The 144,179-nt window shown below is 40.3% G+C and overlaps 1 protein-coding gene across 1 annotated transcript; it reads right to left on the reverse strand.

The window, feature by feature from the left end:
- Window positions 1-9,690: 9,690 nt before the first annotated feature.
- shisa9b (shisa family member 9b) lies at window positions 9,691-106,745 on the reverse strand. The gene is made up of 4 exons (XM_022666659.2): window positions 105,922-106,745; window positions 97,071-97,192; window positions 22,942-23,091; window positions 9,691-12,033 (listed from the first exon to the last, which is right to left on the reverse strand). The coding sequence occupies exons 1-4, from the start codon at window positions 106,425-106,427 to the stop codon at window positions 11,636-11,638; spliced, it is 1,176 nt and encodes a 391-aa protein (XP_022522380.1). The 5' UTR covers window positions 106,428-106,745; the 3' UTR covers window positions 9,691-11,635.
- Between the last annotated feature and the right edge of the window lie 37,434 nt (window positions 106,746-144,179).

Below are 144,179 nucleotides of genomic sequence, written 5' to 3' on the forward strand. Positions count from 1 at the left end.
AATTTTTTATCAAATAAAAATCAAAAAAAGTGTGGAGTGCAAAAGTATTCAAAAGTATATTAATATAGTTACAGCTGTAAGTGCTTTGGGGTGTGTCTCTACCAGCTTTGCTCATCTAGAAACTGTAGAGATTTTTGCTCATTCTTCTTTATAAAACAGCTGAAGCTCTGCCAGGTTGGATGGAGAGCGTCTGTGAACAGCAATTTTCACGTCTTGCCACAGAAGATCAATGCGATCTAAGACTGTATCATTGTAACACATGAATATTCTCTTAAACCTTAAACCATTCCATTATAGCTTTGGCTGTATGTTTAGGGTCATCGTCTTGCTGGAAGGTGAATATTTTTCCCAGCCTCAAGTCTTTTACAGCCTCCAACAGGTTTTCTTCTTCCAGGATTGCTCCACATTTATCTCCATCCATCTCTCCGTCCCTGCTGATGAAAAGCATCCCCACCGCATGATGCTGCCACCACCATGTTTCACAAAAAAGTATTCTACAACTGTTATACAAACCCACCAAGACATGGTCATGGTCCACCCAAACTGACAGATCAAGCAAGGAGAGCTCTGATCAAAGAAGCTGCCAGGAAGACCATGGTTACTCTGGAGGAGCTGCAGAGATGCACAGCTTAGGTGAATCAGGAGAATCTGCCCACAGGACAACTATACATGAAGTTTGTGTTGGTCTATCATTTAAAATCTAATTAAAATACATTTAAGATTGTGGTTTTAAGCTGAAAAAATGTGAAAAAACGTCAAGGTACTGTATCTGTCACTGTATCTGTATCTATACATTCTTCTATTTCTGGTATTTTCTGGCTTTTTTCTCTCTTTTCAGGACCCAGTAAAACAAGTTGGGAAACAGACTGAGAAGAGACATTTATTGTAAAGAAGAAGTATTGTGACATGAACAATAAAACAGTGCTTCATTCTGCAACTCGCACATAGAAATGATACACGAATTATCTTTAAAAAAAAATGCTGTCCGTCCTCCAGTACAGAAGATATACAGTATATCCACAGGCAGTGGGGTGAGATAAGGAACCCCACGGTTCTCCAGCTGGCCCGGTTCGTCTCCAGTGAAGAGGCGTGTGATTAATCCAGTACTGAATAGACGTACAGTTTTGCGAAGGAATAATCCAGGACTGTTCTCGATGCATAATGGAGCGATCCGTCAGGTCCGTCGCATCACGTCTGATATGTGAATTACGAAAAAACAAGACAGCTAAACTGGAGCACTTACTCTGATCAGCAACTAGGAAGCTACTTAGGAATATCTAGCTATCGTACCACTATTAACCCGGCTTTGATTTCACGATTTTAGAGTGTGACACTGGCGTAGAGTACAGAACCGTGTTTTCGATGGGTTACATTATCCAGAACATAAAAAATAGGGATCCAACTTTATAATAAATGTCCCTAAGTACTATGTAGTTACACGGTAACAATACATGTAACTACAGTGTAACTACTGATGAAGTACACATTGTTACAGATCAACTACAGAGGTACAGGTTATGTAATTACACATGTGTATTAAGGTTAGTTTTAACTTGTTTAAGTACACATGTGTACCAGGGTGAGTGTACTTACACAAGTGATGGAGTAAGTGTACTTACACATGTGTAACAACGTGTGTACTTACATATATGTAAAAGTGTGTGTGATACGTTGAGTATAAACTTATCCAACAGCTATAGTATAGTATGTAATTAGGGCTGATTGAGTACACACACATTGTTACACATGTGTAAGTACACTTGATCTATCACATGTGTAAGTACACTCCCACTAGTACACATGTGTACTTACGCAAGTCAAAATTAACCCTAATACACATGTGTAATTACATAACCTGTACCTCTGTAGTTAATCTGTAACAATGTGTACTTCATCAGTAGTTACACTGTAGTTACACAGATTGTTACCATGTAACTACATAGTACTTAAGGACACTTATTATAAAGTGGGACCAAAATAGGAAATAGGTTGGGTTAGTTTTTAAGATAAATCACAATAGCGTAGATTGGAAACAGATGAACATTATTTAAAACATGATTTGACCAATCAACAGCCATCCTAAAAGCTATGAAGCTATTGGCCTTTCTTTTTCCACTGCAGGAAGGACTTAACAGCGAAAGCGATCTTCTGATTGGCTTCACATTTGCATCACCTTGGGACAAAAAGATCTGTAATAAAGTTTTCAGAAAGTTCCTGGAACATTATTTCTTAAAAACTTTGCAAAACTTTGCTACATGTTCTTATTATGTTTTTTTTTTATGGGGGTTAGCACAAGGAGAACCTACTCTAAATTAGGAAAGTGGTAGTACTGGGGTAATGCGCTATAAGCTGTAAAACACAGGTTCCAATTAACCCAGCATGTAACATTCCACAGCTATCCAACCAATAATAATCTAATCAAATACAGGACATCAGCCAAGAGGCCCATGGTCACTCTGGAGGAACTGCAGAGACACAGTTTGGCTTGAAAAGCTCAGCATGGTAACATAATCATACAGTACTAGGGGCTCTTGGTGGGAGGGCTTAACAACAAAAGGAATCCTCTGATTGGCTCCACATTTGCTTCACCTTGGGCCAACAAGATCTGTAGAGAATTGTAGAGAATTATAGGGACCATATCTTAGTCATACTCATGCTGTATTAGCGATGTGGGACAAGGCCAGTAGGTATATAGGACAAGGCCGATAGCCAGTGTGCTAATGTTGCAGTAGTGATGTTAAATGAGGCCAATGGCAGAGATGCTAACACTACAGTAGTGATGTTGAATGAGGTCGATACGGGATCTTAAAGTTTTTTAAACAGAATATGAAAACCGAAGTTGTCTTGTCTTGTTTTGTCTTGCCATTGCAGCCCACAGGTTAAAAACTATACCTCTCAATATAAAAATGTGTTTTATTTATTTAAAAGTGGTTCTTCTATGACATCCCTCAAAAAACTCTTAGAGGTACCTTTAAATGTATGAGTGTTCACTAAAGGGCACTCGATTAGCTTTTTATAAGATGGATATTTTTAATAACTTCCCAAAAAAACAAAAAAAACAAAGCCTTTCTATTGCATTTGCTTGAGTTAAGTCCATCATCTTCTGAACATGCTTTAGTTGCACTTGGTTCACCAGGAAACGAATGGGTTCTAATCACAGTTCTAGTGTTTCTCTATAAATGTCAGCCCTTTTACAAAACGCCAGACCACAGAGTTGATTGCACTGATGATGTTCTCGTCAACACTTTGGACAAAAAGAGGACATAATGGACAGTTCTTATCATTTATCATAGCTTTACACGTTCAGCCCGCTCTGGCTCCTCTGGGTTGCCATCATTTGATAAACAGAGAATGGAGGCAATCAAGCTAATGAATATTAATGGGCAACAAAACAGAAAACACCAAAAAATTAAGCAATAATCAGTTTCTGAGAAAAGCTCAGCTGTAGTAAATGGAATGTTAGCTTTAAGCTGATTAGATAATTAAATAATCTGAATTTCTATTTTTTTGTAGAGTAAGACTATATGACTAAATGTGGACCCCAAGGAATTTATAGCATTTGTACGAAGATATTTAATTTGTATTTTACGATGCACACTACACCATCTGTCCACTGGTGGCACTGTTTTACCAAATATGCACAACACCTCTGCCATGTAATTGAAGAAGAACTGAGTAAAACCAATGACCCAATGTAGAAATCATGGATGCTGTGTTTCCATTTCCTTAAGTTCTACAAAAATGAAGCCAAAACTGTCCGCCATATTGGAAAAGATACCAGGCCCACTACCTACTCCAGACATAGTGTCTCAGACTGCCTTCATTGAGCTTATAACACAGTTTAAAGACCCAAAAGCAGTCAATTTAAATCAAATCAATAAATCAAATCCATATAAATGTCTAGGCCAACCCAGTTTTGTTTTTTATTATTATTTAAAGATTCCACCACTAAAAATACAACTCTGGACAGTTCAAGATGGCCTAACTGGTTAAGCAGACTGATCATCTTAGGTCTTGATCAGTATTTGGTATTTCTTGCTTTGAGTTGGATAGTTCAGCTGTTCTACAAGCATGATCACCCTGACCAAACTAAACCACTAATATGACCAAGCTTGAGATGCTGGTTGAAAGCATGACCAGTATGACCATGCTGGTTGACAAGCAAAATCAATATGATCAGGTTAGTTAACCAGTATGACCAAGGTTGACCAGCATAACCTACACCCCCAAGCTGGTTGACCACAATGACCAGCCTGACCAGCACCACCATCGACTGGGATGCTCAACATCACCAAGGTTTTTGACCAGCATGACCAAGCTGTTTGATCAACATTATTAAGTTGGTCAACCAGCAATACCAGCATGTCCAAACTATACAACCAGCAACACCAAAGTGTGACCACATTGACCAGCTGATTGGCCAGAATGAACACACTTGTAAACCAGTGGGACATTCATCACCAAGTTTGTTGACCAGTATAACCACACTTTTTGACCAGCATTACCAATATGAACCTGCTGGTTAACAAGTATAATCAATCTGGCTAGGCTAGTTAACCTTTTTGACCAAGGTTGACCAACATAGCCAACATCACCAAGCTGGTTGACCACCATGACCAGCACCACCAAGCTGGTTAAATGGAATGATCAATATCAACAAGCTGGGTCAACCAGTAAAGGCCAAACTAGACAACCAGTATTGACCAGACCAAGTTGATTGAGTAGCATGACCTTAACCACCAAGCTGGTTGACCAGCATCACCAAGCTCACCAACATTAGTCTCCATACTAGACAACCAGTATTACCAATGTTGACCATGCTGGTTGACTCATATGCACAAGTTGTTTAATTAGCATCGTAAAGCAGATCAACCAGTAATGTCTATACTAGACATCCAGTTTTACCAAAGTTGATGATGCTGGTTTACATACATGACCAAACTAACCCTGTCAACCAGTAATGTCCATACTAGACAACCAGTATTACCAATGTTGACAGTGCTGGTTGACCAGTGTGACCATATTGGTTGACCAGCACAACCCATATGGCCAAGCTGGTTGAGCACAAAGACAGGCCTGTACACACTGGCTGACCAGCACCATCCACATGACCAAGTTGGTTGACCAGTACAAAAATTATGACCAAGCTATTTGACAAGAATGATCAAGGTTGACTAAGCTCATTGACTAGCATGACCCGCATCACCAAAACCATCATGTCAACCATTAACACCAATGTTTACCTTGCTGGTTGACCAGTATGACCACATTGGTTGACTAAGCTGGTTGACCAAACCAAATGCAGCCTACACTGTGCTGGTTAACCATCTAGCTCACCACCAGTATGGCACATATTTTCATAATCGTCATTATCAAAGACCAGCTTAGACCACCTAAAACCAGTTTCCAGCAAAAGCTGTTATTAAGCTGGATTGCTCAGCAGGTTCCTCACGCTCACATCTCAATTACACGCAGTTCTTTACGTTCTATAGACAAAAAACCCAGAGTGGTTCTTCACAGCATCGCTCAAATAACCATTTGAAGCACCTTCATTATTGAGAGTGTAGGCTATTTAGGAGTGTATAGAAAAACACAGCGGTAATGCAGTAATTCAGAGGAATGTTCTGGTACGTGAACGACTCCGAGGTGCTGCGTGAGTCATTAGGTCACGTACGCCGAGCCTCTGAAAAAGACGTTAAGTGGACGGAGCAGATATCGGAGCAGCAGCCATTATTTCAGCGGTAAGTGCTGCTCTGGGGGCAGCAGTGCGGTGGTGACGCACAGAGCCGAGCTTGAGTGGCATGATGAAGACGTGCAGTTAAAGTGTCGGCTGGCTCGCCATCATTTGGCAAGGGGCTCAGCGCGACACATGGCCAATCGCATCAGAGCTGCTTTATATAGCATGGGAAAGAACAGTTCAGAGCGTGGAGATCATCATCATCATCATCATCGTTGCATGGTGCTGGTAGATCATGTAACTGGGGATTGGTAACTTCCTTGTGGGGAATTATCACAGCATGTTATACGATTTTACAGTTCATTCAGTTTCCTCAATGTTACACATTTTAGTGTAAATTACAGAGCATCAGTGAGCTGGAACTCACTACAGGAGACTATAAAACTCAACTGTTTTAGTCAAGTTTTTATTTTACCTTGTTATTTATTTGAGTTATTTTGTCTTTTTATTTCTCTAATTTTATGTTTGACCATTTAGCCCTTTTTTGTTTATTTTATTAATTTTATCTTTTTTTTTACTGCTTTTTATTTTTGGCATTTTACTTTTTAATACATTTATTTTCTTCCTTTTTTTATTATTATTATTTATTTTAGTTCCATCATTTACTTTTTTTTAATTGTGGTTATTTTAGTCCTTTATTTTTTTAACTGTGTTTATATTTTATAATTCTACGTATTTATCTCTTTGTTTTATTGCTCTACATTTTAGCCCGTTTGCACATCCTTTTATTTCGATTTATTTTATTTTTTCTTAATTAAATCTTACATTGTTCGCTTGTTTTTATAATTTAAACTTAAGTTTCAGTCCCTTTAATTTTACGTAAGATCGGCTACATTGGAAAGGAGGGTTACCCTCAATGTATTTACCAAGTGAAAATAAAGGTTGATTGGTTATGGCTTATAGCCAATAAAAAACACAAAAAATCAGTGTCTTCAGTGTGGGCATTGTGCCAAGTCCTGCTGGAAAATAAAATCCACAGTGGATCAACAACAGCAGATGACAGACATGTCTCTTTATCCAAACCATCGCTGACTATAGGAACTTCACACTAGACCTCGAGCAGTTTGGACTGTGTGTCTCTCCACTCTTCCTCCAGACTCTGCTCCCTTTATTTACTTTAAATGAAATAAAGTAAAATTTACTGATGATCAGTGATGGTTTGGAGAGTCATGTCTGTCATCTGCTGGTGTTGATCCACTGTGTTTTATTATCAAGTCTAAAGTCAGTGCAGTTTTGTTTTCCCACAAAATCTTACAGCACTTCATGCTTCCCTCTGCTTTTCTCAACTTATATGGAGATGTGGATTTTGAGATTTCATTTTCCAGCAGGACTTGGCACACTGCCCACACTGCCAAAAGTACCAATTGGTCTTAATTATATAATATTCAAATTTTCTGAGACACTGATTTTTGGGTTTTCATTGGCTGTAAGTCATAATCATCAACAATAAAATAAATAAAGGCTTAAAATAGATCACTCTGTGTGTAATACATCTATATAATATATGAGTTTTGAACTAAATGACTGAAATAAAGTAACTTTTTTCAATTATATTCTGAAACCTGATTCTTATTCTGATGTCTAGATTTGATCCAGTTTAAATTTTGTATAGTCTAGTCAGCCAGAAATGCCATTTTTTTTTTATTCTTGACAAATTATCCTGAATCCCAGTTGAGATACTCATACAGGCTCTACACAGGCCTGTTATCTGGGGAACAGAGATTATCAGTTATAAGGCTTGTGAGTATCAGATGATCGTTTCTTTAAAAAACGAAAAACCTCGCTTCATAGCGTACAACCTGTCCAAACCACAGACTGTATATAGCTGGACAGAGCATCATCTCTCTAAAGTGAAGCCACCACAGGTCGGGCGCCCCCTGCTGTTCGGTTTCAGAAAGCTGTGTAAACCCACCCATCCCCATACTGTAGGTTTCAATGGCAAAACAGACAACTTTCAATCACATTTTTTTTTTCTAATATACTACAATTCTACCTCCATTATTTAAATGCATCAGCTAGTCTAACCTCTGCTTGTATTATTAAAATTTTATATCCCCACAGAATTAGTTTTTAAAAACGTTATTAAGCTCTATTCAAAAAGGTGTGGTTATTGTAAAAGGGCTGGTTATGGGCGGGACCAATAACAGACCGGCAGCTCCGCTCCGCTCCGCAGCCTGTGACCTCGAGGAAGCTCTCAGGGGCGGAGTTATTTAAACGAGTAGTCTGTCTCTCCACAGTCTTTCTCCCTCCTCTGGTCTCTACTGCGCTCTACAGACTCGGGTTTCAGGATCGCCAACATGGCGGAAGATTTTGGCTTCATTTTCATTGAATGAATGGGAACAGCAACACGGCGTCCATCTTTTTTTTACTGTCTCTGGTCCAAACTATCAAAATACATCTGTTAAGGTAGCAGCATTATAACAGACCCCCACCCCTTTTGTACGACTGTTACAATTACTTGTTAGAATTGTTAGAACATAATGTAATTTTCTTTTCCTCGTCCTTTACTTGTGATATTTACTACTGAGTATTGGTATCGGCAGGCTTGGTAAATTGTATAATACAATGCACTATAAAATGTTAAATAAAATGCTGATCATAAAAAAAAAAAAAAAAAAAAAAAACGAAAAATCCCGGAATGACCTAAATAAATGTGATGTAATTCAGACAGAGATGAGCACAGGTTGGCACGGGTTCCATCCTGCCAAGTGTCACCGGTTCAGTGTACCAGCCTTAAACAGCACCAGATGCTTCCAGTCAGATCTCCTTCATAACAGATTCAGGCTGGCAGCTCGCCTAATGAAAACAGACCGACGCCGAGCTGCTGGACCAACGACCTGAAGACCCCGAATCTGTGGAGCACCATACCATATCACTGCAGCATATCATCTACACTGACTTAAAAACAGCATATCATCACTCTTAAATATTAAAAAAAAAAAAATTAAAAAGTAATTTTAGAGCATTTCTATTGGTCCACTTATAATATACAGCTCTGGAAAAAAATAGGAAGAGGAAGATGGACTGCTTGAGTTTTTGCACCAGGAGTAAAGCAGCATAAAGTTATTCACCAAAAGCAGTGTGTAAGACTGGTGGAGGAGGAGAACATGCCAAGATGCACAAAAAAAAAAACTGTGATTAAAAACCAGGGTTATTCCACCAAATATTGATTTCTGAACTCTTAAAGCTTTTGTTTTCTCAGCCATTTCTCATTTTCTGCAAATAAATGCTCTAAATGGCTTAAATATTTTAATTTGGAATTTGGGGGAAATTCGTAGTGTTCGTAGTGTATAGAATAAACAATAATGTTAATTTTACTCAAACATATACCTATGAATAGCAAATAAATAGCAAAATCTGAAGTGGACTTCCAGAGCTGTATTCTGCCAGCCATACATACATTTACATTGGATTGCCAAAGAAGTCATGTGATCGCAATATTTAAGCTTATTATGAAGTTTTCCCTCAGTGGAAAGCTTGGAAACATCCAGACCTGTATTAGTTGTGAGTTATAAGGTGATATCTTGTGAGTTAACCCCCCTACACACATATCCCACTAGGTCTGTCATGATATATCATCTCAGAAATTATTGCAATAAACAATATTATTACTAACAGTTATTAACAGTTGGTGATTATGATCAATTGACGTACACAGGCCCGCTGCAACAAGGCAAGCAAACCAAAGCAAACCAATTGCCTGGGGCCCCTAGCCAATGACTGGTCGCTGTTATTAGAATCTTCCTTAAGGAGGTTCCTCCCACTAGTAGCTGACAGTAGCCAGCCAGTCAGGTTCGTCATTCCTGCAGCCGGCAAAATATGAAACTTTAGCAGTCATGATTTGGAGTCATGATCTATTCATTTTTTTGGGGTTCCCCAAATGCCTTAAAACAGCTCTGTAGGTGTATACCGTATTTTTTGGACTATAAGGTGCACCGGATTATAAGATGCATAAAAAAAAAAAAAACGACACTACTAAGGAAGCCTACATAGAAATGAGCAAGGGTGTCGCCATGTTTTCCTTCTAATACGAAAGCTGTGGTGAAATCAGCTAAGTAAACAAAACTGTAATTCTTAAAACAAAAAAAAAACACTTTCTTTCAAATACAAATGAGTGCCGGATGTTAATCTACACAGATTTCTCTCCTAAAAAAAGTTTATTTGGGTGAGTAAAGCACTTCTATTTATTTATTTATCCAATATTTTGTCTAAGGGTTAGTTTTCAGTGAAGTTTCTCCAGCACTAAGACTGGGTGCAGCAGCATTAGCATTAGCCACCAACCTCTAACCACAGTGCTAGACTGAGGAACCCTGAGTGTTCTGGTAACCCAGGGCGATATCAGCTAGCGGTCTGTCTTATGTAGCTTGTTTTAACACGGTAAACACAGCAGAATACAATTCAATATACTAACCTCTGAACTAGTTAAAAGAAAGAGTTATCGCTATGGTTAGTGGCTAATGCTAATGCTGCTGCACCCAGCCTTAGTGCTGGAGAAACTTCACTGAAAACTCTTATAACCCTTATAACTCTGTACTACAGTGGAGTGGCTTTACTGATACTTAATACCTGACTGGTAAAATTCATACATATAAATGCAACATACAGTCCGAAAAATATGGTACTCCTGTGCTATGATGTCTGGCTTTTTAAATGTACTAATTAGTAAACAAATGGGAAGCTAATAAAGAATGGTCATTGGCCATTACAGCTGATGAAATGTGGGTTTGCTACAATCTTCACTCAATCTTGACTCTGAAAACACCCTCAAAACATCTTTCTCAACATTTAAAACAGGAGATAATGAACTAAATAAAATGCAGAAAATAAAATGTACATCGTACATGTCATCATTTACGTTCTGGGAGTCCTACACTCTACTTTATTCGCTCTTACAGTACAAAAATAGATGATAAGCTACACACACTTCAGTTACTGAAGCTACTGACGTACAGTGATGGAGAGAGCTCCAAATAAACAGAATAGCCAGTGTGTTTTTGAAGCACTAGGCATGATGACGAAGAGGAACATTGACGAGGAGCGTTGTTGAACATGTTTTGACTCGCTGGAGGTGCTTTAGTTTTAATTATTAAAGCACAAAGCTCTTGGATGCTGAGTTTTATGGAAAGGCACGGGCCCAGAGTTTCGTCGGATCGGAGCGTGACGCTGTATCGTTGTATCGCTGTATCGTTGTATCGCTACAGAGCGGAGTCTACGTAACGCATCTACGTGACTGAATGAAATCTCAATGGACTACAGTGTCTAAGAGAGAGCAGTGTGAGAACCGGCTCTGAGAAAAGTCCACAATCCTCAGTTGGGTTTCATCATTAGTGTTTCTCATTGGAACATTCGTTTATTGGAGCCCAAAATTGGTACAGCCAATGGATCCACCATTGGCAATGGAACCACCATTCTTGGCACAGGAGTCATTTGACCTCAATTGCTTTATAGGTATCTGGAACATTCTCTGAACAGTAGTCTCTACTATTTTGTGCTCGTTTGTGTGTCGCAAGCTCATTACTATAGGTCATTTCGTTATGTTGCATTATAATGCAGAGATTACTGTAATGGACACAGAGAGAGAGTGAGAGGGAGAGCGAGAGTACACGATATAATAGTAGATCCCCTCCCTGATAGGTCCTCGTCTCCTTCTGTGTTTTTTCTGTGTTCCATCATTACCACTTCCTCCACCAAGCTCCATCGTTCTCGTAAGACGTGAGGAACACAAAGAGCACATAGACCTCCAACGCCACTGTCTGGAAGCTCCACATGGACGCCATTGCAGGGCTTCTCTTTTATTATAAGCCACTCCTTTATTTTAGACCTTCTGCTCTGTCAAATCCCGCCTCTACAACCTCTACTCTGGCTAGAGGTCGGCTAGCTCCCTCGCGAACAGGCCCCTCACACGGTCACCTCCGTCTTGCTGTTGGTGACATAGTAAGGGTGGGGAGGCAGGTAGTGCTGGCTGTGGGCGGAGGTTAATTCGTTGACCTGCTCCACCAGGGCGCTGTGCCTCTTGGGGGCGTAGGTGTGGCGCCGGCCCAGCGTCTCTGTGGCCTCCCAGCCCTTGAGCATGCCCGTGGTGGCGATGGTGTTGGAGCTGTAGGGCAGCGCGTGCGAGCTGTGCACCTTGGTGTTCTTGGCTCGGTAGCCGTTCTGCTTTTGGCACGGCATCTCCGGGCTGTACGGGTTGGTGGGCTCTGGCTCCAGACGCACTGGCTGCAGGGGGAGCGTGCCTTTGGCCGACAGCTCCGTCATGTGCCTCCGGTTGGCGTAGAAGTTCTCGTTGGCCTTCTCCGCTGGAGGTGTGAACAGAGAAACAGAAAGAAGAGAAGGTAAGTGTTAGAACAGAGCATCTTGGCTGGAATTTTTCAGTCAGATTTATGTCACTTAGGTAGAGTCACCTAGAATTCAGGCTTTAAGTTAACAGCTGTGCTGAACTCCTCAAGGCCTTTTAATGTGTTTGAGAGCATCAGCATGTTTTTATCCATAATATAGTAAGAACTACTCAACTAAGTAAAAAAAAAAGAACTTTGAAAGTATCCTCAAGTGCATTCACTGCAAAGACCATCAAAATTAACGTTAATGATAATGATGAAACTGGCACTCATCAGGATCACCCCAGGAAACGAAGAACAAGAGATTCCTCTGTTGTACAGGATAAGTTATTCAGAGTCTTTTGAAGGTGTAGGAAAATTATTTTTAGAGCAGTTGTTTTTCTTAAAAGCCCTGCAGTTTACTAAAATTCATAGACTGGATTTGCACCCATTTCGGTTTTGACTGGAACTGAAGACTAAAGAGGATTAAATGGTTTAAAATAGACCTGAAAAAATGGCTGGTTTTAGTTGAAAATGTGAGAAAATTCCATACTCTTTCAGCTTTTTCAAATTTGGAATCCTAAAAATATAACACAACTGTGCTCTTTGTGCTCTGATTCTCTCATATTTTTGTGTGGTTTCTCAAAAAAGTCCTAATGAAACCTAACTTTCCTTCGGGAAAAATAAAGTATCAATCAATCAATCAATCAATCAATCACTTAATGATTAATGATTGGTTTAAAAAGCACATCTTTTTAAAAACTGTGTAACAGTGATTTAAAAAGACATTGCTTCTTAAGACCTGTTGGTAAAATAAGGTCCATTATGTTTTATTTATATATATTGCTTTCTTCTCTTGAGCTCAAGGTCGTTCACAAAATCAATTGAAAGGATATAGTTTACAAAATCAATCAAGAGGGACGTGTTGGAATAAAGGAAAGAAACAAAAGTAACAGAAAGAATGGATGAAGATTAATAATCCATGCTTTAAAAAACAGTTGGATGGATCCACTAGCGGGTAGCTGGTTTTGGATGGTGTAAACTGTGGTAATGGTATAGGCTAGTCAGGCTGGCCATCTAGTGTGGTCATGATGGTCATGGTGGGTAACCAGCATGGTAAAGCTTGGACTTACTGGATGAAGATTGTTATGGCGTTTAGCTTAGTCATGCTGGATGATCAGCATATTCAACAACCTGATACTAACTATACCAGTTGGGTCTAAAAGCTTGGTTTGGCTTGGTCATGCTAGTGCTCTAGCCATGTTAGTTGAGTTGACTAGCTTGGTGATGTTGGCCAGGGCGTTCAGCCAGCGTGGTCATGCTGGTCTTGCCAGTCAACCATCTTGGTAATATTAGTAAACCAGGTTGTTGATGCTAGTTATGCTAGTTAACTAGCTTGGTCTTGATTGTCAATCATTTTGATCTTGGTTAGCTAAAAAAGCCAAGCCAAAAAAGTCTCTACCTTGATTTAACCCTTTGAACTCTAGGTTTTGCTGTGTTTTTGACAGTTCCTCTTTCAGGTCTTATAACACAGTAATTATATCAGACAGACACATGCCCTGATCTCTTTTACTCCAGAAGACACACGGCTGATCAAAAATATAATCATTTAAAATGTAAAAGGAAGCAGAATTGTGATATTTTCCTGGAACTGATCATGTTTTGCTCAAAATTTTACCAAACGCCTGTTTTTTTTTTCTTATGTTTGAATGTATAGACTTTAAATATATTCACACCTAAGATATCTTTTCAAAAATGGTTAGACTAGAGTGTTTATGAGTTGAAAGCATAAGAATATTGATGAATTGAGTTCATTACATGGATTATTAATTATTACTTTGATAAAATACATGGAGAAACATCATCAGGCGGAGTTATTTCTCTTGATAATCAATAATCACACCTCTAGGATACATGTAGATACTAAAAACCTGACACTCAGCCTATGCCTTTCAGTATTTTAATCAGGACACACAAAGAAAACTACAGTATATACAAAAATGTAAACTTTTTTGTCTAACAAATTAAAAATGTTTAGTGCAAAATAACTACTTAGTAAAATGTGCAAATAAAATAAAAACTATATAAAGTAGTGCGCACACCATACCTTTTTGTAGTGGACACTTTTGAGTCTTTATTTACTGATATTATTTGGTTTGAAACATCATATAAATATGTTTGAAGCACTAAAGGTGAATAATATTGGTTGGGGAAGGAGATTTTTCACTTTTTTAGGTGTTTTTCTCAATGGGTTTCTTGTAGATTTAGCTTTACTGCACTGGGATGTGAGCACTATTTTTAGAAAGAGTAAGCTCCACCCTTTCTAACCATATATGGATTATGTTTATGTGTGAAGGGATTCCTGAGCAATTAAGCTGAGAACACAAGGTGAGATTTTGGACGGAAAATCCGTCCGTAGGCTTCTAAGGGTTAAGTGAGTAAATGATGTGGGGTTGATTGATGCTGCAGTTGGTCTGCAGGTTTAGGTTCCGCAACAGTATGTGCTGAAAGAATGAGGTCAGCTGACCTCAACACCTGAATATACTGAATATAGACCATGTTATTCCACCAATGGATTTAGATTTTTTCTTCCCTGATGTTCACGGCCACATTCCAAGATAACAGTACCAGGATTGATGGGTCTGGAATTGTGAAAGAGTTCAGGGTTCAGGGAGCATGAGATCATCATTTATCATTTTCACACATGGATTGAGAGAGAGTTCACCACAGAGTCCAGATCTTAACCTCATTGAGAATCTTTGGGATGTGCTGGATGGTGAAGAGAGGCTTTGTGCAGTGGTCAGACTCTACCATCATCAATGCTGCTGCAAGATCTTGGTGACTTAAAGGGAATGACAAGTGACACACTGATTGGTTTATTCCATGTTACGCCCAAAAAAAAACACCCATAATTACATCACGCTGCATAACTGTTACAATCCAAGTTACGACCATCATGCTGCATAACTGCTGCGATCCAAGTTACGATCATCATGCTGCATAACTGCTGCGATCCAAGTTACGATCATCATGCTGCACAACTGCTGCGATCCAAGTTACGATCATCATGCTGCACAACTGCTACGATCCAAGTTACGATCATCATGCTGCACAACTGCTACGATCCAAGTTACGATCATCATGCTGCACAACTGCTACGATCCAAGTTACGATCATCATGCTGCATAACTGCTACGATCCAAGTTACGATCATCATGCTGCATAACTGCTACGATCCAAGTTACGATCATCATGCTGCACAACTGCTACGATCCAAGTTACGATCATCATGCTGCATAACTGCTACGATCCAAGTTACGATCATCATGCTGCATAACTGCTACGATCCAAGTTACGATCATCATGCTGCATAACTGCTACGATCCAAGTTACGATCATCATGCTGCATAACTGCTACGATCCAAGTTACGATCATCATGCTGCATAACTGCTACGATCCAAGTTACGATCATCATGCTGCACAACTGCTACGATCCAAGTAACGATCATCATGCTGCACAACTGCTACGATCCAAGTTACGATCATCATGCTGCATAACTGCTACGATCCAAGTTACGATCATCATGCTGCATAACTGCTACGATCCAAGTTTTGATCATCATGCTGCAGTTTTCACTCTCATGATGATTTGTATTGGAGTCTCTGCTCTGATTTCCCCTCAGATACTATATCTACTGTATTCTCCTCCAGGAGGATCATAAGAAAAGGACCTAATTTACAGCAGCTAAAGCAGTGCTAGGTGGGAATGAAGCTGTTGATCTGGCGAATGGTTTAAGTGTTCAGTCCTAACAGGCCCTTCACGAGGTACTTAAATGGTCTGAAGGTGTGAAACGGCTCCTGAATAATTCATCCGCCCCAGATTTTCCTTTTCTTTTTTCCATTATTAATGCGTACGCCCGCTAAATAATTGATGTCTGGAATGTTATCGTTGTTTAAAAACACGCTGGCAGCTGGTAGATCACTCAAAAACATGGCTTTAGGTGTTGGGTCTCCTGTGAAATCGCCAAATCCGCAGGAATGTGTTTGTCTAAATCTGCTGTTTTGCTCGTGTTGGGGGTTTTGTGCTTCTTGATCATCTGTCATTACTGTTTAAATCTGAGCTTTTTCACTGTTTTCTGAGCTTGTCCCCAGCTAACCAGAGCGAGATGTAATTTCCCTACCATTCACACACCAGTGCCCACACTATTAGTACAGATTTTATACCAAATTAAATTATTTATCTGATTTATTTATCAATTATTTAAGTTTTATTGCATTACTATAACCTTTTTGTAAACTGTACTGATTTGACCAGACTGTAACTAAATGAACTAAAACATTATAATGTAAATACAATTTCTTATAGCTTAAATAAACAAAATCTACTTTGAGTGAGGTAAACATTTGTGGCCACATTTACTAAATTTCTTAGACTGCAAGGCACACTTAAAATCTTTAATTTTCCCAAAATCGACAGTGCGTCTACCAGTCCGGTATTAAGGAGCAGTAACGCCACTCCACTGAAGTACAGAGTTATAAGGGTATAAGAGTTTTCAGTGAAATTTCTCCAGCACTAAGGCTGGGTGCAGCAGCATTAGCATTATCCGCTAACCGCGCTTAGAGCTAGCTCTTTTGCTGTTCAGAGGTGAGTATTATCGGCCTGAAGCCTACTGCTTACCCCAGCTAAGACTGCTGGAGCTGCATTAGCATTAGCCGCTAACCAAGCTAAACACTAGCTCTTTCTCCGCTCAGAGGTGAGTATTACTGGACTGTAGCATGCTGCTAACCCTGGCTAGCACTGCTGGAGCAGCATTAGCATTAGCAGCTAACCGAGCTAAGCACTAACTCTTTTACCATTCAGAGGTGAGTATTATTGACCTGTAACCTGCTGCTAACCCCGGCAAGCACTGCTTGAGCAGCATTAGCATTACTCTCTAATCGTGCTAAGTGCTAGATCTTTTTGCCATTCAGAGGTGAGTATTATCGGCCTCTAGCATGCTGCTAATCCTGGCTATCACTTCTGGAGCAACTTTAGCATTAGCCAATAACTGTGCTAAGTGCTTGTTCTTTCGCCATTTAGAGGTGAGTATTAATCGACCTATAGCCTACTGCTAACCCCGGCTAGCACTGCTGGAGCAGCATTAGCATTAGCTGCTTATTGTGCTAAACGCTAGCTCTTTCAACATTTAGAGGTGAGTACTAATCAACCTGTAGCCTGCTGCTAATTCTGGCTAGCACTGCTGGAGCAGCATTACCATTACTCTCTTATCATGCTAAGGGCCAGATATTTTGCCATTCAGAGGTGAGTATTATCAGCCTGTAGCATGCTGCTAACCCTGGCTAGCACTGCTGGAGCAGCATTAGCATTAGCCACTAACTGTGCTAAGTGCTTGTTCTTTCGCCATTTAGAGGTGAGTATTAATCGACCTATAGCCTACTGCTTACCACTGGCTAGCACTGCTGGAGCAGCATTAGCATTAGTTGCTAACTGCGCTAAGCTCTAGATCTTTCGCTATTCAGAGGTGAGTATTATCAGACTGAAGCATGCTGCTAACCCCCGGCTAGTACTGCTGAAGCAGCATTAGCATTAGCTGCTTATAGTGCTAAGCGCTAGCTCTTTCAACATTTAGAGGTGAGTATTAATCAACCTGTAGCCTGCTGCTAATCCTGGCTAGCACTGCTGGAGCAGCATTAGCATTAGCCACCAACCACGCTAAGCACTAGCTCTTTCACTGTTTAGAGATGAGTATTATCAGACTGTAGCATGCTGCTAACCACAGCTAGCACTGCTGGAGCAGCATTAGCATTAGCCACTTACAGTGCTAAGCGCTAGCTCTTTCAACATTTAGAGGCAAGTATTTCAGACTGTAGTCTGCGTGTTTTACCATGTTAAAACAAGCTACGTGGGACGAACTGCTGGCTAATATTGGCCTGGCTTTTCAGGACACTCCGCGGCTAGCCTTAGTAAAAATCTGGAAATCTGGAAATCTAAGCTTATTGTAAACAAATGGTAAGTAATAGTGTAAAAAATATAGTAAACTATTAATTAATTCAAAATTAATGAATTATTTGTATTAATTAATTTAAAATTTAATTATACATTTTATTATTAGTTTATCATTTTTTCTTATATTATTTATATATATTTGCATTATTTATTTATTTTATTCATTTTTTTATTTATTTATTATTACTTTTATTTTTTATTTCATTTTAATGTTTCGTATTTTCATTCTTGTTCTTAGTTCTATTACTCATTTAATCACATATCATTTGTAATATTTTACTTTACTTTTACTATTATCTATTTACTTATTTTATATTTTATACCTTTTTTTATTTTAACGTCAAATTTGTTTTTTTTTTGTTGTTTTTTTATGGTATTTTAGAATTTTCAGTTTTACATATATATATTTATTAAATGTTGATTTAATATGCGTACTTTTATTCTTAATTTTTTAATTTTTATTTTTTTACTATTTTATTTCTTATGATTTCTAAATTATTATTAAATGTGTTCAATCCCTTTGATGTTATAAATGTTCGGCAACATTGTAAATGAGGGTCACCCTCAATGTATCTTCTGAGTGAAAATAAAGGTTGATTGACTGATTGATTGAAAATCAATACTGTGTTAAGACTTATTTAATTAAATTAAATATATTTGAGTTCAAACACTCTAAATTTGGGTTTACAGTGCAGAGCATCATTTTGAAACCTGAGCAAGGCTCTAATTGGGTCTCAGCATGCTTCAAGTCTTCATCGCTTCTCCATGACATTCAATACATGTTAATTAAATATCCTTCAGCTGACCTTTCCGCCGGCACTGCAGCGTCTGGAGTCAGAGCGAGTACTGATCTAACACCTCGCTACAGGCGCAATACCAGCCCGGCAGCGGGAACACCGGCAGCTGATGTTCTGCAGAACACGCCTCTTTCATTCACATCATTACTCTCAGATTAACATACATCACAGAGGCCGGTGGCGGCTCAGGGGCGGCGGCACAAACAGTTTAGCTCGACTTCGTCCCCCTGACTCGTCTCCTGAGCCGGGTTCCCTTTTAAAATCTTTACAAAAGTCTCTCCTTTTGTTTCGCTAATGATCCTGCTGATCCAGCAGATCCTCAGTGGATTTCCAGTACACTGAAAAAAATTATGAGTAAATTTACTTTAAAAAAGTTTCGCAACTTTCTGCATTTGCTTTTTTTAAGTAAATTTAATTTCAGATAAATTTAAGTAACTTCAACTCAGTTTTAAGACTTAAATGTTACATAGAGTAAATAAGTGAACTGAACTTCAGTCAATCCTTTCTTTTAGTAAACTTTACCTAATTTATTTTACTGAATAAAGTATAAAGTATACATTTCATAAATGTATACAATGTGTAAGTCTAACACATCTTGTGGAAGAAAGAGAATGCAGACTTCAAATTCAAAGTCAGTAACAGGATACACCTCTCAAGAGTGCCTCTTTCCGTCCATAAAGTGAGAAGCTATTAGCACAGCAACACAGCAGAGCTAACAAACACCACTTTCCACACAAAAAAGAGAGTAACTAAAGTGGCCTAAAAAATGAAGATAAAAATACCAAGATTATGACGAAATTAAGTGACATAAATAAAATAAAATAAAGTAAAATAAAGGGTAAAAAAAGAAGATAGGAAATAAAATAATAAAGAGGAAAAGATGAAATAAATAAAATAAAAAGGCTAAAAGTCCCTCTCCGCACTATTTTTAAAGAGTGTAGCTCACTGCTACAGCAAAAAAGGGTTGAAATTGTAATGGATTTTTCAAAGCTAAATCCTGTTACACAAAAGAAATCAGGATCAGCCTTAATCCTGATCCACTAGATCAGACCAGAACATCCCTAACATCATGCGAAACATTTTTTTAGCTGGTTTCATCTTTAATGTTAAAAAAAAAACACAGCATCACCAGTGTAGGAAAAGAAGTGTACAGGTGCATCTCAAAATGTTGATGTAGTACACACAGAGTGATCTATTTTAAGCGTTTATTTATTTTATTGAAAATTAGAAGATTTGAATATTATATAAGACCAATTGGTACTTTTGTCAGTTTGGGCAGTGTGCCAAGTCCTGCTGGAAAATGAAATCCACATCTCTATAAAAGTTGTCAGTAGCAGAGGGAAGCATGAAGTGCTGTAAGATTTTGTGGGAAAACAAAACTGCACTGACTTTAGACTTAATAATAAAACACAGTGGATCAACACCAGCAGATGACAGACATGTCTCTCCAAACCATCACTGATCATCAGTAAATTTTACATTTCACTTAAAGTAAATAAAGGGAGCAGAGTCTGGAGGAAGAGTGGAGAGACACACAGTCCAAACTGCTCGAGGTCTAGTGTGGGGTTTTCACTTCCAAACTTTTATAGAGATGTATTCAGATTTCATTTTCCAGCAGGACTTGGCACACTGCCCACACCACTGCCAAAAGTACCCATTGGTCTTATATAATATTAACATTTTCTGAGATACTGATTTTTTGGGGGTTTTCATTGGCTGTAAGCCATAATCATCAATGATAAAATAAATAAATGCTTAAAATAGATCACTCTGTGCGTTTAATACATCTATATAATATATGAGTTTCACATTTTGAACGGAATTACTGAAATAAAGTAACATTTTCCTAAATGATATTCTAGCAGGCGTCTACTTTCTAACATGAAAAATTAGACATTTTAGACATTTTCCTCCAGTAAAAGTGGAGAATTAATCAGTGCAGCAGTGATATCAGAGGAACTTTCTTAAGCTCTCCGTCTTAAACCAGCCGTCAGCCTCTCTAACTGACACACGGCAGCTGTGATTCAGATGGAAAGCAGCGTATCATATTTACGACGGGGTTCCTGTAACGTATTTATCAGAAGACTAATGCAGCCGACCCTCAGAAAAACATTCAGCCTGAAGTAACAATTTTTCCATTTCAATTTTGCCTCGCCGAGGTCTGGCAAAATCCAATACTACGATCTTACAGATTACATTTCAAAACCCCCTCACACAAAAACGAATCCGGGGACATGAATCTGAGTCAAATCAGGAGCATTAAAATTCCCAGCATTCCATGTTCTGTAGGCAGAGGCCACTGAAGAGGTCGAGGGGGATATTCTGCTTGTACGTTTGTATGTTTAGCTTCCTCTGCAAATCTTTATCATTTATCGTGTTAATACTTTATTAATTATGATTAAACTTATTAAGACTTATTATAAGCATCGTATACTCTGCGCAAGGTGCGTTGTGATGCTCATTGCTATCTTACACCCCCTCAATAGTCAATAATAATTTTCACGTCTTGCAGAAAACACAGGTGCGCCACTGACTGAATTAAACCCTGACAACAGTCAACAATCAGCTGTTCTTACCTATCGTAGTTATGCAGGCGTTCTCTGCTTGAGGCACACGCATAAAAAATAAACAGAATAAAGAATAAAATAACATTGCTGTTCCCTTAAATGAGCTGCTGGTGTATCTTCACAGTGTGAACAAGCAGGTCAGTATCCGTCTCTGCTGAGATGCGCTAAAGCACCGTGCTGTTAAGATACGAACTCGCCAAAGTCAGAGCTCACCTGCCCTCTTAAAGGAAATGAGAACTGACACAATGATTGGTTTATTTCACGTTAGGCCCAAACTTAAGCACACCCATGATTAATTAAGATAATTAGTACATGCCTTTTACACGTTTCGAGTTAGGTAAGGTGAATTTTTAGTGCCCTCAAGATACCACAGACACACCGACATGATCTAAATCCAGCTTCATGATACACAATTGACATCTCATAGAGATCGCTAAAATAGGGCCAACAGTGTCACTGATGTGAAACGCTAATAGATATTTGAGTATTATTAGCACCCCCTAGTGGAGAATCTACAGCCTGCGTATATGACTAAGTGAATGGGTTATGACCACCTCCTTGTTTTTACACCTACTATCACTGAGCATATATAGGACACTTTGTAGATGTATAATAATTACAGACATATAATATATAATATGGTTAAAAACCCTGTTTAAATTTAGTTTTCATCTTTTTTTAATTACAGAATTTTTTAACTACAAGGCGCATCGGATTATAAGGTGCCCCATCAATAAATATCTATTTTCTGGTTTATTTTCATACATAAGGCGCACTGGATTATAAGGTGCATTAAGTGACACTAATAAGGATGCCTACATTGAAGTGAATAAGGGTGGCGCCATGTTTTCTTTTCTAATGGGGAAGCTGGAAAACATTCAAGCGAGTGCTGGATGTTAATCTACACAGATTTCTCTCCTGAAAACTGTTTATTTGGGTGAGAAAAGCTCTTCCGTTTATCTACAGTAGGAAGCTTAGATTTCCAGTATTTTGTCTAAGGGTGAGTTTTTAGTTCAGAAGTTTCTCCAGCACTAAGGCTGGGAGCAGCAGCATTAGCATTAGCTGCTAACTGCAGTGCTAACGTGATGTAAATACCTCCCGATAGCGCTAGACTGAGGAACCCTGAGTGTTCTGGTAAGCCAGGGTGCTATAAGCGGCTAATGCTAATGCTAAGGCTGCTGCACCCAGCCTTAGTGCTGGAGAAACTTCACTAAGAACTCTTAAGAAACCCTTATAACACTACACTTAAGCGAAGTGGCTTTACTGCTCCTTAATACCTGACTAATAGAATTCATACATAAGGAGCACTGGATTATAAGGCTCACTGTTGATTTTTCTGAAAATGAAAGGATTTTAACTGCACCTTATAGTCCAAAAAATACGGTATTTTAACTTGTAACCATAACGACAGTCAACAACAAAGCAGCTACCAACCTGAGGAACATCCGCACTCCTGTAGAAAAGACTGAACATATGATTAAAGGATTAATCAGTATAAAAGAACGCAGGCAGTCTTACCCACAGCTTTCAGAGAGGCATACTTGTTGAGCTCCTTGCCAGGCTGCGGCTGCTGCTCATAGGCGTGGGAGACCTGCCCCAGCGGGGGGTACGGTGTCATAGCCTGCATCAGGGCTGATCCCGGGCCTACATTGTTCATCTGCGTGCCCTCTGAAGACAAGAAAAAGAGAGGAAAAACAGAGGATCAGGGGCAGGATTTGACAGAGCTCAGTCCTACATCACTGTCTGAAAATAGATTCTGCTCACTGGAGAAGATCTCAGGCCGTCTGCAGCTCAGAACACTGAATACCACACAGCTTCAAGGTCCTACACGCCGTAAAAAAAAGAATATCTCGCTCCATTCAAAGAGCTGAATGTGAAATATCTGCTTTATACACTCGCTGCTGCCAGAATAATTACATTATTGATATATTGTACAATAGGGGGCGGCACAGTGGCGCAGTGGGTAGCACTTCTGCCTCACAGCAAGACGGCCTGGGTTCGATTACCTGCTGGGGCAACCCGGGTCTTTCTGTGTGGAGTTTGCACGTTCTCCCCGTGTCTGCGTGGGTTTCCTCCGGGTTCCTCCGGTTTCCTCCCACAGTCCAAAGACGGCACGTTCAGGCGAATTGGAACTTGATTGAAATTGCCCCTTAGGTGTAAGTGTATGAGTGAATGTGTCTGTTTGTCTGTCTGTGTCCGTCTGCCCTGCGATGGATTGGCGGCCTGTCCAGGGTGTATCCTGCCTTCCGCCCGATGCCTGCTGGGATAGGCTCCGACCCTTCACGGATTAAGCGGTTGACAATGAGATGAGATGAGATATATTGTACAATATACACAGAAAAAAATAAAATTAACACAACCTTCTTGTTTCTACACTCTTTGTCCATTTGATCAGTTCCACCTTCCATAAACAGTGCTGTAAAAAAGTTCTGTATTAACCCCCTTATAGATTTTTTTTGTTTTTGCTTTTTTGTCACTCTAACATCACTCTAACAGGGTTCTTGCACTATTTTTAAAAGTCATTTTTAATACCTTTTAAGAGCTTTTTTTAGGCAGCAATAAATATTATTTAAGACCAAAAAATGTAGTCAGAATTTCCTCGGTAGAAAATAATTAGTTGCATTGGAAATCAAAACTTTACGTAGCTAACTCACCACTAACGTTACTATGTTATCTAGCTCACCGCTAATGTTAGCTAGCTTGCCACAAACCTTAGTTCTCTCCCCGGTAACATAGCTAACTCGCCGCTAATTATATTATGTTATCTAGCTCACCGCTAATGTTAGCTAGCTTGCCACTAACCTTAGTTTTCTCCCCAGTAATGTAGCTAGATAACTCGCTAATGTTAGCTAGCTCCATTAACTCACCACTAAAGCTAGCATGTGCTTTCCTACCGGCATTATATGCACCATCTGAAAATTTTTATACCTACAGCAAACAGCTTTGGGACTCCAGTGAACCACAGTGAGACCTATTATTCACAAGTTGAGAAGACATGGAACACTGGTGGACCTTCCCAGGAGTGTTCAGCTGACTGGACCTAATCTTCATTAATTGCACATTATTGCACCAGTAAGAGCAGTAAGAGTGTGAAGGTTCAATTAGCAGGGTAAGAGCACAGTTCTGCTCTAAATATTGCAATGCGCACTATAACATTATGGGTGACATACCAGAGTTCAAAAGAGGACAAATTGTTGGTGCACGTCTTGCTGGAGCATCTGTGACCAAGACAGCAAGTGTTTGTGATGCATCAAGAGCCACGGTATCCAGGGTAATGTCAGCATACCACCAAGAAGGACCAACCACATCCAACAGGATTAACTGTGGATGCTGTAAGAGGAAGCTGTCTGAAAGAGATGTTCGGGTGCTAACCCGGATTGTATCCAAAAAACATAAAACCACGGCTGATCAAATCATGGCAGAATTCAATGTGCATCTCAACTCTCCTGTTTCCACCAGAACTGTCCGTCACCACAATAAATTATTGTGGTCTAAAACCAGGTGTTTCAGTTTCATTGTCTGACCCCTAATTGAACTCTATTCTTCATTCCCGTTCAGGGCTGATTAGAGACATTTCCCATGGTTGCTCTCTGAGTTATAGATAATGAATATAAAAAGGTCTGCGTGGGGTCCGCCACATCGACCCACCCCCCAACACGCCTGTCTGTCTGTCTGTGGAATTCTCCCTTCACAGCTGCTCAGCAGGCCATCCCCAGGAAGCCCATCATTAGCCATGGATCCCGTCCTTTTGATCTGCTAATGTCGAAACATGTTAATGCCAGCAGCAGAAGCAGCGGCGGAGCCGCTGAGATAGCGCTCAATATCCCTGATAAGCAGCTGAATTGAATTCTTTACACTAATTTCGGTGCTACAGCAGGTTGACCTGAAGCTGGCAGGGCTGAGCATCTCAGGGGACACAGTTGGAGCCACACTGAAGCCGTTCAGGAGGCCGTACCGCTCCAACAGCTCACAGCTGGGCTATTGAAGGATGCAGGGCAGCGTGGCACACTGCCTGGCACTGGGTATACTGGGCATACTGGCATAGGAGAGCAGTCAGATGCTGTGGCTAGTTCTTCTAACCGAGTCTGAAGGAGATCTCCTGTATTCTGGAAAAGGATTTCCAACAGCAAACTAATATGTATTGTTTTATTTTGACTTTACCAAGTAGATTTTAATAAAAATATGGTTAAATATCTAAATTCTATTAATATTTGTGTCTCATTTTAAGCCTTTTAAGCAGGGCTGGTATAAAGTATTATAATAGAGCAACACATTTCAACACATTTCAGCTATTAGAGTGCACATACTCATCATTATCCAGGGTAACGTATCATAAGATGCCCTTTGATTCCCACCTCTTATAGTTAACAGGCTGCTATTCCACTGAATGGGTAACTTCTAAGCAACTGAAGGCCTCTCTCACATTGGCTAATGATATTGTTCATGAGTCCACCATCAGAAAAACACTGAACAACGACAATGGTATTTTTTATATGTCACACCTGACGCTGTCTATCTGCCTGCTACTGAATCCTTTTAGCAAAAAGACTCAGTTTCCCAGCAGCCTCAGTCTACAGTCTACTCAGAACTACAGAGACTCGTCACAGAGTCACGTGTCTCTCAAGCGCTCGGCATCACCGAGCTACTGACTGATTGCTAATCAATTGCAACTGGTCTTCCTTGTATAAATACCCCTCCCCCCCAGTTCAGCTCTACAGTTGCTGCGTATTATCTAGTTTTCTAGCTCTGTACTTATTGTTTTTCTGATCTCTGATTCTGTTTTTTTACCCTTTTTCTGTCCAATGTATCTCTATTGCACTCTATTGCCTAGCCCTCTTGTTTATTTGATTTCTTGTTACCGACCTCTTTATCCTCTTGACTACTCTCTGTTGTTAGATTCTCTGTGTGTACCGAACCTCGCTTGTTTACCGACCTATATAACCTATTATATATATATATATATATATATATATATATATATATATAAAATGAAATATACCACTTTAAATAATACTTTTTTCCTGATTATTTCATTTACACACCATTTTACTTGACTAACTATCTTTATCTTTAACAGTGTTGTGTAAACGAAGATTTTTCAAATTGATGTTTAATTTCATGATGTCTCTTAATATTAAACTCCTTAATTACGGCAACTTTAAGACTCTTTGGCCCGTTTTTCTGCACTAGAAATGCGCACTCTCTCCGCTTTTAGACTCTTTGGCCCGTTTTTCTGCACTAGAAATGCGCACTCTCTCCGCTTTTAGACTCTTTGGCCCGTTTTTCTGCACTAGAAATGCGCACTCTCACTGCTTCTAGACTCTTTGGCCTGTTTTTCTGCGCTAAAACTGCGCACCCTCTCCGCTTTTAGACTCTTTGGGCTGTTTTTTGCGCTAGAAATGCGCATTCTCTCCGCTTTTAGACTCTTTAGCCCGTTTCTGACACCTAGCATTCAAACTTTGAATCTCAAATAAATCACAAATGGCCCGCGGGCCGTAGTTTGGACACCCCTGGGCTAAGGTATTGTAAGATTACGTCTTCAGCCAATCAGAGAGAATAGGTGGGTGGGTGTTTAGAGCTCATGCATAGTGGTGGGTGTTTACAGCGCATAGATAGAGATGGCGAGTGAGGAGGACTCCAGTGGCAAAACAGCTTTTTCCAGATGGAGATACCCACACTATTTCACACTCACTGAGGTCAAAGGTGGAAATGTGCACGTCAAGTTCACATTATCACATTATGTCCCCGAATGAAAAATCTGTCATGGAAAAACCTCTATGCAGGTACTTGTCTTTGCTGTCGTGCACTCTATACATCTGGCTTATGAAACACACTCTGAGAAGCTGGGGGTGGGGGGTTATGGGGGCGAGTAACACAAAAGTAACGCAATAGTTACTTTTACTGGTAACTAGTTACTTTTATAGTGGAGTAACTCAGTTAGCAACTCGCAACTATAGCAACTATAACTATAACTATAAGAAATTACTTTTTCAAAGTAACGTGCCCCAACACTGAATGTACTGCATTCTAAATTAGGATTATGACCATGTAAATCACATTATCGTAATCAGCACTGTTTACATGCATGGACATGTTCTGTAATTATCAGTCTGATAATAATACAGCAGGTGTGGAAATCTTCAGTAAAGTAATTAAAGCTGAAGCTGAAGTCTGAGTGAAGTAACGTTCACGGTGTGGAGTAAACAGGAGGGATGATAAAGCGTCCTGAAGCCGAGAGGATGAGTCTGTAATAGGAGCGGCACTGTCTGAACCAGAGGAAGGAAGCAAGAAATGAGAAACGCACTAAAATATGGAAATCAGCCCCTTCAGTAATCATCTTCACACACTGACCTTCAACACTGACAATACAGAACCAGAGACGACAGAAACTCACTCTGATCCAACACTGATGCACCATGAATTGATAGCCTGAAGTAATACCTTGTATAAGTTGTGAGGTGTTATCCTGTTAGTGATGTTGTTGAATTATGGGAGTTGTAGTGAGGCCAGACAGTGGGATGTAACAGTTGGATGGAAGATTAATCTATTAATTTCTATTAAGTTTCCACCAGAAATACAACATATAATGCATTCCCAGCAATTCAGTTCAAAATGTGAAACTCATATATTATATAGATGTATTAAAAACACAGAGTGATCTATTTTAAGCTTTTATTTATTTTATTGTTGATGATAATTATGGATTACAGCCAATCAAAAAAAAATAAATCATTGTCTCCGAAGATTTGCATTTTATATAAGACCAATTGATACTTTTGGCAGCGTGGGCAGTGTGCCAAGTCCTGCTGGAAAATGAAATCCGCATCTTCTGGGCACCTATACATTCAAATGGAGATCTTTGAGTTGAACTAATTTCTCAGTTATAACAATAACTGAGTTTAGTCTGTTTAGTCATTAACAGCTTCTTTTCCATTGGCTTCTGTCACAATTTATTTGCATACTGGGCGTGTCCCCCAGTTTCTGACTTACACTCACCATCAGTGTGTAGTCACTCCCCCCAGGCTACCTTAGGTAAACTTGTAAGGTAGATCATATATTATGATTAACTGCTTGGTCTCTGTGTTATTTTAGGCTGTAAGAACAAGCAGCATCATTAATTTCTGAGCTGCTGCAAAAACTCTGTGCTGGCTGTGCTTTAAGGAAAAACTTAATTTTAAATATATACATATATACAGGGATTGGACAATGAAACTGAAGCACCTGTTGCCATTTTAGTGTGGGAGGTTTCATGGCTAAATTGGAGCAGCCTGGTGGCCAATCTTCATTAATTGCACATTGCACCAGTAAGAGCAGTAAGAGTGTGAAGGTTCAATTAGCAGGGTAAGAGCACAGTTCTGCTCTAAATATTGCAATGAACACTATAACATTATGGGGGACATACCAGAGTTCAAAAGAGGACAAATTGTTGGTGCACGTCTTGCTGGAGCATCTGTGACCAAGACAGCAAGTCTTTGTGATGCATCAAGAGCCACGGTATCCAGGGTAATGTCAGCATATCACCAAGAAGAACCAACCACATCCAACAGGATTAACTGTGGACGCTGTAAGAGGAAGCTGTCTGAAAGGGATGTTCGGGTGCTAACCCGGATTGTATCCAATAAAAAAACATAAAACCACGGCTGAACAAATCACGACAGAATTTAATCTGCACCTCAACTCTCTTGTTTCCACCAGAACTGTTCGTCACCAGTTTAGTTAATTTATTTGGTTTTACAGTGTACTGGATACACTGGATTATAAGGCGTACTGTTCATTTTTGAAACCTTTTAAGGATTTTAGTTGTGTCTTACAGTCTAAAAAAACCCTATAAACTACAGTAGCTCCTCCAGCAGATCGTACAGCAGCTGTACTCCCAGTGGGAGATAATGGTTTTTCATATCCGCTGACAGTGATACACTGACATCGTCTCTCTGACACCATCATTACTTAAATAAATGAATGAAAGAACTCCTGGATTATTAGCGCTGCAGCAGAGAGGCAGTCCCAGGCCCCCCCCCCCCTCCCCGATTTCACTCTGATCCACATTTTATTAACATTCATTCCGAGCTGTATTCTCAGATGTCCTGAAATCCATGTGCAAACATCCTTATTTGGTGGTTATTTGTTTACAGGAGGCAGTCCGTACGGCTGGCATTGATTGTGGGGTTGTCGGTCTAATGCGCACCATGTATTTACCGAGTAAACAAGCAGCCGATGTCCTCCTTATACACTGCTTTATCTGCTGCTACTAAAGAAACTTGTGTTAAAGGTGTCTCACACTCTAATTTCTGGTTTTAAAAAAATGGTAACACTTTATTTTAAGGATCACAATATTAATATCTTATTATTAGCTTAATAAAGCCTTAATTAGACATTTGTAAATGATTTATTCACTACTTATTAGGCTTTATTCTGTGTTATAACTGTTATATTGGTGCTTTATTAGGAATCTGTTATGTGGAAATTATTAATAATGGCTGTATTAGTTCTTATAGTGCACAATAAACAGTTACTATAGTAAGTATTAGCTAATTCTACATTTTATTACTGTTATTATAATCGGCAGCAGTTTAATCTATGTGAGTTCTATGTAAGGTTATAGCTGTGCTGGAGTTTACTGAGTTAATAAGGGGTTAATAATAAGTCACTAATACACTAATAAGTGCACCATATTTTAAAGTGAGTTTCTGTTCATCACTAATTAGACACTAAAAAGAACTGAATAAATATTTAATTGGTAACAATTTATTTTACGGAACACAAATTAGGTGCTTATTAATGTCTAGTATAAATTTGCTTGATAAAGTCATTTTAATTAGACATTTGTAAATGATTTATTCACTCCTTATTAGGCTTTATTCTGTGTTATAAGTGTTATTGGTGCTTAATTAGGGGTCTGTTATGTGGAATTGATTAATAATGGCTGTATTAGTTCTGTATTAGTGCACAATAAACAGTAATTAATATAGTTAGCACGCTATTAAACAGATTAGATTATTAAGCATTAACTATTAGCAAATTCTACGTTATTACTGTTATTATAATCGGCAGCAGTTTGATCTATGAGAGTTCGGTAAGGTTATGATTGTGCTGGAGTTTATTAAGAGTTAATAAAGCGTTAATAAGTCACTAATACACTAATAAGTGAACCATATTCTGAAGTGAGATCTGTTCATCACTAATTAGACACTAAAAAGAACTGAATAAATATTTAATCAATCACAGACCCTTAATTACATTACATTACATTACATTACATTACATTACATTACATTACATTTGGCAGACGCTTTTGTCCAAAGCGACTTACAATATTGAAGTGCAAATAATAGAAGAGGTTAAGTACAAAAATAATAGAAGTTAAAAATAAAGCATCTATAGATAGGGCCTTAAGGAGGTCAGAGGGAAATAATGGGATAGAGGAGTAGAGAAGAGGAAGAAGGAGATGAGGTTAGAATTAGTTAGTTTGTTAGAGGTGTTAGGAGAGTAAGTGCTCTTTGAAGAGCTCTGTCTTCAGGAGTTTATTATTAAAGATAGTGAGAGATTCTCCTGATCTGGTAGTAGAAGGTAGTTAGTTAGAGGTGTTAGGAGAGTAAGAGCTCTTTGAAGAGCTCTGTCTTCAGGAGTTTATTAAAGATAGTGAGAGATTCTCCTGATCTGGTAGTAGAAGGTAGTTAGTTAGAGGTGTTAGGAGAGTAGGAGCCCTTTGAAGAGCTCTGTCTTCAGGAGTTTATTAAAGATAGTGAGAGATTCTCCTGATCTGGTAGTAGAAGGTAGTTAGTTAGAGGTGTTAGGAGAGTAGGTGATCTTTGAAGAGCTCAGTCTTCAGGAGTTTATTATTAAAGATAGTGAGAGATTCTCCTGATCTGGTAGTAGAAGGTAGTTAGTTAGAGGTGTTAGGAGAGTAAGTGCTCTTTGAAGAGCTCTGTCTTCAGGAGTTTATTAAAGATAGCGAGAGATTCTCCTGATCTGGTAGTGGAGGGTAGTTTGTTCCACCATTGGGGAACTCTGTATGAGAACAGTCTGGATTGCTTTGTGTGAGTGTTTGGCAAAGCACCTATTAAGCACCTATAACACTTAATAACACAGAATAAGGCCTAATAATGAATAATAGTGAATAAATAATTTATAAATGTCTAATTAAGGCTTTATTAAGCAAAAAATAAGACATTAATAAGCGCCAAATTTTAGTTTTCCTTAAAATAAAGTGTTACCAAAAATATATATACTTAATTGTACTTATTGTACATATTAAGAAATGTCTAAGTATGCTGTAAACATACTAACAGATTTACTTTAATATTTAATATTTAATATTTGAAAGTAAACTTTGATCATACTTAAAAAAAAAACACAATATAGTGTATTTTAAATAAATAGACTACTGTGAAGTACACTTTTAGTTTTATGTAATTTAAATATATTTCTACAATACTTGTTGAACTATGGGAGTTGTAGTGAGGCCTGACAGTGGATAACAGGTGGATGGAAGATTATATTAATTTCTATTAAAGCTCACCTTCCGTCGTTTTTTCTTTCATTTTAAAATGTCTAGTTGTGGTCTCTAGTATGAATGAATGACATGTGAGCCGTTTTTGTAAAAAAAAAGTGCTCAGGTGTCTCTGTATAGCTCTTTTTTAATGGACTGTTTTAGGGGTGTGTCCAAAATGACCGGATTCCAGCTTTGCTCATGAATATTCATACATGCAAACAGCATGCAAATATCTCTCCTCTGATTGGCTAGGAGCACTGCGACGCCCCTCCACCGCTCTGCCGCTCACTGCCTCCCACCTCCTAACTGATGAGCGGTGATGTTGCGTCGCTTCAGCTCCGCCTCTGGGAGTTTCTCGAGCCAAGGTGGGCTGGTCTGTGAGTTTCTGCCTACGTAGGCAGAAAGATAATTCAAAATTCACCCATTTTCGGAGGGGGGGAGGGGGGATTTCTTTGCTTAGCTCCTGCAGACAATGGGGGCTGCAAAACAGTTTAATGTGCAGGTGTACACATTCAACTCGGAGAGACCTACTGTATTCCACAAAAAAAATGTGAAATTCATATATTATATAGATGTATTACACACAGAGTGATCTTTTTTTATTAATTATTAATTAGAATTTTCATTGGTACTTTTGAACAACATTGGTACTTGTGGCATCTGTTCGGGCAGTGTGCCAAGTCCTGCTGGAAAATGAAATCTGCATCTCTATAAAAGTTGTCAGTAGCAGAGGGAAGCATGAAGTGCTGTAAGATTCTGTGCGAAAACAAAACTGCACTGACTTTAGACTTGATAATAAAACACAGTGGATCAACACCAGCAGATGACATGTCTCTCCAAACCATCACTGATCATCAGTAAATTTTACATTTCATTTGTAAATCAAGGGAGCAGAGTCTGGAGGAAGAGTGGAGAGACACACAGTCCAAACTGCTCGAGGTCTAGTGTGAAGTTTCCACCAATCAGTGATGGTTTGGGTTTATAGAGATGCAGATTTCATTTTCCAGCAGGACTCAGACACTGAGTTTTGGGTTTTTATTGGCTGTAAGCCATAAACATCAACAATAAAATAATAAACACTTAAAATAGATCACTCTGTGTGTTTTTTATACATCTATTTAATATTTTCACATTTTGAACTGAATTGCTATTGACATTGATTTTGGTGGCCAGCTGGCAAAGTAACGTTTTAAGGATATTACATTTTTGTGATGCACCTTTTGTTAAATGTCTTTACAACAAATGCATTCAACTACAATACATTGCACACACACACATCATGTAAAGTAAGACTTTTCACATCTAAACACTAGTAAATACTAGTATACGGTCTTCATCTGAAAGCACTAAAAGCAAATTTGAGTCTTTTAACAGGCAAAGTCACATGAAATAGTACATGAAAACATAACTGATATCATATCTTACATAACAGAACCATTTTTATATAGTCCTTTAGTTGAAAGGCCATTGATGATTGGATGCAGCCAATGGCGGTCCGGCAAAACTAGTCTTCCCTGGTTTCTCTTGTTTTGGTTTTCTGATTGCATAACTCTGTTACATGTATTGCACTACTACTCAAGCCTGAATCTCACAGAACAGGACTCTCTCTCTTTTTCTCTCTCTCTCTCTCTCTTTCACTCTCTCTCAGTTTTATTTTCAGTTTTCTATGGGATGTCCTCCAACACACTGTTGCCATGCAACCTTCACTCAAGCACAGGAAGCTTTACTGGCTTCACTGCAAGAACAGCATTGTGTTTTTGTCCGTGCCCTTAATTCCCCTGGTGGGTTCTGGGATGACGCCAAACTGCTTCTGTTTGCACATCATCTGCCTGTAAATCATCACTCCACCGCTCTCCGCTCGCCGCGTGATGACGAACGAGTGGTTGGCGAGTCGGGGCCGAGCGGCCGAACGGATCCGCCGCTCAGATCTGGGTCAGAATTATTTCCCGAGCAGCAGCAGAACCCGAGCGGCGGACTGACAGAAATTGCTGTAATTTGCGAGCGGCTGCAGAACAGAATAGCCGTTTGTCTGGAGGGAGGAGATGTCAGCTCTCGCCGAAATGTCACCCGGCTCCGCTTCCCATCATTCTCTCTTGGCACTCTCTTTGATTGGATTTTAGGCCATTTCTGCAGACAGCGACTTAATGAATATGCCAGTTACAGGCGTAGAGTAGCCTGTGGCTGGGCGGCCTGCAGACGCTGCCCCTCGCGCAGACGCTAAACACCATTACAGTTAGCTGTCAAAACCTGGACTCGGGCCTGCTATTCAGTCTCTCAGATGAGACACGGGTTATTACTGGAGGCACAGAAACAACAAAAACAACAAAAAGTGCACGGCTAACAAGGGATTCACTGAGATATTTGGCAACCAAAATGAACTGAGGAGCTACACTTAACACTTTAACTAACTTAGGGTGCTTTAACACCTGCCTCGTTTGGTCCGGACTTTTGGACTTTTCATTGGTCCGAACCAAAGTAGCAGGTGTGAAAGGGGCCGCGAACTACGGTCCGGACCAAAGGACCAGATTTTGGTCTGACCAAGAGAGGTGGTCTCGGTCCGGATCTTCTGAACCATGGTCCGGTTCTCCTGCAGTGTGAAAGCGCTTTTCTGGATGGTTCGAACTTTCGGACCAATTACAGGAAGCTGAGCAGGCGTTCCTCAACAACGGCAGCAGAAGAAGAAAAATAACCAACTACTACTGACTGCAGCCTGCGGGAAGGCGGAGTTGGACGTCCAGCGCGTCCAGTCCCACCCACTTTGTCCACGCCACGCCTCATCAGGCTCGCAAGCTTGTAGTGTAACATAGTATTTAAGCCGGACGACGCGGCGCATTATATTTAAAGTCCGCTAACTGCCATGTACATTGTTTACTTCCGTTCAGAGGCGGAGCTAAGACATGATGCTGACAAAGTGGGTGGGACTAGACGGCATGATGGACGTCCAACTCCGCCTTCCTGCAGGCTGCAGTCAGTACCCTCTCAAAATAACCGGAACAGCAGGAAAGATGAGCCGTGGATACAGCTGCTTCAGGACGAGCACGTTCGTTTGGCGAAGTTGAACTAACCTAGAGTACTGTAAATGAAGCTGCTGCTGTTTAGACGAATGTCCTTCTAAAACCAATCAGCGTCAGGTTAAGGAAAACTCATCGATACGTAAGTGATGATGAAAGGATGTAGGAGTATCACACAAAGGTCTTTGGTGTGCTCCCTAAACTGCAGTGTGAAAACAAAATTAAGCGGAACAAATATATACAAGGTAGCAAAACATGAACCTTGGTTCGAACCACGGTCCGGACTTTTAGGTGTGAAAGCACCCTTAACTGCAAAAGGCAAGTTTATTTACAGTACTGTGTAAAAGTTTTAGGCACCTAAGCAGATTACACTAATCCATTTATCATTTCTCAGAGACTGAAATGTCTCTGTTCCTGTCAGCAATATTTGCTGCTGCTCCCAAAAACTATAAACTCTCTACTTCATTAAGTGCTGTGATTATGTACAGGGGTTGGACAATGAAACTAAAAAAAAACACCTGTCGACATTTTAGTTTGGGATTTTAGGTTTCATGGCTAAATTGGAGCAGCCTGGTGGCCAATCTTCATTAATTGCACATTATTGCACCAGTAAGAGCAGTAAGAGTGTGAAGGTTCAATTAGCAGGGTAAGAGCACAGTTCTGCTCTAAATATTGCAATGCACACTATAACATTATGGGAGACATACCAGAGTTCAAAAGAGGACAAATTGTTGGTGCACGTCTTGCTGGCGCATCTGTGACCAAGACAGCAAGTCTTTGTGATGCATCAAGAGCCACGGTATCCAGGGTAATGTCAGCCAGCATACCACCAAGAAGGAACAACCACATCTAACAGGATTAACTGTGGACGCTGTAAGAGGAAGCTGTCTGAAAGGGATGTTCGGGTGCTAACCCGGATTGTATCCAAAAATGAATAAAACCACGGCTGAACAAATCACGCAGAATTCAATGTGCACCTCAACTCTCCTGTTTCCACCAGAACTGTCCGTCACCACAATAAATTACTGTGCTCTAAAACCAGGTGTTTTAGTTTAATTATCCAACCCCTGTATGTTCTATATGTTACAGTATATTACAGATCTCTGCACCATGGTTCCGGAGGCATGTAATTTCACAACACTGTGTTCCTGTACTCAGATGTAAAGACAATAAAAGCCTCTTGAATTGACTTGATCAATATGAGTGTTTTATCCAAAATAGGCTTAAGTTTCGCCCTTTTTAACCATATATAGATTATGTTGATGTGTAAAGGGATTCCTGAGTAATTCGGCTGAAAAAACAAGGTGCGATTTTGGTTCTAAGTGTTAAAGACTTACTGCAATCCATCACAGAGCCAACAAATATAAAGACACATTAACTGCAGATATTGCCTCTAGTTCTGCAGATAAGTTCAGACACATTCACCAATTTGTTGTCCTTGAGCAATATAAAAAAAAAACAGATCTGTCTGGGTTTAATTAATACCCGTTTAGTCAGTTATCAATAGTTTAGGTATGTCCTTCGGTTTTCCTGCGTTATCCATCGAGCTCTGCACTGCAGTACAGATACAGTACAGTCTCTTCTTCAAGGCTGCTTCTACAGAAAGCCGAGAAATTCCTCGGAGACGTGAAGTTTTCAGCTCAGGAGGATCAGTGGTCCTGCGAGCGCTACCTGAAGAGAAGCTGGAGCGAAGAACGGGGGAGTTAGCAGCTCTCCAGAGGGGAGGATGAAGCCTGACAGAAGGGTCCATGAATTAATAATGTCCACTGAAGCTTCTGAGCCAGTCTGAGAGCCAGCGGAGCTCGAAACTCACCTACAGCACATTTAACCTGGAACAAGTCCAGAACATGATACTACCGTATTTCCCAGACTATAAGGTGCACTGGATTATAAAGCGCATTTTAAGCAACACTAGTAGGGATGCTAAATTGAAGTGAACAAGGGTGTCGCCATGTTTCACTTCTAATGGGAAAGCTGGGGAAGAGTCTAAGTAAAAATATACAGGACAGGCCAAAAGTTTGGACACACCTTTTCTTTTTCAATGCGTTTTCTTTATTTTTATGACTATTTCCATTGTAGATTCTCACTGAAGCATCAAAACTATGAATGCACACATGTGGAGTTTTATGTACTTAACAAAAAAAATGAGCTGAACCTCCACAGTCACCGGACCTGAACCCAATCCAGATACAGGTTTGGGGTGAGCTGGAGCACAGAGTGAAGAAGGCAAAGGAGCAACAAGTGCTAATAAACACCTCTGGAAACTCCTTCCTTCAAGACTGTTGGAAAACAGTCACCATTTCAGGTGGCCACCTCTTGAAGCTCACTGAGAGAATGATGTCAAGAGTGTGCAAAGCAGTAATCAGAGCAAAGGGTGGCTATTTAAAAGAAACTAGAATATAAAACATGTTTTTCAGTTATTTTCACCTTTTTTTGTTAAGTACATAAAACTCCACATGTGTTCATTCATAGTTTTGATGCTTCAGTGAGAATCTACAATGTAAAGAGTCATGAAAATAAAGAAAACGCATTGAAAAAGAGAAGATGTGTCCAAACTTTTGGACTGTACTGTACAAATTTTAACGTCCAACGAATGTTTCTCTCCTGAAAACTATTGTTTATTTGGGTAAGTAAAGTAAATAGCTTTCGTTTATCTACAGTAAGAAGCCTAGATTTACAATATTTAGTCTAAATATTCAGTTCAGAAGTTTCTCCAGCACTACGGCTGGGTGCAGCAGCATAAGCATTAGCATTAGCCGCTAACCACCACGGTAGACTAAGGAAATCTTAGTACTCCAGTAACCCAGGGTGCTATTAGCTAGCGGTTCATCCCACGTAGCTTGTTTTAACATGGTAAACATGCAGACTACAGCCCACTAGCCCTACTAGTGGCTAATGCTAATGCTGCTGCACCCAGCCTTAGTGCTGGAGAGACTTGAAACACTGAAAACTCTTATAACCCTTATATCTCTGTACTTCAGTGGAGTGGTTTTACTGCTCCTTAATACCTGACTGGTAGAATTCATACACAAGGTGTACCTGTTAGTGCTGCTAGTTAATGTTCGTTAAATATTTATATAATCATGTGCTCAACATTTTCATTGTATCACTGTAATTTTTAATTTACTGTTCTTTATTAAGTTAAAGTGTTGCTAGGCTTCGAAGAACGTGCTATTTTATGTCAAAACAATGCAAAATGTTTATTAAATAATGATATAATCCACCACGTTTTATTGTATCATTGTAATGTTTCATTTACTGTTTGTCTGTTTTTATTTTTACATAAAAGGGTTGTTATAAATGCCTTATAGGAATATATATATATATATATATATATATTGGGCAGAACTGAGCTAAGTATATTAGTCTGGCCTTCTAAAAATATTCCAATTTCTCATGTAGCCCCATGAGAAAATTAATTGCCACCCCTGATATAAATCAGTCACATTAACTGCAAAATGTGTTCTTTTTCAAATTTATTGTAAATAGTCATGTAAAATGTTATTGCCTTGCAGCTTCCCATAGCTCTTCTCCTATTGGCTGTTGACATTGTTCACTACGGTCACTATTTGTGTGAGCCACTAAGTCTCAAGACTTACGATAAAATTAAACACGGATGGTTTTATCTGAACACAGGACAAGAAATAGACCAGTGATGGGAGTAACGGCGTTGAAATAAACAGCGTTACTAACGCCGTTACTTTAAGGAGTAATCGAACTAATCTAACTAATTACTCTGACTGTCACTACTAGTTACTGTTAGTAAAAGTAACTGTTGCGTTACTTTTGTGTTACGGGGACGAGTAACACAAAAGTAACGCAGTGGTTAATTTTACTGGTAACTAGTTACTTTTATAGTGGAGTAACTCAGATACATTTTTGGAGAAGTAACTAGTAACTATAACTAATTACTTTTTCCAAAGTATTGTGCACAACACTGAAAAAGACTGAATTAAACATCCAATTCAAACTTCCTTACAGTGAACCATCGAGATGATGCCACCGTAACTCCACTCTATCAAGACTTTAATGATTTTATTCCCACACTGGAAGGTGTAAGGTCGACATAATCTGAAACCTCGTATCTCCGATCACTCATTCAACAACAGCTAAAAGAAGAACCACATTATTTTTATTTGTAATAGGGATGTATCGCCATATCATATCATACGCAATAATATCGCCAACATTTTTTTATATTGTAAACAATATTATACCATTGTCAGGTCTTAGCCCTGTCTCGTGTCTCTGTGTGTCTTCCCCACGTGACCTGTGCTCCCCTGTGTCTCCCGTCTTAGTAGATTTCCACCTGTGTCTCATTTGTAGCTCCGCCCCTTCCCCAGGTGTTTCCAATTCTAGAGTGTTTCTTGTTTCTTTAAATAGCCCTCGTCTACCACTTTGTCTCCGTCGGTCTTTGCACCTTCCCCTGTTGTTTTGTCTCTCCGTGTTCTTCCGTGTTTCATAGTCCTAGTCATTGCCCGTGTTTACCTCAGTTTATCTCTTGTGTATGTTTTCTAGTTTCTTGTTTATTTTCCTCGTTTCCCAGTCCTCTGCTTAGTGTTTTGTTTCTAGTATATTCCTTGTATTTATATATCCCTGCCCTGTTTAGTTTTGGTTATTTCTTGGTTATTTTGGTAGTTTCCAGTTTCTTGTTTATTCCTTGTTTATGTTCTTAGCTTTGTTTGTTTCTTTGTTTATTTACTCCCTGTTTGTATATTTATATATATTTAGTACTTCTTGTTTGTTGAGTTTATGTTCACTAGTTCCTCTCGTTTGTTTTGGTTTACTTTAGTATTACGTGTTCTTTGTTATTTGTTTATCTTTGTTATTTATATATATATATATACATATTTATTAAATTATTCGTTTCATCCCTACCTGCACTTGTGTCCGCCTCCTCGTCTCCCTGCCTGGGTCTGCCGTGACAACCATCAAATATTGTGATATATCACCCATCCCTAATTATCCAATCAGGGTACTACTTTTTTACAGTTTTTAGCAAAAGAAAAACAAAATCACACTGTTCTCATTTTCCCATTATATATCTACTAAAGACTAGATATTATATCTGTCCAGTATCATTAATTTTACTTTAATCCATTCTGGATATATGGAGATATTTGGAGCGCATTATTATTAGTATCATGACATTCTGGATCATTGACTTCTGTTACAAATCTCATAAAATTCTTGTATTTTTTAATATCTCAGTTAAGGGTGTGCCATATCATATCATATGCAATTTTTATTTTGTTGCAGTAGTGTATTTTTGAAATATATATTTTTTAATTCAGTGTTTTGTCATACTGTCACAAACAGTATCGCTATCGTGAAAATACCATTAAATATCGTGATATTAATTTAGCACCATATCGCCCACCACTAATTTGTAATACCCATCCTGTTCCAACTCTAATATAAAGAGAATGGAAGTTGAAACGACTTCAGCAGCCCAGTGAAACTGAAATGAGTTTTTGGGAGTTCTCAATCCCTTAATGCAACATCTCAACGATAAAAACGAAATTAATAGACAAATTAGGCTAATTAGGAGCTCAGTTCCCACTGGTCAAAAGAGATATAAGTTGTGAGCTAATTACTTCTGAAGAGGAGCCTGAAATGATGTGTTGTGTCTGATTAAATGTGTGAGGGCCAGGAACAATTCACTGAAACGTCTCCTCGGCATCGCGGCTATTTTTAAACGCTTCACGGATCAGCCTAATTCTGCCATTTTTACGTCTGTCATTCAGGCTCATTGCCCAGTGTGTTCTGGAGAGGGCAAAAACAGGTTCTCCAGTTTGCTGCTGCTGCCTATTGGTGGAGAACATGCCAAGTGTTTATGTTATTAAACATAAAACCTGGCAGGAGCTGGAGTTACAGCACTTTATACACTCACACAACACTCTCAAAAATAAAACAGCTACAAAAAATATCTATAAAATGCCATAAGTAGCAGGATTAATACTGTTTCAGTAGATTTTTGTCATTTACATGTTTGAACTTAGCTTAAATTCAGTGTTTTTTTTTATTATTTTAAAATGTTCTGTATTGTAGATTAATACTAATCCTAATCCAATACTAATACTAATACAATACTTATACTAATCCAATACTAATACTACTACTAATATTAATCTAATACTAATACTAATCTAATACTAATACTAATATTAATCCAATACTTATACTAAAACTAATACTAATCTAATACTAATACTAATACTCATCCAATACTAATACTAATACTAGTACTAATACTCATCGAAATTATGAAGAGAAACATATGGAATTATTTAATAAACAAAAAACTGAACTGAATATGTTTTATATGTTAACCTCATGACATACCACCATTTTTTTTTTATTTCTGCCTGATATTGCATAGCTATACCTTGAAGATTTATATTTAAGCATTACATATAAAGGTTTATTGTTTGACAAGAAACATTACTGAAATTCTTAACTGTAATTGTAATAAGAATGAAAAATATTGAAGTAAATCTGCAACTGTCAAAATGTAATGAATAAAAATCTTAAAACTGGCACTTTTCTGAACAATATTCTCCTGAATACAAATGAATAATTTTGTTTTCCTCCAAACCTTTCGTTTGCTTACGTTTTTCTAGTTTTTATGTCTAATATAGTCCAATATAGCTTCTTCAGTTGTTTTTGGAGTCTCTAAAGCTCTCAAAACCTTTCAAAAGGTGAATAACTTATTTTACTGCAGAGATAAGGGGATTTGCTCTCTGTTAAACCATCTCTGCTGGATTTTCTCAGTCAGCTTTGTAAGGCTTTCAGTTAACAGCTGTGCTGAACTCATCAAGAGTTAATTACTTGAATTTCTTGTCTCTTAATAAAGTGTTTGAGAGCATCAGTTAAAGTAAAGTAGTGAAGAGGTAGAGTTACAGGTATACAGTGAATAGTGAATATTTGAGTAATGTTCTAATCCAGATTATGAGAAGAAAGAACTACTCAACTAAATAAAGAAAAAAATACTTTAAGAAGAAATGAAGGTCAGTCAATCAGACAGGAAGAATTTCAAGAACTTTCACAGAGTATTTTGGTTTGTTCTTTTAATTACACACAATTCAAGTAAACATTTAAAGTTTTATCATTTATATATATATATATATATATAAGATAAGTTTCTTTGATTTTACCAAATTGAAAACCTCTGGAATATAATCAAGAGGAAGATGGATGATCACAAACCATCAAACCACCAAACTGAACTGCTTGAATTTTTGCACCAGGAGTAAAGCAGCATAAAGTTATCCAAAAGCAGTGTGTAAGACTGGTGGAGGAGATCATGATGCCAAGATGCATGAAAAAAAACTGTGATTAAAAGCACCAGGGTTATTCCACCAATTATTGATTTCTGATCTCTTAAAACTTCAAGAATATGAAATTGTTGTTCAACTTTGCATTATTTGAGGTCTGGAAGCTCTGCATCTTTTTTGTTATTTGAGACATTTCTTATTTTCTGCAAATACATGCTCTAAATGACATTATTTGTATTTGGAATTTGAGAGAAATGTTCATATTAATCAAACATAAACCTTTAAATAGCAAAATCAGAAAAAAAGTGGCATCTTCATTTTTTCCAGAGCTGTATATGACTTTTTCACAAGCGTCTGCACTGAAACAGAAGTCAATATAAATGTAATCATTTGATAATTTCCCATTTTATACCGACTTTTTTTTCTGAACTGAACAAAGTAAGATCTAAATCACTTCCACCACCAGTTTTCTTCTATGAGAACTCGTGAATAATTAACTTTCCAGAGAAATCCTTGATTGTAGATAAGGACACAGAGGTTGTCTCCAACAACAGACCCTCAGTCAGAGTCAGAGATACAGATATCCTCCCAGATCTCATGAAAAATGCAGAGCAGTATTTTGGGAGCTCGACACTCGTGCAGTTGTACTATCAGAAGGGCACGCCATCATCTTCACACGTACACGCCAACCCAGCCCAAGCTCACAACAACAACCGCCTGGATTCACCCCAAAAGACTAATTACCGCCAGTCATTTAATAATATAATTAAAGACCTGCATTATTCATTAGTCATCATTCTCATAACATCTCAACTCAAATTTACATATCAGCAAACTGTAGACCTGTAGGCCTGCTGATTATCCTCAGTGTTGTTCTACACTGTAATTAATATTACAGATATTAATATGCAGAGGCTTGAAGCTGCAGCGTCTCGTGTGGCTTTAGTGCCCTTAAGACTGTTTATCCAACAACAGTATCAAAGATCACAAAATATTACTTTAATACACTTTTAGATACCGTCATCTTTAATATGTGAGATTTACTAGCTGATAAATCACATTTCAAAACATCAAAATTCTAAAACAACCTTGTGGGTAAACACCGACATGCCAAAAGTCATGTGATCATACAATGTTGCCTAAATTGGTGGAGGTTAAACACCTTAATCTCAGCAAACTTGAGATTAAGGTTCACACTATGGAATCTTAAGACTCATCTTGAACTTTGCACTCAGAAAGTTGAGTTGGACTTGCATCCAGAAAAAAACAAGACTTATTTTGGACTCTCTGACTCGCATCTGACTCTATACTCATCTTGGATTCATACCAAGAGACACTAAAGACCCACACAGGGACACTTAAGACTCATCCTAAACACACATCCCAAAGACTCATTTTGGATACCTAGAGACTTGAGACTAGGACTCACATTCCAGAGACTACAGAAAAGACTCACACAGAGACATTTAAGACTCATGTTGAAATCACACTCAGAAACTTAAGACTTGGACTTGCATGCCAGAGAAACAAGACGTATCTTAGACTCACATCCAGAGATTCAAGAATTAAACTCACATCCCAGAGACTTAAGACTCGTTTCAGACACATACCTAGAGACTCACAATCACAGATTTAAGACTCATCTCAGGCCCACACTCACAGATTTAAGACTCATCTCAGACTCACAAGCACAGATTTAAGACTCATCTCAGACTCACACTCACAGATTTAAGACTCATCTCAGACTTACAAGCACAGATTTAAGACTCATCTCAAACTCACACTCATAGATTTTAGACTCATCTCAGACATACACTCACAGATTTAAGACTCATTTCAGACTCACACTCACAGATTTAAGACTCATCTCAGACTCACAAGCACAGATTTAAGACTCATCTCAGACTCACACTCACAGATTTAAGACTCATCTCAGGCCCACACTCACAGATTTAAGACTCATCTCAGACTTACAAGCACAGATTTAAGACTCATCTCAGACTCACACTCACAGATTTAAGACTCATCTCAGACTCACACTCACAGATTTAAGACTCATTTCAGACTCACACTCACAGATTTAAGACTCATCTCAGACTCACACTCACAGATTTAAGACTCATTTCAGACTCACACTCACAGATTTAAGACTCATTTCAGACTCAAACCTAGAGGCTTGACACTCTGACTCGCTTCTGACTCAAGACTCATCTTGGACCAAGAAACTTAAGAGAAAGATTTGCATCTTGGAGACTCTAGACTTGTCTTAGACTCACACAGAGATGCTTAAGGCTCATCTAAGACTCACAATCAGAACCTTAAGACTTGGATTTGCATTCCAGAGAAAACAGATTTATTACAGACTCATTTCAGATTTGTCTAAATACTCATCTTAAACTCACATCACACAAACTTGAGACTCATTTTGGATACCTAGAGACTAGGACTCGCATTCCAGAGACTATAGACTTGTCTCAGATTCACACAGAGACATTTAAGACTCATGTTGAAATCACACTCAAAAACTTAAGACTTGGACTTGCATGCCAGAGAAAACAAGACTCATCTCAGACTCACACCCAGAGATTCAAGAATTAAACTCACATCACAGAGACTTAACTCATTTCAGACACATACTTACTTAAGCCTCAGACTTTCATCCCAAAGACTCTAGACTTGTCTGAGACCCACACAGAGACACTTAAGACACATGTTGAACTCGCACTAAGAAACTTAAGATTTGGTCTTGCATGCCAGAGAAAACAAGACTCGTCTCAGACTCACACCTAAGCCACGGACTTACAACCCAGAGACTCTAGACTTGTCTCAGAATTGCACTCCAGAGACTTGAGACTCGTTTTGGACTCACACTCAAAAACTAAAGACTCTGACTTGCATGCTAGAGAAACAAGACTCATCTCTGACTCACACCCAGGGATTCAATACTTAAACTCACATCCCAGAGACCTGAGCCTTGTCTTAGACTTGCACCTCAGAGACTTAAGACTCGTTTCGGACTCACATCTAGAGACTTAGGCCTCAGACTCACATCTCAGAGACTCTAGACTTGTCTCAGACCCACACAGAGAAACAAGACTATATAAACAAGACTCATCACAGATTCATCTCACACTCGTCTGGGACTCAGAGACTAAAGACTCATCTCAGACTCACACCAAGACTTAACTCACACTTAACTCACATTCCAGAGACTTGAGAATTGTCTCAGACTTGCACCCCAGAGACTGGAGACTCGTTGCCTTGAGACTTAGAACTAGAATTTGCACCCCAAAGAATTCTAGACTTGTGTCAGACTCACGAAATGATTTATGTCAAACTCAAACTTAGAAATTTAAGACTTGCACTTGCAGAGAAAACAAGACTCAATCTCAGACAGTTTGAAGACACTCACAGATTTAAGACCCATTTCAGACTCACACTCACAGAAACTTAAGACAAAGATTCGCATCCTGGAGACTCTAGACTTGTCTTAGACTCACACAGAGATGCTTAAGGCTCATCTAAGACTCACAATCAGAACCTTAAGACTTTGATTTGCATTCCAGAGAATCCAGATTTATTACAGACTCATTTCAGACTTCTCACAGCCAGAGACTCAAGACTCATATCAGACTCACACAGAGATACTTAAGACTCATCTAGGACTCAAACCTAAAAATTTAAGACAATGGCTCACATCTCAGAGACTCTAGACTCGTCTCAGACTCACACAAAGATGCTTAAGACCCACCTTAAGACACAGTTTGGACTCACAAAACGTAAGACTTGGACTTGCATGCCAGAGAAACAAGATTTACTACAGACTTGTCTTACACCCAGAGACTCAAGACTCACACAGAGACAATGAAGGCTCATCTTGGACTCACACTCACAGATTTAAGACTCATCTCAGACTCACACTCACAGATTTAAGACTCATCTCAGACTCACACTTACAGATTTAAGACTCATCTCAGACTCACACTCACAGATTTAAGACTCATCTCAGACTCACACTCAAAGATTTAAGACTCATCTCAGAATCACACTCACAGATTTGTTTTTTTTTTGGAGACTTAGAATTGTCTAAGAAAAGTTATGGGACTAATAAAATATTAGATCTTATTGTGGTTTTAATGTTATGGCTGATCGGTCTACAACACCAGTCCCAGTTATAATAGCGGCTGCGTCAGCACATCAGCATGCTAATTAGCTATCCTGTTCATAAGCCGTGGAGTAGATCCTCATCTGTGGAGGGTATAAAGAGCTATTCTTATCGCACACACAGTGTTCCGAGAGGTACAAAGAGAACAAACAAAAGATGTACAGGAAGAAGCTGAACCTGGTTAAAACGGCTTCAGAATCCAGGCTGTTCAATATGAAGATGATACACTCTTCTTATCAGGACATAGAGTTCTACATCCTCGGGGGATACTTTGATTCATTACTCATATTCATCATTTTTATTCTATAAATTATGTGTTTATCAAGCAAAGCTCAGTCAAAAAAGTCACTTTGGTTTGCCCACTTTGGTATCTCACTCTTTTAACATGGAATTTTAAGAAAGAAATTAAAAATCTAAGGCTTCCAATTGCCCACTACACACTTATTCAATACACCCAGAGACTCAAGACTCATATCAGACTCACACAGAGATACTTAAGACTCATCTAGGACTCAAACCTAAAAATTTAAGACAATGGCTCACATCTCAGAGACTCTAGACTCGTCTCAGACTCACACAAAGATGCTTAAGACCCACCTTAAGACACATTTTGGACTCACAAAACTTAAGACTTGGACTTGCATGCCAGAGAAACAAGATTTACTACAGACTTGTCTTACACCCAGAGACTCAAGACTCACACAGAGACAATGAAGGCTCATCTTGGACTCACATCCATAGACTTAAGACTTTGACTCACTTTTTGGAGACTCTAGAATTGTCTAAGAAAAGTTATGGGACTAATAATATATTAGATCTTATTATGGTTAGAAATTTAAGACCTTTACTTGCATGTCAGAAAAAACAAGACTCGTCTCAGACTCAAGAGTATTTAAGACTAGAACTTGGAAGCCAGAAGAACAAGACTCAATCTCAGACTCACACTCACAGATTTAAGACTCATCTCAGACTCACAATCACAGATTTAAGACTCATCTCAGACTCACACTCACAGATTTAAGACTCATCTCAGACTCACACTCACAGATTTAAGACTCATCTCAGACTCACACTTACAGATTGGCCTAAGCTACATGTGCCAACACCCTAGTTACTTTGTGTAATACAGCTGTCCGCCCAAGTTACATGTACCTCAGTTGCCGAGCATAATTTGGCAATATTGATCGAAGCCGCTTGTGCAAACACACCAGTTGCTGAGTATAATACAGTTTTCGGTCCAGAATGTATGTGCCAACACCCCTGTTGCTGAGTATAATATGGTAATCGACCCAAGCTGCATAAGCCAACACCCTGGTTACCGAGTGTAATACAGTAGTCAGCCTGAACCACATGTGCCAACAACCCGGTTGCAGAGTATAATACAACAATCTGCTCTAGCCACATGTGTCAACACCCTGGTTGCTGAATATAACATGGAAATTGGTCCAAGCTGCATCTGCCAACTTTCTGGTTGTCTACTAAAATATGAGAATAGACCCAAGGTGCCTGTGTCAATACCCCAGCTGCTGAGTATAATACAACAATTAGCCTAAGCCGCTTGTGCTAACACCCCGGTTGCAGGGTTTAATATGGGATCAGTCTGAGACAACATTCACTACATCAAAATCAACAATTCAACTACATTAAATTACATTTGATTTACACCTCTCTAGTTTCTAACTACCTTATAATGTGCTTTCACTAATCAAACTTGAATCAGATCATATCGTGTCCTAGGTGTGTTTAGATCTAGTTATTCATATGGTCAAGTAATGACCAAAAAACATTTTACAGAAAGCTGTGAACAGCTCTGAATGCATATACAAGGGTTGGACAATGAAACTGAAACACCTGTCATCATTTTAGTGTGGGAGGTTGCATGGCTAAATTGGAACAGCCTGGTGTTCAATCTTCATTAATTGCACATTATTGCACCAGTAAGAGCAGTAAGAGTGTGAAGGTTCAATTAGCAGGGTAAGAGCACAGTTCTGCTCATTATGGGGGACATACCAGAGTTCAAAAGAGGACAAATTGTTGGTGCACGTCTTGCTGGTGCATCTGTGACCAAGACAGCAAGTCTTTGTGATGCATCAAGAGCCACGGTATCCAGGGTAATGTCAGCATACCACCAAGAAGGACCAACCACATCCAACAGGATTAACTGTGGACGCTGTAAGAGGAAGCTGTCTGAAAGGGATGTTTGGGTGCTAACCCGGATTGTATCCAAAAAACATAAAACCACGGCTGCTCAAATCACGGCAGAATTCAATGTTCACCTCAACTCTCCTGTTTCCACCAGAACTGTCCGTCACCACAATAAATTATTTTGGTTTAAAACCAAACCCTGTATTTACAGTTGGAATCTTAATAAACATATTTTAACTGCCTGATATCCTGTCTGATAATAAAGCGTGATAAATGCACGTGGCAGCAGAAACATCTAATAGGTGTTATCTCTGAGCATCAATGAGTAGAGGCTGTTAATTTTCTGTAAACAGAATCAGCTTTACAAATCCCTGATTGTGGCTTTGAACCCGTGTAACAGGCTTTACTGAGCTGAAGCTGCGTCTCGGGAAGCGACGCCGCTGCTTTTTTAAGGGGCTGAAAAGAATGTTAATTTATTATAAGCTGGGTGTCTGTGTGTTCTCCTAATTACTGCGAGCTTCAGAAAACAGTACAGGAAGAGCTGCAAAAGAAGTGCTTTCTATTCATCCATTCATCCATCCTTTCATCCTTTCATCTGCTTCCTCCAGGGAGGGGTTACAGTGGGTGGGCCTAAGCCAAGGGGTTATAACTGAGGAGATCAAGCGCTGGTTGAAATATGAATAGTAGTGAATAAGCAGGCCCGTTTCAACAAGGCAAGCAAACCAATCAATTGCCTGGGGGCCCCGATTTTACCTGGGGCCCCCAGACAACAACTGGTTATGAGTCAAATGCAACGACAAACTGTACGAGCACCCCTTTAAATTCTTTAAGGGTCAATGCAAGAAAACACAACACTGTTATCAGACAGTCAGGCAGGCTACCAAAATAACTATATAAAATAATATAAATTCTCACAAAATTATTATTCTTCTATTAAGTGTTCAAATGTTATGTTTTATACTACTGTTGGAGGTTGGTTGATGTGCTGTAACAGCAAAAAGGTTATTATGTTTTTTTTTTTTTTGTGCTTTTATTTTGGACTACAATTCCCTGCACCAAAAAGGCAACTACGTGTTTTTTTTTTTTCATGAATTATCCCTCGGCGCCTCCTTAGCTTATATTTGTTTCAAGCCATTTTAATAAGTATTTTTGTAAGGATAAGGATAACTGATGTCCGCCATACAGAAGGTGCAAATACAGTTATATAATAATTTAAATTTAGCAGTGCAAATGATACGTAAACAGTAGATGAATGAACTAGTGAATGAACTACTAGTGCAAAATAGGGTAGAACTATAAAAATAGTGTTCTAGGCATCAGCAAGATAGTGTGACCATAGATGGGGGTATGTCCATGGTGTGGCCAGAATTGCTGGAAAGAAAAGGTGTCACAGAGTCTTCAGTTTGCTGTGCTGAGATGAGTTGAAAAGTCTTATGGCCTGAGGGACAAAAGACTTTCGAAGTCTGTCTGTGGAGCAGGACTGGGACAGCAGTCTGCCGCTGAATGAGCTCCTCTGCCTGGTGATGGTGCTGTGCAGAGGGTGGTGAACATTGTCCATGATGTTCAGCAGCTTGCTGAGGGCTCTCCTCTCTGCCAGTGGTGTTAAGGACTCCAGCTCTAGTCCCAACCCAGAACCAGCTTTCCTCACCAGCCTGTTCAGTCGTCCAGCGTCCCTCTTGCTGATGCTGCCTCCCCAGCACACTACAGCGTAAAAGAGGACGCTGGCTACCACAGACTGGTAGAACATCAGCAGGAGTTTCTGGCAGATGTTAAAGGACCCAAGCCTTCTGAGGAAGTACAGTCTGCTCTGGGCCTTCCTGTAGAGGGAGTCAGTGTTCACTGACCAGTCCAGCCTATCGTCCAGGTGCACACCAAGGTATCTGTAGGACTTGACCACCTCCACATTGACCCCCTCGATGGAGATTGGCTGCTGAGCAGACGGCCTGGACCTTCTGAAGTCTATGCACATCTCCTTGGTTTTGGAGATGTTCAGCTGTAGATGGTTCGTTTTGCACCACACCACAAAATCCTCAACCAGGGTTCTGTACTCCCTCTCATCACCATTACGCACACACCCCACGATTGCAGTGTCGTCAGAGAACTTCTGCATGTGGCATGACTCCGAGTGGTATTTGAAGTCTGATGTGTACAGTGTGAACAGGACTGGAGAGAGAACAGTCCCCTGTGGTGCTCCTGTGCTGCTGATCACTGTGTCAGAGGAGCAGTCCCTGATCCTGACATGTTGTGGTCTCCCAGTAAGGTAGTCAGTGATCCAGGTGACCAGGTGCATATCCACCTCCATCTCCATCAGCTTCTCTCTCAGTAGTAGGGGCTGGATGGTGTTGAAGGCACTGGAGAAGTCGAAGAACATGACCCTCACAGCACCTCCCCCCTTGTCCAGATGAGAGTGAGCTCTGTGCAGAAGATAGAGGATGGCATCTTCCACTCCCACCTTTTCCCGGTACGCAAACTGCAGTGGGTCCTCAGCATGGTGGACCTGAGGTCTGAGGTGGTCCAGCAGCAGTCGCTCCATGGTCTTCATCACGTGAGATGTCAAAGCAACCGGCCTGTAGTCATTCAGCTAGACACAATTCTGTGTATTTTTAGAGGGTATTGAAACATATTTTAAGTAATATTTAATAATTTTATGCAAAATGAATTTTACAAATAAATAAAATTCTTTGTATTTTTAGCGGGTAATGAAACATTTTAACTAATAATTATGTTTTTCTGCCCCGGTTGGGTTATCAGCTCTGAGTTACAGCCGCTTTGGCGCCAAAACACAACATTTTAGAGATTGAGCCTGAAAACGTATATGCAATATATTTTCTTCTATTCCATATTATATAGATTTATATGCAGTTGCAGGCACTAAATAATCGGCTGGGATTCTTTTTTTGTGTATGCGCAGGTATGTTGTGGTTCTGTTTATTCAATGAACGTATTATATAAATCAAATGTGTATTCGAAATTTTATTGAGAATAATACACCCAGGTGGAAACAAGTGAACCCAGAACTGATCTAAGCCCCTTTCTTCTGATGCCCACCAGGACCAGACCAGATCAGAGATGATCTCCTTTCGCTGTATGCTGGAGGTCAAAAAGAGCTTTTGAATAAACAGGTCGAGCTCCACGTTTAAACGCTTTAAACGCTTACAGGAAAAATCGTGCTGTACTTCGGCTGTCCTGCATATTCATGAGTGAATCCATTGCCAGAGATATGACTCAACTCCAATATCCACATCACCAAAAACAGACCTTCTGCTGTTCATACGGCTGCTGCTGTTACACAATACACTACACCAAATTCCTCTTAGCTTTAAAAACAGATCAGTGTCTTCATGAGGGAGAGTCACCTGGAATACTTTTCTCAGCATCTTGAAGGAAGAAGGAGTTCCTGGAGGTGCTGAACAATAGCTGCTGCTTTTCTTTTCTTCACTTTGCTGTGAAGCTCCAGCTCATCCCAATTAAATCACCTCAAATCACCACCTCAGTTCATCAGGTTTAGATCAGGGGATTCATGTGGAGGAGAAACACTTTTTTACTGTTTACTACGTAATTCTATATGTGTCCCTTAACTGTTTTCATGTCTTTATTATTAATTTACAATGTAGAAAATAAATTAAATGAAAAAATAAATGACTTTTGTTTTGTTTTGTTTTAATTAAGGAGCCACTAAACCCTAAACTATATTTTTTCTATTATTATTATTATTATTATTATTTGAAATGTGTCCCTTTAAAGTAATGAAACACACCAGTTCTGCTTAAAATTTGCATAAACATTTTCTAACCTTTAAAAAATCACTTTTATTGTGGTCATTTCTGCCTCTGCAGCGCCCTCTCAGGTTTAACTGTGCTATAGGTGAGGATGATAGGACACGGACACATCACAATATGCAAATCAGTCAATCAATCAACCCTGCTGACGTCCAATCATTTGCCTCTCACTGCTGCTGCAGCTCAGCCAATCAGCTCTCCTTCCTTAACCACGCCCCTAAACCCATACATCACTTAGTGGCCCTCCAAACTACCATTTTTTTTGCGCTATAAGTCACACGGGATTATAAGGCGCTTCATGAGACACTAGTAAGGAACAGGGGTGTCGCCATGTGTCTCTTCTAATTCAGCTGTGAAGCTAAGCTAATCCTTAAAAACAAAAATACGTTTCTGTTTTTCAAGTCAGACGAGTGCTGGATGTTAATCTACACTGAAAACTTTACATTTGGGTGAGAAAAGCACTTCTGTTTATTTACAGTAAGCTTAGATTAGAGGGTGCAGCAGCATTAGAATTAGCGGCTAACCGTTGGAGCTAGCTGCCCAACAGAGCTACACTGAGAAGACCTGGTTCTAATAAGCCAGGGTGATATTAGCTAAAGGTTCGTTTCATTTAGCTTATTTTAACATGGTAAACATGCAAAATACAGTATGATATACTAGCCTCTATACTCTGTGAAAAGTTAGCACTTAGCATCATTAATGACTAATGTTAATGCTGCTCCAGCAGTGCTAGCCGGAGTTAGCAGCAGGCTACAGGCTGATAATACTCACCTCTGAAATGTGAAAGAGCTAGCGCTTAGCGCCATTAGCGGCTAATGTTAATATTGCTCCAGCAGTGCCTCTGCAACACCCTCTCAGTTTCTACAGTCAATCAGCTCAGTCAATCAGCTCTCCCTTCTGCCCCGCCCCTAAACCCATACATCACCCACACAGTGCAGTGCCACTCCTAAACTACATTTCCCTTTTTTTTTTTTAGCTTTTTCTAATTTGGGTTGAGGATTAGGGGTGTGCCATATCGTATTGTACGTGATAATATCGCCAAAACAATTTAATATCGTGAACGATATTATACCCTGAAATATCGTGCCATATCACCATCCCCTAATTATCGCAACAGAGTACTATTTTTTTGCCGTTTTTAGCAAAGTAAAAATTCACACTGTTCTCATTTCCCATTATATATCTACTATAGACAGATTATATAACTTTAATCCTGGATATATGGAGATATTTGGAGTGCATTGCTAGTATCATGACATTCTGAATTATTGACTTCTGTTACAAATCTGATAAAAGTATTATAGTTTTTTTTATATCTCAGCCATATCATATTCTATAATAAAATTCTAAATAATTTTTCTAATTTAGTGTTTTGTCATATCGTCAAAAGTATCGTTATCATGAAAATACCATGAAATATCGTGATATTATTTTAGAGCCATATCGCCCACCCCTACTGAGGATGGAGTTAACTAAAATCAGTGGGTTTAGATACCCTTTAGGATTTAAAACAGGTCTGAAATAAAATAAATGGTTTGTGACAAAAACACTGCTAATCTAAATACAGATTTACCTCAGGTCTGCATTCACATCAGATTCTCGGGGTCGAGCTGCGTTTTTAAAAACCGCAGACTGTGAAATGATGTGCTATAAACGCAGAAAGCAATATCCACCGACGTACGACAGCAGCTCTTAAAAGCTCTAAACGCTTTGTCTACAGTCAGACGGATCGTAAACAGCGGCTTCAGAATTTCCCTTATTTGGCTGAAGATTTGGAAGAAGGGTTATATTTAGAAGATGAGGAATCTAAAAGGTAAAAGGAATGATGGAGATGAGCCATATATATATATATATATATATATATATATATATATATATATATATATATATATATTTGATATAATAATAATGATAATAATAATAATAGTGCTAAGCTGCTTTTTTTCCCCTCTGCTTTTCCAGTGGAATTCTTCCAAAAAGAGTCCCGGTCGTCAGCGGCGTGATACAGCCCCATGCGGTTATTATAAATATTCAATACGCCGCCTCAGTCTGAAATGTCATAAATATTAATGGACAAAGATCCACACAGCAATATCCATAACCCACCTGCAAATATTCCCACAGTTATTACTCACTACCTCTGTCAGGTCGGTCCCTCCTCAGTGCGAACGTGTGTTTACACTGTACCTGGACCCGCTAAAAATGCATTAAAATACTCTGATTTGAGGAGAAAAGGGACCACTAACAGGACCACAGTTCTGATATCAAACCTGTGCCTCTATGTTTTGTTGAGTTTGTTTGAAAGAAGAAGAAAAAAAATAAATTTACTGCAGAGCTGCTGCATGAATACAAAGAAATGCCAGTTTATTAATATTCGGGAAATTGTATCTTATTGAATAATTGTACTGTATTTATTAAAACTAATATGTATATTGTGTTTGTATTGCAAAGATTTTGTTAGCTTAGATATTCTATATCCATGCATCTATACATTTAGCATTTTGCCCATAAATGGGCATAAGTATAACCCATAGTGTTGCACACCATTTAAAAAATAAAAATAAAAAATGAGTGAAATACACCTGCAACAAATGAACGCATAAATTACATAAAAAATATATTTTTTTAATAGAGTGGTTGGTGTGACGCAGTGGATAACACCACCCCCTGCCAGTGAGATACCACATTGTGCTGAAGACTAGGGTTCAATTCCTGATCTGGGTGACTATGCTATGACTATATACCAATAAGAGTCCTCGGGCAAGACTCCTAACACTACATTCACTGTGTATATATATATATATATATATATATATATATATATATATATATATATATATATATATATATATATTATTATTATTTTTTTTTTCAGTATTCTAATTTTAATATGTGAATATCTTTTCTTGTAATGCACAAGTGATGCAAATTATGCAAACCAGTGTATTTCCATAATCAATGACATTGACTACATCAAACAATCAACCAAGCTTTACTGCAGATCATTTTTGCCATCATCATTATTTGATCACTAATGTACATTTACCTGCAAAAGTCTTTTAAAAAGGCTTTAATTTTTTTGTGTGAATAGTATTTTATTTTTATGTACTGTATAATGCTCGAATGACTGTTCCAATGCTCACTAAAGATAAGTGTAAAACTAGAGATGTCAGGTGGGGGTGCAGGGAGGACGCGGAGGCGGACGCAAATGCAAACAAAATGGGGTTTATTACCGAAAACAAATACAAAACACACATGGATTTACTGAAAACAGGACTGAGGAAACTGGGGAAACCATGGAACACTGACAGACGATAAACGTACATGGATCGACACCGGGGAAATGGAACACGGACCTTAAATAGAGGTGCACACACACAGGAAACAGGAAACACCTGGGACGAAGGGGCGGAGCTACACATGAACACAGGTGAGTGGAAAAACACTGGGAATGAAACACAGACCTGAGAATAACACAGACATAAGACCTGACTAGAGACGTTATTAATAAGTGGACCATGCATTGCTTGAACTATGACCAGGGTTTCTCATAAAGCTCATTATAAAAGCTCAAAAAAAAAAAATCAACAAAAGAGCCAATCAGCTCTCAGCCCACTCTGTAAGTGACGGGGTGTCAGCATGCTAGAGGAAGCTCTACTCAATAAGGAGATCTGCACAAGTGTAGCAGAACAAGCTAAAAAAAATCAAGTATTTGTGCATCATTAAAGCCAAACTCTTTAAACTATGCATGCAAACAAACCCAAAAGAGGCGAAACCAAAGAGAGAAAAACAGAACAAAAAAAGATCAATAATAATAATAATAATAACAATAATAATAATAATAATAATAATAATAATAAGAGATATGACAGAATAACACTCCGTATGCAACGGAAAATGTTGGCAATACTTGGCAAACTCGCAATGGAATAGGCAGGGTTTTTACAAAGACAAATTAATTACAAACAGGTGAGACTGATCTAATACTCAGGGGATGATGATCATGACAACTGATTTTGGACCAACACCAGCAGACGACATTTCTCTCCAAATCATCACTGATTGGTGGAAACTTCACATTAGACCTCAAGCAGTTTGGACTGTGTGTCTCTCCACTCCAGACTCTGCTCCCTTGATTTAATTTAAATGAAATGTAAAATTTACTGATGATCAGTGATGGTTTGGAGAGACATGTGCAACATCTGCTGGTGTTGATCCACTGTGTTTTATTATCAAGTCTAAAGTCAGTGCAGTTTTGTTTTCCCACAAAATCTTACAGCACTTCATATCTTACAGCTTCCCTCTGCTACTGACAACTTTTATAGAGATGCGGATTTCATTTTCCAGCAGGACTTGGCACACTGCCCACACTGCCAAAAAAAGAACCAACTGGTCTTATAAAATAATATTCTAATTTTCTGAGACACTGATCATCATCTACAATAAAATAAATAAACACTTAAAATAGATCACTCTGTGTGTTTAATACTTAATCTATATAATATATGCGTTTCACATTTTCAACTGAATTACTGAAATAATGTAATTTTTTTTTCCACTATATTCTCATTTTTTTAGATGCACCTGTAAAACCTTTACTCCAACCGAGAAGTGAAACCCTCTACAGTGAACTACAGACATTTCCTGAGATTGAGTTCCAGCCCTGATTTTCCGCCCACATAAACAACCCTGTTATTACTCTTATTAATTCAGCCGGGAGGAGCAATCCCCCCACTCTAGTTCACATAAAGGTTGCATGAGATTAACCTCAGAGCAAACATGCTTTACAGAAATACAGAAAACCTGTAAAAAAAAAAAAGAAAAGCTGAACTAGCATTATCCTTTCCTCTTACTCTTACTGCTGAATGGCCTTCTATGTAAACCACATTATACAACAACTCCTCACAGACTATTCATCACAGAGCCTTCTGTATGATGTATATAATGAAAAACGTACTGTAAAAAGCTACAGCATAACATTATGACCTTGTTTCTATACCCATTATCTGTCTTATCAGCTGTGTTGATTGTAGACAGTTCCAAGAAAAAGTATGTGAACCCTTTGGGATTACTTTGGGATGATTTATGCATGAATTGGTTCTGCATTAACCCTTGTGTGGTGTTCATATTTTTGTTACTCGTTTACTTTGTTATTTGTATTTAATTCAGCAAAATTAAGCAATTTTACATTAAAATGCTTTACACATGCTTGCTTCACCTAAATTGCAAGCAATATAAACAGCTTACATGGTTAATATTTGCCCTTTACCTTTCTTATGTTACATTTCTTTAAAAAAGTGCTACTCTTTTTTTATTAGTTTTTTAATAAAATGTAAAAGAAAATGAATTAAACTCAAGATATGAGTAGAACATTTGTTTAGTTTCAAATTTACAAATGAACCAATGTTTATTAGCCCTTGGCCAAACATACTGTATGTAATATAAATGTGTGTGTGTGTGTGGGGGGGGGGGGGTGTACAGTGTGTGTTTATCGAAAATGTGTTTTGATATATGTTTTTCACAAAAAATGAGCCAATGCCAATGAGTTTGAGTTAGAAAAAATATTTTTTTAGTATCATTTGATGAAAAATGAAAACGGGACCCACAGACCCCAACACCACACAAGGGTTAAATGTGTTCTGATCTTCATCTAAATCACAACAATAGACAAACACAGTCTGCTTAAACTAAAACCACACAAAAAATTATATATTTGCATGTTTTATTGAACACAACATGTGAACATTCACAGTGAGGGAGGAAATGTATGTGAACCCCTAAACTAATGTCTTTTCTAAGAGCTAATTGGAGGCAGGATGTGATGAGATTGTGATGGATGTGTTGGTTAAAGTTGTCCTGCCCTATAAAAAAAAAGAACACACGCCAGTTTTGAGGGATTTGATTGATGTGAATCACGCCTCGCACAAAAGATCAAGCTCTCAGAAGACCTACGTTCAAGAATTGTTGACTTGAAGCATGAAGCTGGAAAGGGTTACAAAAATGTCTCTAAAAGCCTTGATTATGTTCATGTGTCCCCGGTAAGACAGACGCTCTACAAATGGTGAAAGTTCAGCACTGTTGCTGCTACTCTCCCTAGGCGTGGTAAAGTCCTGTAAAGATGACTGCAAGAGCACAGCGCAGAATCCTAGAGTCCAATAAAGCTTTTGAGAAATACATTGAGTTTTTTAGGTCCATTTCTAGTGTCAATGGAACTATTTAAAATGTTTAGTGTTGTAAAGTGAGCCGTGTAAAAGTTGTTAACGTTTTCAAGGTCTATTGTTTACATTCTTCAGCTGTTTTTTTCTGATAATGAAGTCTGATTTCTTCATATATTGTGTAATTTTGTGGGGAAAAAGTAAACTCAATACTAAGTCAGAAACTCATCTGGGCCGTCAGTATCTTAAAAAATACTGTAGTATACATTTTGGGTCATGCCACCCAGCACAAGCTGTTTTCATAGCGTAGCGTTTCTATGTGCAGCGCAGATGTTAACATATCAAACAGAGTCACGCGGCTGTGAGCTGTGAACGCAGCGCAGGCGGCGCGCACATGGACACAGCATTTGTTCTTAGCTGTGGTAATTAGCATTATCTGGCTAATATATCGGTTTAAACTGCGTCTTATCAGCCGTTTAGCTCAAATAAATGAACTATATTTAATAGCTGGATCCGATCGAGACCGGATCACGTTCTCACCAAAGTGAACCGCTCCAGAGTTCATTTGGTACCGGACCGAGACCACCTCCTCTAGCAGGTCTCGGTCCGGTTCTTTTGATCCGCACCCGAGTGCGATTACTGTTTTCACACCTGCTCAATCGAACCGCACTAAAGTTACAAACCAGAGTTTGTTTTAACCGGACCAAACAGTGCTGGTGTGAAAACGCCGTTAGTTATTTTTTTTTGAGAAGTAACTAGTAACTATAACTAATTACTTTTTCAAAGTAACATGCCCAACACTGGTACTGGGTATCGGCAGATGCCAGAAAAGCTGGTATCTGTATCGGTAAGGAAAAAGTGGTATCGGTACATCCCTGACTCAAATGATAATAGCAGCTCTGTGGTGGTTTTCTTAGCTGTGGGTCCTGAGCATTAAAGAACTGGGTAAAATGAGGATAGTAAAATATGCAGAGAAACACAAGGACATCTAGTTCTTCAGTGAGATTCTCTGAAAGCATTCTTTTCATGCCAACCGAATACAGCTCTTCTACTTGTTCTGCTTGAAGCTTATAGTTTTAGGAGATTTAGGAGATGCATTTCTGCTTCAGATCCCTCTCTCACACTCTCGCAATTACGCTCTGCACTTAAGAAACACTGGAATAATCAAAAACCTCCAAAAACGCGGCTCTACGCAAAGAAACGCAGACACGCAGACACGTTCTTCTTTTAAGGCAAATTATAGCTAAGCAGCGTTTCTTCCCGGCTTCAGAAACCCGCCGCAGCTCAGAATACCTCTTAAACACAGTAAAACGCTGTAAAGCAGCCGTGTTTGCACACTAAACACAAGTACATCAGTAATTAAAAATGCCCAGACTGCTTCTGAGTTTATGTAAACAAAAATAAGCCGGTCCATCCCACTGGCATATCGCATAAATCAGCACTACAAAACGCAGCAGCTAAACAAGGTTTAATCAATCACTCTGTAATCATTCTCCGCTGGAGAAGAAATCCTGTTATAATCATATTCATAAAACTTTTACAACATTTCCAAAAAGTCCACAGAGTCTAAATAAGAGAACTGCATAGAAATCAATTAATTAAGAGGAAGCAATGATGTGTGAATTCATACCAATGTCTGTATAAAACAGCTGCAAATTAATATATGAAGTATACTTTACAATATAAATATTCATACCCTTCAAACTTTTCCACATTTTGTCACCTTATAATCACAAACCTAAATGTATTTTATTGATATTTTTAGTGAGTCAGCGTGTGTCTGGCTTTGTGGCGGGTCAGTTTGAGAGTGGCTGGCTCTGTGTTGGGTCAGTATGTGAGTGTCTGGCTCTTTGGTGGGTCAGTGTGTGAGAGTGTCTGGCTCTCTGGTGGATCAGTGTGTGAGAGTGTCTGGCTCTCTGGTGGGTCAGTGTGTGAGTGGCTGGCTCTGTGGTGGGTCAGTGTGTGAGTGTCTGGCTCTGTGTTGGGTCAGTGTGTGAGAGTGTCTGGCTCTTTGGTGGGTCAGTGTGTGAGTGTCTGGCTCTGTGGTGGGTCAGTGTGAGAGTGTGGCTCTGTGATGGGTCAGTGTGTGAGAGTGTCTGGCTCAGTGGTAGGTCAGTGTGAGAGTGTGGCTCTGTGGTGGGTCAGTGTGTGGGAGTGGCTGGCTCTTTGGTGGGTCAGTGTGTGAGAGTGTCTGGCTCTCTGGTGGATCAGTGTGTGAGAGTGTCTGGCTCTCTGGTGGGTCAGTGTGTGAGTGGCTGGCTCTGTGGTGGGTCAGTGTGTGAGTGTCTGGCTCTGTGTTGGGTCAGTGTGTGAGAGTGGCTGGCTCTGTGGTGGGTCAGTGTGTGAGTGTCTGGCTCTGTGGTGGGTCAGTGTGTGAGAGTGTCTGGCTCTTTGGTGGGTCAGTGTGTGAGTGTCTGGCTCTGTGGTGGGTCAGTGTGAGAGTGTGGCTCTGTGTTGGGTCAGTATGTGAGTGTCTGGCTCTTTGGTGGGTCAGTGTGTGGGAGTGGCTGGCTCTCTGGTGGGTCAGTGTGTGAGTGTCTGGCTCTGTGGTGGGTCAGTGTGTGAGTGTCTGGCTCTGTGATGGGTCAGTGTGTGAGAGTGTCTGGCTCTTTGGTGGGTCAGTGTGTGAGAGTGTCTGGCTCAGTGGTAGGTCAGTGTGAGAGTGTGGCTCTGTGATGGGTCAGTGTGTGAGAGTGTCTGGCTCTGTGGTGGGTCAGTGTGTGAGTGTCTGGCTCTGTGATGGGTCAGTGTGTGAGAGTGTCTGGCTCTCTGGTGGATCAGTGTGTGAGAGTGTCTGGCTCTCTGGTGGGTCAGTGTGTGAGTGGCTGGCTCTGTGGTGGGTCAGTGTGTGAGTGTCTGGCTCTGTGTTGGGTCAGTGTGTGAGAGTGTCTGGCTCTCTGGTGGGTCAGTGTGTGAGTGGCTGGCTCTGTGGTGGGTCAGTGTGTGAGTGTCTGGCTCTGTGTTGGGTCAGTGTGTGAGAGTGTCTGGCTCTTTGGTGGGTCAGTGTGTGAGTGTCTGGCTCTGTGGTGGGTCAGTGTGTGAGAGTGTCTGGCTCAGTGGTGGGTCAGTGTGAGAGTGTGGCTCTGTGGTGGGTCAGTGTGTGAGAGTGTCTGGCTCAGTGGTGGGTCAGTGTGAGAGTGTGGCTCTGTGATGGGTCAGTGTGTGAGAGTGTCTGGCTCAGTGATGGGTCAGTATGTGAGTGTCTGGCTCTGTGGTAGGTCAGTGTGAGAGTGTGGCTCTGTGGTGGGTCAGTGTGTGAGAGTGTGGCTCTGTGGTGGGTCAGTGTGTGAGAGTGTGGCTCTGTGGTGGGTCAGTTTGTGAGTGTCTGGCTCTGTGGAGGGTCAGTTTGAGATTGTCTGGCTCTCTGGAGGGTCAGTGTACGAGTGTCTGGTTCTTTGGTGGGTCAGTAGGTGAGTTTCTGGCTCTGTGATGGGTCAGTGTGAGAGTGTCTGGCTCTGTGGAGGGTCAGTTTGAGAGTGTCTGGCTCTGTGGAGGGTCGGTGTAAGAGTGTCTGGCTCTGTGGAGGGTCAGTTTGAGAGTGTCTGGCTCTATGTCGGGTCAGTATGTGTGGGTGTCTGGCTCTTTTGTGGGTCAGTATGTGAGTGCCTGGCTCTGTGGTGTATCAGAGTGTGAGTGTCTGGCTCTGTGGTGGGTCGGCGTGTAAGTGTCTGGCTCTGTGGCGGGTCAGTGTGTAAGTGTCTGTCTCTCTGGTGGGTCAGTGTGTGAGTGTCTGGCTCTGTGGTGGGTCAGTGTGTGAGTGTCTGGCTCTGTGGTGGGTCAGTGTGTGAGAGTGTCTGGTTCTGTGGTGGGTCAGTGTGTGAGTGTCTGGCTCTGTGGTGGGTCAGTGTGTGAGAGTGTCTGGTTCTGTGGTGGGTCAGTTTGAGATTGTCTGGCTCTTTGACAGGTCAGTGTAAGAGTATCTGGCTCTCTGGTGGGTCAGTGTGTGAGTGTCTGGCTCAGTGGTGGGTCAGTGTGTGAGAGTGTCTGGCTCTGTGGAGACAAAGTGTGAGAGTGTCTGGCTCAGTGGTGGGTCAGTGTGTGAGAGTGTCTGGCTCTCTGGAGGGTCAGTGTGTGAGAGTGTCTGGTTTTCTGGAGGGTCAGTGTGAGAGTGTCTGGTTTTCTGGAGGGTCAGTGTGAGAGTGTCTGGCTCTCTGGAGGGTCAGTGTGTGAGAGTGTCTGACTCTGTGGTGGGTCAGTGTGTAAGAGTGTCTGGCACTGTGGCGGGTCAGTTTGAGAGTGTCTGACTTTGTGGCGGGTCAGTTTGAGAGTGTCTGGATCTCTGGAGGGTCAGTTTGAGAGTGTCTGGCACTCTAGTGGATTAGTGTCTGGCTCTGTGGTGGGTCAGTGTGTGAGAGTGTCTGGCTCTGTGTTGGGTCAGTGTGTGAGAGTGTCTGGCTCTCTGGTGGGTCAGTGTGTGAGTGTCTGGCTCTGTGTTGGGTCAGTGTGAGAGTGTCTGGCTCTGTGGTGGGTCAGTGTGAGAGTGTCTGGCTCTGTGGTGGGTCAGTATGTGAGACTGTCTGGCCCTTTGGTTGGTCAGTGTGAGAGTGTCTGACTCTGTGGCGGGTCATTTTGAGAGTGTCTGGCTCTCTGGTGGGTCAGTTTGAGAGTGTCTGGTTCTCTGGAGGGTTGGTATTTAAGCCAGCAGCTACGTTTCTCCCTAGTTGACCACCTGTGGTGAAACGAGGCCAGGCAGCCACAAGTGCTGCCGCTGTGCAGGAAAGCCTGGGCTAAAGAAACAGTGTGGCAGCATGTGGGTCATTAGTGCCGGGTGTCTACTGTGCAGAGTTGAATCTCCCTCTGGGTCAGAGATAAGATCTCAGATAAGAAAATTATTATACACATTATATTTCATATTTTTATTTATTTTTATTTATGTATTATTACTTTTAATTGTTTTATTGTAGTGTTTTATATTCATATGTTATTTTGATTCTTATTTTCTTAGTTCATTATCATTCATTTTATCATTTCTTATCATTTTACTTTACTTTTACTATTATTATTTTTTTCCTTATTTTATATTTTATACATACATTTTTATGAGTCAGACTGTTTTTATAGCCTTTTAGACTTTTCTATATTTTTCTTTTTACATATATATTTTATATATATATATATATATATATATATATACATTAAATGTTGATTTAAAATTAGTATTTCTTTCATTTATCATTTTTATTTTTGTACTATTTTATTCCTTATTATTTCTACAAACATTACATGTTTCCAAGCCCTTTTATAGTGTAAATTCTCATTATAAATGAGGATCACCGTCAATGTATTTTGCGTGAAAATAAAGATTAATTGATTGATTCATTGATTCATTGATTCATTGATTGATTGATCCACTGATCATAGAGGAGCATTTTCTATTCTATAATAATTGCAGTCTGTAGTCCTGTATATGTTTCTCTATATACTAGTGCATCTCAAAAAATTTGAATATCATTTAAAAGTTACTTTATTTTAGTAATTCAGTTCAAAATGTGAAACTCATATTTTCATACCATCACTGATCATCAGTAAATTTTGTATTTATTTGTAAATTAAGGGAGCAGAGTCTGGAGGAAGAGTGGAGAGACACACAGTCCAAACTGCTTGGAGATGTGGATTTCATTTTCCAGCAGGACTTGGCACACTGCCCACACTGCCAAAAGTACCAACTTTTCTTATAATATATAATATTCTAATTTTCTGAGACACTGATTTTTGGGTTTTCATGAGCTGTAAACCATAATCATCAACAATAAAAAAGAAATAAACACTTAAAATAGATCACTCTGTGTGTAATACTTCTAATATATAATATATGAATTACTGAAATAAAGTAACTTTTCAATCATATTCTATATATTTTTTAAGATGCACTAGTAGTTTTTTATGCTACACCTTGCCTAGTTGTTCTATGGCTCTCCTTCCAGAGGAAGTTCTGCTGATTCCTCCACTTGCTCACCAATGGGAGGCCTTGCTGGAGTATTGGGGGAGGAGCCAACTTTTTAAATCTTTCAAATCCAAGATGGCTGCCATGGTGAGTGGTCTGATTTCTGACCATGTGCTCTGTGTTGTTTTTAGTTTGATTTAAAAGCTGTTTAACATGTTAGAACTACTCTGTTTGAGATTTTATCAGCATATTCCCTTAAAAAAAGTTAGTTTTAATGAGTTTTTAAAAAGTTTGTTTTAATGAGTTTAAAAAAAAGTCTGTTTTAATGATTTAGTGATGGCAAAAGTGTGGCTTTTGGGAGATTAAATCAAATAAAACAATTGATTCAGAAAAAAAAGATTAGGTATTGTCTGCCTCCAGAAACTTATAACTGGGAAAATGGGACATCTGATTGTTTTTAATAGGATGTGGACTACTGATGATCGTAGCCAATCAAAACACTCACTTCCAGCTCAGTTTAATACTATTTAGCCAATCACAGCTGCTGGAAACAGCTATCCTTTAACTGTATTAACTGTATGAAGATGTTAAAACTCAAACTCCAGTCATTGCAGAGAAAATACTACATTTCTAAAATGTTGTGAAATATTTGCCAATCAGATAAAACAAGAAATCATACTGAATTAGTTTCTCTGATTTTGCTATTTATAGGTTTATGTTTGAGTAAAATGAATATTGTTGTTTTTTTCTATAAACTACAGACAACATTTCTCCCAAATTCCAAATAAAAATATTGATTGAACCTTTAGAGCATTTATTTGTAGAAAATGAGAAATGCCTAAAATAACAAAAAAGATACAGAACTTTCAGACCTCAAATAATGCACAGAAAACAAAGTTTATATTCATAAAGTTTTAAGAGTTCAGAAATCAATATTTGGTGGAATAACCCTGGTTGGTTTTTAATCACAGTTTTTTTTTCATGCATCTTGGCATCATGTTCTCCTCCACCAGTCTTACACACTGCTTTTGGATAACTTTATGCTGCTTTACTCCTGGTGCAAAAATTCAAGCAGTTCAGTTTGGTGGTTTGATGGCTTGTGATCATCCATCTTCCTCTTGATTATATTCCAGAGGTTTTTTTTAATTTGGTAAAATTAAAGAAACTCATAATTTTTTCCAAAGCTGTATATATTCTACTGTCATGTACACTTTGGGATTTAATAAAGAGTTGTTATTCCTCCAGAATGCTTTAAAAATTCAATAAATAAATGTATTAATAAATAATTTCCCGGGACAGAGAGACAGGGGACTCTAGTGCCAACCCCTGATTCAGAGCTTCTGTCTCTGACTTTATCTACTTTTATATACAGTGCCTTGCAAAAGTATTCGGGGAGTGCCAAGACCAAGGAACACACCAGGCAGGTCCGAGATACTGCTGTGAAAAAAAATGTTTAAAAGGTTTCCCAAGCTTTAAACATCTCAAGGAGCACTGTGCAAGAAATCATATTGAAAAGGAAGGAGTATCAGACCACTGCAAATCTACTAACCAAGACCCGGCCGTCCCTCTAAACTTTCAGCTCAAACAAGACTAAGAAAACTGATCAGAGCTGCAGCCAAGAGGCCCATGATCACTCTGGATGAACTGCAGAGATCTACAGCTGAGGTGGAAGAATCAGTCTATAGGACAACAATCAGTCGTACACTGAACAAATCTGGCTGTTATGGAAGAGTGGCAAGAAGAAAGCCATTTTTTCAAAGATATCCATTAAAAAAAGGCTTAAAGTTAAGTTAAAGCCACAAGTCACCTGGGAGACAAACTAAACATGTGGAAAAAGGTGCTTTAGTTAGATAGAACAAAAATCAAACTTTTTGGCCACAGCTCATCACCCTGAACACACCCACAATCCCCACTGTGAAACATGGTGGTGGCAGCATCATGGTTTGGGTCAGCAGGGACATGGTTAGGGGAAGATGGTTAAAATTGATGGGAAAATGGATGGAGTCAAATACAGAGCAATCCTGGAAGAAAACCTGTTGGAGTCTGCAAAAGACCTGAGACTGGGACGGAGATTTATCTTCCAACAAGACAATGACCCAAAACATAAAGCAAAATCTACAATGGAACGGTTCACAAATTAACGTATCCAGGTGTTTGAATGACCGAGTCAAAGTCCAGAACTGAATCCAATCGAGAATCTGTGGAAAGAGCTGAGCTCCAGCTGTTTTGCAAGGAAGAATAGGCTAAAATTTCAGTCTCTCGATGTGCAAAACTCTGATAGAGACATACATACCCCAAGAGGCTTGCAGCTGTAATCACAGCAAAAGGTGGCGCTACAGAGTATTAAAGCAAGGGGGTCGAATAATATTGCACGCCCCACTTTTCAGTTTTTGATTTCTAAAAAAAAAAAAGTTTAAAATATCCAATAAATTTTGTTCCACTTCACGATTATGTCCCACTTGTTGTTGATTCTTCACAAAAAAAATACAATTTCATATCTTAATGTTTAAAGCCTGAAAATGTGGCAAAAGTTTAAAACAGTTCAAGAGGGCCAAATACTTTTGCAAGGCACTGTACGAGGTGGAGCAGCCGGAGAGCTGCAAGCAGGAGAGTGTGTGATAAAAATTCACCAAATAAATAGTAACCATGTATTAAAATATATGCATCTATTTTAACTTTCAACATCAGGAACTGCATCAAAATGATCTTAATCTAAAAGAAATGCTGGGCATCTGTCATTTTTGGCGCTTTTATTCCTCTGGAGTTACTGGGTTTAATGCACAGCTGTTACTTCTGTCTCTCTCTGGCACTAAAAGCTATTTTTTACATTAGATTTTCAGTCGCTGACGTTAAACCAGCGTCTCCTTACCGCTGCCATTACAGCAGCACAGCTACAACAATAACTGCTTTTACTGCTTTTGGTACAGGCTATATTAATATGAATAAATGCTGTAAATTATGCGGAGCAGTCACGCTGACAGGAAGAGGAAATCTAATTTTCCCAACATATATATGCAAATACAGAGGCAGTAGATTTTAGCAGCGTTTAGCAGCACTGCAGACATGTGAGTTTCGTCTTTCTGCAGATTTCACCTTGAAATAAGAGCAGAACAGGTGAGAGGAGGAATTCAGCCCCAGTAATTATTCCCTCCGGTCAGATAGAATATACTGCCTGTATACCGCCTGCTCCTTTAAAGCGTAAAGAAAGAACAGCTCTTCTGGAAATCCGTAGCTCCTCAAACTCTATAAAATAAGTTTTATAAGAGGAATTTAGCTACAAATGTGCTAATTTCTTATTTTCTTTTAAAATCATTTTTACATAAGGATGTGATGACTAACTAGGGGTGTGCAATTTTGTATCGTATGCGATAATATCGCCAAAAAAAGTTTTATATCGTGAATGATAATATACCCTGAAATATGGTGCCATATCACGCAGCCCTAATTATCATATCAGGGTACTACTTCTTTTTTATTTTTTTATTTTTTTATTTTTTGTTTATTTTTACTGTTTTTTACTGTTTTTAGCAAAAGAAAAATTCACACTGTTCTCATTTCCCATGATATATCTATTAGAGACAAATTATAGATAATATCTGTCCAGTATCATTTATTTTACTTAAATCCTGAATATATAGAGATATTTGGAGACCATTATTAGTATTATTAGTATCATGACGAGATTCTGGATCATTGACTTCTGTTACAAATCTGATTAATTTAATAATATTTTTTTTTAATTAGTTAAGGGGGTGCCATTGTATGCAATAAAAATAAAAATAAAAAAATTATATATATATATATATATATATATATATATATATATATATATATATATATATATATATATATATATATATATATACATACATTTTGATGCAGTAGTGTATTATTGAAATTCTTTTTTAAATTCAGTATTTAGTCATGTCACCAAGAGTATCATTATAGCGAAAATGCTATGAAATATCGTGATAATATTTTAGGGCCATATCGCCCACCCCTATGACTAACACTGCATTTACACTGCTCTGTCAAGTAAACACTCAGCAATTTATCCTATTCATTTTTAATGGGAAGCGTTGGCTTCATCAGACTCAGTTCTGCGGTGCGTCATGGGTGCGTGTTGGGGTCTCTGGTGGGTTTTAAAAATATTAATAAATGATTTAAATTGGAAAAGTTGCAATGATTTTGTTAGCCTATTAGGGCTGCAACTAATAATTATTTTGGTAGTCGACTAACCTGACAATTATTTTTCGATTAGTCGACTAGTCAACGATTATTTCTGCCATCTTCAAAAAACGCTAAAAATAGCAGAACATGAGGTTTTAAAATGAGGATTTAATATCTGAATGTTGTTTAAACATGGAAATTACTGATATTAAGTGATTTAATATGTAATCTGTAATCAAGTCTCCCATTGCACTTTTGTCCCCAGCACTTTGTGTAACGTTATACTGTTACAAATTAGCGATTAGTCGACAATGAAATTTGTAGTCAACAAATTTAAATAAACGACAATGTCGATTATACCGACTAATCGTTGCAGCCTTATAGTCTATATGCTACTCACTATACTAAACTGGGCTACACTGTATTGGAAAGCATAGCATTGCAATGGTTTTCTGTCATGTGGTATATATTTACAGGGGTTGGAGAATGAAACTGAAACACCTGGTTTTAGAGCACAATAATGTATTGCGGTGACGGACAGTTCTGGTGGAAACAGGAGAGTTGAGGTGCACATTGAATTCTGCTGTGATTTTATTTTTTTTGGATACAATCCGGGTTATCACCCGAACATCCCTTTCAGACAGCTTCCTCTTACAGCATCCACAGTTAATCCTGTTGGATGTGGTTGGTTCTTCTTGGTGGTATGCTGACATTACCCTGGATACCGTGGCTCTTGATGCCTCACAAAGACTTGCTGTCTTGGTCACAGATGCTCCAGCAAGACGTGCACCAACAATTTGTCCTCTTTTGAACTCTGGTGTGTCCCCCCTAATGTTATAGTGTGCATTGCAATATTTAGAGCGATAACTGTGCTCTTACCCTGCTAATTGAACCTTCACACTCTTCACACTTTTACTGCTCTTACTGGTGCAATAATGTGCAATTAATGAAGATTGTTCATCCGGCTGCTCCAGTTTAGCCATGAAACCTCCTACAATAAAATGACGACAGGTGTTTCAGTTTCATTGTCCAATCCCTGTATATGATAAAGTCATTTTTTGTCAAGTTTTGAGGACCAAAAGTGACAGAATGTAGTGTATAGGATGAGTTTAGGGTGATAAATAGTAGTGTAATCTAGCTGTGAAGTGTTGTAGCAGATGACGGTACTGTGTGTGTGTGTGTGTGTGTGTGTGTGTGTGTGTGGACACTGTGATGCACCACTGATCTGGAATCAGGCCTTCTGTTCGGGGAGAGGGGAGCATGTGTGAAATACAGCCGTCATCTCCTCCAGCTGAATCAAACCAGCAGAAACGTGACTGTGTGGGATTCGTCGTGAATCGTTTTATATTAGATATATTCCATCACACAGGCCGGATACATCTAATCAGACGTCCAACATCCAATTTTACAGTCAGATTGTAACAGCTCCCGTCAGCAGAGAGGAATGTGCAGGACAGCATGCCTGCAATCCAAACTCAATATAAAAAACTTAATAAAAAAACAAATCTACACACGGTACTGAGATACATCCGTACATATTTGTGCTGCAGGTGACGTCCCATATATATATATATATATATATATTTATATATACACAGTACAGGCCAAAAGTTTTTTTTTTTTTTCATGACTATTAACATTGTAGATTCTCACTGAAGCATCAAAACTATGAATGAACACATGTGGAGTTTTATGTACTAAACAAAAAAATGAGCTGAACCTCCACAGTCACCGGACCTGAACCCAATCCAGATGGTTTGGGGTGAGCTGGAGCACAGAGTGAAGAAGGCAAAGGAGCAACAAGTGCTAATAAACACCTCTGGGAACTCCTTCCTCCTTCAAGACTGTTGGAAAACAGTCACCATTTCAGGTGGCCACCTCTTGAAGCTCATTGAGAGAATGCCTCAAAGAGTGTGCAAAGCAGTAATCAGAGCAAAGGGTGGCTATTTTGAAGAAACTAGAATATAAAACATGTTTTTTTTAGTTATTTCACCGTTTTTTGTTAAGTACATAAAACTCCACATGTGTTCATTCATAGTTTCGATGCTTCAGTGAAAATCTACAATGTAAATAATCATGAAAATAAAGAAAACGCATAGAAAAAGAGAAGGTGTGTCCAAACTTTTGGTGTGTGTGTGTATATATATATATATATATATATATATATATATATATATATATATATATATATATATACATACAGAGAGACTGGCAATGCGTGTGAACTAAAGCTCACCAGAGAAGCATTTTATTTATTTTGTTTTTTTATTATAGTTTAAACAACCTCACGTGCTAGATGTTTCTTGCCTATTGCCAACCTATGGTTTAGATTGTATTCAGTCAGTGGAGCATCTGTGTTTTTCGTTGCCAGCATTGCAATACACCTATGCCTTGCACCTATTTAATCGATGTAGGTGCAAGACTTGAAAATGGAGTGTTGATTAACCCTCATTTTATGTTACAGGTCAATTTGACCCGTGTTAAAGTTTGAAAATCTAGGAAAAATAGTTAAAAGTCAGTATGAAACTTCTTCTGCTTGCCTTAATTAGTATTATCAACATATAATATGAAAATGGTTCACCTTACATATCTGCAAAAAACAAAAACTACAACAAAATTGCAATGTTATGTTTCAGTGTTATTTAGAAGTATTGTGTTTATATGTTGGTCTTTTAAAAATAATAAAAGTGTGAAACATTAAAAAAAGTATGAACAATTTTTTTTTTTTTTTTATGAAAAACAAGTGAATTATCCTAATTGAACAGCAGTTTTCAGCTCTTTCCACAGATTCCCGATTGGATTCAGATCTAAACTTTGACTTTCTAACACCTGGATCCGTTTATTTGTGAACCGTTCCATCGTAGATTTTGCTTTATGTTTTGGATCATTGTCTTGTTGGAAGATAAGGAACACCATTGCACTAAATATTGATAGAATAATTAGTAATGGAGTTAGTAATTTTTTTGGGTTTCAGACAACGTTTGGATAATTAAGCTTGCACCGGGTCAAATTGACCTAGGAACATCCCTGCTATTCTTGACAAATGAACATAACAGGAGGGGTAAGATAGCAATGAGCGCTGCGACGAGCCTTGTGCAGGGTGTAAGATAAAGCCCAGTGGGTGAAATCAAGGTCAGCTGCAGTAATATTTACAATATATTACATTTATTATACAACAGATCTACTTTCAGCGCAGGCAGTGTGGAATTTGCCCTTGATGCCCTTGTAGGTGAGCGTGGGTCTCTATTCAGCGAATCTGCAGAGATGATCCAGCGTTTATTATAGAGACAGAGCTCAGAACATCTCCTTCCAGCTCTTTGTTAACCAGCAGAACATTAATATTGCAGTGAATGGGGGACGGGTACGCCTGTAATCAGCCCGAGTCATTTGCAGACCAAGCGGTGGGAGGCTTTGACTGAGTTAAAGCAGCACTAGGTAGGATTTCCATGATTTTTGATCTTTTTAAAGAAGTAAAATTACAGCTTGAAACTCACTGCAGCGCTGCATTGAGGTGTAACAGGAGGAATAGCGGTGCTCGCGTGTCTGTGCCGGAGCTCCTCTGAGCTCAAACCAGACTCTGTAAGTTTTCCGAGGCAGCCGGCACCAACGCTCGCGAGAACTGCGACCTGCTTTCCGACCTTTAGTTCTAACAGTTCTACAAGGACTACTCGTTCATTCTTACAAACTAACATACAGACACTCTGGCAGAAGCTGGAAAGAGACCGAATATGTCTGTGAAAGCTAGAAAACAAGAAAGAGAAACTAATCCGCCTGAAACATTTATTACACTCTAAAACTGTAGGGGGAGCCCACGAGCACAAAATCTCAATCCTACCTAGTGGAGCTTTAAAGCCCACAGGCACCACCCCCCCGCTGGTCCTCCACGCTCTATAGAGAGCCACATCACACACATCACCGCATCACTCTGCTGGTCCTTCCTCTGCCAGTGGCTTCAGAAGTGCAAAGAATCGCACTCCGAACACCCTGAATCAGACTCACAGTGTACGTGTCATAATGCTAATTAATGCTTATTTATATGTTTTGGTCCTGTTTGATCTCGCGCATCTTTTGGCAGCCTTTTTTTTTTTTTGTGAGGCTAATTATAAATAAGGTGCTATACTGTATCTACAGCTATGGCAGCAGGGGAGCGAGATATCTGTGAAATGAGAAATCTGTAAAGTCCCGGTGACATTACAGCGCATCCTGTGCGGTTGGTGTGGCGCGGTAGATAACATCACTACCAGAGGTGGAAAGTAATGAATTACATTTACTCACGTTATTGTAATTGAGTAGATTTTATGAGTAATTTGTCATTTTTAAAGTAGTTTTTAAAATAGGTAATTTTACTTTTACTCAAGTACATTTTGACACAAGTAATTTACTTCACTACATTGGAAAACTCCCTGTTACTGAGTAAAAAATAAAAATGCTGGGAAAAAAACAAATTGTCTGAATTAAAAAAATAAATAAATAAATTGTCGCGGATGCGCCGGCGCACGGATTCTCGCACGTGGAATAACGAGGCAGTAACGTCCTCATGCAATACAAAATGTGCCCCTCCGTACAGAGCTGTCAGCTTTCAAAACTTCCACATCAAACCTGAGAAAGCATGTGGTGGTAAGTATTTTTATCATTAAACAATCTGATTAAATGTTAAAAAAACATGTAAATAGCAGTTAAAGCACAGCAATGGCAAGTTAAAAATAAAAAACTGTAAAACTATAAAAATGCAGTTTATAGTCACCTTTATGACCATAACCTTTAACAGTAAAGAAAAAAAATGGATCATAGAAACCTATACCACTTGTTCTTAAAAATGTTTTATGGGGTGGTCTGAACATATAAATACTGCCTGAAAGGTCCAAATTATTATGTGGAATAACAGTTAATTAAAAAACGATTTAATTTATGATTTGTTGTACTTTTTTACATCAAATAATTAAAAGTAACTATGTAACTTTTACTCAAAGTACATTTTAAATTGAGTACTTTTTTACTTTTACTTGAGTAGAATTTTTGCAAAGTAAAGGTACTTTTACTTAATTACAATTTTTCAGTACTTTTTCCACCTCTGATCACTACCTGCCAATAAGAGTGAACCACATTGTGTAGGATGTATCGGCGGTTCAATTCCCGGCCTGAGTGACTGAATGCTGTGCAAGACCTTGTAAATCGCTCTGGATAAGAGTATCAGCTACTGATAATGCCATAAATGTAAATGGGTGTCTATGGCTGATTTAATGTAACACAAACTGATAGCATCAGAATGGAGAAGAAAGGTGATTTAAGATTTAAGTGATTTTAAACGTGGAATGGTTGGTTGGTGGTGCCAGACGGGCTGATCTGAGTATTTCAGAAACTGCTGATCTACTGGGATTTTCACCCACAACCATCTCTAGGGTTTACAGAGAATGATCAGAAATCGAAAAATATCCAGTGAGCTGATATCACTTCAGTTCTGTGGGCGCAAATTTGGCCTTGTAGATGCCAGAGGAGGTCAGAGGTCAGAGGAGAACAGCCAGACTGGTTCAAGCTGATAGAATGACAACAGTAACTCTATAAATAACCACTCGTTACAACCGAGGTCTGCAGAAGAAGAGAAGTTGGTTTGATTAATCAAATTTACAATATCTTATTTCAAAAGGTGGGCTTGATATAAGTGATGCAAAGTGATACAAGTGATCTGTAATACACCACATTAGGCACTAATGGTCAAATTTAAATAATTTTATTAAGATATATATGTAATGTCATCTAGTGGCTTTTTTTGGTAGCAGCAGTGTGCACTATTAAAACAGCAATGTGCAACATAATAAAATAAATAATAAAAAAATACAGGAACAGTCATGTACAAAATAATAGAACAATAAGAGCCTTAACAAACTGAACTCTATCCTACTATAACAGTTAAACATGAAAAATAAGACTTTAAGACTTTTTCAGTCCCTGAGAATGACTAGTTTTTTCTTTAATAAAGATATATTATTAACTTTATCTGAGAGAAAGATGCTCCTTAAGGTACCAAAACTATTAACATATTTGAGGCTAGACAAAACAACTGTTATTTTTATATATTTTCAAGGTTTTTCTTTAAGAAGATGAGAATGTTCACATTCTCTGGAGAAAGGGCTGCTCTTTGAGCAGTCACAATGTCCGCGGCGTCGGCTACTGAAAAAACTGTGAACTTTAAGTACTTTACGCACTCATTCACTTTACCAGCCTTAAGCTACATAACATATTTGCACTACTGTTATATACTATTTATACTGTCATCCCATCTCAATCACCATCAATATTGCACTTTTGTCTTCCGTCTTACGTATGTTTATTGTGTTGTGTTGTATTGTACATATAGTGTCTCCCACTCTTTCATATTATAATTATATATCTATTTCTTTGTTATTTATATTTATATATCTATTTCTCCGTACACTACTGCACCTTGTTTCTGTCTCATGTATGTCTATTGTGTCCCTGCTGTATTGTACCCATAGTGTCTCCCATTCTTTCTTTTATTATATCTATAATCTGTACTTGCTGTAAAATTGGGAAGGAGAGTAACATAATTTCATTTACATTTATGGTATTTAGCAGACGCCCTTATCCAGAGCGACTTACAACAGTGCTTCAAAGTTACTTAAGATATCCAAAGCTAGTTTGTAGACTAGGATCAAGAGATACATAGAACTTAATCATGTTAAGAACCCTAGGAACCTTTTTTTTAATTTTTTTTTTTTTATTAGTTTAGGAACTCTTTGAAAAGATGTGTCTTCAGTCGACGTTTGAAGACCGTGAGTGACTCTGCTGTTCTGACATCCAGTGGAAGTTCATTCCACCACCTTGGTGCCAGCACAGAGAAGAGTCTGGATGTCTGTTTTCTGTGAGTTTTGAGTGATGGAGGTTCGAGCCGAGCCGTACTGGAAGCTCTAAGAGCTCCTGGTACAGATCTGGCTTTGACCATCGCCATCAGGTATGAAGGTGCTGGTCCGTGTTTTGCCTTGTAGGCCAGCGTCAGGGTTTTGAATCGGATGCGGGCGGCAACAGGAAGCCAGTGGAGGGAACGCAGCAAAGGAGTCACATGACTGAACTTCGGAAGATTGAAGACGAGTCGTGCTGCCGCGTTCTGAATTAACTGTAGTGGTTTGGTGGCTCGCAGTGGAAGACCAGCCAGTAGAGAGTTGCAGTAGTCAAGTCTTGAGATGACAAGAGACTGCACAAGCACCTGAGTGGCGTGTTGTACAGGAGAAATCTGCATGACCGAGTCAGATTTGCAATATGGCTCGAGAACGATAACTGGTCATCCATTACTACACCGAGGCTTCTTGCTTCTGCCGATGGAGTGACCAGTGAGTTCTCGAAAGAGATGGAGAGATTGTTGTGAAGGCTCGTAGTTCCTGGGATGAACAGAAGGTCAGTCTTGCTGGGGTTGATTTCAATTCTCTGTATGTCCTGTACGTATGCATTATTGACAATAAAACTACTTGACTTGACTACAGTGTGCTGCGCCATTTGCGTAGCTTAGAGGGAGGGATCGTTGATCCTCTTTTTGACTTCGAGGCTCGAGACCATGATATTTCGATCGATTTCGATAAAATATTGAAATCATGACACCCCTAATATATATATATATATATATATATATATATATATATATATATATATATATATATATATATATATAGTATGACCTAATGACTTGACTTGCACTTGCAGTTTGTTATTTGTTAAAATAGATCTGCAATTAGCTGATTGCTTCCATCACCCCAGAGCTCCACCTGAGCCGGTGTCGTACACAGCCACCTACCTGTCAGCGTTTCTTCTGCTGGCAGGAAATGAACTGATAATTATTCCTGGAGGAGGCAGGTGGAGAGAGAGAGAGAGAGAGAGAGAGAGAGAGCAGAGAGACCCCTGTTTAAAGAGGGATGAGTGATCTACCTCTCTCTCTCTCTCTCTCTCTCTCTCTCTCTGCTCTTAAATTCATTAACATTTCGAGGCGTAATTTTAGCTGAAGACGGAAGCGAGTGTCCGCGGCGGCTCTTTTATCGCCAGCGTTCTCGGGGGAATCTGCCGGTGACAGACAGAATGAGGAAGGCTTTCTAAATACGCGGGCTGCTGTACCGCTCTGTGTGTGTGTGTGTGTGCGCGCTGTCCACACGTTGCTCACGCTGTAGAAAAGTGGTGTGTGGGGAGTGTGGGAGAAGGTCACAACACAAACCATCATCTTTTTAATTATCCATCAGCTAAAGCCTGCTGCTCCCGGACTGCCCACCCAAACACCGCATTTCTAAGAATCTATAATAAAAAAAAAACAGGATTAATCATGATATAACCGTTTTCTCACCACAGAGAGAGAGAGAGAGAACGAGAGAGAGAGAGAGATTCTGGAGGCTGTGCAGCGAGTGGGTTAAGTCATGATGAAGGGAAGACACAAATTCTGGTGAAAAATCACAAACACAACATCTCTATCCATCTCTATACTCCAGCTCTGAACTCACCGTACACACGCCTAAAGGGTTGCTGGTGCCATTTTTTTATTCATTTTAAAATAAAATGTCTCGTTGTGTCTCTAGTATGAATGAATGCACTGAGCTGTTTTTTGTAAAAAAAAAAAAAAAGGTCTCCGGTGATCCGGTATAACGCTGCTTTAGTCCGGTGGATGAGTGTGAGGGAGGGAGGAACAACAGGATACATGCAAACATAACACATCACCTCTGATTGGCTAACAGCACTACGACAACAGGAGGCAGCGAGACGGACAACAGTTTTTTAACATTTTTAAATTTTTTTGTGTAAACATTTTTACACTAATAACATCATAAGTCTCTGCAATTTCATATATGTTACTTTACAACATGTGTAATAATGCCCTGCTAAGTGCAGTTCAGCCACTGACCTAGTCTTAGAGTCTCTGTAAAAAACGCAAAATCCACCGGAGATCCTATTTAAACCTATAGTCACTTACACACACACAGAGTGGGTGGATTTTTACTTTTAACTAGTGTAAACAGAACTGTTCTAAACATAAACCTACCTATCTCAATTGTACAATTGTGTTCCTTTATTCCTAAGCTCTGAATTACTGGGTAAAGTATAAAACACTGATGTGTTATTCGCACAAATAACACAGGAATGAACTGCATGCTGTTCCTAGCGCTGTTATTTAGCTTCTATCTGACGAGACGGCGTCGCTGCCCGGCTTCAGCTCTGCCTGTGGGCGGTCCCGAGCTGAGGTGGGCGGGGCCATGAATACTACAGTAATTCACGGGTTGACGTAGACACTGTGCTTTTTCTAATCGACTCGTTTTTCTGAATATTTTCTTTTACTAGCTGCTGCAGACAATGAGGAAGAGGGTGAGGAAGAGTTTCATGTGCAGCATCATAAACAACTCAGAGAGACCCACTGTATTTCACAAAGAACAAGAACAAGTGGATTTTTAAAAAAATTTAAGTATCAGAGAAGAAATTATATGTAAATAACTTTTGGTCTGGGGAGCTTATTTAAGTTCTTTAAGCAAATCCTTTTACAATCAATCAGTGTCTGAGTGTGAAACCTCCAGACGACTGAGCCAGTTATGGTCTATCAATGATGGTGCAGTTCAGCCACTGACCTAGTCTTAGAGTCTCTGTAAAAAACGCCAAATCCACCATTTGTTTCTTAGCTCTGAATAACTGGGTAAAGCATAAAACACTGATGTGTTATTCGCACAAATAACACAGGAATGAACTGCATGCTGTTCCTAGCACTGTCATTTAGCTCATATCTGACGAGACGGCGTCGCTGCCCGGCTTCAGCTCTGCCTGTGGTCGGTCGTGAGCCGAGGTGGGCGGGGCCATGAATACTAATTCACGGGTTGACGTAGACACTGTGCTTTTCCTGATCGACTCGTTTTTCTGAATATTTTCTTTTGCTAGCTGCTGCAGACAATGAGGAAGAGGTGGAGGAAGAGTTTCATGTGCAGCATCATAAACAATTCAGAGAGACCTACTGTATTTCATAAAGGACAAGAAAAAGTGGATTTTTAAGATAGTAAATTATATGTGACTAACTTTTGGTCTGGGGAGCTTATTTAAGTCCTTTAAGCTAATTCTTTACAATCAATCAGTGTCTGAGTGTGAAACCTCCAGACGACTGCGCTGGTGATGGTCTATCAATAACTGTGCAGTTCAGCCACTGATCTAGTCTTAGAGTCTCTGTAAAACACCAAATCCACCGGAGATCCTATGTAAACCTATAGTTATTTACACACAGAGGTGGGTAGTTCAGGTCCAGAAAGTAAAAATAATCTCAATTGTTCTTCGAGACAAATTCTAACCATTTGTTCTTAGCTCTGAATTACTGGGTAAAGCATAATACACTGATGTGTTATTCGCACAAATAACACAGGAATGAACTGCATGCTGTTCCTAGCACTGTTATTTAGCTCCTATCTGACAAGACTATGTCGCTGCCCGGCTTCAGCTCCGCCCTCTGGGGGCGGTCCCGAGCCGAGGTGGGTGGGGCCATGAATACTACAGTAATTCACGGGTTGATGTAGACACCGTGCTTTTCCTAATCGACTCGTTTTTCTGAATATTTTCTCCTTTACAAATTACTGCAGACAATGGAGGTTGAGGAAGAGTTTCAGCATGTGCAGCATCATAAACAACTTAGAACTCAGAAAGACCCACTGTATTTCATTAAGAACAAGAAAAAGTAGATTTTAGCTGAAGGACACCTTTAAAAAAGCATCAGATAAGAAATTATACGTGGCTAACCTTTGGTGTTGGGAGCTTATCCAAAACTTTTAAGCAAATCCTTTACTATCAATCAGTGTCTGGATATGAAACCTCCAGACGACCATGCTGGAGATGCTCTATCAAGCGTGTAACTCGGCTTGTTTCTGAGGGTTTGCAGTTTGCAGTTTTGTGTTCACAGTAAGTGAAATGTTCGCTCAGTCAGGCTCACGGCGGGTGAGCGGCTTTGTGAGTAAATAATCTTCACCTTGACAGCGTCTCTGTTTATCGCTGTGTTTTGTGTCATTGTTCTCCTGCAAGGTGATGCAGTTAACACACTTCTGCTTCAGATTCCATCCTGTTGCCTCACACTATCAATAAAGACAAGCAGTCCAGTTCCATTGAAAATCAACCACACTCGTTTATAGCTCTGTCACGATAATTACGTAATTAGCTTATTATCATACAATAAATGCACATAGCTACAGGGGTTGGACAATGAAACTGAAACACCTGTCGTAATTTTAGTGTGGGATTTTAGGTTTCATGCACCAGTAAGAGCAGTAAGAGTGTGAAGGTTCAATTAGCAGGGTAAGAGCACAGTTCTGCTCTAAATATTGCAATGCACACTATAACATTATGGGGACATACCAGAGTTCAAAAGAGGACAAATTGTTGGTGCACGTCTTGCTGGAGCATCTGTATACCATGGTATTAAAATGCACGGTTATCATACCGTGTGTGTTTGCTTATAACCGGTAAAAGGCAAGCCAGCGGAGAAAGTCACCAGCGCATGCGCAACTCTGCTCCGCTTCAGCTGCTCAGCACACAGCGGTGAGAACGGCAAAAAGTGCATCAGACTAAACAAATCTCCGTCCGCCTAAAAAAAGGCTAAACTAAAATCAGCAGTGTGGGACTACTTCGGATACCCGCCGAACGCACCCGAGGCTGGTTATCCGATTTGTAATCAATGTGGCCGTAAAGTCACAGCTAAAGATGGACATACGGCAAACCTGTTCTCCCATCTCTGAGAACAACACCCCGCCGTGCAGCGCAAAGTATGTGTTTAGTTTATAATTTTAATCTGAACCTAAATAAAACCTCTTTGTAGTCGTGCACAACCCATGCGGTAAGCGCCTGCAAAAGCGGCACGCATGTACTGCTACAATGGATTCACGTGTCCGTGTAAAGGTCCTTGCCAGACTGGATGTGAAAGACGCCATTCATTTACATGCGTTCATTTTCAAATTCTGACGTGCCTGTTTTTCATATGTTAAAACCAGACTCGGTGTGAAAGCCTTAAAATAGAAATCTCTACTGTGAGGATCATGTCAGAAATAAATCCCCTCTTTCTGCAGTATCTGGTTATATACCAACTCGGCAGTAAAACGGACGTTTACAACAGTTGTTGATCAGACACTGACCCAGGCTCAGTTTATCAGATATTAAATAATTTAAACTTAAATGATTGTACTGAATATTTTAAATACAGGATCTTTACTTCTTAAGAGTACATGTAATGTGTGTTAAGTGTGTGTGTGTATATATATTATCTCAGACTTAACCCTTAAAACCCTACAGACAGATTTTCCGTCCAAAATCTCACCTTGTGTTCTCATCTTAATTACTCAGGAATCCCTTCACACATTAACATAATCCATATATGGTTAGAAAGGGCGGAGCTTACTCTTTCTAAAAATAGTGATCCCATCCCAGTGCAGTAAAGCTAAATCTACAAGAAACCCATTGAGAAAAACACCTAAGAAAGTGAAAGATCTCCTTCCCCAACCAATATTTAATATTCACCTTTATCAAATCAAATCAAATCAAATTTATTTGTATAGCGCTTTTTACAACTGGTGTTGGCACAAAGCAGCTTTACAGAAACATGATTACAGGACAAAGAATCAGGCAAAACATTAAACATAGAAAATACAGAATACAGAACCCCCAGTGAGCGCGGAGGCAAGGAAAAACTCCCTCAGAGCTGCAGGAGGAGGAAGAAACCTTGGGAGGACCAAGACTCACATTTAAGGGGGGACCATCCTACCACTGGTCAAACTGCTTTTAAATTAAATGTAAAAAGTCTTTCATACATCCACATAGGTTTTATATATTCAGGTGTATGGCAGCTCCACTAATGGCTTATAGAGTGAGATGGATGATGAGCAGCTGATCTGTGGTGGGTGATGGATGGAGAAGAGCTGACTTCAGAAACTCCATCAGTCTGGCCAGACAGAGGACATGAGAGCCTGAGGGTCCAACATCCCTCGGTATCGGGTCAGACAGGTGGGCAGTCAGTAACTCGGAGGAAGGCCGAGAGATGGAATTAGTTTTGACTGGATTTATGTAAAACAGAGAATATAAAATATTATCAGAGTGTGGCTAATGACTCCGGCAGATCTAAATAAAACAGCCTAACTAAAGGCAGAGAGCCAGAAGGTAACATAGACATGAAGGCTCCCTGAAACACTGGCATCCACCCACTCCACGGTCCACAAACCTGAGTGACCGTGTGCAGTGGGAGAACAACAGCACCAGCATCTCAGTTTACCACAATTCCCTCTGTCCATGAACCCCTGAATCTGCAGCCTTATCTAAAGGGAAAAACATTAATTACCAAAAGCTAAACTAAACAAGTAAGTTTTCTGTCTAGACTTAAAGATTCCCAAACATATTCGGGGAGATTATTCCAGAGTTGAGGCGCTTTATAAGAGAAAGCTCTTCCTCCTGCAGAGCTCCTCTGAATTTTAGGAACTACTAATAAACCAGCACCCTGAGATCTAAGTAATCACGGTGGTTCATAACAGGAGATGAGGTCTTGTAAATACTCAGGAGCGAGCCCGTGTAGGGCTTTATACGTTAACAGGAGAATTTTATAGTCTATGCGGAATTTGACTGGAAGCCAGTGCAGTGCTGATAGTACTGGACTAATATGGTCAAATTTTCTCGTTTTAGTAAGGACCCTGGCTGCAGCATTTTGAACTAGCTGAAGTTTATTTAAGTTACTGCAGGAACATCCAGACAGTAGCGCATTACAATAATCTAGCCTTGAGGTAATAAAGGCATGGACTAATTTTTCTGCGTCATGCAGTGATAGGGCATTTCTTAGCTTGGCAATGTTACGGAGGTGTAGAAAAGCTGTTCTAGTAACATTAGATATGTGTTTATCGAATGCTAGATCTGAATCTATAATAACTCCAAGGTTTTTAGCTGCTGAACCAGGGGTGACTGAGAAGTCAGCCAGATTTAGCATTAAGTCTGATAATTTATTTCTAGCAGCTTTGGGGCCTAATAGGAGAACTTCTGTTTTATCACTATTTAATAGGAGGAAGTTGTGCGACATCCATGATTTTACATCTTCTACACAATCCTCGATTTTCTTTAATCTCACTCTGTCATCAGGTTTGGCTGATATGAAGAGCTGCGTGTCATCCGCATAACAATGAAAATTCACATCATGTTTTCTAATAACTTTGCCCAGTGGGAGCATATATAATGTAAATAATAACGGTCCTAATATAGAGCCTTGTGGAATTCCATATCTTACCTTGGTATAACTGGAAGACATATCATTTAACCTCACAAACTGATAGCGATCGGTTAAGTAGGATTTAAACCATGATAATGCAGTTCCGGTTACACCGACCATGTTCTCTAGTCTTTCTAAAAGGATAGTATGATCTTTAGTGCTTCAAACATATTTATATGATGTTTCAAACCAAATAATATCAGTAAATAAAGACTCAAAAAAGTGTCCACAGAAAAAGTGTGAAACTACCTGCTTTACTCAAACTAAAGCTAGGTATGGTGTGCGCACTACTTTATATAGTTTTTATTTTACTTTTTTTTACTATTTTATTTTTTTACTTTTAGTAGTTATTTTGCACTAAACATTTTTATTTATTTAGACTAAAAAAAAAAAAGTTTACATTTTTGTATATACTGTAGTTTTCTTTGTGTTTCCTGATTAAAATACTGAAAGGCATAGGCTGCTCTGAGTGTCAGGTGGTTTTTAGTATCTACATGTGTCCTAGAGGTGTGATTATTGATTATCAAGAAAAATAAATCCACCTGATGCTGTTTCTCCATGTATTTTATCAAAGTAATAATTAATAATCCATGTAATGAACTCAATTCATCAATATTCTTACGCTTTCGTATACTCATACAAAACCTTTTGGAAAAGATATCTTAGGTGTGAATATATTTAAAGTCTATACATTCAAAAATAAGTAAAAAAAAAAAAACAGGCGCTTGGTAAAATTTTGACCAAAGCATAAAACATGATCAGTTCCAGGAAAATATAACAATTCTGCTTCCTTTTACATTTTAAATGATTATATTTTTGAGCAGCCGTATGTCTTCTGGAGTAAAAGAGATCAGGGCATGTGTCTGTCTGATATAATTTCTGTGTTATAAGACCTGAAAGAGGAACTGAAAACAAAAACGGAGACAAAAACACATTAAAACAGCCTAGAGTTCAAAGGATTAAACCTCATAGTGATTCATTTCATATCTAAAATATATATTTAACACAGTGAGCTGAACCACTGAACCCAAACCACTGTAACTCTACAGTATAGAGTAATATTTCATTTATCATTACTGAGCTTTCAGAAACCCCCCTCACACCGGGATTTAACACAACACACTGGGAAATCAGCTTCAGGCTTATTTAGCTTTTTTTTTTTTTTGCCAGATCAGTCTCCTTGTTTAGAGGAGGGAAAAAAATGGTCAGCAGAAAGCATGTAGTATCGCCATGGAAACTGGAGCCCAGTTAACCAGGTGAAACTGGTCCAGTCTCTGGAGTGTCAGAAACTCCAGCACTCAGAGTCACGCAGGAAATGGGTTTATGGAGAACGCTGTGTAGATCTGAGGGCTGCCGGGCTTTCAGGAGTTAAAACCATTACTGTAGAGTGCCAAAAGTGTTGGGACGGCTGCTCCCGTAGAGACGTATCAGAAATGCACAGTGGTGCACTGTAGAAATCAGATCTGAGTTACTGTATGATCACCAGTAATACTAGTTGTCCCTGATTTAAACATTTACTTTAAGTTTTTTTTTATTATTTATTATATAGTGAAACACACAATATACATTTTACTTATTTTAAGCATATTACCAAGGTAAATTGATCCAACCGTGCATTACATTACAGAGAGGATTACATTAATCACAGGGCATCTCAACACTATATAGCAGGTTTTATCTGTGCAGACTATAGTTAGAGGAGTAACCAACATGGAAACCAGAGAGCTGTGAGAGTCTATGGGTGAAAAACAAGCAACTGTGAAGCTGAGAGAAGATGGAAAATCAATCAGAACCATTAGAGCACAAATATTGTCCATAACTTGTAACAACTGTTTGGAATGATCTGAAGAAGAAAGTCGTCACTGGTGTACTAAATAACTGGCAACAAACAGGTAGACCAGGTTGATGAAACAGAAACATTGTGAGTTCTGTAAACAAAGAGCCTAAAACAACTGTTATTAAGCAACTTAATATTACGTCTTATTTACTTTAATTTACGTTAAGTTGATCTGTTCCAATACTTTGTGCAATACTTTGTAAATACCTGGAAACAAAAGATGAAATGTGGATTTTTTGTCTTATAGTCATATTTTAATGTTGCAGCGAGATTTTATGAATTTTAGAATTAATGTTATTGTATATTACTACTGCAAAAAATGTAATCTTAGCAAGTAAAATCATCTCATTTTAAGGCAATAAATCGTATTGTGTATATATAATATCATATTTTCTCTGATAAGAATTATTGTCTTACTAAGCATCGTGTAAGTGTAAGACTGTTTTACTTATTTTAGGAATAATGATCTTATTCAGTCTAACTTAGAATGTTCACCTTATTTTAAGTAATTTGGCTCAAAATAAACACAAAGTCACCAGTCAACCAGTTATTCTGATTCTTGTGTACAAATTTAAGTCAAAAAATATATATATTTTTTTAGCTTAAAGTTGTACTTTTCTCATTTTGAGATTTTGTGATTACAGCATATTTTAAGTGGCTTTATCTGGTAAAATTCATACATAAGGAGCACCGGATTATAAGGCGCACTGTCGATTTTTGAGACAATTGAAGTATTTAAATTTTCCGCTGTTTTGTGCGAAAAAATACATCTCAATTTACATATATTTTGTCAAGTTTTTGCCCATAGATTTTTTTTGCAGTGAACCAATTGTCATCAACATCAGTGAAATACAATTTTTTTTTATTAGAAACATTAAATCAGGACTGTGTGTAAAGTGTTTCAGACTCTCGAATTTTCCCAAACATCATCATTGCTCCTTATGTATGAAATCTACCAGTCAGGTATTAAGGAGCAGTAAAGGCACTCCACTGAAGTACAGAGTTATAGGGGTGAGTTTTTAATGACGTTTCTCCAAAACTAAGGCTAGGTGCAGCAGCATTAGCAGCGAAAACATTTTTGCTGCTCATAGGTGAGTATATTGGACTGTAGTCTGCGTGTTTACCGTGTTAAAACAAGCTACGTAAGACAATTGCTAGCTGATAGCGCCTTGCCTTACTGATTCACTCAGTCTCATGGTTCCTCAGTCTAGTCCTGTTAAGATACGAACACTGTCAGACAAACCAAGTCTCCCTGATGCTGTGGGAGTCTCCCGCATTTCGGTAGTGGCTCCCTGATGCCCGCGAGTCACATATAATCTCACGGAATTCAGAACGAGTGCCCCAAACGCGCACACAGGCGACAGACTTTTATTCTCTAATCGCGTGTGGGAAGGAGAGAGAGAAAACAGAGAGGGTTCTGATTGGCCTGTTCTCTGCAAAGAGTCTGTGAGACAGCCAATCAGTTTTTAGTGTGGGCGGGCAGTGTTTTTCCCCCCTCCCGGACGGGATTTGTTCAGTGAGTGAGAGAAAGCAGATCATGGCGGAGGCAATATTAATAATTATTGTAATATGATATGAAATGTTTTTGATATTGTACAATTTTTGTGATATTGTTACTGTCAATGCAGGGCCTTCCAAAAAGAAAAAAGATAAAACTCATTTCACCTCTGAATACTCTAAATTTAATTTAAAAAAAAAGTTAAATTAATTAATATAAAAGTAAAGTTTCGTTATCCTTGGGTGTGTGTGCAAGTTTTTTTTTGTTTTGTTTTTTTGGGGTGGGGGGGGGGGGTGGGGGTTAACCTCCCTGAAATCAACTTTTGCAACTTGGGATGTCTGCACTGTTATCAACATCAGTAAAATATATATAAATACTGTTTTTATTGGAAACATTAAATCAGGACTTATTTAGTGAAAAACTATTTTAAATGAATTTAAATTGTACAAAAATTAGTCAGAACCTGAACTGTGTGTAAAGAGTCTGGGAGAGGCAGCACTGCTGTTCACACCCCGCTGCACAGCACCGCGCTCTCAGAAGATGACGGAGTTGATTAAAAGTTTACTCGGCGGTAATGAGCCTCCGGTATCTGACGGAGCCCGGCAGACTGGCAGCTCTGAGCCGGCTGTCACTGGAGGGACGGCGCTCGGCAAACACGGCTCTCGGCTGAATTAATTACTGTGTCGTTTGTCGCTGCCTCTCCGCTAAGCTACTCCTCGCCCGGACCCGTTAGCAGGCGCTGATGGAGAACCGGGGCTGTGGTGGGTGGTGTTGTGTTTTAACTCAGGCTTAGGAGTTAAAGCTGTTGACTCAGTGGAGCTGCTGTTCTGTATGGTAATGGAATTGCTTTGGGGGAACAAGCTCAACGTTATGGGCAGCTTTTTGGCCTTTTACACGCTTACTCTCGCACGCTTTTGTGTTTTCACGAATCGATTACTGCAATTCTCTACTTACCGGTCTACCAAAAAAAGATGATTGATAAGTTGCAACTTGTCCAGAATGCGGCAGCCAGGGTTTTAACAAAAACACGGAAGAGAGAACACATTACGGCAGTTCTGGCATCATTACATTGGCTTCCAGTATCTTTTAGAATTGATTTTAAAGTCCTGTTATTAGTTTTTAAAGCCTTAAAAGGATTGGCACCATCGTATATTACAGATTGTCTGTCTCTTTATGTTCCCAGTCGTTCCTTAAGATCTAGCTCCTCCAATCTTCTTAAATTCCCAAAAGTTAATAAGAAGAGAAGAGAAGTGGGGAAGCAGCTTTTTGTTTTTATGCTCCAAAGAAATGGAACAATTTACCACGTGAGATCAGACAAGCATCATCAGTACATAGTTTCAAAAAGCAGCTTAAGACATATTTCTTTAAACTTTGTTTTAATAATTAATCCATTTGTTTTATGTTTTAATTGTTATTATTGTCCTTTTACAGTTTTATCATTTTTATTTTATATTATTTTGTTTTCTACTACATCTTATTTGAATGTTCCTTTTTATCTTTAATTTTACATTTTTTTCCTTTTCCATTTTTCCTTTTTTATTAGTGTTTTGATTGCCTTTTTCTATGTGCAGCACTTTGAGCTGTATTTTAATGTATGAAAGGTGCTATATAAATAAAGTTTATTACTATTATTATTATTATTATTATTATTATTATTACACCTTTTACCATATTTTTCGCACTATAAAATGCACTTAAAATCCTTTAAGTTTCTTAAAAATTTACAGTGCATATAATACAGTGCACCTTATGTATAAATTCTAGCAGTCAGGTATTTAGGAGCAGTAAAGCCACTCTGCTGAAGTACAGCGTTATAAGCATTCTAAGAGTTTTCAGTGAAGTTTCTCCAGCACTAAGGCAAGGTGCAGCAGCATTAGCATTTGCATTAGCCGCTAACCACAGCGCTAGCTCTTTCGCCATTCAGAGGTGAGTATATTGAACTGTACTCTGCTGTGTTTACCATGTTAAAACAAGCTATTTAATATGAATTGCTAGCTGATAGTGTCCTGGGTTACCGGAACACTCAGGGTTCCTCAGTCATTTACTAGCGCTAAGCGCTGCTTATAATTACTAGCGCTAAGCGCTGCTGCTAATAATGGCGCTGTTAAAAAATATTGGAAATCTAAGCTTACTGTAAATAAACAGAAGCACTTTAATCACCCAAATAAACAGTTTTCAAAAGAGAAATCTGTGTAGATTAACATCCAGTACTCGTTTTACTTTGAAAAAAAGTTTTTTTTAAGAATTACAGATTTGTAAATTTGTAATCCCCATTAGAAGGGAAACATGGCGACACCCTTGTTCCTTACTATTTTCGCTTAAAAATATGCCTTATAATCCAGTGCACCTTATGTATTAAAATAGACTAGAACATAAAAGCACAGTATATTATTATTAGTATATATTTTTTTTTTCAGCACCACTCACCTTAAATGCTGCAGCTTCTGCTGTCTTTTGGAACATTTAAGGTGGAACGGGAAAGTTAGCCAGTAAGCTAGCTACTTGAGATTATTTTTAATGTTTGTAATGAAGAAGAATGGCTATAAAAATGAATACTACACATTAAACTGTGGTAATATGATAATTATTTTAACGAGGAAAACACTCAAATGTTGATGATCTTGCCAGTGATTCTCATAGCCTTCTGTTTTGAGCATTTCTCTTAAAAATCTCAGTTTAAAGCCCTAAAACGTCTACTAACATATCCCTCCAGCCTAACAAGAATCAGGACACCCAAATCAGAGTCCTGTGTAATCAGTGGAGCTGGAAAAACACATACATATAACATGGAGTAGAAACAAGCAGGTGGTCATAATGTTCTGTTTTAATCAGTGTATATTAAATGGATAGTCCAGACTACAGCTGAATGAATAAATCCCTGCCGGGGGTCTGAGGGAGTGGTATCAGCCTGCATGTTGTTCTGAAATGGATTTATATAAGAACATTATATTTGTTATTTTGTGGTGCTTCACTGGTTTATAGAGGGGTATATAAAGCACTTCCTGTCCTGGTCTGACCTGACAGGCTCCATTTGTAAAACCCTGCTTTAAAACAAAGAGCCGGGAGGGCCGGCGGTCAGTAAACACCTTAATGGCTTTCAGAGAGAGAAGCAGCCAGGTGATATACTTCCCTTTACAGCTACAGCCGTCACACCTGACCACACCTGAACCTGCAATTTATACATAACATAAACCTATTAGAACTATATTTTCTCTCTTCACCCTCCTGTTATGTTCATTTGTCAGGAACAGCACTTTGATCCAGTGCATGTTTAATTATCCAATCAATATCCAAAATAACAATTATTAAAAATTATCCAAACAAGCAGTGTAACTATTTTATTACTAACTACATTACTAATTATTTGTCACACCTTAGCCTGTGTCTATCTCTCTTTTCCTGTCTGTGTTCCCAGCCATCTGATTTTCTGAGCTCATGGCATTGTTTTGTTAATGTCCTGTCTCCGCCTTAGCCCCGCTGTAATCCCTCCTGTCTCATTTGTAGCCCCGCCCATGTGTTAATTCCACAGGTGTCCCTTGTGTATGCCTGTGTATAAATACCCCATGTGCTCTTTTGTTCTCTGTCGTGCTTTTTGTGTGTATTTGTATTTTGTCTTAGATAACATAGTCTGTTTGATTTGTCTGTTTTATCCTTTATCCTGCTGTTTTTTTTTTTTTGTTTTTTTTGTAAGTTTAGTTTCCGGTTTGTTTTCTTTAGATTGTTTTATTCTTTGTTTATTTCATTTCTTTGTTTAAGACCCGGTTAGTCATTTGTTTTGTAGTCAGTTTTTTTGTGTTTTTTTTTTTTTGTTAGTCTCAGTTTTTGTTTGTTTTAGTCATGTCTAATAAAACCGATGTTGATTACATTAATTAAAGAAAGCAGAAGAAGTTTTATACTGAAAAAAATACTTTTGACTCCTTTTTTTTTAGATCTTCAAACTTTTATACGGGTCAGTTTGACCCATAACATAACAGGAGGGTTAATTGAGTTAAATTATAAAGGGGAAATAAAGAATGCATGACAAATTGGATAGAAAAAAAAAACTATTTTTACATGATTGTAAACATCTCAGCTTGGTTTTTCTGGATTTCGGGAGAATGTGCACCATGCGGGCAGCAGGACACCCCAACCGAATGAGTCGTAGGAGGTTGATCTCTGCCACGGTTAGCAGCTGCTTGCCGCAGCTCACAGAGATGCAGGCGAGGTCATCTGCACTTGCGGTTTCTGAGTCTGGTAACTCTGATGGTATGAACTTATACTGTACAAAAGAGAAAACTCTTGCTCTTCCTTCTCTAGAGTGGTCCTGATGAGTGCCAGTTTCATCATTATAATATTTTTGATGGTCGTTGCGGTGACTGCACCTGAGGATACTTTAAAACTTCTTGAAATTCTTCTTTTCTTCTTAAAGTATTTTTTTTTCTTTACTTAGTTGAGTAGTTCTTGCTTCTCATAATCTGGATTAGAACATTACTCAAATATTCACTATTCACTGTATACCTGTAACTCTACCTCTTCTTATCGTTCAATAAATGGACATGACCTCAATCATTTTAATTATCGTGATATCGTCTTTTGTGTTCGCATTTACAAAATGCACTTACATATATTGTGACTGTGGCCAATGACCCGCTAGTGCAGAAGCACAGAGAGACACAAATACAGGGAGTAAATAAACTCAAGATGTATGTACCTTTATTAGGAAAAATGGAAAAATCAACACAGAAAAAGAAATATGGTAATGGCCCAGTGAGGCTCTAGTCGCTTAACTTTAGTGTCTCTTAGGTTTGTGTTGCCTCAGCCTTTCTTTCACCGTCAGCATATCTCTCGAGTAAAGGCTGACGCATGGTCTTTATGCTGGTCCAACGCGAGCCAGCTGGGACAGACCGGGGGCAGACCCACGGTTCCCCTTGCCTCCGCACTTTGCGTGTGTTTATAAATATTATTTATGACTAAAACCTACTTTAGTTCAAGCTGTTAGGTCTGTATTATCTTTAAAAGGGTGTAATTCCTTTGTAATTCTATTATGTTAATATTACATTAGTGCCATTTAATAGTCTTAAAATGCCAACAATATTGTTTATTGCAATAATGTCTGGGACAACATATCGTTATTTTCGTTATTTTTTTTTTATCGTGACAGGCCTATCTCAAACACTTTATTAAGAGACAAGAAATTCAAGTAATTAATTAACTCTTGATGAGTTCAGCACAGCTGTTAACTGGAAGCCTGAATTCCAGGGGACTGACTGAGAAAATCCAGCAGAGATGTGCAAAACTGTCTGTATCTAAGAGCAAATGTTTAATTTTCTTTGGTTTGGGAATTTGACCATCAAATTTCCTTGGGGTGCATCTTCAGTAATTGCCTTAATATTTAATATTTGCCTATTTTATTACCATAAATATTATATCAGTGGTATGAAATTCAGTAGGTTTGAAAGTACAGTAGTATTGTTTTATCGTGATTATTTCTGGAACAATATATCGTATAGTAAAATGGGTTATTGTGACAGTAATACCCCGCCCCCTCCTTCAGTGCGCTGAGAGCCTGAGTGTTTCCAGCACTCCGCTGTGCCTAAACACTCCCCCCCGCCGAGAGAGTGCACTCACACACTCCACCCGTTAACACTCATCCCCCTGTAGCATCTCAAGTGTCAGTGCGTGCACACACACACACACACACACACACACACACTCCAGTACATGAAGAATCCCAGCCCTGCTCTCTGGATCTTTCCACCACAGCTTCTATCTTTAAGTGATCAATTTGTTTTTTCTTTCAGGGAAAATCATTTTATCCACGTTTACCAGAGAAAACCTCCATTATAATAATCTACAAACATGACCATGAGTTAAATTTGAGGATCATGAGGTGGGTGGTTATATTAACACTGCATTTGTCTGTGAACTCAATCAAATCCTCACAGCAATGCTTCAAAATCACTCGAAACACCTAAAAATCTATTTTCACTCTTGCCTCCTGCCTTGTTTAAACAGCAACAGTGCTTCTGAATATATCTACACTGATGGGTGTGTTGTTCTGGAAAAAACACAGGAGCTCCACTGACTGAATACAACCTAGACAGACGCCAACAAACAGATGTTCATTGCTATCTTGGCAACACAGCAGTGCACAAACCCATCTTTTACATCGACAATAAACAGCACAAACAAGCAGGTCAGTTGAACCACACCCATGATTAATTAAGAGAATTAGTTTATGCCATTTGCGCATTTTGAGCTGTGCAAGGTGTACTCTCCCATTGTTACGATAGCAAAGACAGACTGACACAGTGAATAGTGCAAGGTGCACGGGTACATACTTTGATAAAATAGGGCCCAATGCGTTATAGAGTTCACTTTCTTTATCAACAAGTATAGTCTGTTTTGTGATTTACATTTTTTGCTCAGATCTGATTTGTCTATCTTGACGGTTCACATTCACTGTAAATGTAAGTGATCTGTGTGTAATGTAAACCAATCCGCCTTACATGCTGCACATTTGATACGTGTGTAAACGTCTCCTTTTTCACCAACAAAAAAAAAACAAAAAACATTTGAATGATCCAATATTGATTCATATAAACCAGAATCGATCCTTAGAATTAGCCCATTTCCCTGTATATGCCTACAGTTTTAACGTCTCACGTTTTATCTCTCGAGAACATCCTTTTTCGAGCACCGCCCTCTGGCTGGGTGATCAGTTAAGCTGGAGCATGAGGGATAGTGCCCAGAGGTCGGCACTGCGGGGGAGTTTCTGTAAAAATGTAAATCATTTTCGTCTGTATTGCACGTTCACACAGCCATGAAAAAATCAGATCTGAGCCACATTGAGCAAAAAATCAAAGTTGAGTCACTTCAGCCTGGTAATGTGAACGTAGCCTTATTTATTAATTTATTAGATAAGATTCGTCTACTTACACAATACATAAACATGCCAAAAGTAAAGGCACAGGTGCCTTATGACTTTTTCATGTCCCATGGTTAAAAAAAGTTGAAAAGACTGCACTACACCTATGGGATATATATATATATATATATATATGTGTGTGTGTGTGTGTGTGTGTATGGGTGGTCCTGCAACTGAATGAAAGCAGAATGTCAGTGGGTCATCTTCAGTGACCAGTCCCTCACACTCCACTGCACTATTCCTACAGGACAATCATCTGCTGCTCACCACCGGCACAACCGGCCAATCACCATCTGAACTCCACCTTCAGGCATATTCAGCCAAGCATCCCCATACATCCATTCCATACACAACAATAACATCCGCCCTCAGCTGAGGGAAACCCATCAGAGCAAAGAGCATCCAGCAGCATGAACAACACACACACACACACACTCTCACATACACACATAGCTGCATACTGGGACTGAGCTGGAGGGCTCTGCTCAAAAGTATTGGTGATTTATGTTACAATAAGGTGAATACCAGTAGAATATCCATTTTTTTTATTCTGCTGTACATCTAACCATGTGTATCTGTATAAACATATATAAAAGTCTCTGACACAGTAACGTGCATTGGATGATGCTGTTTAACACAGTAAATTACAGGGGTTGGACAGTGAAACTGAAACACCTGGTTTTAGAGCACAATACTTTATTGTGGTGACGGACAGTTCTGGTGGAAACAGGAGAGTTGAGGTGCACATTGAATTCTGCGTGATTTGATCAGCCGTGGTTTTATGTTTTTTGGATACAATCCGGGTTAGCACCCGAACATCCCTTTCAGACAGCTTCCTCTTACAGCGTCCACAGTTAATCCTGTTGGATGTGGTTGGTCCTTCTTGGTGGTATGCTGACATTACCCTGGATACCGTGGCTCTTGATGCGTCACAAAGACTTGCTGTCTTGGTCACAGATGCTCCAGCAAGACGTGCACCAACAATTTGTCCTCTTTTGAACTCTGGTATGTCCCCCATAATGTTATAGTGTGCATTGCAATATTTAGAGCAGAACTGTGCTCTTACCCTGCTAATTGAACCTTCACACTCTTCACGCTCTTACTGGTGCAATAATGTGCAATTAATGAAGATTGGCCACCAGGCTGCTCCAATTTAGCCATGAAACCTCCCACACTAAATGATGACAGATATTGATACTTCTATGGCACATCAGTCACTTTTATAACCAATGTCATTGCACCTTGCACTGTGCTTTGTTAATTGTTTAATGGCCACTAGCAACATCTACTACAGATAGTTCTTATATACCTTATATAGCAAGTTGATGTTGAATATATTTCTTATTGTATTGTGTTGTTGCTGCTGGATGCCTTAATTTCCTTCAGGATCAATAAAGTATCCATCCACCCAGCACTAGCTCAATATTTACCCATTCAAAAACCTCACAGACGACCCGCAAGTCAGACCCGGGCTGGCGGCGCCTGACCCACTGTGCTATAGCTGTCCTGATGCTGTGCTGAGGGAACACTCGGGAGGTGTGTACACTGGAAGCATCAGCATCAGCATCACCATCAGCAGCAGCTTATCATCACGGTGATTAGCGTCCAGCTTACGCATGCACTCGCCAGCATGCTACTGAGAGCGAGAGAGCGTCGCTGTGTGTATTAGTCAGCCGCTGAGCTGGTGGTAATTACCACCCCAGAGTGTTAAATGATCACTGTAGATGTAAGTGGCGCCGCAGCCCACCGGACATGCCAAAAATGGCCCGCGGTAACAACTTCCCCCTGAGCCAGGGCCAAGTCCTGCCGCCGGGATCCGCACCCTCCTGAATAACCGCGGGACCTCGCAGCTGCCTCTCGCGCTGAATGAGCTCCAGCTGCTTCTATTGCTAAATTCTGAGCGGCGAGAGTCCTCCAGGCGGCTCGGACGGAAAGACTGAGTTTACACCATTTCCTCCTTATCCCAAATATAATCAACCGGCCGAGACGACGCTGACTGGGCTTTCACAATTGTGCCCTGGAGTTATCTGCCTCTAATAATTATTGTTTAATCGATCAATCAAATGTTTACCTTATCAATTTGTTGATTAATTAGTCTCCCCTAAACCCATACATCACCCAGAGCCCCTCCCAAACTGGCTGCCCCATTTTTTAGCCTTTTTCAAATCAGCAAAAATCAGGGTGTTTAGTTGCACTTTAAAGGAAATGGCAAGTTAATCTTAATTAGTTTTGAGCAGAGCTAGGTGTACTTTTCCTGTCATTACGATAGCAAAAACACACACTGACACACCCTAAATCAAGCTGCATGCTGCACGGTTCACGCCTCACCTATAGATCACTAAAAACTGCCCACTGACTAAAGAGCCATTTATTTAAAGTGTTTCTGAATTAAACTAACTGAAGATATTTTTAAAACAAACATCAAAGCACTTTAGAAGTCGGTGTGGATAAGCCTGTCTGCTTGGGGCGTGAAATATGACTATAACAGATCGTGAAGTTTTATAACATATCTGCAAAAAATGTCTGAATTGTTAAGCACATTCTGTCCACTACAGCAGTTTTGTGCTCAGCCAAAGCGCACTATTTGCTAGTTCCCTTTCACGCACCCTAGTGGCCAGCATATAAACCAGTCAGCACACTGGAACACCTTAGCCTACCTCCCCTCCCCTTTCTCACAAGCGTGAAGCCATGAATGAAAACACAGCAGGAGAGTTAGTTCCCAAAAAAAGGGCAACTTCAGTTCAGATTTTCCCAAGCTGACACGACACAAACAACAGTGATCTGCAAAATTAGCACAGAGGCCGTCGAATGGCACGTCGAATGGTAACACACAATGAATCCAACACTTTCAACCACTTAAAAAGGCGACATCCCAAACAGTAATTACGCTGAAAGTCAGGTAACCAAAAGATTAGCTACACCGCAGCTAGCAGAAGCTAACGCTACGCTCTCATTAGAGAGAGAGACACTTCCTACAAGAAAACAAGTAAATGATAAAGAGAGATAACAAAAGCAATCACTTTTTAACTGGCAAAGCACATGGTTCCTTTCAAAACAGTGGAAAACAAGGGCCTCCAAAAACGTATCAATGCCGTGCTTTGAGTTACCCAGCCGTAAATACTTTTCCAACAACTCTCAAGCCAGAAAAAGGTTATAAACTTTAAGTTTTCCAGGCAAAAAATTCTGTTCTGTTCTGTCATACAGTGTCAACATGTTAGATCCAAGGTGTTTTTGTTCTTAATTACATTGTACTGCAAGAAATTATAGCAGTTAAGTCTTCAAATCCTGTTAAAATGACTGTGTTGAATATTAATGGTAATACCTAAATTACAGCAAGAATGACTATTTTTTAACTGCTTTAATTTAATTGTTACAGTCTTGGTCTTACCTTTCTATTTTGTGATATGCATGCTGTTTACAGCCAAATTGCACTTTACCTGAATGGTGTTTTTACTTACCTTTTTAAACCAGTGTTAACAGATTAAAAGCTATTCAAAATGTGGCTTGGCCAAAATGATTTTTTTTTGTGCTGTATTTAAAAATGGTTAGATTGTTTGGTTGTACTCAATCAACATGGAAAGAATTGTGTTGGGGCGCCGAGTGCTTTACCATCAAGCTGCCGGCGCTCAGAGGGAGCACAATTGGCCCTGCTCCCTCCGGGTGGGTAGATGGTGCTCTCTCCCCACATCACTAAAGGGTGATGTCTGCAGCACAGGGCGTCTGTGAGCTGATGTGCATCAGCAGCAGCTCGAAAAGAAGCGGTGGCTGACTTCACATGTATCGGAGGAGGTGTGTTAGCTTTCACCCTCCTGGTGTGTTGGGGCCTCACTAGTGATAGGGGGAGTCCTAATGAGTGGGTTGGGTAACTGGCCGTGTGAATTGGGGAGAAAATGGAAAAAAAGAATTGTGATGGAATCGTTATCATGATAATTTTGCCATATCGCCCACCCCTACCGTCTGCTAAGTGCCATAAACACAAGTGCAAATGCATAGTAAGTCCAGAACAAAACTAAAGGCTCTCCAAATGTTCAACCTGCTGGACTACAGAAAGCGAGCGAGGGGGAGGTTAAGGTGGTACTCACGCAGGTTGTTTGGTGTGGTTCTGCACTGCAGGCTCTCGTAGGGCTGCCCGTGCACCGCCAGGCCCTCCTCTCGCTCCAGCGGCTCCCCCGGCGCCGTCTGCCGCATCACCTGCGCCAGCGCCCTGCGGAAACACCACAGCATCACCGCACTGATCCGTAAACCCTGTGCCGAGCAGTTCTGAAGCTCAGTACGGCGCATCACCTGCACCAGCGCCCTGCGGAAACACCACAACCTTACCGCACTGATCCTTAAACCCTGTGCCAAACGGTTCTGGAGCTCAGTACAGGGCATCACCTGCGCCAGCGCCCTGTGGAAACACCACAGCATCACCGCACTGATCCGTAAACCCTGTGCCGAACAGTTCTGGAGCTCGGTACAGCGGATCAGTCACTGCGCTGCTCTGAAACGCTGTTTTAATGACTCTGTTGTTGAAGCTTGTCATATTCAGAAGTCTCCTTTCATGCAAGAAATTCAAGATATTATTAACTCTTGATGAGTTCAGCACAGCTGTTAACTGAAAGCCTGAATTCCAGGTGACTCTACCTCATAAAACTGACTGAGAAAATCCAGCAGAGATGTGCAAAACTGTCTGTATCCAAGCAAGAGATGCTGCTTTGAAGAATCTGAAATATAAAAGATATTCTGGTTCATTTGGAGGTATATTTCCTGCATTCTCTATGTGACAATAGTAATAACTGTGGTCGTGGAGGCACTGGAATGATGAAGGCTCCTCCACTCTGCTTTTTTTATTGCAACACTTTCCCAAATGTTTCTGGAACTGAACCCATCTGCTATGAAAACACATTTAATGTTTGATTTAGCTGTGAATATCAACAGCCCAGTGGCTATGTATCATGAGCCTGCATGTGTGTGTGTGTGTGTGTGTGTGTGTGTGAGAGCGTCTACACCATCTCTGTTTATATCTGAAGCGATGACCTATTTGTGGAATTGGGGAAAGAAGTACATATGCTGGAGCTCAGGGCTGATTCTGATCTGGGTTACTGACTTCAACATCAGCTTTAACCTTCAGAGCAGGACAGGGTCACAGGATGTCCTGTCTCATGAAGTAAATGTGCACTGTAAACCCATAATCAAGCCTTATCTGGATGGGATTAGGTTCTCAGGGGGTCATATCTGGACTAATTTTCTCTTTTATGGGTTTTTTGTTTCCTCTGTGATTTTATTCCTGTCCAGAACGACCATGTACGTGGTTTTCTCAGACGTCTTATAAAAAAATTACAGGCTGAATTATCTACTGTTTTTCGCTGAATTGTTTTTCAGGGTCCTCCAATAATTTAAGTCCCGTTCGGATCCACATCTCTGAGTTTAATAAATCCCTCACGTTTAATAAAATAGCTATTTGTTCACTAGGGGTGTCACGATTCTCTAAATCCTCGATTCGATTTCATGTTCGATTTGAGGGTCACGATTCGATTCGATTCTCGATTTTCTTGTTTTTTTTTTCTTGTTATTATTTTATGCCTCATAAAATTTAAATAATATATTTATTATTATTATTATTATTATTATAAATATTATAAATATTATTATTTATTAAGATATATATGGTAATGCCATCTAGTGACTTTTTTTGGTAGCAACAGTGTGCACTATTAAAACAAGCAGTTTATCAGAGCTGTGTGTGGATGGCTGGTGAAACTGCTCATTACATGAAGCTGCAGTTCTTCATCCAACCACTAGCAGCAGCAGCACAAGCCCCGCTCTCTTCACTCAGTCACTACTTCAGTACAGCCCAGCCACGGGCTACAGAGCTCAGCCAGTCCGTTTTTACTGTTTCTGTAAACAAATAAAGGTTTTAACCCGACTAACCGGATAATACAGCTCACTACAGTTCATCTTTCAGCCCAAGCAGCTAACAGCAGCAGTTTAGAACAGCCGACACGGAGTCACTGCTCGGATTACATTATAAACAGGTCAGTTAGCGCGCTGCTAACCTCAGGATGTTTATAACTACGGAGTTTAGTGGACACACCACGGCCGCCAGGTAAGTCTTTTAAAGGCTACTGAAGACTATTAAAGGCTATTAGAGTGTAACCCCTGGCTCCCAGGGGTTACAAGAGGTTATTGAAAGCATTATTGGGGGGCAGAAATCAGTACAGGCTGGTTAGATAAGTGATGTGGGTATTGTCTTATAAATATTTACACATAGCGGGTCAACCCGAGTAGGATGGGTTCCTCGGACTGAGTCTTGGTTCCTTCCAAGGTTTCTTCCTCTTAAAGGGAGTTTTTCCTTGCCACTGTGTCACCATAAAATTGGCATCTCTGTGGTGCTGCTCATAAGAGGCGTGGACCTGTTTTTCCTGTAAAGCTGCTTTGTGACAACCTTTGTTGTAAAAAGCGCTATATAAATAAAATTGAATTGAACATAACTTATATCTCTCCTGAAAAGCTTTTATTTTAGTCAGAAACACGCTTGTGTTTACTTTATCTGAGAGAAAGATGTTTTTTTAATTCAATGGAAAGCAACAGGTGTAGTCAATTATAAGTTTAAGATTTTTAATCCACCTCACTGTGATCTATAGTCAGTGTTCTCAAGTCACACTGACACACGCATTTCAGCGAGTTCACACGCTCTCACCTGCGCGCACCCACCCCTCCGTTAGATACAGATACAAAACCTGCGCGCCCAACCCCCGCCCCCCCTCCCCCGTTGGACAGATAAAAACAGTGATCACACTCCCGCCGACTGCGCTCATGCAGTGGCTATCTCTATTTAAATGAATAGGATGCGCTGTGTTGGTGCCGCGCCATTTGCGTAGCGCGCTGCGCTATTTGCGTAGCGCGTGCGGGAGGGATCGTCGATCCTCTTTTTGACTTCGATACTCGAGATCGTGACCTCATTTCGATTCGATTTCGATAAAATATCGAGATCGTGACACCCCTATTGTTCACTGCCGCCCACCATACTTACACTTTGAGTGCTTTGGGCTAAACACAACAGCGAGTGGAAATGGAGGAGCTACTGAACGATCATTGCGATGTCATGTGACCGAGAAAAAAGCCTAAAACCTCACTGGTCCTCCTGTTTTTTCAATTCCAATCCAAATGCAAGATTTTTTTACTGAGTAGAAGTGTGAAATATTTTTTTACAGACATCCCACTGAGAAACTAATCCCATCCGGATAAGGCTAAAGAGAGGTCTAAGATTGTTATTATTTTAATTATTATTATTATTATTATTATTATTATTATTATTATTATTATTATTATTATTGTTATTATTATTATTGTGTCCTTTGCCAAATGTGTATTTATTTATTTATTTATTTATTTATTTATTTATTTGTATTATTTCCCCCCTTGTTATGTCCCTGCAATGTACCTTTAATAACTCATCCTCCTTAAAATGCCAAACATTTGATTAAAAAAAAAGAGAATGAACAATAGGAAAGACAAGGCATAGAATTGAGAGTCGAAAACAACAACAAGTGGGTAATAAAAGGCAAAAAACAAAGGGAATGCTCGCCAAGGAACAGACCAAACTGAGTGGTATTTATGCTAGACAGGCCCAGTGAAAACAATCAGTAACTGGGGGAGCAGGAACGCCGTAGGATCACGTGATCAGCAGACTCTGGGAAATGAAGTCTTATAGTAGTTTAGGGTCCGGAGTAGGCAGACTGACAGCGTCAGAACTGGCAAACGTTCCAGAACACTGATTTTGTGTGAAATAATAACAAATATTATTGTTGCAAAATGTAGCGAAATAAAAAACGTAACAAAGATTAAATAATGTAGCAACAAAACTCTACGATAAAACTAAAGTGCCGCACATTCGGTGTAAATATAAAATACAAAACCGTTTTCAAGAAGGAAGAAATACATCATGATATAATATTATGATAAAAACATTATATTTACAGTAAAACTATGGCAACCTATTTATATGGTACTAAAATTGTGCCGGGCAGTGCTGCACCACGGGCTGCCAGCAGGGGGACTTTTAGACATAGTGGAGGAAATGGTAGAGTGGGATGCCAAATCTCCAACTCCCAGAATCCCCAGCGGTGGTCACCGTCAACCAGCTACACCTGTGCACTACCCTATATAAACCTCAGTCAAACCAGACCTCACTGGTGCACCTTCATAAAGGGGTCACCAATAACAGAGGGGAAAAGAAAAAGAAAAAAGAAGGAAATAGATCTGAAAAGAAAGCCACACAAAAAGAAAAGAAAAGAAAATATCTCGAAAGAGAGCATAAAGAGAGGACTGGGCGGTGTTCTGTTTCCCGCCTTTTTTCCACACCTCTTTTGGGGTATTTTTCCGACCCATTCTCCAGTCTCCTTGGAGAAGCAGTTGCTTAAGCACAAAACCTTTAAAATTATTAATTTAAAACCATTACTAGAACTGAATAATAAATAAAATAACTATATGGTAGTTATGGTAACAAAACTGGTTCCACTACTGTTAGGAGTTGAAGATCCTACACTTTCAGCGCTACATTCTGACTGTATTTCACTATTTAATGAATGGTGGGTCAGTTTGAGTCCACCAAGCCAATGAAAAACACAATATAAACATAAGCCTATAGAGTGGACTACGTCCCTAGACATACTCCTACATCTCCACCAGCCTGGGGGCGAGACATGTTTTCCTTATATAATCCACATATAAGAGTAACTCTGGATAAGAGCATATGGTTTTTAGTTCCTGGATTCCACAAGTACCTTGTGTATTATTACATGAGTGTGAATGAATAGTGGTAGGGTCAATATAAGCCCACCAACATCACCAGGAAAAACAGCTGGAGGCAGTCTTTAGAGTGGACTATGCTAGATGATACGCCCTAGATGCTCCACACATTCACCTAGATCTTCAACAACTGGATATATTTTCTCATTTTTTGCTCATACTTGGGTATATCTGGATTTAAAATAGTTCTGTATAGTACTATGTTAAAGAAACCCATTTTTAGTAGTAGAATATGGTGTATCGCCATTGCTCAATGGATGTGGCAGGTCATGGTAGGTCTACCAAGACCACCAGAGCACTGTGTCTCTAGAAGTTCTCCTAAATTTCCAACAGCCTGAGAAAATAGTGAATATGTGCTGTTTTTAGGACATATCTAGACATGTTCTCCCCATAATTGACATCTAGTTTCAGGTTTTTATTTTATTTTTTAGATGGTTTTCAATGTTAAAGAACCTTTCTGTACTTTAAAAACCTTTAAAAAGTATTTACTCCAACAACTGGACATGTTTTCCATACTTAGTTCATACATGAGTCACTCTGGATAAGAGTGTCTGGTCCTTTAATATAGTTCCATATAGTACTATGTTAAATAAACCCATTTTCAGTAGTAGAGTATGGTGTATCGCCATTGCTCAATGGATGTGGTAGATCATGGTAGGTCTACCAAGACCACCAGAGCACTGTGTCTCTAGAAGTTCTCCTAAATTTCCAACAGCTTGAGGAAATAGTGAATATGTGCTGTTTTTAGGACATATCTAGACATGTTCGCCCAATAATTTACATCTAGTTTCAGGTTTTTTATTGTTTAAATGGTTTTCAATGTTAAAGAACCTCCCTGTACCTCAAAAACCTTTAAAAAGTATCTACTCCAACAACTAGACATGTTTTTCATACTTGGTTCATACATGAGTCACTCTGGATAAGAGTGTCTGGTCCTTTAAAATAGTTCTATATAGTTTTATATTAAAGAAATCCATTTTCAGTAGTAGAGTATGGTGTATCCCCATTGCTCAATGGATGTGGTAGATCATGGTAGGTCTACCAAGACCACCAGAGCACTGTATCTCTAGAAGTTCTTTTAAATTTCCAACAGCTTGAGGAAATAGTGAATATGTGCTGTTTTTAGGGTATATCTGGACCTATTTCACAAATATGTCACTTTAAGATGTTTCTACAGCATTAAAACGAGCTCCACTATTGTTACAAGTTGAAGAATCCTCTTTCAAACCTACAGTAGGAGTGTACCCATAACCCAATCAAGACCACCAGAGTTCTGATTCCCAGGATGCTCTCCTACAGCTCATCTCCAACAGCCTGGAGGTGTGTGAGAGGGTGTGTGGTGAAGATTCACTGTCTGAAATATCTGCTATAGATGGCCTGATCTCTTTACTGTGGATGAGCAGAGTAAGGCTGTGTTTTTGACTCATCGTTGGAGGAAGATTACTGTACACAGATTCTGACGTATCAGTATTAGAGCTGCTTGATATATCGATTAAGAATCGTCATCGTGAATAGTTACATTGCAGGACGTTCAATGTCACTTAAGGCAATTAAATCAAACACGTCATGTTGCAATGTTTTAATTCTTGACTCAAGAAATACAGTAGATACACAGCGCTGTCTCTGTGTCTGTGTGAGTGACGGGCTGCTGCTGCTTGAGAAGCGTTAGGCTCCATACACATGGCTGGGCACGTGCTTGTAAACGTGATCACGTGTGGAAAGCTGTGCACCTCAGTCCAGATATCCTCAGATTCTCAGGAGCAGATATTTCCAGTTACAGCTGAATTCACACTTTTAATCCCAGAAAAACAAACGCTCTTATTAACCCTTTAAAAAGCCATTTAAATGTCTGATTAAAGGCCCGATTACAGTTGTTTTGCTGTTTTCCTCAGGTTTTGAGTTGAGCTCGGCCCTGACTCAGCTCTTGATTGGTCCAGACACGAGACACGAGTGCATATGTAGGGACGGGGCTGGTGATGTCATGGGCCTTGCATTGTTTAATATCGCAATATATATAGTCAAAAAAAGAACATTTGCAATGTAATTTTTACCAATATCGCGCAGCCCTAATCAGTATCAATATCAGTATTTTGGCTATAAATGTACTCTTATTGCATTAATAATTAGGAGTTTTGGTCATGTACACGTATTGTTTATTAGAGGCTTGTGAATTCTTGTTTTTTTCAAAGGTTGAAGCCAAACAGCCGTATACTGGAAGGGAAGTTAAAACCGGTATGCATTCGCTTTGTATAACCGCCAAATAAGCAGATACAGCTCGCTAGCTCATGCTAGCCAGTTAGCATAACAAGCCCAGTTCTGTGGAGTCAAACACTTCACCCTGCCTGGAGAGAAATAAGAAAAGCACTTTATCTAAGGAGCTCCTGCAGCTGTTCCTTGCAATATGAGTGTTTGCATCCGAGTAAAATAGAAAAACAACACCAAACAGCAATTACTCACTCAGAAAAGAGACGAACGAGATTATGCAATTGATCCACAGTGTGGAGAAAAATTCTTCTTGTTTCTCAGATAAGCTCAGAATCAGTTCTGAAATACAAAATCATTTATTTAGCACAAGTGATAAAAATCCCTTAAACTCTGGATACAAAGTGCAAATAAACTTAAAGAGCAGTAACTATAGCCCTGTTTAAATATATTAATACTGTAGCTTTAAGGATTATTTTAATGCACACTCAACTAAATGTATTTGCTAACTGGAGAAAGAAGGGAATTGTGGCTGATTTTAATACTGTAAAGCCTCTAATGGCTTTAATAATAACATATTGTAAATTGATATTAAATTATTGTGTCTTATTTGTGCAATAGAGCTTTTGAGAAATATCTCTTTTCAATATTAAACATTGAGTATTTTAGAACCATTTATAGTGTTTGTGGAACTACAGTATTTAAAATATTTAGTTTAGTAAAGGAAGCCGTGTTAAAGTTGTTAGCGTATCTCTTTATAAGGTCTATTGTTTAAATTCTTTAGCTGTTTTTCTAAAATGTTGTGTAATTTTGTGGGACAAAGTAAACCCTATACTAATCATATCCTTAATTTAAAACCTTATTGTTTTATATGTACTCCAAACAGTACAGTAAGTCACAAACCTATATAAAAGCCCAGTCATGCAATCAGTTCAGTTTGGTGGTTTGATGGCTTGTGATCATCCATCTTCCTCTTGATTATATTCCAGAGTTTTTCTCACAAACAGTGATTTACAGAGCTATTACAGATTGGAACTACTTACCTGACTCACTGCTCAAAACTGATAATAAAATATTGTTTAAAAAAACAAAACAATAAAGACACTATTTAACTGATATCTGGCAGTTAAATTAAATAAATAAAAGTGAAAAGTAGAGTAGGTGAGGAACAGCAACAGGAGCTCCTCATTTTTCTCTGGGCAGAATGAAGCGTTTGACTCCACAGAGCTGAGCTTGTTATGCTAACTGGCTAGCGTTTATTATAATTTCCCTTCCAGTGTAACAAGTTGCTGGATGTACCTTTAACCTTTGAGAAACCAAGAATCAACAAGCCTCTAATAACCAAAACGTGTACATGACCGAAACGCAATATCAGGAACACCTGAACGTTTCAATCATTTGATGTGCCATTTGATTAATAATTATGTGTGTATATATATATATATGTATATATGTGTGTGTTTGTGTCCCCATACCTGGACCTGTTTTCCCTGTGGGGTCAAAGCGCCTTCTCCAGTCCCAATTTGGTGAAAATCCCAACCCCACAAATGACTAAGACAAGTGAATAATTGCTGTTTGCTGTTGTTTTTTTTCTATTTTACTCAGATAAAAACACTCATACAGTGAGGAACAGCAGCAAGGGCTCCTCAGATAAAGTGCTGTTCTCATTTTCCTCCTGGCAGAATGAAGCGTTAGTCATAATTTCTCTTCTGTCACTGGATGAAACTCTGTTTTTGGCTTTAACCTTTGAGAATCCAAGAATCAACAAGCATCTAATAACCAACAAGTGTACATGATCAAAGCTCCCAATTATTAGTACAACAAGAGTATGGAGGTGATTCAGGAACACCTGAACGTTTCAATCATTTGATGAGCCATTTGATTAATTATTTGTGTGTATATATGTATTTATGTGTGTGTGTATTTGTGTCCCCATACCTGGACATGTTTTCCCTGTGGGGTCGATGCGCCTTCTCTAGTCCCAGTTTGGTGAAAATCCCAACCAGAGCCATGATGGCCACTACTCCACAAATGACGTACACGATCATGTTGGTCTTATCCTTGGTGGGGTCGTGCGCGGGGTCGTTCTTCTTGGGCGGGGGTCTGCCCGTCATGGACCAGGGCGGCGTGTCGTAGTTCTTGCAGGTGGTCTGGTCCAGGCGCGAGCTCTTGAACTCGCAGCAGAAGCGGAATCCACAGGTGCCGCAGCAGTACAGGTAGCTGCCCGTGCGGCAGACGAACGGCGGGTCCCACTGGCCCATCACGTCGTAGTAGCCGCGGCACCGGTCCTCGATGTGCGGCTCGTCGGGCGCGCCGTCCCGGCTGGACTCGTTGGAGCCCGGAGCCGCGAGGGACCCGTCCGGGTTCTTCCCGGGTTCTCCTCCCGCGTCGCACACCAGAACCTTCACCAGGCAGTAACCAAGCAGCAGCCCCGCGCTTCTCATCCTCACACCGTCCTCGCGCCACCGTCAACGTAGGACAGGGACGGTGCTCATCAGTGCGCCACGAGTGGCCCTGCGCCACGCGCCGCAGCGCCTTCTGGCATGCTTCTGCTGAAAACACCTGGAGATGAACACCTGGTCTGGAGAACTCCTGGAGAACACCTGTGCGGTCCAATCAGAAGAGATTAGATAGATCCGTGTGCGCGTGTCCGTGTCGTGGCCCACAACTTCACGTCGCGTGAATCCAGAACCTCAATCCAGAAGTCCAGAACTCAAAAGAAAAACACCGAATCGAGCTCCATCCCTCCGCGAGCGCCACTCGCTCACTCGTTGTGCGCTCCAGCACTCCAACACTCTGTTCCCCACCACCTGTATTCAGACAAGCCCCGCCCACATGGCCAGGGATTGGCTGGTAGTACATAATCGCTTCAGGAGCCCTTGTTTGGAGAATCTGAGGAGCTTCAGCCAATCGCAGACGCTGGGAGGCGTGGTCGTCCTGAATGCGGGTGGGAATCGAATCCAAGCGAACCCTGAGCGCACCGAATGCGTAATGCAAAAGAGAGAGAGAGAAAGGGAGAGAGAGAGAGATACAGAGAGAGACCCGTGTGTGGGTAGTAGGTGCGAGTAGGAGAAAGCAAAAAAATAAATAAATGCGCGCGCACACACGCTCACTCACTCACACGCATATACTCACGGGGGTCGCGAGCGCGCACGCACCAGTTTCCTGTGCGTAATAGTTTTGGTAATAGTATTTGGTTTGAAATAAACGCGGTGCGCTTTGATGAACAGAGCAACAAGTTCACTTCAATTCAGTACAGTGTTTTATGTCCTGAACAACTGAAAGACAAAACTAATTACAAATACTATTTAGTATAGTTCAAGCTGGCATTTCAACGTTGAATGTTATGGTTGGATCTATGTTGGAGCTCACAAGAAGTAAAACAAAATCTTGTGGTTAAAAGAGTGTTAATAATAAATTTACATCACTGTAGTAAATCTATACAGTATAAAGAAAGTTACCCGCCACTCTGCACCAATCTGATTAGTGAACATCTGATCTCAAAAACACTAAAACAGTAAAACAAATAAAACATGAACACACCCCTAGGTATGGGGAAGAATTGGTGCCAAATTAAAAATCTGCAAAAAACAAATACTGCAAAGAGAAGTAAAACCACTTTTTCAATCCTCCATCCAACGTTTTTTAGAAATTATATGGTGAAATTTAAAATGCTTATTCGAAAGACAGAAGGTTGAGTGTCCAAATTTTCGCTTCTTTGCGGTGCATTCCTCCGTTATCCAGCTCAGGATGAATGGGGAATTCCATATTTAAATATTCAGTAAGTGATTTGCATAGACCTTTTATGGGTAAATGTGTATAGAGGAGGAATACGATGCAGAGTGTGATTTATATAAAGAGGAAACAGCATTTAGGTGTGTGTATGCACAGTTTTTAAATCAGATTTCTTGGGGGCGTATGCCACATTCCTTATAGCAGTTATTATTATAGCAAGTATTTATTTCACCTGAAGCTCAAAACACAACCATGAATAATTATTATATATATATATATATATATATATATATATATATATATATATATATATATATATATATATATATTAACATGCCTGTTGAATGTTTTGAGCTGGGCAAGGTGTACTTTTCCTGTCATTACGACAGCAAAGACACACTGATAGGCCCTCAATGGAGCTGCACGGTTGACGGCTCACCTACAGTTAAAATAGACCCCAAAGTCTTGTGTCTTGTGCAGAGGTGGAAAAAGTACTGAAAATTGTAATTAAGTAAAAGTACCCATCTAAAAATCTACTCGAGTAAAAGTAAAAAAGTACTCAATTTAAAATATACTTTGAGAAAAAAAGTTACATTGCTACTTTTATTTATTTGGTGTACATTTTTTTTTTATTTAAAATCATAAATTAAATAATTATTAAATTCAATAATTTGCACCTTTCAGGCAGAATTTCATTTCATGTTCAGACCACCCTATAAAACATTTTCAAGAACAAGTGGTATAGGTTTCTATGATCCATGTTTTTTCTTTACTGTTAGAGATTTATGGTCATATAGCTATATGACTATAAACCGTATTTTTATAGTTTTACAATTCATTATTATTTTTCTAACTTGCCATTGCTATGCTTTAACTGCCATTTACATTTTTTTTAACATCCAAGCAGATTGTTTAATGTTCCCAAAAAATAAAAACTTAAGGAATTATCATTAAAAACATGAAAACATAAAAAAAAAAAAAAAAAAACTGTTGGTCGGTGCATGTGCAGTGCCGTAAAGAAGCACATATCGATGGGTAGCATAACTCGACAGAACACTGGTTCCCCCGAGCACAGTTGTTTCACACAGTGTCTCTCCATGTTAAACACTGCATGGAGAAGTTCAGCTGCGCTACTATGGAGAACAAAACTCTATTTTTTTTTATTCAGATCAGTTCAGTTTTTTTCAGATCAGTTTTTTTTCCCCCATTATTTAATTTTTCACTCAGTAACGGGGAGTTTTCCAATGTAGCAAAGTAAATTACTTGTGTCAAAATGTACTTAAGTAAAAGTAAAATGGTAACACTTTATAATACTGTTCCATAGTTAATAGGTAACTAAGCAGGAACTAAGCAGTAACTAATTAATAGTGCTGCATTAACACCTAAATATTTTCTATTAACTACCAGGGAGTACTGAATAATAACTCAGTAGATAGTACTGAACTAATGATTATAGTAGTTCACAATTTACTCCACAATAATTACTGAGACTTACATATCTCCCAGAGAACTACTTACTAGTGAAGTCTCCTTTATAATAACTATTCATTAATTACTGCTCAAATCAACATTAACTACTGAAAGTGTTACCAGTAAAATTACCTATTTTAAAAACTACTTTAAAAAAGAAAAATTACTCATAAAATCTACTCAATTACAGTAATGTGAGTAAATGTAATTAGTTACTTTCCACCTCTGGTCTTGTGTTTATACTGTCTTCCATCAAATAAAAGTCAAAAGGAATATAAGAAACACTATAAAGGGAGTGTTTAGACAGTGTGTGCAGAGTGAGATGTGTGTGTTGTTGGTGTGAGTTTAACAGATCCTGTGTGTACGAGAGTGAATCTGACTCAGCAGTGTTTCAGTGAGCAGCCAGATTGACCTGACAGATGTTTATTTAGTCAGTGTAACCTTCCTGAGTAAAACTGCGTATCTCTCCCACTGACGCTGTGAATCATCTATTAGCATATTGGAGAATGGGCAAATAGAAATGCTCCAATGTGACTTGGAATAAAATCTTTTTTTTTTTTTTTTTTTACGATAACGTCCAGTGAAAGTTCAGAAGTTTGTTTTCTTCTGGCTGGCTTAAGGATTCAAGGATTCAAGGAGATTTTATTGTCATTCGCATCACATGTGGTACATGAGGTGGAACGAAATTGTGATCTCACGATCCAGTTTTACACCCAAAGAGCTGTTATTAATAGATATATAGATAAAAAAAGAATACAATAAAAGAAATAGAATATACAAAATAGATAGATAAATATCCCAAGAATAAAAAAAATAAATAGAGAGTAGATGTCAGGTCTTAGCCCTGTTTCATGTCTCTGTGCGTGTATACGTCTGTGTTAAATCCTGCCTGTTAGTTAGTCTCCTGTTTCTGAGTTTCTGTTTGATTTATGTTTTGTTTTCTGTTCTATAATAAATGATACTTGCATTAGCGTCCGCTCTCCTCGTCCCGTCCTTCACACAGCGTTACAGAAGAACCGACCTAAAACCATGGACGCTGCAAGTAATCCGTTTTATGGATCCAGGCTGGCTATCCGACCCACTCCCTTCTCTCACGGCGTTCAGGAGGAGTATGCGGCTGAAAACTCCTCCACTTCCCGGCGCCGGAGGAGAAAAGGTGGGCGGCGGCGCTCTCAGCGCTCCCTCTCACCTGTGGAGGATTTTCGGAGCGGAGAAATTTTTGGGGGGGCAATACGGGTTGGTGCGGTTAGCCTCGGTTCTCTTTACAGAGGAGGCCGGGCTACCCGGGAGCCGTGGGACTTTCTTGGCTGTGCTCCCAGCAGCTCCGAGGACGAGGAGCCTTTCTCCGCACCAACCCGCCTTCCGCTGCCTGATCCCGCACCTGTTTGCTGGCCGCCTCTTGTTTCCACGCCAGCTCGCGTGAAGCCCGCGGCCGAGACGCCGCGCTCCGTGAGGCCCGTGGATGGGACGCCACACTCCGTGACTCCCGTGGCTCTAGGCCTCACAGCAGCAGCGCTGGATCTCCACACGCCCAGCTCCGAAACTCACTCGGCGGACACGCCCACCTACGAGGCATCTTCGGCTGCTGAGCCACGCCCCCGAACTCCTGCCGCTCTAGACTCTGCATATGCTGCTGTGCGTGCTGCTCCAGCCTCCGTGTCTGCTGAAGCTGCTCAAGCCTCCGTGTCTGCTGAAAATGCTCAAGCCTCCGTGTCTGCTGAAGCCTCCGTGTTTGCTGAAAATGTTCTAGTCTCAGTGTCTGCTCCAGCAGTTCCAGTCTCCGTACCAGTGCCAGCTGCCCAAGTCTCCGTACCAGTGCCAGCTGCCCAAGTCTCCATACCAGTGACAGCTGCCCAAGTCTCCGTACCGGTGCCAGCTGCCCAAGTCTCCGTACCGGTGCCAGCTGCCCAAGTCGCCGCGCCGCCAGCGCCAGCTCCCGCTGCCAGAGTCGCTGCGCCGCCAGCGCCAGCTCCCGCTGCCAGAGTCGCCGCGCCGCCAGCGCCAGCTCCCGCTGCCAGAGTCGCCGCGCCGCCAGCGCCAGCTCCCGCTGCCCGAGTCGTCACCCCACCGGTTCCTGCTCCCAGAACTTTGTTTCGTGCCAGGTCCCACGTACCCAGGCAGGCACCGAGGCCCCCGGACTTTCACCCCAGACCTGTGCCCAGGCTGGCACCTTGGACTTCCACACAGACTTTTGCCAGTCCTGGGCACCCACCCATGTTTTTGGTCCCTGTGTCTCTCCCTGTTTTGGTCCCTGTCTCTGTTTATGTCCCCGTTCCCGTTTCTGTCTCTGTTCCTGTTCCAGTCACAGTGTTTGTGTCGGTCCCTGTTAATGTCCTCGTCCCTGTTCCCATGTCCAGTCCCGTCCAGTCTCCTGTCCCGTTTCATGTCCAGTCTCCTGTTCAGTCTCCGTCCCCTGTCCAGTGTCCTGTTCTGTCTCCGTCTTCTGTCCAGTCTCCGTCCACCGTCCAGTTCCCTGCCCAGCCTCCGTCCCCTGTTCTGTCTCCGTCCACCGTCCAGTTCCCTGTCCAGTCTCCGTTCCCCGTCCAGTCTCCGTCTCCTGTCCCGTTCCCCGTCCAGACTCCGTCTCCTGTCAAGTTCCCCGTTCAGTCTCCCGTCCAGTCTCTGTTCTCTGTCCTGTCTCCGTTTCAGTCCCCGGTTTCGTCTCGTGTTTTCCCCAGCCTCTCCCCGCCGCCAGCCCCCGGGGTTCGTTTTTACGCGCCTCGGGAGCTGCGCGTTTAGGGGGAGGCTTCTGTCAGGTCTTAGCCCTGTTTCATGTCTCTGTGCGTGTATACGTCTGTCACGGCTGTGTTAAATCCTGCCTGTTAGTTAGTCTCCTGTTTCTGAGTTTCTGTTTGATTTATGTTTTGTTTTCTGTTCTATAATAAATGATACTTGCATTAGCGTCCGCTCTCCTCGTCCCGTCCTTCACACAGCGTTACAGTAGAAGGTTCAGCAACATGAAGCCCAGAGTGCAAGTGTGCTATAGCAGCATGATAATGTTAATTAGAGCAGTGGAGATAAAGTGTCTCAGTGCAAGTAAAGTGACCATGTTGGTAAACAGTAAACAGTAATTTGTCCTTGGTGTCAGTGCAGTGTGTTGTTAAGTGGAGTTTAAGAGTCTTACAGCTTCCGGAATTAAGCTGTTTCTGAGTCTTGTTGTTTTGCACTTAATGCTCCGCAGCCTCCGGCCTGAGGGGAGTGGGACAAAAAGCGCGTGTGCTGGGTGGGTGGGATCCTTCCTGATGCAGGTTGCCCTTTTCCTGCACCTGGAGGTGTAAATGTCTGTGGTGCTGGGGAAGCTAACTCCAACAATCCTCTGTGCAGCCTTCACCACCCTCTGCAGTGCTTTCCTGTCTGCAGCAGAGCAGCTTCCATGCCACACATTGATGCTGGAGCACACGACGCACTCCACCACACATCTGTAGAAGGAGGTGAGGACTACGCTCCCGAGTCCAGCTCGTCTCAGCCTCCTGAGGAAGTAGAGCCGCTGATGTGCCTTCCTGACCAGAGTGGAAGTGTTGTTGCTCCAGGTGAGGTTGCTGGTCAGGTGCACACCCAAGTACCTGTAGCTGTCAACCACTTCCACCGCAGATCCTCCAATGTGCAGGGGGAGGTGGGCATGCTTGCCCCTTCTGAAGTCCACAATCATCTCCTTTGTCTTTTTTACATTGATGCAGAGGTTGTTTTCTCCGCACCAATCCTCCAGGTGTTCCACCTCCTGCCTGTAGCTGGACTCATCTCTGTTTGTGATGCATCCAACCACTGCCGTGTCGTCCGCAAACTTCACAATATGACAGCCTAGATGGAGAGGTGAGCAGTCATATGTGAGCAGTGTGAACAGGAGGGGGCTCAGCACACAGCCCTGAGGGGAGCCAGTGCTGAGGATTATGGAGGGGGAGGAGATGTTGTGAATCCTCACAGACTGCGGCCTGTTGGTCAGGAAGTCTAGGACCCAGTTGCACAGGGAAGAGCTCAGTCCAAGTGAGGAGAGTTTGGTTATCAGTGTCTGAGGAATCATGGTGTTGAAAGCTGATGTGAAGTCCACAAAGAGCATCCGAACGTAGGAATCCTTCTGCTCCAGGTGGGTGAGGGCAGTGTGGACCACGGAGGAAATGGCATCCTCTGTGGATCGGTTCTTCCTGTATGCATACTGGTGTGGATCCACAGTGATGTTGATGGTGGCTTTGATGTGGGTCTGAACCAGTCTTTCAAAGCACTTTGTGACTATCGGAGTGAGGGCTACTGGCCGGTAGTCATTCAGACCTGTCACTGTGGAGCTCTTGGGGACCGGGATGATGGTGGCGGTCTTCAGGCAAGTGGGGACAGCTGCCTGGATGAGGGACGCGTTGAAAATGTCGGCCAGGACGTCCGAGAGCTGGTCTGCGCAGTCTTTTAGCACCTGTCCGGGGATGTTGTCCGGGCCGGCAGCTTTCCGGGGGTTAATCCTCCTCAGCGTCCTCCTTACTTCTGCTGGTGTCACGCTGAGGGGCTCCTCTCCTGGTGAGTGTGGGAGTCTGGTGCTGGGGGGTGTGTCAGGGTTCTCAAAGCGGGCGTAGAACGTGTTGAGAGCCTCAACAGACGACACTTTACAGTCAGCTGTTCTGTCGCCTCGGAGCAGTGGCTGTTTACCAACACGCAGTTTGTGCACCAACCTTTGTTTATGTAGATGCACAAGCCGCCCCCCCGGGCTTTCCCGGATAGCTGGCTGCGGTCCGCTCGGAAGAGCTGCCGGCCGGCGAGCTGGAAGGCTGAGTCCGGCATGGTCTGGTTCAGCCAGGTTTCCGTGAGACAAATCACAGCGCAGTTCCTCATCTCCTCAGAAACATTCATCCTCAGCCGCAGCAGGTCCAGCTTGTTATCCAAAGAGCGGACGTTAGAGAGGAAAAGCGACGGAATCGGGGGTCGGTTAGCATTAGCCTTTAGCCTGGCTAGCACCCCAGCGCGTTTTCCTCTCTTCTGACGCCGCTCGCACCGCCTCCTCCTCTTGCCCTTTGTCTGCAGCGATCCGCTCCCCCACGCCGGAGCGCGGAGGAGCTGCAGCTCGCCCAGCGTAGCTCGGATATTATTGTCCATAGTTGCTGTTTTACTGACCAAACTCAGCTTGATTGGACAGTGCAGCTTGTAAGAAGTTTAGGGTATGTTTTTATTGGATGATTTAGCTGGTGGTCATCCATGATCAACCTGACTAAGCTAGAAAACCACATGTTGATCATGCTGATCATTGATTGGTGAACCAGAAACTTCTGAGCTGAATGTTACAATTAGCGTATGAGGGTGCTTTCACACCTTCCTCGTTTGGTCCAAAGAACCAGATTTTGGTCCGACCAAGAGAGGTGGTCTCGGTCCGGATCTTCTGAACCATGGTCCGGTTCTCCTGCAGTGTAAAAGCGCTTTTCTGGATGGTTCGAACTTTCGGACCAATTACAGGAAGCTAAGCAGGTGTTCCTCAACAACGGCAGCAGAAGACGAAAAATAACCAACTACTACTGACTGCAGCCTGCGGGAAGGCGGAGTTGGACGTCCAGCGCGTCCAGTCCGGCCCACTTTGTCCACGCCACGCCTCGTCAGTCTCGCAAGCTTGTAGTGTATCATAGTATTTAAGCCGGACGACGCGGCGCATTATATTTAAAGTCCGCTAACTGCCATGTACATGGTTTACTTCCGTTCAGAGGTGGAGCTTAAACAAGATGCATGACGCTAATAAAGTGGGTGGAGCTGGATGCACTGGACGTCCAACTCCGCCTTCCTGCAGGCTGCAGTCAGTACCCTCTCAAAATAACCGGAACAGCAGGAAAGATGAGCCGTGGATACAGCTGCTTCAGGACGAGCACGTTCGTTTGGTGAATTAGAACTAACATAGGGTACTGTTCCTGAAGTTGCTGCTGCTGCTGGTATAAAAACACAATAGCAGCACTAATTAATATGGAGACGAAATGAATCTGTTCATTAATTTTATCCTTATCCTGGAAAGGCTTTTTCCGCCGAATGAACCACCCGCTGAATTATCAGCAACACGCCAACGTCAGATGCATATCCTTCTAAAATCAATCAGCATCAGGTTAAGGAAAACAATGCATCGATACGTAAGTGATGATGAAAGGATGTAGGAGTATCACACAAAGGTCTTTGGTGTGCTCCCTAAACTGCAGTGTGAAAACAAAAATAAGCGGACCAAATATATACAATGTAGCAAACATACAAACTTTGGTTCGGACCACGGTCCGGACTTTCAGGTGTGAAAGCACCCTAACCCTGCGTTCACACGGGAAAGCGACAAAGCAACAGGCGACCATTCGATTTGGCGCCGCGACACGCGAGAGGCGACAAAGCGACAGAGCGACAAGCAACAAGGAGCTGAATTTTTCTCAACTTTATGCAAATGAATTATGACGCGGTGAAGCGACATTTTAACCCGATTGGCTTCTAGCTTTACTTTGGACCAATCACAAACAAGGCGGTCCAACGTCCTCAAGCTCCTGCTCTCTGAATCTCTAGTTTCTTTCCCTGTTCATTCTGTTGAATGGGGTGAACCCACGTCGTTCTGCGGGAACAGCTGCGTTTCCAGCGCAGTTAAATCACAGAAACGCCCAAGAGTCCAGCAAGTTTGGGAGTTATAGCTGTTGAATAAAGTGGCCAAGCGATTCCTTTTTTGTGCCTTTTTTCTTATGGGAGGCTGGACCATGATAAACATGCGCGTTGAGCTTGACACGCCCACAAGCGACTTGTCACGTTCCAGTGTGAACGCAGGGTTAGAGTGCTGGTAACATTACTGCCCACTAAACAAAGAGACCTTGAAACAACATCATTTGCTAGGTGATTTTTGCACGTCCAATTTTGGTCTCCTGAAGGTGCAGACTGTGACGCCACACAACGTCTTTTTTCAGACGTCTTCCACACGTTCAATATTGACGTCCCCCAGATAAGGGCTAATTCTAGTCCAAATTACGTTGTTGGAGACGTCTTTTCTACCTTAAAGGTTAAAAGCTAAAGGTTAAAGGTTCAAATCTGCTGCTAAGTCAAACGATGCTACAGGAAGGTTTACTGGAACACAAAACACCTTCGCTTCACCACCTTCTGCTACTAGTTTTGCACATTCGTTACACACCATGTTTTACAATAAATTGCATTTTAATCCCCCTCATTTTTTTCTAAAACACTTCAATCTGCCAACAACCACTAAAAGCAATGGATAAATTACATTAATTACCCCTATCGAACCACTGTGTTGATTTTAAATGGACTCCCCTGTTGTCTAAAAAAAAATATATATATATACATATATTAAAACAGCACATTTTAACTATGGGCAATGTTTAGCTATCCTTAGCTAGCTAGCTAGTTAGCTAGTTCGTTAGCTAGCTGCCTGGAAAAAGAGGCAACGCTGTCTAAAAATGTTCCACACAAATTGCATTTCCAAAAATAATACCTAAATTTGTTAATTAATTAAATAGATACAAAAATATAATGTAATTAGTAATAATCAATGCTTAATAATAAATTATATATATTCATATTGATCAATGATATTGATCAACAATATGGTTGATAAATTAATATAAAAATAATAAATATATTCTTTAATAATGTACGTCCCCAGGACGTCCAAAAAAGTTGCCTGGTCCGACGTTCAAATGTTTAACTGCATATTGACGTCCAATTAGGGTCATAGTTAGACGTCCAAATAGCGGAGCTAGTTCGCACCTAGTTTAGTGGGTGTAACGTCATTTATATCAGTGTTTTGGGAATGTTAACATTTACATAAAAAACATCATCCCAAGCGTAAAGCATGGTGCAGGGAGCATCATTATTTGGGTCTGCATTGCTGCATCAGGACCTGGCCAGCTTACAATTATTTAGAGAAAAAAAAATCCCAAGTGTATTAAAATGTTCTACAGAGTCAGAGTGTCTCTATGTCCAATAAAAAGCCTGTAGAATTTGGGTTGTGCAACAGGACAATGACCCAAAACACCAGAGCAAGTCTACAACGTACAGTAATGGCTTAAGAAAAACTAGGCGAGAGCCTGAGGGTCCAACATTGGTATCGGGTCAGACAGGTGGGTGGTCAGTAACTCGGAGGAAGGCAGAGAGATGGAATTAGTTTTGACTGGATTTAGGTAAAACAGAGAATATAAAACATTATCAGAGTGTGGCTAATGACTCCGGCAGATCTGAATAAAACAGCCTAACTAAAGGCAGAGAGCCAGAAGGTAACAAAGACATGAAGGCTCCCTGAAACACTGGCATCCACCCACTACACCGTCCACAAACCTGAGTGACTGTGTGCAGTGGGAGAACAACAGCACCAGCATCTCAGTTTACCCACAATTCCCTCTGTCCATGAACCCCTGAATCTGCAGCCTTATCTAAAGGGAAAAAAACATTAATTACCAAAAGCTAAACTAAACAAGTAAGTTTTCAGTCTAGACTGATTGAGACTGTGTCTGAGTCCCGAACCTATTCAGGGAGATTATTCCAGAGTTGAGGCGCTTTATAAGAGAAAGCTCTTCCTCCTGCAGAGCTCCTCTGAATTTTAGGAACTACTAAGAAACCAGCACCCTGAGATCTAAGTAATCGCGGTGGTTCATAATAGGAGATGAGGTCTCGCAAATACTCAGGAGCGAGCCTGTGTAGGGCTTTATACGTTAACAGGAGAATTTTATAGTCTAGGAGAATATTATAGTCTAATAGTTGTGATCAGAGTGAGATTTCTGTTTTTCCTTTAGGAAGAATCAGGCTGACAGTGCTTTAATGCTGTACCCGACCACCCCTCCATCCCTCCTTCCCGCCACATCCCTCCCCATCCCTCCCCCAGCATCATCCCTTACTGGAGCTGCTTTACTACCCCAACAACTAATTACTCCTTCCTTTAGTCTTTTATTATCCACATCCCGCTCTTGACGAGCGCAGATTTGCCACACGGATCGTTTATTTTTAGAGAGGCGACTTTAATCTGGAATTTCGAGCGCTGCTTTTTTGAAAGCACCATCTGCCACCTGAGAAATCCTGCTCGTTTCTGCGCGTTTGAAGCTCGTCCGAGCCGAGGAGCGCTGCTTTTTTTATTTACAATTGGCTGTCGGGGGAATCACAGCGCTTTCTTCGCTCTTTGTTTCTTTAAAGACGTGCTGTAAATAGTTGGTAGCGTCTCGGGGGATTCTGCCCGTCTAAAGTTTGTTTAGAGCGGTGAAACCGAGAGCGCAGCTGGCACCTCCTGATCACACGGCGCGACCAAAGCAGCTAAAGAGACTCTGAACGCTCCCAACACACATCCAGCGCAATACTCAATAGCCTTACACACATCCAGCGCAATACTCAATAGCCTTACACACATCCAGCGCAATACTCAGCGCAACTGCCTAACACACATCCAGCGCAATACTCAACTGCCTAACACACATCCAGCGCAATACTCAGCGCAACTGCCTAACACATCCAGCGCAATACTCAACTGCCTAACAGACATCCAGCGCAATACTCAACTGCCTAACACATCCAGCGCAATACTCAACTGCCTAACACACGTCCAGCGCAATACTCAACTGCCTAACACACATCCAGCGCAATACTCAACTGCCTAACACATCCAGCGCAATACTCAACTGCCTAACACATCCAGCGCAATACTCAACTGCCTAACACACATCCAGCGCAATACTCAACTGCCTAACACACATCCAGCGCAATACTCAACTGCCTAACACACATCCAGCGCAATACTCAACTGCTTAACACACATACAGCGCTATAATCAGCGCAACTGCCTAACACACATCCAGCGCAACACTCAACTGCCTAACACACATCCAGCGCAATACTCAACTGCCTAACACACATCCAGCGCAATACTCAGCGCAACTACCTAACACACATCCAGCGCAATACTCAGCGCAACTGCCTAACACTCATCCAGTGCAATACTCAACTGCCTAACACACATCCAGCGCAATACTCAACTGCCTAACACACATCCAGCGCAATACTCAGCGCAACTACCTAACACACATCCAGCGCAATACTCAACTGCCTAACACATCCAGCGCAATACTCAACTGCCTAACACACATCCAGCGCAATACTCAACTGCCTAACACATCCAGCGCAATACTCAACTGCCTAACAGACATCCAGCGCAATACTCAACTGCCTAACACATCCAGCGCAATACTCAACTGCCTAACACACGTCCAGCGCAATACTCAACTGCCTAACACACATCCAGCGCAATACTCAACTGCCTAACACACATCCAGCGCAATACTCAACTGCCTAACACACATCCAGCGCAATACTCAACTGCCTAACACACATCCAGCGCAATACTCAACTGCCTAACACACATCCAGCGCAATACTCAACTGCTTAACACACATACAGCGCTATAATCAGCGCAACTGCCTAACACACATCCAGCGCAACACTCAACTGCCTAACACACATCCAGCGCAATACTCAACTGCCTAACACACATCCAGCGCAATACTCAGCGCAACTACCTAACACACATCCAGCTCAATACTCAGCGCAACTGCCTAACACTCATCCAGTGCAATACTCAACTGCCTAACACACATCCAGCGCAATACTCAACTGCCTAACACACATCCAGCGCAATACTCAGCGCAACTACCTAACACACATCCAGCGCAATACTCAGCGCAACTGCCTAACACTCATCCAGTGCAATACTCAACTGCCTAACACACATCCAGCGCAATACTCAACTGCCTAACACACATCCAGCGCAATACTCAACTGCTTAACACACATACAGCGCTATAATCAGCGCAACTGCCTAACACACATCCAGCGCAACACTCAACTGCCTAACACACATCCAGCGCAATACTCAACTGCCTAACACACATCCAGCGCAATACTCAGCGCAACTGCCTAACACACACCCAGCGCAATACTCAGCGCAACTGCCTAACACACATCCAGCGCAATACTCAACTGCCTAACACACATCCAGCGCAATACTCAGCGCAACTGCCTAACACACATCCAGCGCAATACTCAGCGCAACTGCCTAACACACATCCAGCGCAATACTCAGCGCAACTGCCTAACACACGTCCAGCGCAATACTCAACTGCCTAACACACATCCAGCGCAATACTCAACTGCTTAACACACATACAGCGCTATACTCAGCGCAACTGCCTACCACGCACCCAGCGCAATACTCAACTGCCTAACACACATCCAGCGCAATACTCAACTGCTTAACACACATACAGCGCAATACTTAGCGCAACTGCCTACCACGCACCCAGCGCAATACTCAACTGCCTAACACACATCCAGCGCAACACTCAACTGCCTAACACACATCCAGCGCAACACTCAACTGCCTAACACACATCCGGTGCAATACTCGACGCAATACTCAACTGCCTAACACACATCCAGCACAATACTCAACTGCCTAACACACATACAGCGCAATACTCAACTGCCTAACACACATCCAGCGCAATACTCAACTGTCTAACACACATACAGCGCATTACTCAGCGCAACTGCCTAACACACATCCAGCGTATACTCAACTGCCTAACACACATCCAGAGCAATACTCAACTGCCTAACACACATCCAGCGCAATACTCAACTGCCTAACACACATCCAGCGCAATACTCAACTGCCTAACACTCATCCAGTGCAATACTCAGCGCAACTGCCTAACACACACCCAGCGCAATACTCAGCGCAACTACCTAACACACATCCAGGGCAATACTCAACTGCCTAACACACATCCAGCGCAACACTCAACTGCCTATCACACATCCAGCGCAACACTCAACTGCCTAACACACATCCAGTGCAATACTCGACGCAATACTCAACTGCCTAACACACATCCAGCGCAATACTCAACTGCCTAACACACATCCAGCGCAATACTCAGCGCAACTGCCTAACACTCATTCAGCGCAATACTCAGCGCAACTGCCTAACACACGTCCAGCGCAATACTCGACGCAATACTCAACTGCCTAACACACATCCAGCGCAATACTCAACTGCGTAACACACACCCAGTGCAATACTCAGCGCAACTGCCTAACACACATCCAGTGCAATACTCAACTGCCTAACACACATCCAGCGCAATACTCAACTGCCTAACACACACCCAGCGCAATACTTAGCGCAACTGCCTAACACGCACCCAGCGCAATACTCAAATGCCTAACACACACTCAGCGCAATACTCGGCGCAACAAACTGCATAACACCCAGCGCAACACAGCGCAAAACACGGCTGCTGAGTATAATATAACAGTCAGCACAACCTGTCTGCAGACTATAATCCATTAATCGTACCGAGCTACATGTGCTAACACCCCGGTTGCTGAGTATAATATGGCAGTTGGCCCTAGACACATGTGCCAACCATAGACTGAATATAAATATGGACAGGACGTCCCCATTCACTCTCATTACGGCGTTTTATACAACAGTTAGTTCCGACCTCACAATCTGGGTTGTCCACAATTGGTTGAGAAGTGTTCTAGCCGTACTGATATTTGTGATAACATCACGGCCTTCTCACGCTAAACCTGTATCACTGCGCTGAAGTGTTGCCGAGTAACGGCATATTTATACACACAGGACAGTTTTGAATCATCACCTCCAACAGCAGCAGCAGCAGCAGCGTTAGCTTAGCACAGGCTAGCAACCTGACAGCCAGAACGCTAACCACCAGCCAGGCTAGCTAAGCTAAGCTAATGCTAAGCTAAAGCAAGCTATGCTAACCTAACCACAGTCCAGCCGGCTAGCTAAAACCAAGACCACTCAGCAAAACAAGCAGAAATGCACAAAAAAATTGCAGATTTCACCTAAAAATGACTCCACTGAGCAGGAGAGGAGAGTATTAGCGTTATTTCACACTCCTATTGTTTACCATCTTCACTTATTCCCACTTTTGATTTCAAGCTAGCGTTTGTGGTGTCAGTCTGTATGCCCTACACGCTACTCGTTTTATAGTTAAGTTACAGTTCAGTTATAGTTTACTTGTTGTGGAACTACTTTTTGGCGCAAGGCACAGTCCGTATTAAAGCATATTCATTTTTAATTTCTTTCTTTATTCATTTTGTAAAACAAAAACTGATAAACTGAAGCAATAGAAAAAGGGAGGGAGTGTGTTATCGCAGTTGCTTAATTGAAGCCAAAAAATGGCAGAAATGGAAGCTGCCATCTTGCGTGGGCTTGTGAAGTAGAGGCAAATTGGAGCAAGAACTGGCGCTGCAGAGGTGGGAGGCGGGGCCGTATGACTGCCCAAACCCCGCCCCTCCTTGTGTTTCACCAAACAAGTTACTTAACTTAGCTAACCTGAGTTGGCTAACCTAGTTAACTAGTTAGCTATAGCGTTAAGTAGCTAACCCTAGGTTAAAAACCTAACCTATATACTAAAATTAGGGAGAAGAACAAAGTCTGAATACTGATTAATTGATTGAGGGAAATTATCCACTTTCTGAAAAAAAACTGCAGAGAACTTTTCCCTGAGGTTCTGTTACAACAGTTAACTGCTGAACACGTCATTGCTTTACTTCAGAAACCTATTTTTTTAACAGTAAAATCCGAATGTCAGAAAGATCTGACTGTGAGCTCCGCGACTGAGCCGCAGTGGCGGTGCGCGTTCTTTCACGCTCTCAGGCAACCTGTCAATCAACTTCCCCTCAGCTGTCAATCAGCACATCGCCACGCCCCTTTAAATATCACGGAATAACTCCTATAAAACATATAAACTGTAAAGAAATCACTGGAGGTTATTTATTAACACAAGAGGGGGCTTGCAGAATGTACTGAACCAAACTTCCAGAAAAAAATCCTGGATGTGTAATTTTAGATTAATAGATTCCTCCATCTCTCATTTAGTTGAATGGAAATAGGCGGGGTTAGAAGTACTGGAGCCACCCACCAGAGGGCGTAAGAGACATAGTGGCTTCACTTTTCAACCCCTGTCGTGCTGTCCATACTCATATACAGTCTATGGTGCCAACACCCCGGTTGCTGAGTATAATATGGCAGTTGGCCCAAAAGTGGTGTGAATGTGCTCCTATTTAAAAACACAGCATGTAACTGAGTATGTAAATTTCTCAGAGGACAAGGAGAAAAGCACAGATCAGCGAATGCAAAAGAGAGAATTACCCCAGGACCCTGAGTACAGTTAATCCCAGCTGAATAGGGTTTATGTTTAATTTAGAGTTCGCTCCCCAGTTGGGCACGTACTGTAGGTCATATAATTAAACTGACATCTTCAGTCTCTGAAGTCACATGTAATTAATTGGACCTCATTCATATTCTCAACAGTGTACGACTGTATGTAGCTTTTATCATATTATTATACTCTCTGTTTGGGTGAATGTTTTTTTATTTTTACTTTTAAGAAAGTTCAGTAGATTTAAGCCCTAACAAATTTAGCTTACCCAAGACCTGAATCTAGGATTCCTCAGTATTAAGTTACACATTTAATTTTTCTTTTTCCCTCATTTTTACCAGATCCTTTGCCCATTCCTTAGAGTCAGCCATCATCATTTTTAGCTTCCACTGACACTGAAAAAAATATGAGCTAGTTTTACTTAAAAATATATAGTGCAACATTTTTGGGTCAGTTTTGGGTCACAAAGCATTTTGGGTCATTTTTACTAAAAAAAAAAAATCTACTTAACATTACTTTATAAATAGATGCCTCACACACTTTCTTCAGTGTCTTGCAACAGAGGACATCTTAAACAGTCAACAGTCATGTTGAATATATATATATTTAAATATATATGCAACGTTTCTGCAAACTTCAAAACATAATACACACAAAATATTGGGACGTATTTATGCGTTTAGTTAAGCAAAGTTGTAACGCGGGATGAGATGGGAGGCGGACGTTTAAACGGGTAAGACATGACTTTATTAAATAACAAATAAACAAGTAAACAAAACAGGGGAATAACGAAAATATCTATATACATAAACAAACAGGGAAAACCAACAAAGAACTAAGCTAAACTAAACAGATAATAACAAAACAAGGTAAGGGAATATATACAAAGGAATAATACGTAAATATATATACAAAATAAACAAAGAAACAAACAAGAACTAAACGTGACTAGAATATAAACAAGAGCGAGAAACTACAAACAACCAAAGAACGAGAACTAGAGCAATAACGTAAACGTGGCGAGACAGACAACAGGGGAAGGTGCAAAGACCGACCGCAAACATAGATTAACAAGTACTATTTATACTAAACATGAAACACAGAACACCTGGGAAGGGGCGGAGTTACAAATTAGACACACGTAATGGAAAAGTACAAGAGAAACACACTAGGAAACGGGGAAGACACCAGAAAACATAGCGAGGGCGTAACAGAAGCCCCTCCCTAAACGCGCAGCTCCCGAGGCGCGTAAAAACGAACCCCGGGGGCCGGCGGCGGGGAGAGGCCGGGAAACACAAGAGACGAGACCTGAGACTTAACATGGGGCAGAACTGGAGACTGAACTGAAGACTGGACAGGAGACTGGACAAAGAAAGGAGACTGAACCAGGGACGTGACTGGAGACTGGACATTGGGCGAGACACGAGACTGGACGGGGAACTGGACAGGGGACGATGACTGGACGTGAGACATGACAGGTGACTGGACAGGACTAGACATGGGAACGGGAACCAAAACATTGACAGGAACAGACACGAAGACGGTGACAGGAACAGGTACACAGAAACCAGACAAGACAGGAACAGGAACATAGACCGACACAGGAACCATAACGGGGAGCGACATGGGGACCAGAAAGACCTGGGGATGCCCAGGACTGGCTAAAGTCATAGGGGTAGTTCGTGGAGCCAGCCTGGTCAAAGTTCTTGGGCTGGGGTCCGGGGGCCTTGGGGCAGACCTGGGCACACGAGGCTTGGGGCAAAACTTAGTCCTGGGTGCAGGGACTGGCATGGGTGTGGTGACGGGCCTCGCTGGCGACGCGACGGCTTGGGCAGCAGAAGCTGGAGGCACGGCGACTCGGGCAGCAGGAGCTGGTGGCGGTGCGGCGTCTCTGGCAGCAGGAGCTGGCGGTGCGGCGACTCGGGCAGCAGGAGCTGGCGGTGCGGCATCTCGGGCAGCTGGAGCTGGCGGCACGGCGACTCGGGCAGCAGGAGCTGGCGGTGCGGCGACTCGGGCAGTAGACACTGGCGGTGCGGCATCTCGGGCAGCAGAAGCTGACGGCGCGGTGACTTGAGCAGCTGGGGCTGGCGGCGTGGTCGGCGCTGGAGCGGTAGGCACCGCTGGCACAGGGACATGGACGGTGGGCATTGCTGGCTTCGGTACATGGGCAGTGGACACCGCTGGCACAGGAACATGGACGGTGGGCACTGCTGGCTTTGGCACATGGGCAGTGGACACCGCTGGCACAGGAACATGGACGGTGGGCACCGCTGGCATCGGCACATGGGCGGTGGGCACCGCTGGCACAGGAACATGGACGGTGTCTGGCACCGCTGGTATCGTAGCATGGACGGTGGGCACCGCTGGCACAGGAACATAGGCGGTGGGCACCGCTGGCATCGTAGCAGGAGCGGTGGGCACCGCTGGCATCGTAGCATGGGCGGTGGGCACCGCTGGCACAGGAACATTGGCGGTGGGCACCGCTGGCACAGGAACATTGGCGGTGGGCACCGCTGGCACAGGAACATTGGCGGTGGGCACCGCTGGCACAGGAACATTGGCGGTGGGCACCGCTGGCACAGGAACATTGGCGGTGGGCACCGCTGGCACAGGAACATAGGCGGTGGGCACCGCTGGCACAGGAACATTGGCGGTGGCGGGCACCGCTGACACAGGAACACTCACATGAACTGACTTGGACCCTTGGGCTGTAGATGTCTGTGTGACGACTCGGGCTGCTGAAGACTGCACGGAGACTTGACCTAATTTCACCGCAGCGTATTCAGGTTCCGGGGTGGCAGTGGCAGTACAGGGTAGCGCCGTTGTCATGGGAACCCCGGAGCGAAGATCTGCTGCCGCTACGGGTGACTGGAAGCGCTGCTCGGCGGCCGCCGTGGAAGCTGGGTCTGCAGCCGTAGAAGATGCGAGCACCGAAGCAGCCAGAGAAACTTGACCCGTGGAATCAGGAGATGCTAACTGCGTTAGCCGCGTAGCCGTGGGAATGCCTGGAGCTGCAGCCGCTGGAGATGCTAACTGCGTTAGCCGCGTAGCCGTGGAGAAACCTCGAGCTGCAGCCGCCGGAGGAGCTAGCTGGTTAGCCTCAGAAGCTAGCTGCGGAGCCGACGAGGTGGAGCGCGCCCTGGGAGGCGGGTGGAGGATAGCCTCCGCAAGCGGCGGCAAGCGGGCTCTCGTCGGAGGGTAGAACTCGTCCTCCGAACTGGACGCGGCTGCGAGGAGGTCCACGTAATCCCAGAAATAGTCCTCACAGTCCGCGTTTCTGCCCGCCTTGCCTACCTCGCGGTTCGGAGCGAGGCCGATGGCCCCAACCGTTAGCCCCCCCCTAAGAAAATCCTCCGATTTTTGGGACCTCTTAGAACGCCCAGCCCGAGGCCTTCTCCGGCCTCGAGGCCTCGGATTTTCCTGCGCCGAGGTCCCAAAGGGGGCATGACGGATGGCCAGCCCGGATCCAACCCAAGGGTTTCCCGAATAAACGTCCATGGCGGTCGGTCTTTCTGTAACGCGAGGTGATGAGATGGGAGGCGGACGTTTAAACGGGTAAGACATGACTTTATTAAATAACAAATAAACAAGTAAACAAAACAGGGGAATAACGAAAATATCTATATACATAAACAAACAGGGAAAACCAACAAAGAACTAAGCTAAACTAAACAGATAATAACAAAACAAGGTAAGGGAATATATACAAAGGAATAATACGTAAATATATATACAAAATAAACAAAGAAACAAACAAGAACTAAACGTGACTAGAATATAAACAAGAGCGAGAAACTACAAACAACCAAAGAACGAGAACTAGAGCAATAACGTAAACGTGGCGAGACAGACAACAGGGGAAGGTGCAAAGACCGACCGCAAACATAGATTAACAAGTACTATTTATACTAAACATGAAACACAGAACACCTGGGAAGGGGCGGAGTTACAAATTAGACACACGTAATGGAAAAGTACAAGAGAAACACACTAGGAAACGGGGAAGACACCAGAAAACATAGCGAGGGCGTAACAAAAGTATAAAAAGTGTGTTTTTTTGTGCATATTTTAATTTAAAATTTCATAAAATAAGGTGAAAATTCTTAGTAGGGCTGATTAAGGTAATTATACCTACAATAATCAAAATAATCACTTACACTTACACAATGCTTAGTAAGACAGAGAAGAAAATAAAATATATATTGCCTTAAAATTGGAACATCTAAATTTCTAAACAAAATAAACACACGTAATTGAGCTGTATGTGGTGTTTTAATTGAGCAAAGATCACAAATTATCATTTTACATTACATTACATTTGGCAGATACTTTTGTCCAAAGCGACAATAGTCAAGTACAAAAGTAATAGAAGTTAAGATAAACCATTTTTAGATAGGGCTTAAAGGAGGTCAAAGGGAAATAAAGGGATAGAGGAGTGAAGGAGGGGAAGAAGGAAATGAGGTTAGAAGTAGTTAGTATGTTAGAGGTGTTAGGAGAGTAAGTGCTCTTTGAAGAGCTCTGTCTTCAGGAGTTTATTAAAGATAGTGAGAGATTCTACAGATCTGGTAGTAGAAGGTAGTTAGTTAGAGGTGTTAGGAGAGTAAGTGCTCTTTGAAGAGCTCTGTCTTCAGGAGTTTATTAAAGATAGTGAGAGATTCTCCTGATCTGGTAGTAGAAGGTAGTTAGTTAGAGGTGTTAGGAGAGTAAGTGCTCTTTGAAGAGCTCTGTCATCATGAGTTTATTAAAGATAGTGAGGGACGCTCCTGATCTGGTAGTGGAAGGTAGTTAGTTAGAGGTGTTAGGAGAGTAAGTGCTCTTTGAAGAGCTCTGTCTTCAGGAGTTTATTAAAGATAGTGAGAGATTCTCCTGATCTGGTAGTGGAAGGTAGTTAGTTAGAGGTGTTAGGAGAGTAAGAGCTCTTTGAAGAGCTCTGTCTTCAGGAGTTTATTAAAGATAGTGAGAGATTCTCCTGATCTGGTAGTGGAAGGTAGTTAGTTAGAGGTGTTAGGAGAGTAAGTGCTCTTTGAAGAGCTCTGTCTTCAGGAGTTTATTAAAGATAGTGAGAGATTCTCCTGATCTGGTAGTAGAAGGTAGTTAGTTAGAGGTATTAGGAGAGTAGGTGCTCTTTGAAGAGCTCTGTCTTCAGGAGTTTATTAAAGATAGTGAGAGATTCTCCTGATCTGGTAGTAGAAGGTAGTTTGTTCCACCATTGGGGAACTCTGTATGAGAACAGTCTGGATTGTTCTTTGCTTTGTATGAATGTTTGTTTGGTAGGGCGAGGCGACGTTCATTGGAGGAGCGCAGCGGCCGTCTTCAGGAGTGATCAGTGCAGGTAGGAAGGAGCTGTTCTGTCATCACCTTGTAGGCGATTGATTTTAGATGAAATCTTTTTAGTTTCTGGGCTCAAGAATCATTTGATACAGTGTACAGTATGAAAAAGAGTCTTAACAATCATTTCTACCAGAACGACTCGGGAGATTTTTAAGAATAAGATATTGAAGATTTAACAGTTAGATATTGAATATAATGGTGGGCAACCGGGAGAACCATCCTGGAGGTAGTAGGGTGGAAGAAGGAGAAAAAAAGAAACATCAGCACCTGAAAGCAGCAAAGAGAGCATGTAATTTACAGTATATTAAAGGCATATGGAAACTGATGACTGGTTTTGAAATGAGTGACGTAGCATTAGAGTCTCCTAGTAGAACTTTTTGGATTTAGGGCGTGTCCTTGTGTCTTTAGTTTCGTGAGGGAACAAAAAATACAGCTTACGCGGCTCAAAATGCTCAAAAGGCATGTACTAATTCTCTTAATTAATCATGGATGTGGTTCATTTTGGGTGTAACATGAAATAAAACAATCAGTGTGCCAGTTGTCATTCCCCTTAAGAGGCAGGTGAGCTCTGACTTTGGCGCGTTTGTATCTTAACATTTGTGGTGCTTTTGCGCATCTTAGCAGAGGATACTGACCTGCTCGTTCACGCTGTGAAGATACAACAGCAGCTCAATTCATTCTCAATGTATTAAATTTATTCTGTTTATTTTTGAAATAAAAGTTAGGTTTGTCCTTCTGCATGACTAAGATAGGATTGGGCAGCTGACTGTTGTTGACTGTTGTCAGGGTTTTAATCAGTCAGTGGCGGTGTATTTTCTGCTGTCAAGATAAAAACATGACAGATATTTACCTGAACACATCTCAGTGTAGATTTATTCCTATATTCCTTAACTCTGAAGATATTTTATAATTTAGGGCAGATGCAAGGTGTGAAAATAGGCTGTTGACGGGGTGTAAGATAGCAATGAGTATAGCAACATGACATGCACAGAGTCGTACTGTAATTTAATTTAAAGCCAAATAGAGTTTTACCTCTCAAGCCCATATTTCCTCCTTTTACCTGCAACAACATGATGTCATATGGAAGGAGTAGAACATAAATCCATTAAATCAGAGTAAAAAACTCAGTTTCTGCTTAACATTCGAGAGGCAGCGAGGAGGGCATCCCAGGGGAGAGCGTAAATCAACCTCCTCATTGAGCCCGGAGAAGAAGAGTGATTCAGAGTGATTCAGTGAGCCACTTCAACCACACTCAGCTACTCCGTACCCAAAAGAGAGAGCGAGGGAATGAAAGAACGAGAGAGAGAGAGATAGAACGAGAGAGGGAGGAACCAATTGCGGCCCATTACCGAGCTGCACGGGGAACGCAGTCGGGTTGGGACTGATTGGGGCTGAAATTGAACATGTCCTGTGATTAATCTGAAGGTTATTGATTTTGTATGGAGGGGTCCAACCGAAGCGAACCAGCGCTGAAGAGCTTCATCCGTTCTTCCTGTTTTTCCTGTTCTTTAACCAGCTTTCTCTAAGACCAGCTCTGTAATCTTGACTGTTTATGGTCATTGTAGTCGCTTTGGAACGACGCCATTGAGTGTTTTTTTTTCTGGCTCGTGATTGACTCAAAAAACGAACTGTGAGTGAACTGATCTTCATCAGATTACCCAACAAATCCAACACATGCAATCCCCCCCCCCCCCACACACACACACATTTCACTCCACTATAAATGTAGGTTCAATCGCATTTAACCACTTAAATGGTTGCCTTGGTGCCCCTGTGTTGATTTGGGCTATTTTGTACCTCCTGGATGAGTTGTCCATGACCTTTTGGAGTAATTTCCATAAATAAAGTAATAAAAACTAATGAATAATTGCTCTTACTGTGATTCTCTGGAGTCATAATCTTTATCAATGATGTTATAACCTTCTTCAGACTGATAGATAATCAACGACTTTGTTTTCTCATCTTGGTGCCTCTATATTTAAAAATGCGTCACTAAAGTGCCCTCTCTAGTGACGAAAAAGAAATAAAGTGGCTAATTGTAGGGTACTTTATGTACATTATTCTGGGCATGAATAGAATACTTTATAGATGCCCTTTCGCAGTAATTTCGTTCGGCCGGCCACTCCTGGGAAGGTTCGCTACTGTTCCACTGTTTTCTTTAATTGAGAACAATAGCTCTCACGGTGGTTCCCTAGACTTCCAAAGCTTTACAAATAACTTTATTACCTTTTCTAAACTGACAGATTATCAATAACTTTGTTTTTATCAGTTATTTAATTTCTTGGTGTCTCTATATTTAAACATGTGTCACTAAAGTTCCACTTTATAGTGACAAAAAGATGAGATAAAGAGCCTTTATTTTATGTTACTTTATAGATGTTCTTCTGTGCTTATTTGGGACCTTCTGGATGAGTTGTTCATGCCCTTTTGGAGTAATTTCAGTAGGCTGGTCACTCCTGGGAAGGTTCACCAGTGTTCCATGTGTTTTTCTCCATTAGTGAATAATAGCTCTCACTGTGGTTCTCTGGAGTCCCAAAGCTTTAGAAATGACTTTATAACCTTTTCTAAACTGACAGATTATCAATAACTTTGTTTTTATCAGTTATTTAATTTCTTTGTGCCTCTATATTTAAAAATACCGATATAGAGTGCACTTTATAGTGACAAAAAAGAGATAAAGTGCCTTATTTTAGATTACTTTATAGATGTTCTTCTGTGCTTATTTGTGACCTCCTGGAATTTTGGAGTAAAATCTGTTGGCTGGTCACTCCTGGGAAGGTTCACCAGTGTTTCATGTTTTCTTCATGAGTGAATAATAGCTGTAACTGTAATTTAAAGTACCAAAGCTTTAGAAATGGCTTTATGACCTTTTCCAGATTAATAGATGATTAATGACTTTGTTTCATCATGTAATCTTGAATTTTTTGGTGCCTCTATGTTTAAAAATTTGTCACTAAAGTGCCCTCTGTAGTGATAAAAACATTAGATAAAGTGTCTTTATTTTAGGTTACTTTACAGATGTTCTTCTGTGCTTATTTGTGACCTCCTGGATGAGTTGTTCATGCCCTTTTGGAGTAAATTCTCTTGGCTGGACACTCCTGGGAAGGTTCACCAGTGTTCCATGTTTTCTCCATTAGTGAATAATAGCTCTCACTGTGGTTCTCTGGAGTCCCAAAGCTTTAGAAATTGCTTTATAACCATTTCTAAACTGACAGATTATCAATAACTTTGTTTTTATCAGTTATTTAATTTATTGGTGCCTCTATGTTTAAAAATACAGATATAGAAGGCCCTCTATAGTGACAAAAAAAAGAGATAAAGTGCCTTATTTTAGGTTACTTTATAGATGTTCTTCTGTGCTCTTTTGTGACCTCCTGGATGAGTTGTTCATGCCCTTTTGGAGTAAATTCTCTTGGCTGGTCACTACTGGGAAGGTTTATCACCAATGTTCCATGTTTTCTCTATTAGTGAATAATAGCTCTCACTGTGGTTCTCTGGAGTCCCAAAGCTTTATATATAACTTTATAACCTTTTCTAAACTGACAGATTATCAATAACTTTGTTTTTATCAGTTATTTAATTTCTTGGTGTCTCTATATTTAAAAATGTGTCTCTAAAGTGCCCTCTATAGTGACAAAAAGATGAGATAAAGAGCCTTTATTTTATGTTACTTTATAGATGTTCTTTGGTGACCTCCTGGATGAGTTGTTCATGCCCTTATGGAGATATTTTTAGTAGGCTGGTCGCTCCTGGGAAGGTTCGCCACTGTTCCACTGTTTTCTTTAATTTCTTTAATTAATAGTAGCTCTCACTGTGGTGTTCTGGAGTCCCAAAGTTTTAGAAATGACTTTATGACCTTTTCCAGACTGATAGATTATTAATGACTTTGTTTCATAATGTAATCTTGAATTTCTTGGTGCCTCTATGTTTAAAAATGCATCACAAAAGTGCCCTCTATAGGAATGAAAAAAAGAGATAAAGTCCAGTATCGTAGGTTACTTTATAGATGTTGTTCTGGGTTCTTTTGTGACCTCCTGGATGAGTTGTTCATGACCTTTTGGAGTAAATTCTGTTGCCTGGTCACTCCTGGGAAGGTTTATCACCAATGTTCCATGTTTTCTCTATTAGTGAATAATAGCTATATCACTGTGGTTCTCTGGAGTCCCAAAGCTTTAGAAATGACTTTATAACCTTTTCTAAACTGACAGATTATCAATAACTTTGTTTTTATCAGTTATTTAATTTCTTGGTGCCTCTATGTTTAAAAATACAGATATAGAAGGCCCTCTATAGTGACAAAAACATGAGATAAAGTGCCTTTATTTTAGGTTACTTTATAGATGTTGTTCTGTGCTCTTTTGTGACCTCATGGATGAGTTGTTCATGCTCTTTTGGAGTAATTTCAGTAGGCTGGTCACTCCTGGGAAGGTTCACCAGCGTTCCATGTTTTCTCCATTGTGAATAATAGCTCTCACTGTGGTTCTCTGGAGTTTCAAAACTTAGAAAATAACCTTTTCCAGACTGATAGATTATTATTGACTTTGGTTTCTCATCTGTTTAGAAATGCTTCACTTAATTGCCCTCTGTAGGGACAAAAAAAGGGATAAAGTACAATATCATAGGTTACTTTATAGATATTGTTCTGGGTTGTTCTGTGACCTCCTGGATGAGTTGTTCATGCCCTTTTAGAGCAATTTCAGTTGGCTGGTCCACACCAGTGTTCCATGTGTTTTTCTCCATTAGTGAATAATAATAGCTCTCACTGTGGTTCTTTGGAGTCCCAAAGCTTTAGAAATGACTTTATGACCCTTTCCAGACTGATAGATTATTAATGACTTTGTTTCATAATGTAATCTTGAATTTCTTGGTGCCTCTATGTTTAAATATGAATCACAAAAGTGCCCTCTATAGGAATGAAAAAAAGAGATAAAGTCCAGTATCGTAGGTTACTTTATAGATATTGTTCTGGGTTCTCCTGTGACCTCCTGGATGAGTTGTTCATGCCCTTTTAGAGCAGTTTCAGTTGGCTGGTCCACACCAGTTTTCCATGTGTTTTTCTCCATTAATGAATAATAATAGCTCTCACTGTGGTTCTCTGGAGTCCCAAAGCTTTAGAAATGACTTTATAACCTTTTCCAGACTTATCTTAGATGATCAATGACTTTGTTTCGTCATCTGTTCTTGAATTTTTTTGTGTCTGAAAGTCAGAATCATCATGTGTACGCCTATTATGTACAACGCTCATGTTTTACACTACGAGCACTAAGAGGATTTGTCATATAAAACAGTTTAGACTCAAATATTTGAAAATGTAAAAAAATTATTCTGTGTATTTGCAGCAGAGCTGCTGTTTAGAGTAGAGAAAGCAGTGAATCCCTGTTCAGGCACCAGAGACGAGCGTGTTCTGGGGGTTTGAGCTGAAGCGTTGACCTAGAGAGATTACGCTGAGCCTCACAGAACAGCGCTGACATTGAAGGGGATTGTGTGACAGAGGAGCAGAAAACGCAGCAAATTGCATTTGTTCCTCAATTCCCATATCCACCGTTTCCGTACCATCTGCCTGTTCAAGATAAAACAAATAATATTCCACAGCCTCACAACCGCGATACAACCGTGCACAATGCTTTTAACTGCGTTCACACAATGGATACAACAGATCACGGACACCATGCGGCTCAGGTTCTGTGAGTTACGATTAAACGTGGGTTTTTCTACTCAGTGAACAGAGAGTCTGAACTAAGAGACTTATGTGTGTTAAACTGTATTCTGTACTGTATTTTAGTCTGGTTAGTTTTGTTTAGTTTCACACTGCAGTTTAGTGACTGAATGCACTGCATAGGAATGATATCTACAGGGGTTGGACGATGAAACTGAAACACCTGGTTTTAGAGCACAATAATTTATTGTGGTGACGGACAGTTCTGGTGGAAACAGGAGAGTTGAGGTGCACATTGAATTCTGCCGTGATTTGATCAGCCGTGGTTTTATGTTTTTTGGATACAATCCGGGTTAGCACCCGAACATCCCTTTCAGACAGCTTCCTCTTACAGCGTCCACAGTTAATCCTGTTGGATGTGGTTGGTCCTTCTTGGTGCTATGCTGACATTACCCTGGATACCGTGGCTCTTGTTTATTTGTCACGAAGTGACCCAGGCAGGGAGACGAGGAGGCGGACACAAATGCAGGTAAGGGAAAAATGAATGATTTAATAAATAAATAACAAGTAACAAATCTAGAAAATAAACACAAATCAGGGATAAATATAAGGAGCTTAGGGAGACGGAAATAAACAGGAAACTAGAAACATAAAACTAGATATAAACACAGAGACTAAGGCGTGAGGAACAGAGGCAATGAAACACAGAGAACCGCTGAGAGACAAAACGACATGGGAAGGTGCAAAGACCGACGGAGGACAAGGTGGCAGAGGAGGGCTATTTATAGTCACAGGAAACACTAAAATTAGAAACACCTGGGGAAGGGGCGGAGCTACAAATGAGACACACATGGAAAAGTACTGAGACAGGAGACACAGGGGAGCACAGGTCACGTGGGGAAGACACACAGAGAAACGAGACGAGGCCAAGATGTGACAGCAATAAAACTCAATGAAACTCTACTTCAGTCATATTTGCTACAAAACAATAATTATGTGTTGACAAATTAAAACTGTGATAATGAACTTTTATTTGTTAAATTTTGACCTAAAAACGTTACTTTAGTTACTTTAGTTACTTTAGTGTCGGTAAAAGAACTTAAAAAAAACTTGTAGCAATGAGATATATTGCTTTTTGTTTCCCCCAGTTTTTATACACTCCTCAAAATGAATGTTATGTTAAATCTATATTTTAATCACATTTTTAATACATTTTTAATGTTCAGTCAGACAGCTCACGCAAATATACTTAAATTATATTAAATAGTGCTGAAAATAACATATGAATACTCAATATGAATTTAGTGCAAATTTATATCATTTTAATTACAAATAAGCAGTAATTAAGTACAAATTATTGGTTCCAAAATGACATAACTTAAGTACAGACCTATTTCAGCATAATTTAAGTATACTTCTTTTTCATAAGGATTGGATCAGAGCTGAAAAAAGTGGATCATCTCATCACTAATCAAAATCATTATAAAAACTTCCATTATACACATATTCACGTATAACTATAATGTACAGTATAAAGAGAAAAACATGCTGCGATTATTCCCACTGATGACTTTTATCCTAGCGTGAGATCTGAGTCTGTACTTCACACACTCGTACGAATCCTTTAATCAAAGGAGTCGTGTGGAAACGGAGCTCACGCAATCTCTCCGAGCTTCAGAGAGTGATCCCGCCTGAGCTGCAGCGCTCTCACCTCTCCCCGTCCTCTGTTCCCCCCGCTATACCGCTCACACATTATTATTTGATGTGCTATTTCCCTCCTGTGTGCCGAGCCCGGCGTCACCGTGAGCAAACATCTCAAAATCCCCGTCAGAGCGCCGGCATTCAGGCCTTCGGCTGTATTTATAGACCTCGATTTGCCAGGTTGTGTGATCAATAGTCAGCAGGACAATGTCAGAGATTGGTGTTCGTATTCCTTAAGCCTTAATTCCTTATGCAGGAATGCAGCATTTTATTGTGAAGGAATGATTGCAGAGCGTTAATCTGAGCAAATCAACCAGCTTTTGAAGATGTAAAACGAGGCTTTAAGATTTTCTTTCGAATTTAGCTGCTACTGCAAAACATATACAGGGTTTGGACAATGAAACTGAAACACATGGTTTTAGACCACAATCATTGATTGTGGTGACGGACAGTTCTGGTGGAAACAGAAGAGTTGAGGTGCACATTGAATTCTGCCGTGATTTGATCAGCCGTGGTTTTATGTTTTTTGGATACAATCTGGGTTAGCACCCGAACATCCCTTTCAGACAGCTTCCTCTTACAGCGTCCACAGTTAATCCTGTTGGATGTGGTTGGTACTTCTTGGTGGTATGCTGACATTACCCTGGATACCGTGGCTCTTGATGCATCACAAACACTTGCTGTCTTGGTCACAGATGCTCCAGCAAGACGTGCACCAACAATTTGTCCTCTTTTGAACTCTGGTGTGTCCCCCCTAATGTTATAGTGTGCATTGCAGTATTTAGAGCAGAACTGTTCTCTTACCCTGCTAATTGAACCTTCACACTCTTACAGCTCTTACTGGTGCAATAATGTGCAATTAATGAAGATTGATCACCAGGATTTAGCCATGAAACCTCCCACACTAAAATGATGACCGGTGTTCCAGTTTCATTGTACAACCCCTGTAGATACTTAATTGCTGATTAATAATAATGTGGCTACAAGAACACTTTAGTGCACTATAGCATAATAATGCTTAGTATACTTTAATCTACTGTCTTCACTAGGGTGTCCCCCTCACTAGTGATGCCAAAACACAAAAGAAAGGTAAAGAAGACTAGCACACGCCTCCTCCGATACATGTGAAGTCAGACTTCTTTTTGAACATCTTTGCCAAGTAACATCACAGCGCTAACGCTCGGAGGAAAGCACAGTGACTCGGTTCTGATACATCAGCTCACAGACGCAGCCTTGTGCTGATCCACATCACTGTAGGAGTGATGAGGGTAAAGAGGGCCATCTACTCTACCAGAAAGAGCAAGACCTGTTGTGCTCTCTCTTTTAGGGCTCCGGCAGCTGATGCAGGCAGCATGACCTGGATTCGAAACAGCAATCTCCCAAACATAGTGGCAGCAATTTAGACCGATGGACTCTTACTCGATGTACCAGGCAGACAAAAACCAAAAGCAAATCAAAATACAGTACAGTAAGTTAAAAATACCCTCTGACCCAGTCAGTACCCAACTCCTGTTGGCAATACTTTGCAAAGAAACAACAGCACAAACAGGCAGGTTTCAATACAAAGAGTTTTATGAGACACAGGTGTGAGTGGTTAGTACTCAGGGGACTGGGAGTGAAAGAAAACATTTGGTAACACTTTACAATAAAGCTACATTAATTAAAAGTACTCACAACCGAATGCTTTTTTGTTTTTACTTTTACAAAATGATTACAGAAACTAATGTATCAATTGATTATAAATTAACAGGGTTCACAACATTCTTGAACATTAAAACAGCTCTGGAAAAAAAAAATTAAGAGATCACTTCAGTTTCTGAATCAGTTTCTCTGATTTTGCTAATTACAGGTATATATTTGAGTAAATTTAATATTGTTGTTTTATTCTATAAACTACAGACAACATTTCTCCCAAATTCCTAATAAAAATATTGGTACCACTTTAAAATAAGACTGCCTTTATAAAGGGTTTGTAAATGGTTTACAACTAGTTTATTAATGGTTACTAATTTACTAATTAGGTTGAAAATGCCTTAAAAATCATTAATAATCAGTTATAACACATACGTAGAAAGGGCAACAATGACCTGTTGTTTGCCAAATAGTGAACCCACAACCATCTATATTGTTGCCCTTTCTACGTATGTGTTATAACTGATTATTAATGATTTTTAAGGTATTTACAACTTAATTAGTAACCATTAATAAACTAATTGTAAACCGATTATAAACCCTTTATAAAGGTAGTCTTATTTTAAAGTGGTACCAAAATATTTAAGTCATTTAGAGCATTTATTTGTAGAAAATGAGAAATGGCTGGAATGACAAAAAAAATGCAGAGCTTTTAGACCTTAAACAATGCAAAGAAAACAAACAAGTTCATATTCATAAAGTTTTAAGAGTTCAGAAATCAATATTTGGTGGAATAACCCTGGTGGTTTTTAATCACAGTTTTTTTTTCATGCATCTTGGCATCACGTTCTCCTCCACCAGTCTTACACACTGCTTTTGGATAACTTTATGCTGCTTTACTCTTGGTGCAAAAAACTCAAGCAGTTCAGTTTGGTGGTTTGATGGCTTGTGATCATCCATCTTCCTCTTGATTATATTCCTGATATGGATACATGCTTTATTAAGCACTTCCTGGCACAGTACGACCCACCATCACTACAATCCAACTGACTAACTCAATAGCATCCATCATCAACCACTGCACAGGAAATTCTTCAGCTGGAGTGAGCCGGGTGTTTCTCGTAGTAGAAGCAACACCGTGGTAAAGACCTGTAGGTTCTGGGTTTTACAGCAGCTCAGGTATTCCGGTGTTGAGTTACAGGTGATGGGTTGTCGTCCATGAGGAGATGTCAGTCAGACGATGATGTGAGTTGACACCTGGGAGTCAGGAAGCATGAGGAAAGTGCCGTCAGCCAGGTGGTAGTATGAGAAGCAACGAGAGCAAGTGTAGAATGGGAAAAGATGAGATTTATACATATGAATGTATATATTTGTCTTTCCCAATATATAAAAAAACAAAAAAATATATATCAACATATAGTGTCACACCTAGAATCATCTCCCACTGCCTCTATAGACTGTGGACTCCAACGTTACTACACCTGACATCACCGCCATATGTCCCCAATCCAAATATTATAAAATGTTGGATAACACTTTACAATAAGGGTCACAAAGAATAAACACTGTCTCAACTAAGTGTTAATGGACATTAGTTAAGAGTTAATTGAACATTAGTAAATACAGCTCTGGAAAAATAGTAAGAGAGCACTCAAACTGATGAGTTTCTTTGATTTTACCAAATTAAAAACCTCTGGAATATAATCAAGAGGAAGATGGATGATCACAAACCATCAAACCACCAAACTGAACTGCTTGAATTTTTGCACCAGGAGTAAAGCAGCATAAAGTTATCCAAAAGCAGTGTGTAAGACTGGTGGAGGAGAACATGATCCCAAGATCTATGAAAACTGTGATTAAAAACCACCCGGGTTATTCCACCAAATATTGATTTCTGAACTCTTAAAACTTTATGTATATACCTTTTAATCCCTTATATTTTATTAATTATATCCTTTTATTTTTTATACTTTTTTAAACGTATTCTTCTCCTTCTTCTTCAAAATCTCTTTGTTTTATTGCTTAACATTTTATTTATTTGAATTATTTTGTCTTTTTATTTATCTAATTTTATGTTTTACCTTTTAGCCTTTTTAATTTATTAATTTCATCCTTTTATTTGTTTTATTACTGTTTTTTTTTATTTTTGCTTTTTACCTTTTTATTTAATTTATTTCATCCTTTTATTTTTTATACTTTTTCAACTTATTATTTATTTTAGTTTCATCATTTAATTTTTTATAATTGTGGTGATATTTTACTCCTCTATTTATTTAATTTTGTTTTAATTTTATAATTCTAAAACGATTTATCTCTTTGTTTCATTGCTTTTCATTTTATCCTGTCTGTATATCGTTGCTGTCCAATGAAAAACAGGTATCTCCAAAACAGTAACTTTACAGGAGAGAGAAAAAACCTTCTAAGCTTTTTTCAGTGGAAGTCAATGTAAAAAGAGTTTATTTCAGGTCATTTTGGAGAGTTTCTATTGGTTCATTCATCAAGAAATTTTGGCACAGTGCAAGGGACAGGTTGTTTGTTTAACTTATGTAATAAACTAAAAATTGTCAAAAATGGAGATTGTTTTTTATTGGACAGTGACGAATATTAATTTATTTATTATTAATTAAATCTTATATTGTTTGCTTGTTTTTATAGTTTAAACTTATTTTTCAGTCTCTTTAATTTTGTAAATGCTCGGCTGCATTGTCATTGAGGGGTAACCTCAATATACAGTATTACCGAGTGGAAAAAATTGTTGATTAATTGATTGATTGATTAATTGATTGATTGATTGATTGATTTGAGATCAAATTGGCCTCCCTCATCTCTTTCTCCCTCTCACCTTTAACGTTCCCCTTCACTTAGCGCAAATGTCAAACTGAGAAAAGCTGAAGCTGTTCGGTTTTTCTCTTTCCTCCGTTTTTCTGCTGGTATCTACAGCTTTGTAAAAAATCATCGGCAGCATTTCCTCTGGCACGCCGCCTGCACCCAGCGCTCCCAATCGCCTCTGATTGAGCTGCCAAACCACATCATCAGCGCCGGCCTCCGCTAGCGCCGCTCGCCAGCCCTGTAATTGAAAAAGGAAACGGAATGTGATTCTCGGGCTGCGTGAATTCACACGCGCACCTGAGGGCTTCACGCTGCACCAGATCTCACTGATGAAGACGTTTCCTCCACCCCCCCGGGAGACGTCCAATCAGAGGGACAGCCAGGGGTTAAGCCGAGTCGGTGTGAGTGCTAGTATATGTTCACATCAGGTGGTGCAGGACTGGAGCCAATGGGATGTACTGGAAGAAGTAGGCCTTTATTGGGCGATATTGTAAATTAATATTATTTATTTTTTTTTTTTACATAATAACAGAAAAAATACTATTTTATTCAGCTTTTTTTTTTTGTATATGTTCCAAAATGGTAACAAACAGCACCAACTTTCTATTCTGGGCCATTCCACCGAATGGGTGCCAATCACTTGTTTTAACTCCTCAAAATGATATATTTGACCATTTAAAACATGTACTGGTCAAACTCAGGCAGCTTTAGTTAATTTTCTTAATTTACAAGATTTCTTGTCAAATCTTTTACATTTTTTTACACGTTTACAAAACTCATGTGACATTTAAAAAGCATGTTTAAAAGCAAGTCCACTAATTCCTTTGATTTTCTCTCAAGAATGTCTTCATTTTAAGGAAATTGTTGACTGAATGTTCAAATAACTGATATTTATGACAAAAAAAATCACTCCTGTTACTGGAACTCATTCCTGTTACTGGAACTCATTCCTGTTACTGGAACTCATTCCTGTTACTGGAACTCATTCCTATAATTTTGTATGTTTTGAGTAACAGGAATGAAAGTAACAGGACATAGTTTTTAACATAGAATTAGCAAAAAAACAAAAAAAAGCTAAAAGTGTATTTAATAGCAGTGAATGGGGCTGTTTGTTACCATTTCACTCGGTCCTGTTACCGTAAAACACATTACCCCATCTGACCATCTGAAACATCTGGAACATTCTAGTTAAGTCACATCTAAAACAGGAAGTGACATCAGCTGGTTCTTCTGAAGACCATGGGAAGACTCAGGTCGGGTCGGATTGGATCAGGCTCAAGAAAATGGTCAGTTTTTTATGCATTTTTTTTTTTTTAAATAAAGCTATGGCATGATAATAATAATAACAATATAGCAAAGTAACAAATCAAATTGTGTTCAAAAATAAAGAGTTGCACAAGCTAGAATGTTATAATCATGCATCAGCTTGCCATGAACACACTGGCCACCGACTCACAAGATAACACCTCACAGCTTATATGAATGTGTGCATTCGCAAGCCGTGCCCTAAGGTAACACTTTACACACTTCTGTCTCTTGACTTTTAGAAACATCTAGACTTCAGTCTGAGTAAAAGACTTTAAGGATGCATCTGGACGTTTGTATTGAAATAAAAAATATAGAGTAATTTATTTATTTATTTAGGTCAAGGATGCTGCAGAGGAAAAGTAAGGCTTCTCAAATTCTGTTAATGTCATTAAAATCTGTCCTGTTTTATCAGATTCTCCGAATGCAGCTGAGAAATGTGCTCTTGATTTCTGAGAAACTGAAAGGCACACCAACTGTATCCATATATTTCTTAGAAACACATCCCTCATACACCCAAAATCCTTCAGGCAAACCCGAGTGACTGGAGAGGTGTAGGAGCAGCAGAGTTCAGAAAAAAAATAATACATATTTAATATGTTTGTTAAATGTAAGGTTTTAACTTGTAGTGTAGGTGTAAATTATTTACGTAATGTTTACTAAATTGTAAGGTCATTTAATTAATGTTTTTTTTTTTTGTTAAATCAGTTGCTTGGCATGATAATTCTACTTTACTCTTTTTGGCAAGTATAATATGGGTGTTAGCCCAAGCTGCTTGTACCAACACCCCGGTTGCTGAGTATAATATGGGAATCATTCAAAGCCGCATATAATATGGTAATTGGCCTGAGCTGCATGTCTCAAAAACCTGGTTGCCGAGTATAATATTTCATTACTGAGTATAATATGGCAATCAGTTCAAGCCACATGTGCCAACACCCCAGCTGCTGAGTATAATATGGGTATTGGCCCAAGCTGCATGAGTCAACACCCCAGTTACAGAGTATAAAATGGGAATTATCCCAAATCTCATGTGCAAACACCCTGGTTGCCAAATATACTCTGGGTAGTAGCTCAAGCTGCTTGCACCAACACCCCGGTTGCACAAGTCGAATGTGCCAATACCTCGGTTACTGAGTATAATATTGAAATCAGCACAAGTTGAATGTGCCAACACCTCGGCTGCTGAGTATAATATGGGAATCAGCACAAGTCGAATAAGCCAATACCTTGCTTGCTGAGTATAATATGGGAATTGGCACAAGCTGAATGTGCCAATACCTCGGTTACTGAGTATAATATGTGAATCAGCACAAGTCAAATGTGCCAATACCTCAGTTGCTGAGTACAATATGGGAATTGGCACAAGCTTAGATCAGCCTCCCTCATCAACGTTCATCAGTATGAATTATTTACAGTATGAATTAAAGCCCAGTCAGACCTCCCCTCAGAGCTGTTCAGTGGTAATGGCTGACTGATGGCTGTTTGAGCTGAGCAGGTCAATATGCTCCTCAAACCCCTTGTGAGCAGCGGTTTGTCACGGCGCTGGTTTGCACGACGGTGCCTTTTATCCTGGAATCTCATTGATATTAAAAACGCAGTGGCCCACAGAGACACAAAAGGTGGAGAGCGTGTGGGAGGTAATGGAGCTTCGCTGAAGTTTCGTGCTGATGCCAGGCTGGCAGATGGCTTCAGCCCTATCTGATCACTGAAGAATAAACAATGACGTGAAAATAACAATAAATACAGTTATTACTGCACAGTAAACATATTTGCATATTAGGTGCCATTAGACTTCAGAAGTGTTACTAATTAAATAGAGTTAATTAAAAGCCTAATGATAAAAACAGCCTGTTTAATGGATTGGATTTAAGCTGGTCTACATGCATGATCATACAGTCATATGAAAAAGTTTGGGCACCCCTATTCATTTTAATCATTTTTAGTTCTAAATATTTGGGTGTTTGCAACAGCCATTTCACTTTGATATATCTAATAACTGATGGACACAGTGCAAAAGGCAAAAGCATACCTCAGGCGACTCTGTTTGTGGCGTGCTCGCAGAAATGGCTTCTTTCGCATCACTCTCCCATACAGCTTCTCCTTGTGTAAAGTGCGCTGTATTGTTTAGTGATGCACAGTGACACCATCTGCAGCAAGATGATGCTGCAGCTCTTTGGAGGTGGTCTGTGGATTGTCCTTGACTGTTCTCACCATTCTTCTTCTCTGCCTTTCTGATATTTTTCTTGGCCTGCCACTTCTGGGCTAAACAAGAACTGTCCCTGTGCTCTTCCATTTCCTTACTATGTTCCTCACAGTGGAAACTGACAGGTTAAATCTCTGAGACAACTTTTTGTATCCTTCCCCTG

This window comes from Astyanax mexicanus, chromosome 3 (genome assembly GCF_023375975.1).
Source record: "Astyanax mexicanus isolate ESR-SI-001 chromosome 3, AstMex3_surface, whole genome shotgun sequence".
NCBI lineage: Eukaryota > Metazoa > Chordata > Actinopteri > Characiformes > Acestrorhamphidae > Astyanax > Astyanax mexicanus.

Excerpts from the sequence above, each read along its gene's own strand:
- shisa9b (XM_022666659.2), bottom strand. The coding sequence starts at position 106,427 with ATGAGAAGCGCGGGGCTGCTGCTTGGTTACTGCCTGGTGAAGGTTCTG. Across the intron at positions 97,193-105,921 it reads CACAGGGAAAACATGTCCAG|GGCGCTGGCGCAGGTGATGC; the intron begins GTATGGGGACAC and ends GTGTTTCCGCAG. Across the intron at positions 12,034-22,941 it reads TGCCTCTCTGAAAGCTGTGG|CGGAGAAGGCCAACGAGAAC; the intron begins GTAAGACTGCCT and ends TCACACCTCCAG.